The following is a 128,895-nucleotide window of genomic DNA, read 5'->3' on the forward strand; positions in this document are numbered from 1 at the left end:
AGTAGCAGGCCCGTCCATTGTCTTTTCCTTCCTACAGCCACAACAACAACGTCCGTGAGAGACGGCGGTACGCATGAACGGCGGCCTAACTCCCGCTCTCTCCGCCAGGGGCGCCACAGGTGCTGTGGCGTTATACAGCTGTATGACTGTAGCTTTGATAATGGCGGTGCATTTAGTTGATAATAATGATGAGAGCAAACGTAATGCACCGTATGCAGTCTCAAAACTCTAGCTTTCGCATTTATGCAGTGTAGATTCCACAGTGCTCTAAATTTTTTCGTCTCTATTTTCTCTTTTGTCCACACGAGGCAGCGGAGGTGGCCCCGCCAGGGTGGTGTAGTAAGACGCCCGAATACTGTGCCGGAGTACCCGGGTTCGAACCCGACCTCGGCGGCTGCGTTTCGATGGAGGCGAAACGAAGAGGCATCCGTGTGCTGTGCGATGTCAGCGCACTAAAGGTCCCCAGGTGGTCGAAATTACTCCGTAGCCCTCCATTACGGCTCCTCTTTCTGTTTCCACTTTCACTCCCACCTTACTCCCTTCCCTTGCGGCGCGGTTGAGGTGTCCACAGAAAACAAGTGAGACAGTTACCGCACCTTTCCCTTCCTATAAATAATCAAAGGGAGGTAGCTCAGCTACAGAGCCAGTAGCAGGCCTGTGCATTTTCTCTTCTTCCTACAGTCGCAACATCGCACAGCACACGGACTTCAATTCGTTTCACCTCCATCGAGACAGCCGCCGGCGGTCGGGATCGAGCCCGGGCACTCCTGCACAGTAATCGGGCGTATTACCAGTGCACCACCACGGCTGGGTGAGCCCCATGTGGTCGAGATTACTCCGTAGCCATCCACCTACGCACCTTTCTCTCTTTCTGCTTTCTCTCGATCTTCCGCCCTCCCCTTACGGCGCGGTCAGGTGTCCACAGAACAAGTGTGACAGATACCGCGCTTTCGTTTCTAATTATTATTATTTAGATTACTGTAACGCCGTGATTCCGCTAGTGCTATCTCCTTCTCACAATGCAATTTCTGCAGTAACGATTAGCCGGACAATAGGATTGTCTTGCTCGTATTGCACCGACAGTGACTCAGTCCCGACGCGATGCGACTGGCATCTTGCTGCGCGCCATGGCTGCCTGCATATGCGCACCGCTACGGCACGTCAGATCCATGCCAGGAATAGCCAAGATGACAAGTGAGCCGGGTCCTTGTACGGTCTCGGCCAAAGAAGCGGGCCGGGCCGAGTTGGAACGGGAGACAAGACGTCGCAAAGTGAGCACGTTGCGTAAGGTGTGTATATACTAAAGCGTAACCAAATCGATATTTAGAGTAAAAAATTAAAAATACATAAAGCGAATTAAATCGCGCTTTTGCGAGTCCACCTCGGTTTAACAAACATTAACTAAACCTTCTTTTTACGCGTGGACGAGGCAAAGCGTTCAGAATGCTGGTATTCAAAAAAAGTCGCAAGCAGCACGACAGTGTACGCGCTTTGAACGCAAACATGAAATGGATCTCGAAGGACCCGCGTATTACATCATGCGAGTTTGCAAACTTATTTTGTTCATTTAACTGTGTTTTTCAGCTTGACGTTGAGTTACAGCATGTTACGAATTGAGCTTTGTTAGCATTTGGATTATCGTTGCCGATGAAATTATCTTGAATTAAAACTTTTTTTACTGTTCAGTGGCGTGATTCCTCCCCATTAAGGCTCCAGTGTTTACACGGACCAGCTTGCGACTAACTATGGCAGTGGAGAGGACACTGTAGATGTTTCCGCAGTGTTTTTTTCCTGAAACGCTCATCCGTCGTGTTCCAGCTACTGGGTGTACCGTACCAGACTGTGCGATACCTAAATCCGTTGTCAGTCGCCGCCATTAACCAGTTCGTCCTTCTGCTATACAAGGAAAGAACTACATTAGTACAGGGAATAACAAAATTATGTTTAAAAAAGTTGTATTACACATTGACATATGAGCGGTGACAAATAATCAAAACGAAAAAAAAAACGAAAAAAAAAAAAGACATCAGAAATCACTGTTCATATATGGAAAAAATTTACTCGTGATGAGCACCTGCTCGTGGAACGCACGTACGCTGCGCGGCCGCATACAGCAGCAGGGTTCCGCGCCTCCATGAAGGAAAAAAGGGACCTCCTTCTATGCAAAGGCCCGGAACGAGGTCTGGTTTTACTTGCAGCGGGAACATCGCATCCTAGTAGAGCGGAAATTCTTAGAGATTTGGTGTCGGCCGTCTGTGATTTTTTTCGGTTACTGGTGGAACACTTTTTATGTCAATATGATTCCACTACAGGGAATGGTCTTCCTTGGTGACATTCGCGTGATCATGTTGGTCCGCCTCGTTGGCGCTGCAGGCCGTTTTCGCATTTGATGCAACCCACTGGTGGTAGTGGTTGATTGATTGATTGGTAGTGGTTGATTGAAAAAGAAGGAAAAAAGTATTGCCGGCCGCGGCAACTGCTATCTAAAAAACTGAAGCACTTGAGCTGCGGCCGGCGGGAAGGAAAAGGGGATAGGGATAGGATAGCGAGAAGAAGTAGAGAGGGGAGCGATAGGAAGAAAGGACAGGGGGAGCTTTGTACATTATGCAACCCACTCCTGTGGCGGCATCGTGCGGCGGCCCTATACACTCCGCGCGGGCGACGGACGCCTGGCCCTGGCCCGTAGCGTAGAGAAAACATACGCCTCGCGAGGCGTTACGCGACCGTGGTGAGATGGAGACTTGACACCCGAAAGTGCCGTGCCCCAGTCTTACACAGCTCATCAGCCCATCATCATTCACCTCCGGTACCCCCCATCCCCCCTCCCATGGCCAAGTGGGGTCTGAGGGAGCATTTGTGCCCTAGGTGAGGGTCCTACCCGGACAATAGGGCGCCGCGCGATGCAATCCACTCCTGTGGCGGCATCGCGATTGCGGAGGTTGTGGAACAGATTTGGTCGAAAAGTGAGTCACAGGCCAGTCGAGAACTGCTTTATTTTCCATCCTTATGACTGCCAGTCGCAAACCGTTGAACCAATCAATGCCGCAGCTAAAATGAGCGGGAATAAGTTTCACATCTGGCTTCTTGTTGCTGGTGAACAGCTAAGGCTGACAAGCCTAGTTCCGAACAAGGCCAACTCGAGAAAGCGACCCATGTCGAGCTGAGTGGCTCCCTGGTCGCATGCCTGTACGTTTCAAGGTTGCATTGCAAGGTGCAGAAAAGCAGATCATGATGGGAAGGGGATACAACTGAGCAGGAGGAGGGTTCTGACAAAGGGTGACAGAGCGCAACTGGAGATCCGAGGGAAATGCCAGCGGTGCCACAGCGCAGGGTAGGAGGAGGGAAATGTCAACGATGGTGCCCATAGAACTTTCAGGAAACAGTGGCAGCACGCTTGCCTGTCTTAGAATACGTTGCCACATGAGCTCAGAGCTTCTTTCCACATTGCTACGGGTGACAACCGACTGGGCCTTATTGACGGGCAGGAAAGATTGAGAAAGTACGCCACAGCAGGAGAGGCTAGAGCAGCTCGAAATGGCGCTCGTAACTGCCGTCAGTAGGAAGCGGCTATGGATGAAGCTGCAGCAACTATCAAGTTAAACGAAATGTCCAGACAGACGAAATTTCCAAGCATCCCCCATAATTTTTTATAGTAAAACGGTGGGATAGACTTTGCAGACATAAGATGTGGTCAGCTTGAAATTTAATAAACACTGGTACAATTCTATACATCAAGCTAATAGCTAAAGAACACTGTTGCTGGCCAAATGCAGTCATGTATTTCATGAACCAAGAATGTAAATTTGCACTGTGCTATGTAACATGCAAAGAAAGACAGATAAGGAACGTCTTTTAAAATGCTTTCGAATTTTAATTGGCACAAACGCAACAAACACGTTATGGCCTCTCAGTATAGTGAGAGCAGTGTAAAGTATGCAACATTGTATAAAGGCTACAATATGTGCATGCACAGTAAAAAAAAAAAAAAGCCATAAAGATCAACAAATGCAATTGAGTTATATAAAAATACTGCTTCACGATCACACTTCATGGCAGACGAAGGACATAAGGCACTGTCAATGATTTTCAGGTACTAATCTCTTGGAAAGGGAGAGAAAAAAAAAACAGAAAAACACCACCACTTCTTGAAAGCAAAAGAAAAAAAAAAAGTCACTGTTTTCAATAATTTACCACGATATACTAGTTGCACCCACACAGAATAAATGCAATTTCTGATCTTTTTTTTTTCTCTTCCAGGCCGACGGGCATAGTTTTCACGGTCGTTCTAAAAGAAATCAACCCGCACGATAGAAGATTAGAGACTTAAAATAGTGCATCCCGTCACCCCTTGCCATGCCCAACAGACGACAAGGCACGCATGCAGATGACACCTGATGCCACCTGTGCGCGCAAACCGGCATCTGGTAGCTGCGGTAAGTGGCAACGATAAGGGCTATGCTATAGGTCTATATTCAGCTTTTTTTGATTTCCACTAACTTTTCAACTATATTCCTTAAACCAATTGCCGTAGACAACAACATCGTGCGAGGAAGATGAGATGGATGCGCCGAATGCAGTTTGTTGTGTGCGTCTGTTACACTAAGGCTAATGCTTTTTTTTTTCCCAAGGTGGTACAAAAAGAAAAGGTCATCACAGGATGATTGCATTATATAACTACTACTACATGACACTAAGGTTTAGAAAGGATGCTTCCAATGAAAGGAAAAAAAGTATGTGATCTGCCCGAGCCATATTACACAGTAAAAACAGCCTTAAGCTGTCGACACTACCCATTTTAAACACAAATCTTGTTAGAAAAAAAAAGGACAAAAAATTTACCTGATTACCTCGGAGGTCAGGTTATTTAAATAACTCATTGTGTTACAAACACTGGGTGATTTATAGAAAAAGCACAAATAAAATGATAAATATGTGAAAAGAATACACAAGTGCTGCATCATAGAGTTGCATTGGAAAAAATCTTTTTTTTTTTGCTTGCTTTATTGTGGTCCCAAGTTTAAAATGGTCCCCAGGATTCCCCTCAAACCCCAAAAAACCCCTACGTGCAAAGGCACATGCACTAACCGACCGACAGTCTGTCATTTTTTTTTTTCTTTCAAAACTGCTGCTCTTTAACAAAGTCTGCAGCAGGACTATAGTTTAGTGACAAACTAGAGCTTAACTTTGCAGACATGTAACCTGTCCTCCTGTAGTGCATGAAAACGCCCTCATATGGTGCTTAGTGCATGAGCAAGTCATGGTGAGGCACAGACACCTAAACATAATAACCCTTCACAGGTGGCGCAAGATTTTTTTTTTTTCTGCCAAAGGACCACTTGTGAGCAAAATAAATAAATAGATGAACAACACACAAACTGGTTGGTAGCCCATGACAAAAGGTTTTGCCGGTTCCTTTGGTGACGGCGAATAAAAATAAGCAATACAATATGAAAAAAAAAAAATCCAAATGAGGCAAAAATGGTATGACACATATGAGATGACAAATTGCAATGTGATGACAATGGTTTTGGAACCGGTGCATGACCAGCAAAATGAGAGGGTTCAATGATCTGAACAAGTAATGTATGTGCAGCGTGCCTCTTTTCTGCATAGGTATCTGCACACTTTGAGTCACAAACAACACAACGCATGTGACGACATTTTTGAAGGAGCAGAAGTGACCAGCACAATATGGCAAAATTTCACTAAAAATAAAAAGAAGAAAAGAAAAACAAAAACGGCTTTAACGAGTCTCTCTAAACTTCACCAACTACGACCTCGGTCGTTTCATTTTTTGCACTCGCGTACGAAAGCTCCGTGAATCACACACACCGAAAAAAAAAAAGAAAACATCCTGCCAACGTGTCCAATCACAATTCGTGCGACCCCTATAACAGGTCACGGTAAAATAATATATATTATGAAAACGACAACCTGCATATGAAATGCACCAAATCCACACAAAAATAGTGTGTATGACCAATAAAAGTGCCACAGGCAAGCTCCTACATGTAAGCGTATTCCAGTGTACTCCTGACTGCGGTGTGTGCACAACAAAAGAACGGCTGCGTACAGATCGCAGCTCTGGCACAGATTGTACAATCGAACGCACGAAAGAATTCGCAGCAAATGTCATCTTGTGCTTCAGATACCTATATGCACAGTGAACAAGTGAAGTTTATAATACCCTCGCTTGAAATTGATGCACCTTGAATGCTACCACTGGCCGGAGACCGTAAAAACAAAGAAATGGTGCTACTTGTTTCTTTGCTACTTTTTGCACCGGATGTCAATAAGAACACCAATAAGAGGAATACCAAAGCTAAAGGCTTTTTGCGCGAGATTTTAATAACTATAGTCGTTCCATAAATCAATGCCGCCCGAGGAAGACACCAAAAAGGTTTGCACTGCGGTACTTTTTAAGGAAAATGCCACGTGGTGGCAAGTGCGTGAACCAACAAACCGAGATGAAGATGTTTGTCTCTGACCCCCTTTTTTCTTTATCTGACAAATACAGGCTTCCTTATTTTTTTGCCATTTCCGAACGAGAGAAACGAGTGCCTGCACTACAAAAGGCCAGACAGTGCCGTCGGCGCAAAGACTTCCCAGCTGCTGTTCTCTCAGACCCGCAGGATATAATATGGCGGGGTTGCCAGCAGCGATAAACAAGGATTAAAGTAAAAATAAAAGAGAAAGCTTTTCCACTGCTTTGCCTGCAAATCGGAAGACCCGAGGCAGCCTGCAGCAACAGCGAAAGCCGAACACACGCATGCTAGGATGCATGACAATACATGCGACATTTAAGTACAGTTCTCTTTTTTTTGTCTTTTTCCCTTTTTCTTCTCTCACAAAGTATACATCTTTTGGCACACACTTTGACAGATAACAGGTATGTCATGGGCAGGACTGAAGACACTTTGCCATCCTTCACATTTCTTTTTTTTTTTTTTTTTTTCTGCCATCTTCCCGTTTTGTCTCCTGGCCCAATCTTAAGTTTGGCTGTCAAATTTAATTGACCGCCAATCCAGGCATTTGCCGCCACAATTTCGGCTTATCTGTATTTCCCAATTAGCAACTGAATTTGTAAAGAAGTCATTGACTGCGCAGAACAATTTGAGGTGGCAAATATTTTGTTGCAGTCTGGCGGCTGCATTCAGTCCTGCCGCGCGCTTTTGAGACAGCGAACACGACGATATGCAAAAGATAGCGGGAACAGAACGGCACCAGTTACGTTGAGGTAGAGAAGACAGGAAAAAAAAAGAAAACAAAACAAAAAAAAAAACATGTAGAGGAAGAGGAGAAAAAAGAAAGCAGGGCAGGCAGCTGTGTTGTGTTGAGAGTCCCCTCTTGAAAATGTTGAGAAGATCTCGACTTTTTGTCCCCATTTTGCCTGAGGTAAAGAAAACCTCAACCATCAACACGCTGCTGCGGTGCTTTTGCATCAACCTCAGCTGACCGTCCCGAGTGACAAGGGAGCACACGAACACACAAAGTTTGGCGAGGAGAAAGACGGCACAACGCAATATATGTGACCACGTTAGAGCGCTCCTTGGCGATTTCTCGAAACAAGCAAACGAGGGTGAGCGGTTTGTCCCAGGGTCATAATGCTGGCATTACGACAGGCACGTGCAGTGTGACAGTAGGTGACGCAGCAAATCTCAAAAAGATCTTGTTAGATGAAAAATAGGCGTGTGAACTGTTAAGCAGTTATTACAAAAAGTCCCGAGGTGCCTTCTCAAGTGCGACTGCGATGGCTACCAGGGTGAACAAAGGTTGTCCGGAGCTGGCGAACGTAAAATAGGATTCTCGCTTTAGCACATGCATCAAGACAAGGCCTGGGACATTTTCAACAATAGTGTCCCTAGAGTAAGTTAGTCAAGAGAGACAGGAGACAAAGATGCGCTAGTAAAGGAACAGCTCTCTTTTTTTAAATGATTTGCAGTGAAAGTAAACAGAGGTACACAGGACAGCAAACGTTCACGGGGAAAAGGGAAGTCACATGGCATTTGCAACGCTACTAAAACAGAGTCACTCGGGGTCAGCTGTGAAAATGCATGCATCCAATCTCCAAAAACCAGAGTGGTCCTCGATGCTCTCGCAACGAGAGGCCCTCACGGCTCCTGGGTGGCCGAGTGGAGGCCGGCTTCCTTGAAGGCGGGATGGGAGAGCAGGTCGAAGGCTGGTGGGCGGTCTTCGGAGCGAAGCTGCAGACACTGCAGAGCCAAGTGCTGCGTCCTGAGGCTCAGGCCCTTGGGGACTGGTGGCGGAGACTGGGCACACGAGATCTGGGCAGACCCGTTCACAACAGTCAGCCTCTATATGGCTGCACGGCTCACATGGAGCTTATGACTGATGCTAGGTTCTTTCTTTATCTTAATTTTTTTTTTTCATGCAGATTCCAAATAGTTCTTCCACAACAGGGATCTTGCACTCTACGCTAGAACTGCGGCAGCTGCTTCAGGAGCCTCACAGGCAGAACGCCACTTTTGCTACTGCAAAGAGCCGTCAAGAATGCTGTACCAGCAAACAGAATCTGTAACCAGATAACAGCTTTTCCCATTGGCCAAAAATGTGTTACGCCACAGAGCAGCATCAGCGACACTGCTAATCAAGCTGACGCTTTGACTGCTTGATACGTGGTAAGCTCCTATTGGTTGCTAAAGGGCTGGTTACCAAATACATTAATTCAATGATGGCCAAGTGTGTGATTTGTTGCGACTGTGCTCAAGCCGCACAGAGCATTAGAGCATTCATTAGAGCAGGTAGACAGTGGTAAGGTTCCGCTCCAGTTCCCTTGGCTTTGGTGCACATCGGTCAAAAAGCGGGCTCCGTGTCGCATCACTTGAATCTACTCCTATGTCCACTAGCAAGTTCGCACGCAAAAGGAACCCTCACCCGGTATATGAGTGCCAGGTGATTGAGTACTTTGCAGTCTTCCCAAGGGTGCGTGCCGGTGGCCATCTCAATCAGCACGCAGCCAACGCTCCAGATGTCGCAGGACCGTCCGTAGTTCTCCCCTCGTAAAACCTACACAAACAAGCAGCAAAGTGGCATCCATCCACCAACCTGACTGCATTAGCTGCATAAAGCTCCACTATAGTGGCACGTGACAAGATAGTGCGAGGAGAATTAGGCGGCTATCTACATAGCTGCGGCACCTTGAAGAACGGTCTCTCAAAACGAGATGATTGAAATGAGCTCATAAGTGAAACTGACCGACCAAAGAAATCGGGAAGTGAAGTTCGTACTCAGCCCTTTGGCAAGTACTAATATAACAATGTAACTACACTGCCAAGTGGCAAGACCAATAGACAAACAGTTGATGCATAACCTTTGAGACAAGTTGTTCTATACTTTAATTCTTCATTGCCTATCTGCGACACCAATGTGTGATCTTTAACTAATACAGAAGAGAGCTCCTTGATCACAAGGCAATCGCAATCCGAGGCATCTGTATGGACACTCGAACGTTAATACATTTTTTTTTAAACGTTCCGGCGAGCGTACGTTTTGTGGCAATCACTATGAACTTCCCTCGCCAAATGGGATTCTGCAGGAATCATGGATTTAATTATTCTTCGTGGTAAATACTGCGGAGTGCATGCTGAAAAAAGCAAAAGGAGAAAGAAGGAAGGCTCACCTCGGGCGCCATGAAGGCAATGGTGCCCAAGAGCTGACCCTGAAATTCCCCAGCCAGGGTCGACTTGCTCTGAAGACGACTGGCCGACCCAAAGTCGGCAATCTTCAGCTGTCGTCCCGTGCTGTCCACAAGAAGGTTGGCACCTGGAAGGACGGCCGCCTTTTCCTTCAAGCGAATCATCTACCACAACAAGAGAGTGGATTGACACTCTTGCACAGTCACAACTCTGCCGGAGAGTGAAAAAAAGAGTGGGCAGCTTCTCATCGCGGATGTTTACGAACAAGAGACAAGGTACTACACCATGGTGGCTATCCGGCCGAAATGCCACACTGCTCCCAGCGCGAATAAAGGTATGGCTGCTAGCTCCGGAAGCGGCACTCTGGCAGCATCGAAACACCCAATCATGGGCATCACTCGCTCCCTGCAGCTCCTAAAACGACTTGCGTAAAAGGAAATGATGCACGCATGCACCCTATTATTCAAAAATAACTTATCAGAAATATTTCTCCTTGCTTTTAAAAGAACTTGAAGGCGGGCTAGCTGATATGATTTCTCAGGACGCATTCCTTCTTTCTTCCCATTCTTTGGACACAGCTGAAAAAGAAGAATGTGTCCTTCTTTCTGTCTGTATTCATCTCTTGAAATGCGCTATACTGAATCCTGAAATTACTCCGTAGCCCTCCACTACGACTCCGCTTTCTCTCTTTCCATTTTCTCTCTTTCTATTTTCACTCCCACCTTGCTCCCTTCCCTTACGGTGCGGTTCAGGACAGACACAAGTGTGACAGATACTGTGCCTTTCTCTTCCTAAGAACAAGTTATTATTATTATTCTTGCAACTGCTCATAATCGATTAGAGTGACATGTCAACATGCATTTTTAGCCACACTTGCCCCGCTGAAATGAAGTGGGAAGTCCAGGTGCCGAGCATGAAGTGGCTCTGTGGATGTGGCTCTCGATGGCTATGGGGCACATTATCGTGTAGGCTTTTGCCTCAATCACTTCTACAAGGAAGGAGCTGCTCCTAAGCGTGTAACAAGTGCAAAATGCCACCATTTGGAGCTACCAGTTTAAATCAAGTGAAAATTCATAATCTCTGAACTTTAGGAGGCCCGTGAACCACACTTCGTTTACTAATCAAACTATTTGCGAATAGCGCAGTAAACCATTGAAATCTATATGTTTTTTTTTTCGACAGCCGCCGGTATATGCCCTTATTACTGTGATCGTACCAGCACGCAGATCAATTCTGTACTCTTGGTTTGTCATGCTCGTTGTCGCGAGACGCCGCTTTATCATTTTGTTGCGCAAGATGTGCCAAGATGCAGTATCTTGAAGGATTCTAGCCACTTGCGTGTGTTTCTACAATGTTTCAGGCTCTGCTGGTCACCGTTTGCGGCTTTATCTAAATGTTTCTTCACCTTTTTTAAATTGAGTGTCGGCGGGTGCGACAGGCAGTAATAGACGACTGCTGAGCACGCTTGCTGCTGTCGTCGCCGCTTAGTTCTTCTGGGGGCGCAAGTCAGCCCAGTAAAAAGTTCCTTTGAGCACTACACTATCCTCTTTTGTTGCCAACGACATTGTCACCACTATGTGGCAATAGGCCAAACAGTGAAAAATGTCATGTGAATAGGATACAATAGCAAATGCTATTCCAAATTTCGGACGTTCCAAAACTCCGACTTTACAGACAATTTCGCTAAAGAACCAAAGTGTTCACATTAACGAAGCACAACTGTGCAGGAATATTTTTTCCTCGGCTATTGAAGATGGCTAAAACGGTTTTCGTCACAAGATTGTGGCAAGCCACTAGGAAAAGACAGCGTTTCAAAGACCTTGTGGCCAAACGTACAGGGTGGCATTTAAACGTGGAAAGAAAGTGAAGATACAATAGCAAATGCTATTCCAAATTTCGGACGTTCCAAAACTCCGACTTTACAGACAATTTCGCTAAAGAACCAAAGTGTTCACATTAACGAAGCACAACTGCGCAGGAATATTTTTTCCTCGGCTATTGAAGATGGCTAAAATGGTTTTCGTCACAAGATTGTGGCAAGCCACTTGGAAAAGACAGCGTTTCAAAGACCTTGTGGCCAAACGTACAGGGTGGCATTTAAACGTGGAAAGAAAGTGAAGCATGGGAAGAATGGCTAACAGATGGAGGACCGCAGAGCACAAAAGCAACAAGCGGTGGAGGCGTGGTGGCAACGTCAACCATTGCGACGCGCATTAAAGCATCCGCTCAATACAACTTCTGACTGATTGAACGATCAATCAAACAACTTTAAACACACACCTCCTCAAAATGAGCGCAAAAATATTTGGCCCAACAAGCTGGACCAACCAAAACAGGATATGTTCGGCCTGCTCAGGTTCTGGCAAAGGCAATAAGCGGTAAAGGTATGGTAATAAGAGCAGCAGCCCACCTTTGAGATCCCTGTGCAGAATGTGATTCTCGTGCAGGTACGCCAGGCCACTGAGAGTCTGGTACGTGTAGCGCAGGATCATGGCCTCCGGGAATGGCCCGTACCGGTCCAGCATGGAAGCCACCGAGCCACCTGGGCAGTCACAAGACGCTTGCCGGTCAATAGGCAGAGTAGTAAATGCGTTTCGTCCCCCTTGTGCCGGGTGAGACTCCTATAATAGCGTGCTCGAATGCCTTCTGTCCAAAAGCGATTAAGATTAGTATATCGTTACAAGTTATTAAATAAACAGGAGAAAAAAAAATATGTAACACGTAAGATTTTAGGCCGAGAACTGAACCAAACTTCTTAAATTGGTTTCAAATATGAATACGGGCTGCTCGTGTGCCTTCTGTCCCAATGTGATGAATACTGTAGTAGACCTTTACAAAAGTTACTAAACAAACTAGAGAAAAATAAGAAAAAGTGTAACATGTAAGCTTTTAGGCCGAGAACTGAACCAAACTTTTGGTTTCAAATATGAATACAGGCCGTTTAAATGAAGAACAAATGCTCCTTCACAAAACAAGCCATGAAGAGAAGTAAATTTACTGCTGTTCATTCCAGATCTATCGAGCCTGCAAACAGTAGCCAATAAATTTTTCAAACTCCAATAAATTGGACTTGCGTGATATTTCGAATATCAGTCAGGAACCGTTGCGAGCTCCACAGGAATGTGTACTCTTTCATGACCAATACAGTCGCCGACCGTTTTTTCGGACTTGGCGGGACCCGGAAAATGGTCTCTCACTCAGACGCAGCCGCCCGCGGGGAAATACAGGAAGGAGATGTCACCATTGGTGCATTCACAAAGGCTCCCATTCCGCTAGCTTTTTTATTGCGCGAGTTCCACCTTGCGGTCTTTGCTATGGAGCGTTTCGTTCCATAACCCAGAGGGCTTTGGAACGAAAAATGGTAGGGGTAACATTAAGAGATAGAAAGCGTGCAGAGTGGGTCAGAGAAATAACTCAAGTTACCGACATTCTAGTAGAAATTAAGAAGAAATGGACATGGGCAGGACATGTAGTGCGAAGAGAGGATAACCGATGGTCGCTGAGGGTAACAAACTGGATTCCAAGGGAAGGAAAGCGTAGCAGGGGGCGGCAGAAAGTTAGGTGGGCGGATGAGATTAAGAAGTTCGCAGGGGTCAAGTGGATGCAGCTAGCACAGAACCGGGTTAAGTGGAGAAATATGGGAGAGGCCTTCGTCCTGCAGTGGGTATAATCAGGCTGATGATGATGATGATGATGACTGTTTTCCATGCTTCGATGCCATTGGCGAGGACGGCGAGGAGTGGGGGCCATTGCGGGCAAGCAAAATCCTCTTGTTGCGAAGTGTCGAAGCACCTAAGCCTAGCGTCGCAGAGCACACTTGACACAATACGTAGCAAAACCATGCACCAGCGTAGCGAAAAAACACCATGTGGTCTGCGATGAGTCTGCGCAATGAAAAGGCGAAACGGTCACGGCGTCGACGGCGCTTCCGAAAACTCCGGAAGAGGCGATGGTAAACATAGCCAGTGTGGCCAGACCAAATCGATGTGTGATGGCTAGGTACAGCTAGTACGGCTAGTTGTTCAAAGCTGTGACATGGTACGCAGACTGGGAGATAGCCAAAATGGCGGCTTTGTATGACACAGTTGCGGTTTCAGACCTTCCGTCGCGTCAAAAAGTCCAAAAAATTGGATGGCGGGGGGGTTCGAGCGTCCGAAATTTCAGATGCCCTTATACATTGATTCTATGGGGCTCGTGGCAGTGCCGCGAAGACGTCCGGAATATCGGGCATGTCCGAAAATTCTGTCGTTGACTGCAGTTTCAACACTGTCACACTATGAATAAATTAACTAAAGAACTATAACTGTACAGCAAATGCAGCAGGACAAGCAAGGTATATAGCAAGGGTAATATGTTACCATAGTGGCTGCATTATCCAATACTACAGTGCTGAACCCTGCTCATGGTGCTGATTGCGCCATTCGATTTGCCATCGCATGGTACCTGCTATGCAGAGACATAAACAGCACCTGCACTAGTTTAAGGACGCCACAAATCCGTGTATCGCGGCATGCGGTGTTACTTTCCTGGGGACAATTTGTTTTTCCTTCAGGTTATGCCAACACCGCCACCACAGAAACAGGAAATGTGCTCTATACAGCCGTCACTGTAAAACAACGAGAGCTTCAGCATCTGTTCAGTCTCTCTGACAGTGCATTCGTAGACAGTCTAATGTCATGGCGCAATGCAAAGACGTACTATGTGCCGCACTGCACAAGCCACAATGGCGCAAGACCAATCAGTACGATTCTGAACTGGGCGCTGGTGCTCACCGGCCATCCATTCGAGGAAGACATTGTAGTGGTCCTGGTGCTTGGTGGCCCCTAGCATGGGGAGCACGTGCGGGTGGTCGAGGCGCGCCATCATCTGGATCTCGTCCCAGACGCCGCCCATGATCTCGGCCGTCTCCTTGTCATCGTGGTGGCACGTGCGACAGAAAGGCAGCTGCTTGACTGCCATCAGGGTGCCCGTGCTGCGGTCGACAGCCTGGTAGCACGAGCTGAACGCCCCGGCGCCCAGCAGGGGGCCTCGCAGCCAGTGCTGGCCCTCGACATAGCAGGTGCCGCAGCCACTCTTCGCATCCACACCAAACGAGATGGGCAGCCCTGGCTGAAAAGGAGGAAAGGAACAAAGTTTCTCTTACTATTTTACAAACAAATCTTCATCTTACACACTCCAGGCTTGCCTGCTTTTTCGGATGTCCGTTCTGGCAGTAACATCTTTGACTCCTCCAACACATGAGGCTGCCACGACCAGTAGACTTCCTTCCTCTACCTCATGGGCTCTTAAACTCTTTATCACCAGCAGACATCAGCAACTTTCAAGAGGTGCTAAGGTTAACCTCGCATGTCCTAGCTTCCATCCCCTCCAGCCCAACCATGAATTCCACATACCGGGACCACCATACTACTCTACCGCCTTGTCCAGCCTTTCTGACGCCATCCCATGCCTAGCACCATCCTGTGCACACACTGCGACTACGTCTGTTGTAGCAGACGCTGCAACTGCCTCAAACATCCTAACAACGCTCCCAATTATTAGCGGACATGCAATACCCCCTTGTGTATAAAATATATACCATGGCTTTCGTTTCTTCCACAGAAGGAACTTTTTGCTGATTTGTTTACCCTCTCCACAAAAGGTCTCAACCTGATGGAAGCCTACTTGAGTCTGGTGCCTTCATCCCGAGAAAGCTATGCTTAAAAAGCTACACTTATTTCCTGGCTACAGCGCATCAATCACAGACTTCACTGTTAAGGTTTATGACGACAACAGGCGCGAGTAAACTTACCACAGACTTGAATATGATGAACTCATTGTCCACAGCATCCTCGGAACTTGTCCTCTCCAAGTGCGCCACCTTGTTTCCAGAGCCTTTTTTGGGCACTGTGGGCAGTCCTGCAGAGGAAGGAAGGCAAGGCATCAATCATGCGCAATCCAGAGATTGCTTCAAAGCTTTCAAACCTTCATAATAGGTTTGCTTGTGCTGCAGGAGAAATGTTACTTTCAATTGCCATAAAAACCTGCGTATAATACGGACCCGCATATATTATCCTATAATATAATATAGCTATAACTATAGCACTATAGCTATACAGTCGTGCCTCGTTAATATGGACACTTTGGTTTCCGACCAAAACTGTCCATAAAGCGAGTCATCCATAATAATGAGTCATGAATAAAAACAAAAAGGATTTTATCGATCAAAAAGAATTGGAATTAACGACTGCTTTTGTACATAACGGTGTGCACTGGACACTGGACTCAAAATTTCACAGAACACCGGCAATTTTGAGTACATTATCCTTGTCATTGCTGTCTTTAAAAAATTGTAGTGCAGTCTGAAGCGACCCGCTTACCATGACACCCGTGATGGTGGGCTTTGTGTTGGTCAAACTTTCTAGCACGAACTCCTCACTGGCCGATGAATCAGCGTCTGATTCTCTACTCACCGCCACTTCCAAAATGGCCTCGTCACTGAGCAAAGTAGCCGCTAAGTAGCTGCTTGAGATTCTCCTGAGGCGAGGAAACAGCTGAGCTGTCGATACTAGTCCCCCGCGGCTTGGATTGACTGAGATGACTTTTGCCGCTTGTATTCACAAATTTCTTCGTGCCTACATTCAGCTCCGTTCTTTTGCGTTTAACTCCCGCCATGTCAAAAGCCAGACTCAAGTTGAGGGTTACAGGCTCCTGATGCTTTGCATGTTTTTGCCTAGTTACCTTCCTGCCTTTCCGTTCTTCTGATTCTTTCTTTTTTTTGCCTTGTACTCTTTCTGTAAGGAAGCAAGGGAGTGAAGTTGGCAAGCTGCTATGCAGAGGGCTATCGAACATCCCATCTTGGCGCCGTTTTTATGTGTTCCTATAAAACAAACACTGCAACCTGAAGTACAGTTTAGAACGACGGCTAGCCGACTACGAAGCGCTCAGACCTTGTCAAGGCTGCATCGTTGACTCAAAGCGAAGCCGACATGCGGACCGCCTAGTGTGCAAAATGTGGCAGTTCGGCAGCGCAGCAAGGACGAAAACCAGGAGCATGAGACGGAAGCGCTTCCAGGGCGGACGCCCGGTCCCGGTTGCGGGTTCGTACGTCGCCTTTCTTTTGTCGCCCTACTTTGTGAGTGTGTCTTAACTCTCACCGAAAAGCGTTAACGGCTTCATGGAATACACATTGCGCTTTGGGAAAGAAAACTTCAGTTCCCACCGCCACTGTGGGCACTTGTCTTTCTTCCTGTCATTTCTTTCTTACGCTTTTACCGGCTTCTCAGTTCACGTTCAGCAGAATTTATTGCAACCACATGCAAGTTGCTGCTTTCCCGACTGCGGCGGCACTTCCGCTGCTCCCAGAAATCTCTTGGATCCCCCCTTTCGGGGTCTTTCTTACGCTGACCCTCGGTTTGCTGTGTACGTTTCTCTCCATCCACTCTTGCGTCATCATCCAATGTTTTGTCTGCTGAGAGTTCCTTGCGAGAGACATCGCTCCGTAGAAACTCTTGTTCGGTACCTCTAAATGCGTTACAGCATGGGGAAACCAAAACCATCAAAACAGTCGACTGACGGCACCGCTACGTGGGACCTCCTCTCACTGAAAGCTTGATGCTGATGGCGCTCAATAATAATGAGACCTGTACTGTAAATTTAGGCTGAAATTTGTTCAGATCCGCACGTAATAAGAGATAGAAACCAAGAATGATAAAACCCGGGAAGAAAAAAAACCTCATATTATATGCGGGTTTTTACGGTAGTAACGACGCCCACAAAAGAAGTGCACTTTCCAGAACACTCAAAATGTTGACTATTCCATTGAAAGATTTGTAGGCACTTTCGAAGTGGGACTTTCATGCTTGCAGGGTTTAGCTATTCGTTTAGGCAGCCCAGCAGACAGTTTGTACCGGTTTTACAATTTGCTCCCTGCCCCACTTAAACTGCAACAAGCAAACAGAACAGCAAAAATGCAGCTGGCTCACCTAGGTTGCTGACTGTCCCCTTCTTGGATGAGGCCCGAACTGCTGGCAAAGCGGCGATCTCACGGCTGAAGGATACGGGTGAGGTGACTGCGCTGCCAGGTGTAGTCTGTGCCGAAGACTGGCCTTGGCCCAAGGACGTCAGCGAAGAGTAAAGCCGGCGGAGAGGAAGGAAGCTGGGCCTGCCTCGCACAGGAGGCGGAGGTGGCGCTACAGGTGGTGTCTCGGCCACTGTGGCAACAAACTTGTTCTCGGATGAAGAAGCTGCCGAAGACCACGATGACCGGCCCGACGAGTGCTGGCTGTTGGGGAGCCTCTGTTCCACGCCGGCTGCAGCACATTTCCCCCGCGGCAGGGGTGCATCGACGGACTTGCTCTGTGACGAAACGCGATCGAACGGATCATGAATTTCGCTGTGCAAAAGTGTTTGCGGTGAAGTGAGAGAAGCAGCACAGTGAGATAAACAATCAGCGACCATTTACCGTAGAGTTTCCTGCAACAATTCTTAATGGCTTAATTCCCTCTGCCACCAGATTTCTTTGCTCGAATTCTGTGGAAAAAATGACAAAAGGCAAACGCTGCACTTCCAGGAAAAAGGCAACATTTGCGTTTTGACAGCAGCCCACACAAACATCCACCAATTTTGGGTACTACATCCGCTGCTAGTTGGAAATAGTTGTTGGTCAAGTGGGCAGATACCAAATGAACAAGGTTTGCACAAGCACTCCCCGCATTTGAAAGGATCACCTTCGTTCCAATTTAGCTGCCCACAGAGCAGTTGTGTAACAAACTTTCAAACAATGCTCTTGGTTTCTTGAGACACATCAGGTGACACCAATTCGTCAGCATGGTATAGAGCTTGCTTTCTAAAACACACTATTTCTGGTTAGCACCTTTGTTGTGCTTGTTTCTACACCATGCGTAAGGGCCCGGTTCGCACCGCGGAAACAGTTAGTCAACTCTGTCCAGAAAACAGCGTGTTCGCATACTGCTAGCAGCCCTGTCACACCGCTTCCGCACGAACTGTCCGGAAACAAGCTTCTGCCGCCTGGTTACACAGAATGAAAACTTCTGCGAGAACGTTTGGCGAACTCCTTGACACATTGAAAAAAAAAAATCAACTTGGGTGAAGCTCCTCTGCTGCCATAGCCACTCATGTGGGCGACTCCTGAGCACGAGGGGAGAACCATGCAGCCCCATCATAGCTGGTGTCAATTAATGGCACCCTGCCCGACAGCTAGCAAGGCGCTGTACTACTGCAGCATACAACAAAGCGATGAAAAGAAACTCTTTTTTTTTTTTTCTTCCTAAGTGCTGTTCACAAGCATGGAAGATTTTAAATAACGTTCAGTCGCTGTTAAGTGCATGCTGTGTTGTCGCCTAGTTTCGCTCGACAGGCGAACAAGCCAAACACTGCTGACGAACGTTGTTTTTGTTTAGTTTTCATTGCCCAAGACTGTCATTGCTGCCCCCTGCAGCCCAGACTTGTACTCATTCTTTTCTATTCTCCCAGATCCAATCAACTCCTTAAATGCCTTTTTTCTGAATGGCCAATGCCATTGTCTTTCCACGTCTATAGCCACCCTCTCTCTACCCAATGGTGTGTTGCACACTCTCAAGGAGATTAAAACTTTGCAATCTCCTAGTTGCTTGCAAATCTGGCAAAAAAGGTCAAGTATCCTGAGGGGGAAGCAGAAAAATATAGAAAGATATATTGAGATCTGTTATGTTCATGTAAACATGGTACGCTCAAAAGATCCCGACGCATGGCCATAACAGCAATGCGGTAATGGCATACTACAGCATTCCAGTGATATGGCCCAGGACACACACCTGGCATGCCACTTGCGTCTCCGTAGGGACCAGCTGACCAAAGAGGGCGGGATCAATGGTGGGCGGCGGCAGTTGGAAGGCGGCAGCCGAACGCGATGGGCTGTGCGCTGGCTGCACGGATCCGTGTCCTACGAAGCAGTCATCTTCGTCCTTCCCAGCCCAGCTCCTCTTGGTGTGCAGCAGCTGTTCGCGGACAAGGTGCTCTTCCTGCAATTTTGCCACCATCAAGGTATGAATGTCCACGGGGTAACACCAGAAGCGAGCACATCACTTATCATACAAAGTGTTCATGATTTGGATGCCTTCCCCTTTAACTACGATCAAGTTACAAACGACTACTACAGCAAAATAGCAATGAACATGTGTAAAGAGAACTAGGTACCTTTACAAAGTTCATGAAGCTCCTGTAACCCTTCTCACAACTGTTAAGCCAACTTCACATTAATGTTGTGTTATTGTTCAAATAAGAATACAACAGCCGTACACCTGTGCAAGGCTTCTGACCTGGATTAATACAGTCCTCAAGACACGGCGTAAGAGGACAATGCCGTGCTGTCTGTTATGCGAGTCAACACACCTGCTGCCTTTCGACAGAGGGGGATCGGGCAGCATCCAGCAGCAGGCGGCTCCCGCGCGCCTCCTGCAGCGCCGCGCCCACGCGGCGCACCAGCTGGGGGCGCTGGGGTCCCTGTAAGGCAGCCACGCCGTCCCAGATGCGGGCCACCGATGTCGGGCAGCGACCGCACAGGCGGGCCAGGCCTACCAGGAGGTCCCGCCCTTGGCGAACCACCGTCACGTGACTGTGCCCCACCTGCCGCAGACAGAATGAAGAACAGTGAATCCTGCCCCCATGATGGTATCGCCAATTTCCAGAACCTGTGACTGGCGTGTTTGATGATGCGATTTTGTATGACGCCACCATTAGCTCGAGATCAAACAAGGTTGGAGTTGTTTTACCCCGCACACTCCCGAAATGCTGAGTTTGAGATCATCGTTCCTGTCATCGCTATCATCATCTGCCAAGTTACACTCATTGCACATCAAAGGCCTCTCTCAAAGTCCTCATGTTGGCCCAGCCCTGTACCAGCCATGGCTGTATGACACTCCAATTTCTTATTCTGACCTCACACTACAAAGACTGAGAAGAGCACTCTGGCGCCTTGTTGAGAAGTTGAAAAAATAACACACGCACCGCGCGCACGGCCAGGTCAATGGCAACGAGCGACTCTGCGTTGATGGTGCCCGTGATGGCGATGGGCGAAGTCAGCAGGCGCGGGAACTCTTCGACCAGCCGACCCAGCACCAGCACCTGACTGAGCAGCCCTTGCCACGAAGGGGTCAGCTTGCCTTCCGACAGCACCACGTCCAGCAAGAAATCTGCTCCCAAGCCATCCGGGGCTGGAAGGTGACAAGAGTTTCCGGGGTGATAAAACATGATATTGCACGAAAAAAAAAATAAAAGACCGCTCATGGACAAGATAGGGCCGTGTGCGGGCAAAAGCGCTACTTAAGAGTAACATTCAATTCTTGGTGTGGGAAAGAAGCAGGGAAAGTGAGAGAAACATAAAATACCAGCAGCTTGATTGATCCCATAGTGTGTTGCGAAAGCAACACTGACCATCTACAAAAATTTGATTTTTCATGCAAAAAACCGCTGCAAGGAGACATGAGAGGTTGCTAAAACTTTGTCAGACACTTAAGGAGTGCCTTTAAAGGTATGACACGACAGCATTAATGGCTTCCATCTGTGGGAGCCATGGATCCTCTAGTGGGTCCTCATTTGCACACATGCACTTTGCTGCTCACTCAATCACTAATCCTTTAATTTGTGCATCTATAATATCACGCACACTTACTAGACTGCTGTTAGTACTCAGCTGTAGGCTAACATATTATATGAAAGAACACCTGACATAGATAAAAAAAACTCTGCTCTTTAAAGAAGGTGTACAATTATGCCTGCATGGCCTAGGAGTTGAGCGTATGACTTGGGATTCAAATATCCCAGAAAGCTTGACTCTTATCACACCCTCCCATCTCAAAGAAGAAGCCATAGCTTCATTCACTACACTGTCAATGCCAGATTTTCTGTGGAATGGGGCCTTTAACGCTACTGCATGAAAGTTTTAAAATGGGCAATCCACAGACAAACAGAACAAAACAATGCCAGCCCGCAATCCCCGGAGAGCATCTCGGGGGGGCAAGCACAACAAAAGCTAGATGAATAGGTGAGAAAGGAGGCCTTAAAAAAAGAACAATGAAATCTGAATACTCATAAATATGAAATTTGAAGTGCTGGCACTCGTGAGGAATGGGACACAAAAAAACTGCCCCTTACCTGGATGCTGCGTGAGACTGCCCACGGAGAGCGCACCCATTTGTCCCCTTGCTAGTTCTGCCAGGGTTGCCAGGCTAAGCTGACGGCTTCTCCTGTAAATGCAGAATGACACTTCAAAAACCAGAAAGAGAGAGAGAAACTAAACCTGACCTTTGAAACACAATCCTGGAAATAGAGGTTAGTTTGTTCAGTTGTCAACAAAGCTCTTGCGTAATAGTTCACAGTTACAGGCTAGACTCACGATATCAGCTTATGATACTGAAAAATAAATAGCAATAAAAACATAGAGTGCTATACGCACTCAGACAAAACAGGCACAAAAACAATGGAGCCTTTGTCTCAAAAACATTACCGTAAGCCTAAGGAACTAAACGAACAAGGCCCTTTGGCCATTTCTGTCCCACCTTAGAGCGTTATCCAAATAAGAGCCTGTGAAAAACTGCTACAGTGCTATTCAAATCAAACAAGACACAAATGATCACTGCAACCAAGCAGTTTTTCTGTTTAGTAGTACACAGGAAAAAAAAAAAAAAAAAAGCACATTCATCACATAAAAATAGCACAGTATGGCTCTCTGTTCGTTCCAAGCAAGTCTGTCAAAAATACCCAACCGAAGGTTTTATTCACATTTTTGATGGTGATGTAAGAGATCCAAGTTCATGCAAAATGCTTGTTTTTAACGACCGATGCACATTTGATTACACAAGTGTACCCAATCATTTTAGCCCGTTCAACTCTTGAATATACAAGGAGAACAGGAGGGGGAAAAAATAAATACACAACAATTGGCTGAAATGCACTCGAAGGTCCTATAAACACTTGCTACATTTTGCGCAATCTTAGGCGTGCTCCCTTGACCAGCGCAAAACTGGCGATGCAATTAAAAAGAACTTTCTGCCAGACTTACGTTTAAAGGTTTGAGACTCACTGGAGTGCGGAAGCCACAAGTTACATAATACGGCCATATAGGGCTCTGCGAAATGCAATTTTTCAATTTTTCAGCGCACGGATGTCTCTTTTCAGCCTTCAGGAAAGCGCGGCAACCGCGACAGAGAAACGAACTTACACCTTTGTGCGAAGAAGCAAAGGAAAGTGCTCACTTGTTTCCGCCATGGACACACTTGAAGAGCACTGCTCGCACGATGTTTCGCACTCGGTTCTGCAAGGTCCGCAGATCTTCCAGGATTGCACACGGGCTGTGCACGAGCATGGACTTGAAGCAGCGCTGTTCGAGGAGGAGGGCATAGAAAGCACCCCACAGTGTTATATTTTGGCAACACCGATATAAAGGCCATTTCCAAGATACAAATAAAACACACGCAAGTGTACCCTGTGCGCCCCTTGGTATACTGCGGTATGAGGTGCGTGAGCTCCACAAGAAGTGCCACGTCAAAGTTTCAAGCTAGGAAGTGTAGGAGGATGCGAAATCGGACGCCTTTCAGACGTGACTCCTGATATAAGATGGAAAAGTGTGTGGTGCTTAGAACAGCATGTGTACAAAGCCACAGCATACCTTGCTAAACAAAAAAGATGAGAACTGATACGGCAAGCATTGACCCGAAGAAGATGGGCGGAGGAGATGGAAATACGTCAAATTGTGGTGGCACCTTCAACATATCTGCCATACTTTGAGGGAAGGCACATATCACCGCTCCTTCCCCTCCTGGCTACGACGCGGCGACGAGGGTGAGGCGCGGCCTCTCCTCTTCACATCACGTGACAGCCTCTTTCCCCCTCTCTCCCTCGACTGCTGTGGCGAGGGAGGCGTGCGCTGTGTGTGGGTGTGGTGGTGTGCCACCTTGACAGAGCGGACCGGACAGACCAGCTGAGCGGACGCGTCCGGAAACGAGGGACTCTCATCAGGTGAATAGAATTGGTTGATCGCGCGTGCACGGCCAAGAAAAACCATTAAACCGGTTTACCCTTTGGTTCTCGGTGTTCGTGTTGTGCTTGAGGCCACCACTGTGGTCTGAGCTAGCGGAGCGTTGTTTGCTCTGAGAGCGGAGCCGCAGCCCCGTAAAGAAGCCCACAACTTCTTACAAAAATGGCAAAAAGCACAAAAAATGCAACGAAGCTGCTTATCACTTTATAGCTTCACTTTATAATCCACTTTATAACACCAACTTTATAACTTTATAAGCCCAGCTAAATTATCTATGTACAGAGCTCAGTGGTAACTGCTGCCAGTGCAGCATTGCTGCCCGACTGTCATAATGCAGTAAAGTTCTGGACTGAAATTGCTGTCCATGAGGTTGCTAACGATGAATGAGATGTTCAATTTGACTAGAAATAATTTACCGTATTTACTCGCATAATGATCGCACTTTTTTTTTTTAAATACTGACGCAAATTTCGGGGTGCGATCATTACGCGGGGTAAATTTTCTACAAAAAATTTTTGAGCACCGAAAACGCAAACAAGTTGCAGGTCAGACGTCTTAGAACATATATCTCGATTACAACCAAAAATAAAAGCTGAGTAATGCTTACCTTCGCAATAAACACGCACATTAAGCATCACATGGAGTGCACAATGCCCATTTATTTTTTTTCGTCAGTACTCTAATCAAAGTCTGAATCCTCGCCATCCTCGCTTTCACTGCTGCCTGACTCATCGGAAACGGCAGTGTCGTCGCTGGGAGCATCTTCACAATCCCACAGGAAGTCATCTTCCGTTCCATCCAAAGCGTTAGATATGCCTGTCTTCTTAAAACTCTTAGCCACTACCTCGTCGGGGATACTGCTCCACGCTTCTGTGATCCACGAGCACAGCATCTCCACGGATGGCCTTCTAATCTTTCCGCTCGGCGTCAAATCATGCTGGCCCATCGCCATCCACTCAGCATAAGGTCGTCGAACGTTGTCCTTGAACGGTTTGTTCAAAGACACGTCGAGAGGCTGCAGCAGCGAAGTCAGGCCGCCAGGAATGACTGCAATGTCCGTGCGCAGCTCTTTCAGCTTGGCACGCACGCTGTCCACAAGGTGACCCCTAAAACTGTCCAAAACCAGAAGCAAGGGAAGCAGAAATGCTCCTGGTCTTCTTCCCCAGTCTTGATCCAGTCGACCATCAGGTCTGCAGTCATCCACCCTTTCATCCGTGCACGTATATGGATGCCACGGGGAAAGTTTCCCTTCGGAATAGTCTTCCGTTTGAAGATCACGTATGGTGGCAGCTTCCGCCCGTCGGCCGTCACAGCAAGCATGACTGTGCATCGCTGTTTTTCTGCGCCAGACGTCTTCACGAGGATGCTCCGAGCACCCTTCTCGTTCACAGTTGTATTCCGGGGCATGCCGAACGTCAGTGGAGTTTGATCGGCGTTTCCAATTTGCGACATGAGGTAACCGCATTTTTCGCGAAGTCTAGTGACGAAGTGATGGAAGTCTATCACTTTGCTTTCATACGGGGCTGGGAGCCGCTGGCACGACGTCCGCCGCCTCAGGGAAAGTCCATTCCGTCGCATAAAGCGAGTCGTCCAACCGGAGCTAGCGCGGAAATCCTTTGCGGTGATTCCCAGCTTCCTGGCAGTTGTGCGCGCCTGCGTCTGTATCATTTCTAATGACACTGTACAACCATCCTTGCGCAGGTCCCTCACGTATTCTAGGACCGCCTCCTCAACACGAGGGAACTTGCTCGTTTTGGGTCCACGGAAAGCCCGCCGTGTCTTGTTCGTAGCCATCAGCTTCTCGCGCTGCTTCTTCCAATAGCGTATCCTCATTTCGTCCACGCCGAAATGCCTACCAGCAGCACGGTTGCCATGCTCCAGTGCATAGTCGACAGCCTTGAGCTTGAACGCGGCGGTGTAACTGGCATACCGCCCCATGGTGAAATGGCGTAAACTCGCACAAAAACACAAAGCACGCTACGACGATGCCGAATTGCAAAATGGCGAACGCCGCAAAGCATGGAATCATGGGAACTCCAACGTTACTAGACTAGGTTGGGAACTCGTTGGAATGCATTCGCTGCGGGATGACTGCAGATCAACCACCAGGCGGCTCCATGTTCGGGGTGCGATCATTACGCGGGGAATTTAAAAAATGGAATTTTGACCTCAAAATTCAGGGGTGCGATCATTACGAGTGCGATCATTATGCGAGTAAATACGGTATAAAGCAACAGAGGCCACAGACATGAGAAGGACAAGAGACACACAGGTGGCAAACACACGTCCCAATTACGTGCCTCCTGTTTTTTTCGAGGTGTGCTTCAATTTTTTCGAGTCTCATCGCACCAACTTACTTGGAAGTATCGCTCCCTCAAATAATGCGGAGCTGCACTCACCAGAGCTGTGACGTAGACGCGATAGACGGGGTCGGCGATGGCCAGCGCAATCACTCGGCAGCAGGCGGCCTGCACAGCCTCCACTCCGCCCCATGGCTCAAGGCACATGGGCTTGGAAGCGGCCAGCCGGAGGGCGTGCGTCACCTGAAAGAAAAAAAAACATTGCACTCCACGACTCTGCCCCTGCACTACTTGCTTGAATTCAAGGGCCACCAAGAACACCACACAATTGTTTTGTTCTCGGTGTAAAAAGGGATCACTAAAAACAACTTCTTGCAACCTTTTGTTTTCAGTGAAGAAAGCGATTCTGTGCCCTTCCAGCTGATTCCTGATTGGTAGCTAAAGACATCTTTGTGGCTGAGAAAGTCGGGCGTTTAATTTAATTCATTAAACATTCCTTCGTGGTAGCAAAAAATGATGACATTCTGCTGCTGCGCATGAATACTGGCGCCCACTTGACAGCAGGGTGCCAACATCACCCTCCTCAATGAGCTTCAAGCTGCAAATACGCAAGACAAGAAAGAAACAGTGCGCCATACCTGAGCCTCAACTTCCACAACTGCGGCTTCCCGCTCGGACCAGACGTTCGACATGAGGCACTGGGCCACCTCGGTGCCAAAGAACTGCATCACCAGAGGTGGCGCTGTCGACGACGAGCACGATGGCGTGCCCACTGGCCGAGGGAGCGGGCTCACGTCCGACGCACGCCGCAGGAGGCAGTGCAGTGGACATGGTGGTAACGGGACATCGTCATCTTCTTCTGGCTGCAGCGGCTTCCTGGATGTCAATTCACTGTCATCAGGCCGACACTCCCCACTACAGGACAAAAGCCTCTCTGCATATCTCCAATTAACCTGGTTTTTTGCCAGCTGCGGCCATGTTATCCCCGCAAATCTTATTTATCAAAATCTTGCCTTATCTCATTCACCCACCTAAAACACTCAGACAGCCCTGCTTATGCTTACCTTCTCTTGGAATCCAGTTTTAAAGACAGCGTGAGGCAAACAGACAGTTAGGCCCTCGGTGAAATGAATCTAGGCTAGTAACAAGAAACACACATTCTCAGTCATCCATGACTTGCACAAAAGAGCTAAAAGACATGTTTGGTTTGTAAACTTATTACACTTACAGCTTCTCATGTAGCTAAGTATACAGAGCAAGGTGGCTTTGCAATTCCCTTCTTTTCTCACTATATATTTTCCTCACTAATTGCGCACCCCTTAGCTGACCAGATTCCTTGGTGTTATGCAGAGACTGGATGGTCACAAGGTCTTACTTAGCAACAAGTGGTGGGGAAGGCGACTGGTCACTCTGCCAGCGGCATCGACACAGAGGGCAGACCACAGGCTCTCCATTGCGGCTACATTGCTGGACCCCTGCAGCGGCAAGATGGAAAAAAGAAAGCCAAGGCTCAGAGGCCCATCCCTTAAGGGGGGACACGGCTCTTTGGCACCGAAAATCGGCCTGAAAATCGGATTTTCAATTTTTTCATTTTCGTATTCCTCGCACCATTCCGCATCTGCACGCAAATTTTCATCCTTATACCCCGCTTATTTATGAAGTTATAGCGATTAAAAAATGCAGTACCACACCCACTGCCCTTTAAATTGTGGACAAACGACACCCAATTTCGATCGCCCGGCGCATGAGAACTACGCGCTCCACCGCGGCGATTTTGGTCTCGTTCGAAAGCGCGCGCTTTCGGCTTATTTTTTCTTTCGGAAAGCAACCCTGTGCGCTCCGCCTTCCCCATAAAAAACAAGCAAAAAGATAGCATGCAGCGCGCGCTACTATTGGCCGGTTAAGGCACGTGATCAAAATGGCGTCGTTTGGTTGGTTCCAGCAAGCTAGCCCTGAAATGCGGACTCCCAGTGACGCCATTTTGTCTTTCTGCCGACCACGCCAGTGCAACGCGAGAGTCATGCCAGGCGCGAAGAAGTACCGCTCTTTGCACAAGTTCGGGCGAAAGCAACCAAAGAAACGCGTTAAGAATGCGACTTCGTTGCATACTGTGCAAGAAGCAAGTGCCAGTGCTGCGGGATTGTGTGACGATCACGTTGCGGGCGGCGACGCTTCTCCGATTCCGCTGGACAACGGCGCCGTTCTTCGTGCCGACTGCAGTCGTGTACGTATTGATACCGCGCCTGTCACTAACAGTGACATAACTCAAGTGAGTGCCCGTGAGCAGGCTACGCTTGATAGACTGGTATCGACGCCGGCGGCGGCACGAAAGACCGCGCTGTTCGCCGATGCAAGTGGTGCGTCCGCAGAGTCAGATGCGGACGGAACAGCCTCCTATGCGGTAATTGACCTCAGCATTGTGAATATCCTTCTGGATGCCGTGCGGTGCAAAACGTGTCGTGGATGCGTGCGTTTAATTACCAGCGACCGGAGCTATGGCCTCGCCGTAAAACTGATCGTGCTGTGCGACAACTGCGGTGAGATTGCGGCCGAGTGGAACTCGCGGAGGGTTGACGGCGAGAAAAGGTGCAATCCTTTTGAGCTGAATATTCTGGCTAGTCGAGCAATGCTGTCGACCGGTAACGGCCAGACAGCAATGAACGATATCTTTTCGGCGATGGGGTTGTCGCGGCGCGGGATGCACAACAAGACGTTTCAACGGCATCTGAAGAACACACTGCAACCCGCTGCTACCCGAGCCGCCACGACCGCTATGGCACAAGCCGCGCAGGCAGTGGCGAAGGTCTACGATGACTTGTGTTTTGGGCATAGGGGGAATATTGCCGTGTGCTACGACGGCACATGGATGACGCGCGGACACTCATCACATATAGGCGTCGGTGCCGTGGTGGAACTCTTCACTGGTTACGTGCTTGATTATGTGGTGTTGTCAAACTTTTGTCTGGGCTGCGAAATTGGTCCCAAGCCAAACACTGACGGCTACGAACTTTGGAAATCACGCCACCAGTGCCAAAAAAACACCAACTCCAAGGCTGGTCAAATGGAAGTAGAGGCTGGCAAAATTCTGTTTGAAAGATCTCTGCAGCGCCACAACATGCGCTACACAACCATGCTATGCGATGGGGACAGTCGCACGTTCAGTGCTCTTAAAGATGCTGCAATCTATGGCTACATTGAAATAGTCAAAGAGGACTGCATAAATCACGTGCACAAGCGTATGGGAGCAGCTTTGCGCAACCTCTTGCAGAGACACAAGGGTGCAGGGAAGCAAAGTCTTGGCGGCAGAGGAAGGCTGACAGCTGATCTAGTTGACAAGCTGGCAATATATTATGGCCGAGCGCTTCGATCAAATGTAGGTGATGTGGATGCCATGCAGCGAGCTGTGATGGCGACATATTACCACATCACATCTACTGATGACTGCCCCAAACACAGTTTGTGTCCTACCGGTGAGAAGTCATGGTGCCGCCACAACGCTGCAAAGGCAAAAGAGGAGCCTGCACCAAAGCACAATTACAGTCTGCCAAGAGATGTGGCTGATGCTCTTTTGCCTGTTTATAGTCGTTTATCAGAGAAGAGCCTGCTGCAGAGGTGCATTCGGGGGAAGACCCAGAACTCGAACGAAAGCTTCCACTCGGTCATCTGGACCTTGATCCACAAAGAGCGGCACTCATCACTGTTTGCTGTGGAAGCAGCCACAGCAGAAGCTGTGCTGCGCTTCAATGCCGGCTGCAAGCATACAGCAGCAGCAATTCTGCAAGAATGCAGTACAAATGTGACAGCAACTGGGTCCAGGAGAGCTGAAGAAAAGGACTTGCACCGTAGCGTACGTTCTGCAAAGAAGCGGGCGGCTTCGCTTGGCGTTGCTAAAACAGAAAAAAGAAAACACCGCGACAGCATGCACCCCGACTATGCTCCTGGTGCATTTTAATAGCATGAGGTCTTTGGGGTTGCCCTTCCTGATTAAATGCCGTGAGGCTTGAGTGCTTCCGACAATCCCCCAATTTTGGTAGTGTTGCATTTTTTAAAGATCAATATCTCTGGTCCTGTTCTTGCTATTGCTTTAAAAAAATTTTTTCTAGAAAGGGAATCCTGCGAGTCTCATGAAACCAAGGTAAATGCAGTGACGACAAAAGAAAATTTTCTGAGAAGGTTATGTTGTCTTCGGTACCCAAATGGAATTTTCCTTTCAAGCGTTTCCTATTGCGTAACTTTGGCTCAAATTGGCATAGGCCATTAATTTTCGCTTCAGATCACTTTCCACCTGTTTCTGATCTTGTTGACATATCAATCATTGACATAATTTACACCTACATGCTGTGAAGTGTTTTTCCTCGTTTTCTCAAAACTGCAATTTTGAGGGTGCTGCAATTTTGGAGGAGAGATATCTCTTAGTCTATTTGTGCTATAGCTCTCATTCTTGTCTTGTTAGAAAGAGAAAACCTTCGACAGTGCCGTAGGACAAAAATATGTACAGTTATTATGCGGCAACATTTACAGAATTAATTATCAATCTTAGGTGCCAACCTGGGCTTTTATTCATAAAAGTTTGACTTATTGTAACTTTGGTTCAAATTCTTCTACCACGTTAATTCATGACTAGCGGCACTCTATGATCCTTCTAGATCACTCTGGCAGGGCTATTCTCCTCATGCCATAAAGTGTTTAGTAATTAACTCACCTCCAAACGAAGAACATGAATTAGGGATTATTTTGAAAGCTATTTCATCTACAAGAAAACTAATCAGATATTTGAAATCAGCATGCAAAAGTACATTAATGGTGCGAGTTTCAGTCAGATCCACCCATAAATAAGGAAAAAAGTTTTAAGAGGGGTGTCCCCCCTTAATAGCCTTGTATACATGGACTCGACAGAGTCTGGTCTATTTATTTAGCCTGTCGAATAAGAAAAAAAAGCAATTGTTCGGTTCACCTATAAGCGGTCTGGTCGAGTTAACTCGCTTGAATTGCTTGTCTAAAAGCACGTAGACGCTGTCGAGTTACGGGGAACTCTGGGATCAAAAAGCTTCCGGCGTGGCTAGGAGCCTTTTGATGCTATTTTATGTTAAGCAAATTTGACTTGGATGTCCAACTACTTACTATTCTCAATGTTTTTTTTTTCCCTATAACACGATTCGCCATAAGCCGGCATGAACCACAGTAATGCTTACATGCAATACACTGTCCCATGGCGGTCCTGGTGCGGACTTTTCAGAAAACGTGAAAAGCACCTCATTATTTGCGCATTCTTTGACAGTTTAAGACCCGTAAAAAAAAAAAAAAAAATTACTTTTCCACTTTGTAAGTGGTCAGGATATCGACATTCACGGTCCGTACGCAATGAGAGAGTATGTGTGATGGGTGCGTTGTACTCACATATGGAGGCACAGTAGTGGTGCAGCTGGTTGCCGCAGCCCTTGTCGCAGGTGACCAGCGATTCCCCTTCAAACATCTCCAGCAGGCAGATGGGACACGTGCTGGCATCATCACCTTCCCTGCATGTTCGCAAAACAATTACAGTGCTCCTCAAAACGTGCACAAGAAACCCAAGACACCAGATGCATAATCCGAGCCCCCATTGGCTGGTAGTGGTAACACACGGTCAGTCAGCATTTAGGAATCAAATTGACTTAGATTCGGAATTCACCCACTGAACGAACAAGTCAGGACCACATTTGCCAATGCTAGCAGGATCTCCTGTGCTGGCTGGCTGCATACGCACGCGGAGCAGTAGTCAGTCATGCGTCCAAAGTACAGATAAGCGCCATAGTGGCTTCCAGAAATGTGGCAGCATGGTAGGCTTTTAGAGGCATGCATGCTACTTAAGTGGCCTCTACAACTTTGTACGCTAAGTGTGAAACAAAGTATGGGTAGCAGAAGCAACAGAGAAGGCAGCTGAACTAGGCCTGCAAAAACAGAACTTGGGAAACAAACTGTGCAACAAAGTGTGGTGCTCTGCATGCAGTAAATAGCAATTAAAAAAATAAAAGAAACAAAAAAAAAATGGAAGGTTGCCCCTTTCCCGCCCATAATGTTATTAGTGTCACATGACTTACACATCGCCACTGCTGCTCGTGTTTGATGACTTTTCGCCTGGTTTGCTGTCCTCCAGATTCTTCGCTGGTCCGTCGGGCGACTTGTCGTCAGCCAGGGAGCTCTCGGACTGCTGAGACGACCTCCGCCGAGACGCAGAGAAACCATGCAGAAGCTCTTCCACCTACGTACGAAGTGATGCACCCCATTTTTTTTTTGCTGAAGCTGTTTTCCGCAAAACATGCCTATAAGCCTACATCTTCACGTCAGTATGTCACAAAGGAACACTCCAGCCTTTGTTATGAAAAAGCAATAATTTATAAGCAGAAAAGACACAAAGCTACACACAGCCGAAGATGCCCAACTGACCTGATGTGAACACAAACGAGCTTCAGCCACAGCAATGCAGGTTTACCTCAAACTCCTTGAGGGTCTTGCTGAACAGCCGGGCGTCTGTGTCGGCCAAGCGCAGAACCCTCAGCATCACAAAAAGCAGGTGCACGCAATGCGGTCCTTTGCTGCAGCTGCAGGTCTGAGAGAAGAACAAGGGCGAGGAGAAAATTGACAGGTAATACAGACAGGCGAGCTAGATAGTGACATGTGTTAGGGAGCACACTGTACCCACAGAACGGACCAGTGCTTTGCAATGCCCCCTGTGCAGCCAACCCCCCTTTCTTTGCACCTTCAGTGGCATTACATTCACTTGTAGTACCTTTCCTTTGCACAATTTAGCACTCGACAAAAACTAACTAACAAACAAACAAACAAACAAAAAAAATCCAGTTTGACGACTCAGGGGTGGTGGCTGGTACGGGCCACGCCAGGTGCACTGTAGGGAAGGAAGCAGCTGTACCGACAGGTCGAAACGGGTGACCGCAGCAGCAATGATGCATGCATGCTGCCCGACCTTTGAAATGTTGCGAGTGGTGACGAAAACAAAATTAGTGCTTCCTTTCACAAAATTTGATGAATAAATAAAATTCCCACGCATGTCAAGATATGCATTTTCACGTGTTCAGGCAAAGTTTGCATTTCAAGCCACTTGTTTTCACGGTCTCCCCACACAGAATATTTTTTTGTTTATTTTTGTGATTTTCAATGTATACGATAGTGGCACGCACTCGTTTTTATGCTTTTTTATAGAAACAAATATGATTATTCAATAAGCAATCTTTTTCATGTAATAATATTTTACTGAATTATAAGTTATATTGTCATAATATATATAGAATGAACCCCACATTGAAGCAAGGCAAAAAGCTTAATTATGTATAATTCATGGTCACTCTATAACTCAAAACGCGTTCAGACAGCGGTTTCACTGTCTTTCTTACTGTATGCACATCACACAACTCCTCACTGGTCTATGCATTCCATCTGCGTTTAGTTATTAATGAGGCATCACCAAAGTTTCATGTTCCACTCATGGGACCTACAAAATCCATGGCAGACCATTGTGGTATATTTCCAGCCGGTCCTCTTCCCTAACTTGGCCCCATTTTCGATGGTATCCCTGATAATCCCCATTTTTTTCCAGGTACACAGGTCACCAACATTCTAGTCTCTCACTAAGTGTGGTTCCACAAGCGAGGCACTTTTTTCGACAGCTTACCTGTGGTCCCAGGACCACCCTGAACCTATGGTCTGGTTGGTCGGCCGCAATGAGGAACGAGTGTGGTCCGGGCTGGTAGAGCAGGTACAGCCGTACGCCGCGCCGGACCTGCAGCACCCGCCGACGGATTGCCTCGGCCACCTCCGGTGGGCAGTCCAGTGCGTGCTGGCCGGGGGAAGGGCTGCGGCGTCGGGTCGGTGAAGTGCCACACTGCGAGGAGAAGGATGCAATTAGAAATCATTCGCCCTCCCCCAATAAGCAGCTGGGAGACGCACTCAAGTCTGCCAAAAGGATTATGTCTCGGGCGCATATTGTCTAACTATGCACTACTGGGCCAAGCATCGTGCAGTCCGTACAGTAATATCAATGTGATTCTGGAAGGTAGAGTTGCAGGAAAAGAAAATAGATGCTGGTTTCAGTAAAATTTGACAAATAATGTCTTCGAAATGAAGCTGCAGCATGTTTTCGAATTTGGAAGAACAGGTGCTATGCATGCATAGTGTTACACTTGATGAGGTCACTCACTCACCGTACACGTTCAAAATACCAAATTAAATATCTCTTCAGGCTCATGTGCACCGCGATTCAGGAGTCAAAGTTATGGCTTTATACAAGCAGCACACAACATTATATATGCTCTGAAGTTTCAGGGCTCAAATTTCGTGTCCAGCAATATTCTTTTCACGTGAGGGCCAAATTAAAGTTGCTATATAACTCCTGGGTGCATGAGATTTCACATTTTTCCAGCCAGAGTAGTGAAACATTCTCCAAACTGCCAAATTTGCTGCCAAATTAGAGCATCACTGTCAAGGCTGACAAGGTGGGAGCAAGAACGGGAGGGATCAGCACAGCATTTGAATAAAGGGCGTAAAGTACCTCACAGGGCTGTAAAGCAAGAATCTAAAAAATAGCCCATTCAGCAAGCGGAGAACAGAACATTAATCACAATACAAAGGAACTACAGCCCAATTAAAGAACATAAGCACAGCACCATCCACTTTCATCGCAACAAGTTTTAAATATATCTCTTAGGTTTTAGATGTACAGGATACAGAGCCCAAAACAAATCATTTTCTGTAGGGACACTTTTCTATCAATTAGCTGTGTTAATTAGGAAGTGCAGAGTTATCAGTGACTTGATTATCTTCTGATCTGATTGATTTGCCACCTAGTTAAACAATCATTTTTTGCCCTAGCCAGTCAGCATCCAGCAAACCACTGAATAATTTACAGCAGGGGTCACCAACTCATATTGCTATGGAAGCTGCATTGATGAAAGTTAGGCCCTCACGGACCAGGAGCTGTAAACTAACAATAAATAACAAGAAACCAGATGCCTTAACCTCAGACCACACCCTCCCATTTTTCGTCGAAAATAAAAGCAGCATGTGCTTGATTCTACCCAGACGCGACACTGGCATCACTTTATAATCCATCAGGGAGAGCTCCTCCAAGGGTATGAGTTATTAAATATCAGTCACTTATACCTAAAAAAAAAAGGGGGAAAAAAAAAAAAAAAAGCAGTTTTGAAGATGAAAGAGAGGGTGGGTTGTCTGGCACCTTGCTTGTGAAGGCTGATGACAATTGTCCAAAGTTTGCGAAGATTAACGAGCCAATGCTTGTTTTCATTTCATAAAGAATGCGCACTGTCTGGGGACGAGGCCTTTCAGATGGTTTTAGTTTGAACAGAACATGAATGATGTGACAAAGGCTACTCATAAAGCTGGCAAACGCTTTCGGAACAAAGGCTGAAATTTTTGGAGCCGGTGGTCCACATCACACTGCCTTGTGATGCGGCAGTATGACCCCTAGTTTACAGTACACCAGGAACAAACAAATGCATATACAACAGACCCCACAAGTGAAAGGAAGGATAACAATTATGACACTAAATGCTTGCTACAGTGCCAATAGCTAACCACTTTTAAATCTAAACAATGAAGTCATCCGAGCCTCTGAGCTGTATGAAATGGCTTGAAAACTTAGCGAATCTATGTGCAATCCAAGCACCTATCCCCGTTTCAAATTCTCAAACAGCCGCTAACTTACCATAAAGCGACAGGGGAGTGTTGGCAGGTAGGCAAACTGCTTCCGCATTTTGCAAGCTGTGACTGTGAGGGGGAAGGAGGGAGACTGCAGCCACAGCTGCCAATTCTGAGGAATTCGCCTTACCGCCACGCACTAACACAATGGACAACAGCGTGTCAATGAACGCCCCAAAGAGGCAGGTGTGCTGTCGAAGCGGTGGTCAGTGACCCCTCATGACGTGTTTCGAAAACAAGCATGCGTGAGCTGGGAAAAGAGAAGGTCCTTGTACTGGAAAGTCAGCCAGACAGTCAAATGACAACAGCATGAAGTGTGTTCAACACGGCCATTCACCTTGCGGCATACCCTTTGGCACAAGCTACAAAAAGACACCAAACAAGGATCACCGAAAGATAGGAGCAGCTGTAGTTGTAAGCAGAAAGTCTCCTCTTTCTTGCCTTTTCATTTATTTAGCATTTCCTTTTTACGAGGCCCCTTTCTCTGAGTTTCTCCGCCCATTGTTTGCTTGCAACAGTAGATAGATGCCATAATGCTTTATCCAACATTTAGAACATAAAAAGCTCTCTGGTGATCACTCCCTACGCAGACAGAAGGCATGCAAAAGAGCCCAAGACCAGTCGCAGTTGTAAAAACACACGCGTAAAAAACCTCGACAAATATACACACACACACTTAAGAGAAGAGCCCAACCAACATTTACCAAACGAGCAGTGTGAATGGTCCTGCCTATCGGGACACTTACAGTGTGGCGGGCTTTGGGAGTGGTCGATCGGTGTCGTGAGGTCGAAGTTCGTGTCGTCATCTCAGGGTCCTCAGCCATGCTCGTGGGAGGGCCCGGAGCTTCGGGGGGCCGAACAGGGGTCGGAGGTGGAGAGGGCTTGCGGCTGGGCCTCTTGGTGGCAAAAGAGGCCCCCGTGCTCTCGGGTTGGGAGATGTTTTTGCTTTCAGCTGGTTTTCCATCCGCCTATGTGACACAGCACAGCGGGAACGCATGTTTATCACCATATTTATCACTTCAATGAATTCTCGTTAATCCTGATTGCGCACCACCAGTGCACCCGCCAATGTGTGCGACAATGCATCGAGCTGCTCACTCGTTCCTACAACTGCTTCTTTATGTACCCAATATCCACTGCCTCATATGAAGTGCATATGGAGAGATGATGCGCCAAGGAGCACCTTGATTCCCCTATGCTTTGACATCCTGGTGGGGTCGAAAACGAAGTCGTGGAAAGCTATGGCTAATAGTGGAACCAGTCTTTCATTCATTAAATGTGCTCTGTTCCATCAGAGTGTCACTCGCAAGCATCCTAGATTACTACAATTATGTGTGAGCAATAAAAATGTGCACGTGTTTATGTCTGACATGATGAACTTCCCCAGTGGTGCCCTTTGTATATCAAGAAAATGAAACAGATCCCAGTAAGCCTTGTGAGGATCCCTGTAAAGCCAATGAAGCCATCCTAGAGGTCAGTATGATGACACGAACTAAAAATGGCAATAAGAATGAGCCCAGGTGAGGGACCGTTGGAAAGATACACCATCCCGCAATGCTGTAACCACACCTGTTTAACACAAAACTAGGTTTATGATACCTCTTTCTTTGTATGCAATAGCTATGCTGAGGCAACGAAACATTACAAAGTGAAGAGCTTTGAACAAATTTCGGTCACCTTAAATTTTGTTAAAATTCACCAGCGTCTCAAGTCTTAGCCATTTTGACCCCAGTAAAATAAACACCACTACCATCGCCAGTTATTACAAACACTATTTGATATGCACAAAGAAGAAAATGGAATGAATGGAAATTGCAGGCTGAAAAGTGACACCGCAAATGAGAGAAAGAGAAGGAAGGGAAAGCAATGAAGGCAAACCTGAATGTTGACCAGTAGTCAACTTTTGAAGCCCTAAATTCACTGCGGTCTGAGGAAAATCTCACAGTGGCCTGGATATGGCATTCCACTTTAATTCTCTTGTGTGTGTATTGTTTTTGTGTATAGCCATGCAGCGCCGGAGGTCGTTGGAGGCATTCCACTGTTTTACACTAGCTTGTGAATTATCTCAAACCTGGACGTTTGCTAATATTTCCGGCGCACGTAAAAAAAAAAAAAAAGAAAAAAGAAAAAGAAGAAGAAGAAGAAGCAGGTGGATGAAAGCTGCCCCATCCAGTTTTTTGCCTTTATTTCTGCATGAATCAGACATCTGACAGCACAGCAGGCCCTCTTCGGTATGTAGCTCATTACATTTCATCTCTGCTCGAGAGTGATCAACTATGGTTTACCACAACAGAGAATCGACCCAAATGTAGTCGGGTATCGGTACACGTTGGGCCGTGAAAGAACGGCAGTAGTTCGTAAGGGGAAGGTGACTCACGGGGTTGTCGTCGTTGCCGTGTTTCACGCAGACAGGTGCCCTCCTGGCGTGCGAGGTGCTGAGTGCGCCCGCACTGGTGTGCTTGCGGAGCGCCTGCAGCTTCTCCTTGATGTCCCGCACCGACACTGGGTGCACCTGCTGCATCCGGTCCAGCTTGGTGGCCATGCCTTCACTAAGGCTCCTGCCAAAAGACAAAGCCACCACTCTAGTTCTCCGCTGCTCGGCACAAGCATTGGTGGGTTGCATACCAACACCATGACACAGGCTCTCCTGTCAGCGGAGCACTTAAGTGACCTCACATGCAGCAAGGTGAAAGCCTTTTGGCAGCCCTGCTGCTATACCCCCCCCCCCCCCCCCCCGATTCCTCGAGAGAGAGAGAGAGAGAGAGAGAGAGAGAGAGAGAGAGAGAGAGGCTGTTTCTACTCTTTCTCTAGAAGAAAAGGGGAAAGAGGGTGAGGGAGGCGTAGAGATGGAAGGGAAAGAGAAAGGGTAGAGTGAGTAGAGAGAGAGAGAGACTCTCCTTTTCTCATCACTGACTATCATAATCTATCACTAACTATAACTATCGGTCACTATATAACAGAACCCCACCGATATCCTGCAGAATCTTGTGGACACATCTCGCGCACAGTTTCTGCGGACGCCACTCACGAGCTGTTAAAGACTTCTGCCTTAGTGCTACTTTCTTGACAGGACAAAAACAGAACAGCGCAGTTCAAGACTTTGCCCTGGGACAAGCATAGAGAAGGTGCTCTACGTCAACTTATCATAACGAACCAAAGTCACTCAGAGATGGTGATCTTACCTCTCGCTGTTTGAGAAGCCCGTGACTAGTCAGTCTAATAGATTGGTGTATACCGTTGCCTTACAGCATTATTAAGATACTAAATGTATATTACACATATATATGTACTGTGAACAACACACCAAAGAAAATGAAGGCTTATCATGTGACTGTCCAGTTAGGCCACTTGTGCTTGCTTTTCAAGGGCTAGAATAGGATGAACGCACATAGCTTACAAGTCAGACAAATAACAACTTTACAACTGGTTTTTGAACTTTCCTGTCTAGCGATGAGGCATACCATACTCTCGGACTCCATTATTCTCCAAAAGTACATCACGTTCTCAGTAGCAGTGATCTGACAAATATCAAAAGCAAAACTGCCTCAAATACATGGCGTGATTCAAAACTGCACACCATTATGCACACTTCAAAGTGGGTATGTCTTAACATGGATCCCAACACTACTGTCCAACGGCTAAATACGGCTTACAGTAAAACCAAATGTGACATCATCTCACTTCCTCTGTTACAACCCTGCCTGTCTGAGAGAGGTAAACATGCTCGCTTTCTATTAGTGTTTTTTTTTTTTTAAATTTATTTCGCATTGCGCACGCAGTCACAGCTCTGCAGCCTTTGAGGAGCAAGCAGTAGCTGAGCCTACTATAGAAACATGAGGTGTTTTGTACCATACAGGAAGCAAGCAGCAGTTGGCAGCCAACTTTTTCCAAGCTTGCCAGTGGAGGCAGCAGCCCCTCTTTCTTCCTTCAAAACAACAGTCTCCTGCCTCACAACCGCTCGTCTATAAAGGTCAGCAAACTCCCGGGGAAACAACAGCCGTCGCGACACGAGGCCAAACAAGGAGCTACTCTGGAGCACGACCAATGCATTCAAAGTTCGGCGCAGTTACCACTTTTTCCCTCCAGCTCCTGTTCGGAGAAATAATAACTGTGTTAACTTCCACTCCCCGTGACAGCCTTCAGCTGATGGCCTGAACAACAGGTGCGTGTACCTACCATTACTGTCAGCAGTTACATGCAATACTACCAAAGGATGATGAACTGAGCCTTACGCTAGTTCTAGCAAACAACTCACTCAGCTTTTAGTTTCGCTCACCTTACAAGAATAAAACTAGCAAGGTGTTTGTGTTATGCTCATCCAAGGAAAGAAAGGTTCTAATAGCTGATGGCTTGAACAACAGGCATGTTTATACTGCCGCCAGTAATTGCGTGCAATACTACTAAAGGCAAACAATCTGAACCAGGCACTAACTCATGCAGGCAAATAAGCACCACTGATTGTAGAGGGCTCTCCCGGTTTAGTTTACATTGCGCAAACGGGACTTGGTGCTCGTACGTAGAAATGTGGACTTACTCAATTACGCATCCTCAATTTATTAGGCACACTCTATCGCAACACTACACACTGCACAGCACGGCTGTTTTGCTTTGTCGCTTCTGCGAGCTGTCAGCATTTTGAGAGGCAAAAATCTTTCTGCCTTCCACCCTCTTCCTCCCCTGTTACAAAGCCCACCCTCCCCGACTGCTAGTCTCGGAAAACTCCCAAATACACAAGAATCGTTGAGAAAGACATTTTTGGGTGTTTATGAACCTGGCAGCAACAATTTCACTGAAATGCATTCAGAATCTCAAGCCATTCTTTGCACTCCAAAGCTCTGTCATGCTCACTTTCTCCTACCTTACAAGAGCAATGAAAGGGCTGCGCAGGAATCTACAGAAACGGCTCAAGGTGACAGCCAAAAGAAAGTGCTTAACTAAATTTCATGCACTTAAGATGAATTATTCTGCACGGACTCCCTCGCAAGTTACATCCCTCCCTGAATTCAGATTAAATGTCCACGTGGATGTTATTTGCTCCCCCCCCCCACCACCTCAATTTTCTCTATTGTGGCACGCCATTTCCAATGCTACTCTCTGAAGACCTCTACAGGTGTCAAACAAGGAGCACCTCGTAGGAGGTAGCAAAATATTTATTTTCTCTTCAGCCATTGCACAACATGCATGCATACGTGCCACGCAACAGCAACTGAATAAAAACACACAAAGAGCATTTCGGTATAGCAGCCATGGCAGAACAATCACATTGTGCCTACAGTTATCTTTTGATTATAATGCTGCCTTTGTCGACAGATGAGTATTTGCAACAGCCAGGTGATAAGAATGGTAATAAGGGATCCAAGAAAACTGTGCAGGCACTTCTACAAATGGCTCATTAAAATTAATCCTTAGGAAAGATGCACACAGCACATGGGTCATATGAAAAAAAGAAAAAAAAAAGAAAACACAATAACACTTCATGAGCATTCGCTGAAACAATGATGGTCTATATGAAACAAAAGTTTTTGATACAGAGTGAACTCTTCCGCAGCATTCCAAATGTAGCACAGATATGAAGCATACAGTTAGTGACAGACCTAATATTTTCTTTTTGACAATGGAAATGAATGACGGGCTTCTGTTAAACCTGCAGCATCATCCACGGCACAGAAGTGGATATCAAGCATATAAGTTGTCCTGTGTGCTATCTACTTAATCTGCGCACGCATGCATGAACGCAGATACACACGCCTTTAAAGAATTGCATGTATGCACATATTAAGCCGAACGATGCAACTACCTATACCTGCCTTGCTGAAAAAAAAAAAAAAAAAAAAAAAAAAAATGAAGAAAAAATAGGGGGAGGACTTGTCACATGCACTGCAGCACGTGGACCCCCAAATCTGTGTGAACAGAAGGGCAAAATGCCTGAATAAAACTCCCATATTCATTTGGAAACAAAATTTCCTTGGCTGTTCATTCTAATGCAATAGCATTAACCTTCTCACTGCCACTTCAGAGGTAACTCGGGAGACAGCAAACAAACATAACCCCTACTATTCCTGGGTATACTCGCGTTGTCTTTTTAACTCACTCCCTGCCACTCCCAATATGACTTGTGTAGAAATTTTGCAGGCATGTCACACTGTCTATGGTGACGCCGCATAAACACGGAAAACTTGTAAGGTAAATTTTAGACAAACACATGAAGCGGGTGTAGTATCTGCATTTGCATCATCATTGTCTTCATCACTGCATCACTTCACTGTTGCCTCAGCAGCACAGCTTCTACATGCATGCAGCATCATTTTCTTCTTTACTGGGCAACCCAGCCCTGACTTGTAAGCATGCCATATGCATTCGTGCTTTGATGGACAAAGAAATTCTTAAATGTTCATGAATTCTGACTCGTGAAAATGACGGCGATGAAGCAGCTCAGCAAAATGGCTATTTAGTGATGACAGCGAGGAAGAGCCGCGTAAGAATCTGGGCAAGAAGAGGAAACCCAATCGACCAACGGAATAAAAATGCTCACAAGTCCTGCAGAACATCGCAGTGCATTACTAACATCAAATTTCCAAGGAGCTAACATGCAAAAGAAGACTCAGCCATCATGACAAAATAGCCTGGCAGTGAAAGGGTTACAGGACTCATTACCCACAAAATCCGGCGTCGGTGTTGAGTGAAAAATCGCAGGTGTGGCGCTGGCTGGTAACAGCTGGCATGGCCAAGCACAGATTCTTTGATGGTTTGTGTGACTTAACGTGGCCACACGATTACGCAACATTGGGAGGAGCTGCCAACTCAGGTTGCTCATTTGAGGTGGGAAAGTGGAATAAGACTCAACTTTCCAGTGCTCTTGGATGCAGAGCCAGGCTAATCCTAGGCAAGTTCATACAGCTTGGTTAAAGCGAGGCTTTATGCGATCGCCTACGCTAATGCGTCAGGCCCTGGTGCAGCTTAAGTGTCCCAGCATAATTTTCGATTTCATAATCATAAGTTTCGTACAAGTCAATTTATGAACACAAGGCAAACGCACAATGTACAAATGCCATTTTATGCTGCTGTTAATGCAAGGTAGCAGCAAAAGTGGTGACGCAGCAAAAATCACCCCTCTCAAACTACCGCATACACGGTTATCACATTAGCTTAGCTCTCTGGAGATATCTTACTTTTTTCCGAGAGACTCAAATACTAAACTGAATCACAGCACCAAAGAATCGCACTGGAAGTTACACCTGCGTCAAACTTAAAGCAAACACCTTTCAGAAAACAGTAACATGAATGATTCATAAGCGCAATATGTAAGGCATGTCACAGCAGTTTTGATCACACACACCTTGCCTTGGAACAGTTATATAGCTCTCACACATTGCCGTATAGAACAATAAATAGGAAGTACTAACAGTGGAGGCAAAGTTACCTATGTTTACTGTGCTGTTGCTTCAATGTTTAAGTTTGTAGCCGAGTGTACACAGATGTTTTGAAAGGTAGGCCCACTTCACCTCAAAGTGCTCCCTGCATATTCTTTGTGTGCTGTAGCTTGGCCAATTCAATCAGGTGACATTATGATAACCTCAAGTGTTTTAGGAACTCTGTGGCTTGTACTGCCCAGTGCAGCCTCAGAGAACCACGCATTAAAAAAAAAAAAAAAAAATTCAGCTGATGTCCTTGTACCTGGTCTTCCTAACAAAAAGAAGATCTTTGAAGTAAATTTTGCCATCCTATCATTTAAGGATGCAGTAATTATTTAATACAGGACACTGTAGTTAGCGTGAGTATTTTGAATCATCAGTTTCACCAGAACAACCAAGCACACAAACATGCTCGTCTTGTCTTTTCACTAGCCAAGTCCTATTCACACGACTTCTTTGAAAATAATTTCGCAAACGAGGATACATAAAAAAGTGGTAATTTCAACGACTCCTCTGACTGTACTGATGTGCACATCTTTTTCACACGTGTCTTTTGCTAGGTTTGCTTCTCCCCAATCAATCAGGCTATTCTTAGACCAAGTAATGCCAAATGTCTCCTTGTGACCAGCACTGTACTAAACTGTGGTATGACAACAAATTTTAGCACACTCCTAAAATATCTTGTGTGTACAGACGACTGACAATGCACACAACTATTTCACCCAACTCAACTCGGCTTGCAAAACAGAGAGACACCCTCATCACTCATCGGGCAAGATGCGCAACACAGGTCCTTAAGCCCCGCAAGAGGGGAGGGGGTGTCAACTTGTGCACGACCCCTACCGTGTAGGCAGCCATACTGCTCTGTAAGCGGTCTTCCATTGAAAACAGTTCAGAATTTCTTTGAGAGTTGCAAAACAAAGCGGTGACAGCCAAGTGACACGAGAATTGCGGAGAACATACCTCTCAGCTCGACCAGGGCTGTGGAAATGCATGCACAAACGACAATGCCTGAAATGTCAGCCACGTCTAGAAGGCATCAGCTCCACAAACCACGAATGTGGTCGAAGTAACAAGCGCACACACGGAGGCATTCCAGCTCAAACCCACACACCACCAATGAGGTGGGTAAATGCGGTCTCCTTACTCTGACTATGAGTGGCCTGTCCGATCCCCGAAGAAGCAGGCAAAGCACTAAGTTGACCACTAGTTCAAGATGACTACTTCATTTTGTGCTTCTCCGTTCAGATTAGCACTTGCTGCTGTGTTGCACAAAAAAAAAAAAAAAAAAAAAACATGTTTCTGTTTCCCTTTTCACCACTACGCCAGTTGTACAGTTCAGGAGCTTTTCAGCAAGCGCTGAAGGTAACTGTGTTGACCTATAATATTCTTCCAGGAGGCATTACACAATGACTACAATGCCATTCCTAGCAGCTATGCCTTTCTGACCTCTTAAAATGCGGTTTGATGCAACGAAGCAGCCACAGTGGCGAGGTTAGGCAAATATGCCAAAGCGTTCAAATGGTACCTTTGGCGAAGTAGATGGCCAGCTGTGAATCTAGGAATACAAACTACCTGCTAACGAGGTCCCAGACTAAAGCAAAACAGATGGTGCGCACTGTCTCACGTACGTTCCTGCCATGGGTTGTTCTGCCAAACACAAGAGGAAATGTGCATGCTTTCTAAATCCTACCACTGCAGCAGCGACTGGACTTCTCATTACGACAGGCTGAGCAGCACACATTCCGCACTCCTCGCTGTCACGTGAACAATATAGCACGATTCGCTGTTTGACAACAATAAGCAACAGCAAATACGCCCAGGGACCCATGCCATCCGCTCTATTTTTATTCCCTATTCTTTCTATTTACCAGCGAAGCCCGCACAGGCGTAAGCCGGGCACATGTGCCTCCAACGAGCAGCAAGCGCCTATCTGGACGCGGCTGCACGCTCGGCAGACTGCCTGCCGCCAGGTGCGGCGTGTCAGGCGGACGGAAGTGCCATCCATCATGTGCACTACGTGTTGCGTGCGCAGCAGCTCGGCTTCCAGAGCCGCCTCTGCTGCTGCAGACGCGCAGTTTTCGTTCTTCCCGATCGAGCATGTACATCACCTGCTGGGACACCCTTGTCGCCATTTCAGTTTCTGGCAAATGCATGGAAATGTGTGGATGCAAAAAGAAGCATCCTGGCGATAGTGATTGCCAAGCAAAGTGGTTTAATTTGTTGATGAGGCTTGATGATAGGGAAAGGAGAAACCCCAAATCAAAGTAATTAAATGAAACAAAAATAAGAAATGAAATTCCAACACAAAAGCAAAAACATATTACTTTCTGGGGAGGAAACACAAATGAAGCTGGTTTAAATGCCTAAAGGGCAGTCTTTGCATCTTCAAAGTGTAAACTCTAGCGCATAACGCCGGAATTTCGAGAGAATGGGGCCTTTTTTTTTTCTTTTAAAAATACACACGAACCAGCGCGTTCATCCTAGTCCATGTAAAAATAACCGTGCCGACCACCCACTTCCATGCTACCTCTATTGTCGTCTGCTAGCTGCCCGAGCGCAACCTGGCCACACTGGCTGCCTTCGGACAGCCCGAAACCGCCCAGCCAGAGAAAAACGAAAGCGTTCTGGTAGCAACCGGAAATTAAGAAAACGACTCGAAAAAAAAAAAACAGGAAAAAAAAAACGCGGTTTAGCATGGTACCGTGAGAAAATACGGTTTGAATTACCCGCGCCTGGACACGTGGACTATGACGTCACGACCTGGAGGACCAATCAGGAGTCAGGGACGACAGGTACCCATACAAGTTTTTTCACACCGTGGTTTTCATACTAAAACAAACGCCTGGCTCCGCGCTCTGGCAACCCGCAAGCACCCAGAGAGAGGTCGGTGACTGAAGAAACTCAGAACTCTGGCGAATAGAGACACCTCATCAGGCTTTTCTGAGACAACCATCGTCAAGACAACCGCGCCGCTCTTCGCATAAGCCTAACAACGAGCTTCATCGCCTTGTTCGTTGCTTGGAAAAATAAAAACCGGCTTTGAGGAAGTGAAAGAAGGAAGAGGGAATCCATCAAATATATTAGGGGAATAGTGAAAAAATAACAGTAAATCCGTCGCTAAAAATTGGCAGCATTAAAACGGGACCAGATGACCCATTGAAGGGCAATGCTTGAAAGTGCGAACAGATGAATACGGGAGGAAATCGGAGCCGGGAAAGCACCAGGACGCTAGTGTCCGATTAAGAGCTTAGGACGGCAATAAGCAAGCAGCAGCTGACCTGTATGCGGCTCTGAGCGTGTCGAACTCCTTGCACGTCGCACGGTCCTGGAGCGTACACTCTACTCGTCGGTGACCGGAGTCGGCGTTTAACGTCGCACAACAAAGAAGCACAGCACGGGTCGTCGCTTCACTGCCGTCGGAACAGCGATGACACTCCCGTTCGCTGGAAAACATGTCTCGGCGAATGAGCTCCGAGAACTACGGCGCACTCCGGGACGACGCCGCGGACACAATTTTCGTCGCCGGAGAGCACGGCGACCAGAAGGTGAACAAACGGCTCGGAGGGAGTCGAAGCAAGCGTCCTTTGTTCGAAGGACCAAACTACACGCACACCGCAGCCAAAAGACACCGTCAAATGCGCGAGCAACGTTTGTCGTTGCGCTCTTGCTATCCTTCTGTCCCAGCCGCCCTCACCCCCTACAGTGGGACTGGTGGGACGCAGCGCTGTGGAGAGAAGGGATCATGGAAAGCGGAAGAGCAGAAGAAAGCGAGGACGAAAATGAAGCAACACGGGAGACGGGACACCGCAAGGGATGCACCGTTGCAAGGAGAGCTCCAAAACGAAGGAAAGAAGGAAAAAAAGGCGGCAAAGCAGCCGCACTGCTCCAACCTCCTTGGCGTACACGCAGCTGGAGGCGAGGATGAGCGACGCGGACGATCCAGACATGGGGCCGTGCAGAGAGGGGGGAGAAGGGGGGGGGGGGGGGGGGGGGAACGCGGTTCCAGGAATAAAAGGTAAAGGAAAAAAAAAGAAGGAAAGAACGGAACAAGTGAGCAATACGGAGGGAGGGGGAGGATCGTACGCCAACCTGTGCGCGCACGACGAGGTCCACTCCGTCGTAGTGCTGGGGTCCCGACGAGATTTGAGGAAAACAGGGAGACAGCGGGGGAGCAGCTGAGCTTTCCTCGCAAAAGCAGCAGCCCCTCCGACAACTACTTTGCCTTGGGCCGTTTCTGATGGCCTGGGGTAGAAGAGGGGTTGGGAGGGGGGTGCTGGCGTGCACTTGCGGCTCGGCACAAAAGAGACGATGACTCATCGCTGCTTGACCGGGGCGAAAAAAAGAGCGAGAGAGAGAGAGAGAGAGAGCAAGCCGTCGTTTGCGTGGCGATAAGTGCGCCAGCCGACAGGGCCAACGGCGACAAGGAACAGAGGCGACGAAAATTAGCCGGGTCTTAAACCGAAGATGTGCGAAAGCACTGTCTGGCATGGCTTTTTGCTTGACGTTTTAGCACTTCCAGTTATAAACCGTGTTGAAATATCTGTAAAGCGCCGAATGGCACATATTTTGGAGAAGTGTTCGGAATCAGAAAACTCCTTCCTTCTCCAAAAAGAAAATTGATTGGTATTGAGGAAAGTAAAAGCGCATTGTCTGCCTCAGTTCACAGCGGACACCAACTCCAACTTGACTAGCAAATGAATGCTAAATAGTATATGACAACACATTGAACGCTGCATACAGAACCATTGTAGCACAATGTTGACACGAAATCCCGTTTATATTTTTGGCACTGCTTCCTGCTCACGCCAGCTACGAAGCAAGCAACGCTTTCGCCTAAATAATAATAATAATAATAATAATAATAATAATAATAATAATAATAATAATAATAATAATAATAATAATAATAATAATAATAATAATAATAATCAGCGAGTCGCAGATGTCGTGCGACTGGTTTTGCCCGATTTGGTGCGCTTTTTCTCTGCTTTCCTGGTGCTCTGGAATGTGTCGCGCGGTGACTGAATTTTCAGTCCGTTCGCGCAGTCTCGTCGTACCGTTGTTACCGCGGACTATTAAGAAAGTACTCTTATGCCAGTGCCCCGTTTTTAAGACTAAGCAGCTTAAAGTAGGATAAAAGCACCGATGAAAATTCTTCTGGTAAGGCATTTCATTTCTAAAGGACACACTCCACTGGGTGCTAAATCAAGAGACGTCATCCGAGATCAGACGTCAGGACGCGATGTGGTTTGGATCAGTTTGGTGGTGTGACGATTCCCCGGAGAAACGGATGGATCTCGCGAGCGCACTCTAGGCAGCACTCGGCCCAGCTATGCGGGGAAGCAGCGGGAAAGGAAAGAACAATAAACGCTCTTCTCGCCTTTCAGCCGAAAGTGTCAGTCCCGTCTCCCGGTAGTGATGTCTATTTTTCGTTTTCAGGATATCGCTTCTCTCACCCTCTTCAGGGAACGCCGGTTACAAGGCAGTAAATTACTACAATGCAATTGCCTTATTACTTCTAGTGCGCGAGAACTACAGTTGTTTGTTTAGAAAAAACCTACCGAGCAACATCCGCGCCCCGCTCGCAACCTGAGCCATGATGGCGGCGAAGTCCCCGTTGGGGACGTGATCCGGTTTGTTTCTCTGGGAGAGAGTAGGCTTTAGGAGAGAGAACGGAGCCGCGTCCTCTCAAGGTGACCCTGAAGAGGAGAAATGTCAGTATTACCTAGTTTCCGGCAGTAGGCCCTATGCTGTAGCCGCGGACCGCGCTGTTAGTAAAGACGATTTAACAGCAACCGCGCCTTGCATATGGCAGGAGCAAAGGGTCCTATCGAGACCATTAGTACGGTCCATACTATTAGGTTGCATCGAAGGGCGGCGTGGCGACTGCCTGGGGGCTTCAAACAGTGGAGACGGCTGCAGGCAGCAACGCACATGGCTTCGTTGATCGTTTGCACCTTAACTTGACAAGTGTACTACCGTGCTTCCGTTTTCGTTGTTTTATTGCCGTCGCCTGATTTTTTTTTCTTTTTTTTTTTTTTTTTTGTCGCGTGATACAGGAAAGAGGGAGGGAGTGAGGGACCAGTTGTCTGCGACAATATTTGGCGGCAAGATGAACGTGTGCGTTGCGTCCTGACAGAGGCTATGCACCAAAAAGAGTATAGTAAGAGTAAGTGCACTGTTCTTTTCTTACTTTCTGGCAAAATTATTTGGTAACATAATTCAATTACATATGCGCGGATTTTGGGAGAGGAACTATTAACTTAAGTAACTATTAACGCCGCGGTTGGGCGGCTCCAAATGATTTCGACCGCCTGGGGTTCATAATATGCACACCAAAAAGTAATTTAAGAGTAAGTGCACTGTTCTTTTTTGACTTTTTGGCAAAAGTATTTGGTAATGTAATCTAATTACATGTGTGCGAATTTTGGGAAAGTAACTATTACGCCGCGCTTGGAGGGCTCTAGGTGATTTCGACCACCTGCGGTTCTTTAACGTGCACTGACATCGCACAGCACACAGGCGCGTTGATTTTCCACCGCCACCGAAACGGTCATCGAACCCGCCGAGACAACACGGAGGGGTTCAACACGGTTTGCCAAGCCTGCCTGCCTGAGTATACTGCAGTGACTCGCAGTGAATCGCAGTCATTGAGGTCACTTATGAGTTCTTTGCAGTCCGCCACACACATGGATCGAGTTATAGAGTTGAACCATCCATTCCATGCAGAATATGTCGAGCGCGGGGTCAGAGCGGGCACTATTTTGTTTACAATAGTCGTTGGAGCCCAATACTTGCCTTACTGGCACCATCGAGTCAATTATTCGAAAGCATATTCGATTCTTTCAGTAAAGAAAATTCTAACGCGATTATTTATTTAGTTAAGAGATTTGAATAGGAGGCATTCAATGATTTAGAATACTCCCACACTTCATAGCTTTAACGTGACATTGTTAAATCCGGCTTTGCTGTTGTAAGTGAAACAGCTCAGACAGGCGGTGTGCCGAAAGGATATAATCGGGGCTTGATATCCATATCAGGTAGTCTCACATCACCGGGCACCTTACGGTTGTATATGCTAATGAGCTTGTGTGAGATAAACGGCATAGATTAAGGGATTAGTAATCAACCGAACAGAAGTGCAAGGGAAGGAACAGTGAGGGGAGGATCCGCAAGGGAGGCTGCAGATGGGAGCCCTTTACCGTGTGACGTCATACCCTTGAAGGCGGAGCTTATGGAACTTGATGACGACGACCCGGCCCGTACTGGAGCCAGGCGAGGAAGGCGACAAAATGAGAAAGGGTGCGCAATGAAGCAGAGAAAAACCAAAGCAAAACAACAAAGTGGTTTGGTTTGGTTTGGTTTGAAGGGTATAACGTCCCAAAGAGACTCAAACTATGACAGTCGCCAAAACAACAACAGGCGGGCAAGAATGGTGAGCCGCAGCCAATTTGCAGCGGATGGATAGAAGAGCGTCACCTTTGAAACAGGGTGGAATTGTCTTCACCATACTCAACCATTCCTTTTTATACTCCTTTCGGTTTGCAACCAATCAACTTAAACGACTTCAATTGACGGCCAGAAAACGAAAACGCCGCAGTCAACTTTTCTTTCTATACTTCTTTAGCTTTGCAACTCTTCAACTTTAACGACTTCAGCGGACGTCCAGAAGACGAAAGCGCCGGCTAGGACCAACGGCATCAACTACGGAATGGAGTCCTTTCCAGCAGAGCAGATGCTGTTCCATTCCGCTGCAGCAGGTGTCGCCAGTGTCCAGGCCGATAACTGAACGTTGTTTTTTTTTTCTTTTTTTTTTTTTTAGTCGATTGTCGTCGCTATATCGTCGCTAAGCCGCGCGTGTGGTGAGGCGGAAGAGAGTATCAATTATCTGGTGATGTGGTGCCAGGGACTCCATCCGAAGCCGACCGATGGCACCACCTTTCCAAGGGCTCTCGCGGTCCACAACCCTCCAGTTGGACGAGAGCGGTGGCCATCATGACAAGAATGCCGCAGTGCCAAGCACCGAATATCGACTGATGGAGCATTGTGTAATACTGTAACTGCGCCTAATCCACGAAGTCGATGGCTCGAATGTGAGCTACGTGTGAACTTGCCCCGCTCCTTCCCCTCCAGAAAAATATCGAGGAACACAACACCCCTCCCCCGCCCTCCATATGTTTTTCTTTTAATGCGTACGCATTCTCGCATCCAGCGAATCAATCACTCAGTAACAACGTGACATTAACAAGGTCCTCACATGTACACAGATGCCACAAGATTGACATACGAGAAACAATATACGCAATCAGTTACCTTGTTAATGCATAATACTTATAATTAGTTACTTTGTAGGGGTGTGCTTATTCGGTAAACCCAGATGGATCCAGCCGCTCAGGAGGGACTCGCAGCGGAGCGTCAGGCGTGGCGAAAGAGCAAGGCAGAGAACAACTTCGTCCTTGAGAGCGGCAGCACGCGACGCATGTCAGTGATTATATCGATGAAGATTACCACACTACAGTTTCCCCCCGGGCAGAGAAGGAGCCATCCTGGCGACTCATGGTGCCGAAAGGACAGACGGATCGTAGTAGGGCTTGATTCGGTCCACATGAACTATTTCGCGTCCACGGCGACGCAAGTCCGCAGATGGCGTAACGGGCTCAACTACGTAGTTCACAAGAGATGTTTTTTGAAGGACTCGGTATGGACCGTGATACCGAGCAAGAAGCTTCTTTGACAGGCCGGCGGTTGTGGCAGGAACCCAGAGCCACACCAGGGAGTTGGGCGCATATGAAGGCGCCTCACCAGTGTCACGATGGTGTTTTTGTTGCCACTGATTTTCCTTTGTAAGCGAACGAGCGAGCTGACGGCATTCTTCTGCGTACTGGGCGGCGTCCGAGAGTGGCGTCGATTCAGAAACATCAGGGCGGTAGGGAAAAAGCGCGTCCATTGTGCAGGTTGGCTCGCGCCCGTAAAGAAGAAAGAAGGGAGAGAATCCAGTGGTGGTCTGTATCGCAGTGTTGTACGCGTAGGTTACGAAGGGAAGAACGTGGTCCCAGTTGGAATGAGCGTCGTTGACGTACATGGCCAGCATGTCACTCAGAGTACAGTTGAAGCGTTCTGTCAGGCCATTCATCTGAGGGTGGTAAGAAGTAGCGGTGCGATGAATGATGCGACATTCTTTCAGTAGGGCCTCGAGAGCGTCGCACAAGAAAACGCGTTCGCGGTCACTGAGCAGTTCCTTCGGAGTCCCGTGGCGAAGAATCAAGTTGTTGAGAATGAACAAAGCAACGTCTCTTGCAGAGGCAGAGGGTAACGGTGATGTTTCAGTGTAGCGAGTCAGATGGTCTACTGCCACAATAATCCACCGGTTTCCAGCAGGAGTAGTAGGAAGAGGGCCATAGAGATCTATGCCAACGCGGTCAAACGGACGCGCCGGGCAGGGTAACGGCTGCAACGAAACAGAGGACTTCTGAGGAGATTTTCGGCGTTGACAAGATTCGCAAGCGCGCACGAAATGTCGTACGAAGCGGTACATTCCACGCCAGTAAAATCGCAGACGTAGGCGCGTGTAGGTTTTCAATACGCCACCGTGGGCACATTGTGGGTCACCATGGTACGCAGCACAAATGTCGGCACGGAGATGACGCGAGATGACTAGAAGCCACTTCCGTCCATCAAGCAAATAATTGCGGCGATAGAGAAGACCGTCACGAATGGAGAAGTGGTGGGCTTGGCGGACGAGCGCTTTGGATGAATGACCGGGAGTAGGAGTTGAGAGAAAATCCAAAAGTGCATTGATCCAGGGGTCATTCCGCTGCTCGGTAGCCATGTCGATAGTGGTAAGAGTCGACAAATCGTAGGCACAGACGTGGTCAGACGAAGTATTTCTAGGCAATGGCGAGCGGGAAAGAGCATCCGCGTCCGTATGCTTCAGGCCTGATCGAAAAATGACATGAATGTCAAACTCCTGGAGACGAAGAGCTCCCAGCGAGCAAGGCGACCGGATGGGTCTTTCAGAGAGGCAAGCCAGCACAAAGCGTGGTGATCGGTCACAACGTAAAACGGTCGACCATACACATAAGGACGAAATTTTCCGATAGCCCAAATAATGGCCAAACATTCCCTTTCTGTGACTGAATAATTAGATTCTGCCTTTGTCAATGTTCGGCTGGCGTATGCCACAACATACTCGCTGTAACCAGGCTTACGTTGGGTAAGGACGGCACCAAGCCCGATACCGCTGGCATCAGTGTGGATCTCCGTAGGCGCAGCCGGATCAAAGTGGCGTAGAATGGGCGGCGAAACCAAAAGGCGGCGTAACGTGTCGAAGGCTTTATCGCAGGCTGGAGTCCAGGCGGAAAGGTCGGAACTGCCGGCAAGGAGCTGGGTCAGAGGAGCGATGATAGAGGCGAAGTTCAATATGAAACGTCGAAAGTAGGAGCAGAGGCCGATAAAGCTCCGAAGCTGCTTCGGGGAGGTTGGCTTCGGGAACTCTGCAACTGCGCGAAGTTTGGTGGGGTCGGGAAGAATGCCTTCCTTAGAGACTACGTGGCCTAAAATTGTGAGTTTTCGAGCGGCAAAGTGGCACTTCTTCAAATTCAACTGAAGCCCAGCGTCGGCGAGACACGTGAGGACATGCCTTAGGCGGAGAAGGTGAGAAGAAAAGTCGGTAGAAAAAGCTACGATGTCATCCAGGTAACAAAGACAGGTCTGCCACTTCAGTCCATGAAGAACAGTGCCCATCAGGCGCTCGAAAGTAGCTGGGGCATTGCAGAGGCCAAAAGGCATAACGTTGAACTCGTATAATCCATCCGGTGTTATAAAGGCAGTTTTCGAGCGGTCATTATCAGCCATCGGTACCTGCCAGTAGCCGGAGCGCAAATCCAAAGAGGAGAAATACTCGGCTCCCTGTAAACAGTCCAAGGCGTCGTCGATTCGCGGCAAAGGATAGACATCTTTGCGCGTGATTTTGTTAAGCCTACGGTAATCGACACAAAACCGGATGGAACCATCTTTCTTGGTGACCAAAACAACCGGAGAAGCCCATGGACTGTTAGATGGCTGTATGACGCCCCGGCGAAGCATGTCGTCCACGTTGTCAGCAATGACTTGGCGCTCAGAGGCCGACACGCGATAAGGACGCTGTCGTAAAGGTGCGTTTGTACCAGTGTCGATTGCGTGCGCAACGACAGACGTGCAACGCAGAGCAGTGTGAGGGAGGTCGAAGGCAGAAGTGAAGTTCTGTAGAAGAGCAGCGAGTTGATCGCGTTGTGCGGGTGGAAGATCTGCGTCAATAGCTTGTTGAAGAACATCGGGTGGTGTCGAAGCGGTCGCTGTATTGCAAGAGCTGAGCACATTAACGTCTAATGAAGTAGGCGTTGCAGGAAGAGTATTTACAAGCGCGGGATCAAGTTCTTCAATACGACCGAGACACTCGCCGCGTAGCAGGACGGACGGGCACGAAAATGGATTTGAGACGTACATTGCACTAAGGCCATCTTCGAACTTGAGGACAGCAAATGGAAGCAGGAGGCAGGGATGGCGTGAAGCGGCGTCGGAAGGTGTGAAGAAGACAGTCGAACTAATAACGCTTTCACAGGAGAGTGGAACGAGGGCAGCAGAAAATGGAGGAGTGTCTGTGTCATTGGCGACGAGGAGTTTTGCAGGCCGGGTAGGGACGTCACACAAGACGGTATCACAAAGAGGTAAAAAGGAAACTTCCGCGCGGGCGCAGTCAATAACGGCATGATGAGTGGAAAGGAAATCGTAGCCCAGGATGATGTCGTGTGAGCAGCGAGACAGTACAATAAATTCGATGGTGTATAAGACATCTTCGATGAGAACACTGGCCGTGCACGCCGCTGAGGGATGAATGCGCTGAGATGAGGCGGTGCGAAGCGAAAAGTCGGTAAGTGTGGTGGTCACCTTACGAAGACGACGGCAAAGAGCTTCACTGATGACGGATACGGCAGCGCCCGTGTCGACAAGAGCGAGTACTGCGACGCCGTCGACAAACACTTGAATTACGTTAGTGGGAGAACACCGAGGACTTGAAGAGTTCGAACCAAGCGCAGTTCTTGCCCCGGGAACTGCGACTGTTAGTTTCCCTCAACAGTGCCGGTAGAACGTCGGAGTGGGGACGGGGAACGGCGACGAGGGGAAGGTGATCGGCGAGTTGTGTACGTTTGATTGTCACGAGATACAAAGTCGGAACTGGGCGGATTTCTCGGCGAGGGCTGGTCTGTATTGTAGGAGTAGTTCCATAGTTCAGGTCGAGAAGGTGGAAGGCGTTGGCGGCAAAGGCGTGCGACATGGCCCGGCAGCCCGCAAGAGTAGCAGATTGGCCGGTTGTCCGCGGTACGCCAAGGGTTCGTAGGGCGTTGGCGTACCCTTGGAATAGGGACATGGAATGCAGACCCAGGCAAAGGCGAAGGAAAGTTGGAAGGAGCGGCCTGGTAGGAAAGAGGTGCTGATGGCATGAGCGGCCTGGCCGCAACTTGGGCGTAAGTCAGTGGTGCCGTTACTTGCGCCGGCACGGGGCTGGGCGGCAGCACAGGGCTGGGCGGGAGCATGGAGCTGGGCGGAAGGACATCAGCGATGTGATCTTGAACGGCACGCCGTATGGTAGGGGCCTAAGACGGAGCCATGTCAGGAGCAAGGCGGCCAGTATCCTGTAACTGAGGGACCAGCGATAGCTGGCGGGCGACCTCTTCTCGAACGAAGGCTTTGATTTGCTGAAGTAAAGGGCTGTCCTCTGATGGGGTAGAACCGCCCAGCGCTAGTGTAGAGATGGCGTCGTCTCTAACACCGGACCGCCGGGTAGAAGCGCGCTTCTTACGAAGCACGTCGTAGCTCTGGCAAAGCTTGATCACGTCACTCACCGTGGCAGGATTTTTTACCCAGAGCATTTGGCACGCGTCGTCAGAGATGCCTTTCATGATGTTTTCGATCTTATCCGCTCCGGTCATTAGCGGATCGACACGCTTGCATAGGTCCACGATGTCCTAACTAGTGAACGACTCTTCGACTTGCTGAGTGCGCTCACGCAAGCGTTGTTCTGCCCGGAGCTTGCGAACTGCAGGGCGGCCGAACACTTCTGCAAAATTCTCTTTAAATGCAGACCAAGATGGCAGGTCTGCCTCATGGTTGCGAAACCAGAGGTTTGCCACGTCAGTCAGATAAAAGATAACATTGCTTAGCTTGATAGCGTCGTCCCATCTGTTGTAGCTACTGACGCGCTCATATGCCGACAACCAATCGTCGACGTCTTGGTCGGCTGTGCCACTGAAGAGGCACGGATCGTAGAGCTCCAGAACACAGCACGGTGGTTGGGAGGGGCGACGATGTCGAGGCAGTGTCGTCCGGCATGCTGGAAGCAGAGGGTAATGTGCGGCTTCTTAGTTCCAGGGTGGACGGGAACGTACCCAGCAGCACCTGCACCAATTGTAGGGGTGTGCTTATTCGGTAAACCCAGATGGGTCCAGCCGCTCAGGAGGGACTCGCAGCGGAGCGTCAGGCGTGGCGAAAGAGCAAGGCAGCGAACAACTTCTTCGTCCTTGAGAGCGGCAGCACGCGACGCATGTCAGTGGTTATATCGATGAAGATTACCACACTACAACTTATTTAGCTTTCGCGCGAAAATCGCGATAAAAAATTTAGCCGCAACACGAATGGTTACACATAAACTGACAATTTCCTCAAAACTTCAGCAACTTATTTTTATTTTCTTGGCTTTATGCTCTTTTAATTGTGCACCTTTTTAATTGCTTCAGCTTCGCCCGGGTGCCCAACCTGCTTGCCTCACACAAAGAGTATGGCTTCAGGTATCTATGTTCTTTTATTGAGAAAGCAATACTACGCCAGGTCTAATCGCTCGTCAGTGTGTGTCGTGTCCGTGGTCTCCCATGACGTCTGAATCCACGTTACCCCTATGCCACGGGCAGGAGCTGCCAACTCGGGTCGCTCCGTTCATACGGGAGGGTGATAACAGAATCAGCCTGCCAGAACCGTTTGCATTCTCGTTACCCCTACGACACGCAGGCACGTAGGGGAATAATGTAACAGGCAAAAAAAAAAAAAAAAAGCATCCGTGTTGCTTTCGCAATTCAACTAGGGTTAACCATGAGCTAAACCTCTTTCAACCTAACCCAACTCCTGGCCAGGACACAGGCGACCGCTCATTCCAAAGGTAAAGGCCAGACCGTTATCCTCATCACTAAGTCAACTAGCGCAAGTTAAGGTAACTCCGGCCAATGGAGATATGCGCGAATCTGATTGATTGCACACGTTTGGAAATCTCAGCCAGTACAGTACGCACACCGAAAAAATTAGTTGTGGTTTAGCTCTGATTAACCCTAATTGAATTGCGAAAAAAACGGCGGAAGCTTCTTTTGCCTGCTACATTATTCCCCTATCACGCCCGATCAGTGTAAGGGGCTACATTATTGGGGACACTTAAGCTCATCCTTTAAGGGTACGACGCGAGAGGGTAAGCTACCAGCCCACATATAAAGTCACTCTTCAACCAAGCCGTATGGACGTGCCTGCGTGTCGTAGGGGAAACGACAATGCAAACGGTTCTGGCAGGCTGATTCCGATATCACCCTCCCATATGAAAGGGGCGACACGAGTTGGAAGCTTCTGCCCGTGACATAGGCGTAACGTGAATTCACGTGAATTCTGCTGGGGCAGCGCCGGCTAGGGGACCACGGACACGGACACAGCACACAGCGACGAGCGGACGAGTATTGCTTTCGCAACAAAATTGATCGACCGTTCCAACTTTCCTCCTATTCTTACTTCTTTTAAATTTCCTACTAAACAAGAAGTGACACTCGTTCAAATTGCCGCCGCGGTACGTTTCAACATCGTCCATGCCAGTGGGACCCAGAGCTAATAATTGTCTGCCCTCCGCTCGGGCGCGGGGAAAACCCGGAACCGCAGCACGAAGCGACGGCTGTGCGCAACTACCTCGCTGCTGACACCGGCAGCGGTTGACAGGTGCTGACGACAACAAAGGCGGTGGAAGAGGAAGCGGAGGAGGGTAGCATGCAGCACGCACGAACCGTTTGTAGGAGCAGCAGCGTCACAAAAATAGGCCTACCCACGTGACACGCCAATCAGGAGTAGCGAAGCGCGGGCGACGCATTCCAGGCCTCGGGGAACAAAGGCTACTAGCAGACGACCGAAGCTTCGCTCTTAAGCAGACGACGACGCGCGGGTCTGACCTTTTTCGTAAGGGACTAATAAAAAGAAAAAAAAGAAAGGCGCGTTACGGCCGAATTCTCCACGCACCCGCCAGCCCCGCAGTAAAGGTACTTCGTTAGTAGACTGCGCTAACGATAACTACCATTATTTTCCTTTTTTCTTTTTTTTTTTTTTGCCAGGAAGCCATAGAGGAGACTTGAGTCATTGTTTTTCCGCGTTCGAAGACTAGGCAGCCTATAGGAAACGATAAAAGTCGGCGCACTAAATTTTTTTTACTGCACCTCTGGGTAATTAGTTCTGTCCAATGTGAGTGCACCTCTGGGTAATTAGTTCTGTCTAATGTGAGTGAGTCCGTCTCGGCGTAGGATGGGATGGAACAAGCTCGGAAACGAACAGCCAATTGGACATACCACGCATTGCAGGAACGCCACATCCGCCAGGAAGTGTAGCGCTAGATCACATAAATCACGTTTCGAAATCGAAAAAAAAAAAAAAAAAAAAAAACAACGAAAAGGTTCATGTAGCCAGCGCGTATGTGAAGGCCGCTCGAGTGGCCGTGGTGTGTGGGAGCATTATTTCGTGCGAGAGCATATTAAATGTGTACTTGAATAGCACACGCGCGGTTATACACTCTTTAACACGAATAAGCCTAAAAAGGAGTAAAAAGGGAGTAGCATGCCCTTTAGCGCGCTCCTTTGTTAAGGTACCGTATCTTCTCCACGTCTTCGGGTAGCTTTTAAGCACTAAATATGCAGAATGATATACTTTAATAAAAGAAGCGTATTCTCTCATTGGAATCTATTTATTTGATGTAATTAGCAATGAAAGAAGAGTTTTCTCCACTGCACCAGAAGTTTTGATGTTAGTTTTAGATTGAAACCTCATTTAATATATTTGTAATTGCTAGAACTTCGCATATTTTGAATTGAGAATTGGTTTCCGAATTTCTAGTGATGAAAATCTGCCCCAGGGCTGGGACAGCATGTCTTGGCTCTAATAGGGAGTGCGCTAGGGGACACGCTACTCCCTTTTTACTCCTTTATACGCTTATTCTTGTTTAGAGTGTACCTTGAGGGGGCGTGTAAATATCAGCTCCACGGAAACTTACTAAAAACTGCTTCCAAAGCGGGCAGTAGCGAACGGCTTCAACGGCCACGTTTCCTTTTTCAAGTGAGAGTTTTGTTCATTCTTGTTTCCATTTTAGGGAGGGGAAGGCGGGATCGAGTTACCGATTTCTGAGAAGTTCGTCAATTAAACCGCCCATCCATGTAGACCTTTCCCATCAGTTTTTTCTTTCTTTTCTCTTACTAGCGAGGGATACAGCCAGCGTGACCGAAATGCTGCCTGATACGCATTCAAGCTTCTTTTACATACTACAAAAAGAGAGATGACTCTCATAAAAGATGCGTAAGAAATTCACATTGTCAAATTCAGGTCGGCGAAACCCAACAAAATACAACAAATAAATAAAGTGCAGAGAAGACAAATGCAGCATTACAAGAGGGCATGCACTCAAATGGCAGCAACCGCGTCACTACAGCATCCGCCACTACGTCAATGGGGATCCGAGCAAAGCAACTAGTCAAAAAGCCATTCCAGTCGGGCTTCCCAAACAATGTGCGCAAGGGAGAAAAAAAAAAACTAGAAATGACACGAAACGAAAATAAACTATTATAACACTCGCGCGCTTTTTCTATTTTCGGTTCTGGGCAGCCTCGACTGCGTTGCGGAAGCCGGAGGTATTCGATATTGCATTCCATAAAGCGACAACGAGTCTGTCACCCTTGTCACTTCGCCAACGTATAACCCCCAGCAATTTTATCCGAATGCCATCTGGCGTATGCGAGTCGAAAAAATGCTCACACGGAACGGCACGCCGGTAAAATAAAGGACGCCAATACTAGGATTAATGAGAAGATACGTAGTGATAAGTCGAGCTCACTGACTGTGAACTGACGCGGAATTCTACGCGCTACAGCTGAGTATCTCTTAAGCTCATGTACTGTACGCCGTGACTGGCACTGGACGTTTCGGATAAATTTTCGACTACATGGGATTCCTTAGCGCGTACCGATGGTTTTTGCACTCGCCTTCAACTACAGCTGCGAAAGATGATATCGAACCCGCGACCTTTTGTTCAAGACCAAAACGCAGTGGTCATCATTAAGAATATTAGTTGCTTATAGGTCGCCAGATGCCGCAGCCTGTCAGTCGGCTGCTCACTTGTTTCGACGAAAAGTTATGCCGCCAAGTCCAGTTTTCTGCGGTTCCGGAGAATGCAGGCAAGTGTAGATATTACCATAGTTATCAAAAAGCGTAGATCACAGAAAACGTTGTGTTGTGATCAGCGTTCGAGCTCAAATATTACAGTAGTTTGCGCAGAGTATTTTTTGTTTTTTTTTACAACCAGGACAGATAATTACGGAACACTGCATTTCTCATCACCACACCCTCAGCCGCATCCCGTGAATAATTTATTGGTTGCACGCACTTTCCCGGTAATGAGGATGCTCACTCCCTGGCCCGAGGTCTCAGTTTCCAGGCTGGGGAGAAGCAGTCTTCCTCAGATGCCGGGGAGTGCCTGCTGTCCTTTCGTGACATCCTTACCTACCACCGCAAAATAGCGCTAGACAACTTTCACCTGAGCGTTCAGAGCCATATTTGAAGTTCATTTTTTTTTAATTATGACTAATTATTCAAGTAGGCGGAACGAAAAAAAAAATACTACCTCGTACTTAAGAAATCCCGACATTCCGCTCATTTCAATTCGGAAAAACACTTAAGTTTCACTTTTTGTTTTTTAATATTTTGCTCGGCCACAAAGTATATAGACAGCGCCTTTATTTTTTATTTCACATATTAAATGCTAGCTTTGGCCCATGGGTCCCAAACTCCCCAGCACACACCAGCTTCAGCTCAATCAGGGAGAAAACCTCAAAAGGTTAAAGCCAGTGGGAGCGTCCTTGAAACTGATATTATTCGACGTCGATAATAACATGACCTGGCCTTAATTTGTGAATAACAAACAACCTTGTTAGTAATACGTCCAGGTATTATATACCTATGTGCTTCCTGTAATACCAATTATATCAGCCTGTATGCAGAGTGGAGTTGAACCTCTACGGATGGAGCGGCGAAATAGTTTTATCAGTACTCGGAGCAGGCACGTACCCAAGGGTGAGGCCGATAGCCTATAACCACAAAATCCGGCTAATCTCAATCCAGCCCCCACGCGTTTGGTTCCCATGACCTTGGCAAGGCTCCTGTTGGGAATGCCCCCCCCCCCCCCCTTTTCAGTACAGCATGCATTGTGCCCCCCATCCCCAAACACCGTAAGAGACGTGTCTTGTTCAGAGGTATTTACCACTGACTGTGCTTTTCTACAACGTCACAGTATGGCCAGTTCTCATGCGATTTTCAAAAGTGAATAGGGTAATTTCTCTACACATAATCGCCAGCCAGCAATAGAATCAGTACAGCGCCGCAAGTCTCAAATTAGGAAAGGTAGCCCTTTGAGGTCTGCCCGATATGACTGGGAAACCGCCATGACTGGTATAACACCGAACGTTGCGCGTTGTGTCATGCTTAGTTTAACCTATCCGCAAGATTATTCTACTGATAGTGCAGCTGTAATAAGGTGACGTCACTTCCGTCTAGACGTCGTCATTGCGCTCCACGGCCGATACAAACAAAAAGGCCGAATCGACGCAGCGTTCAGCGTCCCGCAACCATATACTTTCTCTATGCCGCAGTCACCGCGCATGACTACCGCGGACGTCCCGATGTGGAAAACCGCTGCACCGAACAGTACACGCACTACATAGAGGAGGCAGTAGTACTAGGGAAAGCACGCGCAGGTACGCACGCAAAAGAAAAAAAAAAAAAGAAAAAATGACATGACAAACAGGCGACCACCGTACGCCGCCCCGCAGTATCGCGAACACGCGAGATTCGCTGACGTATACGCTTCCCATGGCGGGAAGAGAACGGCACGCTACAGACGAGACGTGTGGGCTCCCATCGCGTTCCCAAGCTTCGCCGTGCACACGTGTTCTCACGCTGCGTGCTTCGCAGACGCTTTGTATACGGTGAGCCCACGCACCACGGAGCGGGTTCACACAGGAAACAAAACGAAGTACGGAAAATTATGCTCCTAGTTTTAGTTTTCAGTGAGAGAGCGTGTGTGCGAAAGAGGAATGGCGGAGGAGGGCTAAATGACATCGGCAGAATCCGTGGAATTTTCAGAAGTGCATATATCGGATTGTTCCAGCTAGCTTGTGCCAGGGGTTAAAAAAAATTAAATAATTGAGATAGCCTAGGGAAATCAGTCGCATACATCTGCGAGCCGTCTTGCGCACCGCGGACATTTCTTTTTTTTTTTTCGGAAATAATTATTTACTTAACGAGGTCAATTTTTCTAATTTACTTAATGTAGAGATTAGACAGGCTACTGGGACAGTTGCTGAAAATGCAGTTGTATGCCTAAAGCGAAGTTATTAGCGCGAAGGAACGAGCTAGCGACTTTTATTATTATTTTTTGCAACTTCACTGGCCATTCTTTTGTAGATCTTGTAGATTTTGCGAGCGGGGCCTTTAACACCACTGCGTTATAAAAATAGAAGAACCGCACTGAGTACAGTGCCTTCCGGATTACTTCTACAACAGCGCCACCTGCTGCCAAGCCCACCTGAGAGCCACGCAGCACGTGAAGACGGTGATGATGGCGACTCCTACGCAGAGCTCCACTCCGCGGCCATACGTGTCCCGATACGGCCCAGCTTGACCGGTGCGACAGGCAGACGCGTGTCCGCTTCCTGCTAAGGCCACACACTGAGGCTTTCAGAGGCGACAGCATTCACTGAGGGAGCACGGAATACGGTGGTAGTGTATGACGCTTCGGCAATTGCACCGAGTAAAAGACGCGGCATACAAGCATGCAAAGAGAATGGGATCGGTCACGCGCTTTAAGAACAAAGGAGGTGCTGTTGCGTCACTTGCCCAGCGATTTCGGAGAATAAAACAGAAGAGGCAGGTAGAAACACATACCCACAGTATCTCCAGCTCGAGTCCGTGCCGAAACCGCAGCGCGCTCACTGCAGACATGCTATTCGCACTTACGAACGCGGGAATATATATATATATATATATATATATATATATATATATATATATATATATATATATATATATATATATATATATAGCGTCAATGCAATTTGTCACAAGCAAAAAAAAAACAGCAATCCCTCATCTTCCACGCAAATACATACAGTCATAAACATACCGCATTATGTGTGAGAGAACACCCGACATCGATATAAAGCCCCGCCCACCGTGGCCCCGCCTTAACCAAGCAAACCTGCCCGCTTGCCCTTCGGCGTATGCGCGTCTGACTGGATCCAAGGATCCCGGAAGGTTCGCATCCCACCTTCCAGGAGCTGCGTCCATTGGTAGCTACCGACATCACGGTGTCACGTGGTCTCGCGACATGGCACCATTCGCCGACCAGTCGGCGTCCGACCATGTCATCACCTGCCAGCTATTACACGTATCCCTGCCAGAGGGCATGTCCGCCATGTTTCGCTCACGAAGCCGCCGACGCCGGACTTCCCGAAGAACGGAAAAGCTAACGCAATAGCGTTAAAGACGCGTTGAAAATAGAGAGATTTAGCTTACCGTGATCCGCGATCCGCCACCGTTACCCTCTACCGCGCGTGGGCAGGGCGCACAAGCTGATTAGTCCCGACGCGGCAGGTCTATGTGCCGGCATTCAATATGTGGCGCCATCTATCGGCATCAAGGAGGTCTGGGAATGCGCAGTGGAACGCGCGGTGGCGGATCATGGTAACGGATCGCGGATCACGGTAAGCTAAAACTCTCTAATGTGTCGATATTTTACGAATACAGTAAACATGGTAGGTCCGAGAAGCCGTACTTCCCCTGGTGAATGGTGATAACACACATGCTTTGCTCAGACACAAAGGTATACGTATAGTCCCTATAATAGTTAGAGTTACTGCATATAAGCCTATAGTAACTCTAGGTATAAATAAAGTCACTCGGACTTTAGGTATAAAAGGGTTCGAGCGACGCCTTTCGGAAGGAGAAAGACGTGGGCGAGACGAGACGCGCCAACAACACCAGGGCAATGACTCTGCAGATCTGCCGAACGTATCCAACAGAATCAATTAACTGAATCAATAATCAACTGAACCTTAGCAACAGCCAAAATTTTAATAAACAAATGAACCAATTCATTCACCATCCAGTAGCCTCACTGCTGTCAGGCGTAAGGTAGAGGTAAGATTACACGGCAACTTTCCCGGGAACTCTGGCTGGACACTTTAACCACGCCGTGAAGGGAGGCGTTTATAGATGGCGGCGAATGCACAGGAGAACTGCGCACGCAGGTACTTTTCGACTCAATGAATGAGGTTGTTTAGAAGCATGCGGTGGATGGACAGCTTTCAAAATGTGCCAAAAGACTGATCAATAGAAGCCCGTGAATTGTGGACGGATGGTCATGTGATCTCAACTATACTGCTCTTACTGCTACTATTTATTAGTATCGCCACTACTAAACTCTCGCAATACTATTACGACCGTAACAAGCAACTTCCCTGCGGGAAATGTAAGTCCTGTTGGCCCCCAAACTGCCTCAAATCGCCAAAAAAAAAGTTCACCACACGTGAACATCATGGAAAGCAATGTGACGATTTGCTGCACGTGTTCAAGTGCACCAACAGACGCGCATACCGTTAAAACAAAAACAAAAAAAACGACATTATTAAAAAGAAGGGAAAATGGGGGCAATAACTTGACGGGGAGAGGAAATTACAGCAGGTATGACGCGTAAATTATACTTTGAAAGAACGCGGAAGGATTTCTCGTTCATTAAACCATCTACGATTAAATAACGAAACTTGTCCATTGCCGCTAGCCAAGTAAAGCAAGCAGCCACTTTTAAGCATTATTATTTCGCATTGAAGAAACAACAACCACGAAAAAGACGGACAGGACTGACAGAGCGCGCTTCCCTCGTGACAGCCGTTGAAAAAAGAATCTCATCGGCAGCACAGCATTCCCTCGCGGTCTTCTTGTTCCGCCGCAGAACAACACGTCTCCTGTGACTCGAGTCGTAGTACCTCGCGAATTTCGGGACGCGCAGGTTCTCACGCTCGCGTCGTCGCTCGCAACGCGAGAACGAGCTGCTTGGCTCCAACTTTTTATTGTCCCTTTTGCGCATTCAGCTGTGCGCCCAGGCATAAACAAAATGTAAGAACACCACGCGCAACGGCACCCGGACGAGTACCTTGGAGGCAACCTCCGTTAGCACATCTCATACTAGGCACGTTAATATTGCTATGTACAGTGCGTTCCACAGTTAAAGGGAACTTGCGATCGCGTGGCCTAAATGCTTTGCAAATTGCTACTACCGACAACTGGCGAGAATAGGCGGCACTATGTGCATGCTTGGGAATAGCAGCCGGCCGTGCCTATTGCGCATGCATTTTGTACAATCACTTACCGCCCGCACTCTCTGGAATGCTTTGTAAAGCGCGGCAGCCATGTGGTCTCATGTTCCCTTTAACAGTGCACCATACTGTACATTTTCTCAGGGTCGAAATTAGGCGCTTCACGTCGCACTACCGAACAGGCGTGATGCAGCAGTTTCGAAGCCCCGCACCGCCCCAGCTCTCCTTGAGCAGGGGCGCTGACTTCCACTCACTATTTATAACGGGCATATCGGCCGCGACGATCAGCTCGTACTAGTTGTCGGGCGCCGCGGGCGCTGGCGACCGTTAATGATTGCCGCTATTAAATAAATAGATAAAAAAAACTTCACGACACCCTTTCTACACTCTGTACGAAGAAGGTACCTTCAAGTCGACGCGGTTACGGACAAAAAAAGCATAGAAAGAGACGTTTAAAGAAGCAAGGTTTTATTCGCATGCAATTTACGAGCGTTATACGCGCTGGAAAAAATAGTACTACGACGCCACGGCCAAGCTACTGGGGAAACAAAACTGAGCACGACCAGAACACGAGACAGAGAGAGAGAGCGAAAGGGAAAGCGAGCGAGTGAAGGCCGATTGAGGAGAAAGCGGGAAGAGAGGATTGCCGCAACAACGCGGATTTAAATGGGCACCGAGGACAAGCAAAAGCGGACATCATCCTCAGGGAAAACTCAGCTGCTAGAGCCACCCCTTTCCAACCAAAAAAAGGCAAAAAAAAAAGGCAAATTTCGATGAGCGCGCCATCAACAGGCGGTATCGCAACTAAAATGAGTGCGTGAACATCGAAACTCTCGCGCGGATCCCGGAGGATAGCACTCCCACTGTCATTTGCTTAAAATAGGTGGTAGAGAATCTCGGAGGCCAGTATAGTCCATTCAAAGCGATGGCAGCGGATCTCAGAGGCCAGTAATCCACACCGCCATTGACTTCAAAACGGTCACCCAGTCATCTGATGCGGAAGTCCCGAGTCGGAATCGGCCAGCGAGACAATTTATTACACTCAATTGTTTCGCTGACAAATAAGTACTCTGCTGCCGGACAAAGAGGTCGGCAGAGCCAGTAAAAGCCGGAAAATGAATTTTGATAAGTGTGTGGAGCTGTCCTCGTGAGGTTTCTTGTAAGCACAATGCGACACGGGTAAACAAAAAAAAAAAAAAAAAAAGAGAGAGATGGAGTTGGAGGTGTGTGTGTGTATGCGTGGGGGGGGGGGGGGGGAGCTAAAGGCCTATTTTGACTTAGGCCAGCCACTATAAAGTGCCCAGGGTAAACGAGAGAAGATGGCTACGCAGTATGAAAGAGCGGTGAACAAATCCACCACTTCATAATGCATGCCTTCACACAAATTTCGTGTTTGTGCGCGCTTATAGTTACTTGAAATATATATTAATCAATAATCAGGGACTCATTTCAGTGCTCCCACACTGCAACGATATTCGAGGGACACTTGAAGTCGTCGTAACACGGCTTCCCTGTCCTCCTACTGCAATAAGAGAACCGCGAATAATGAGCAATGAGCAAGACTCGGGCTTTCTCGCCGAGAGGGTTAGCTAGCGTTCTGCGTACGCCTTACAATTGTCCAATCAGCGGTGATCAAGAAAATTTGACGCGACCTCAACAGAACAGTCACGTGGTCGCAGTCGGCCATTACGTAAGGTAGTGAACTCGTGCGGTGTAAGGGAAACGAATGACGCTGTACAATATTAGTTTAAGGCTTGCTCTAGTGGATTAAGGTTGAATTACATTACATCAAATATGTAGCGAAGAGGTGCTCCTCAGTTCGCTACGCGTCTGACCCAGTTTACGCGCCAACGGAGCCGATGGCGGATTTTCCGGCGAACGTGGTCGCGAACGCTATTGGGTTAAATGTGCACGGTGATTGGGCCTCGCATCTAAATGCACTGCTGTTGTCAGAAAATATTGTGCGTAGTAATGTTTCCTAACAAAACAAAACTGTGAGGATAAGATTTTTGCCCCGCCGGGGTGGTGCAGTGGTAAGACGCCCGACTACTGTGCCGGAGTTCCCGGGTTCGAACCCGACCTCGGCGGCTGCGTTTCGATGGAGGCGAAACGAAGAGGCGTCGTGTGCTGTGCGATGTCAGCGCACGTTAAAGATCCCCAGGTGGTCGAAATTACTCCGTAGCCCTCCACTACGGCTCCTCTTTCTCTCTTTCCACTTTCATTCCCACCTTCCTCCCTTCCCTTACGGCGCGGTTCGGGTGTCCACAGAGCAAGTGTGACAGTTACTGCGCCTTTCCCTTCCTGTGAACCAATTTATTATAAGATTTTTGTTTTCCTGGAGAGAGTACACACAATCACTCACAGAGTTCTAGCACAGGGAACTAGCACTGGTGTAGGTGTGAGAAGTTTGGGCTTAAACTGAACATTAAAAAGACAAAGATCATGGCGTCTTGCCCTATCAAGTCCTGGAGCATCAAGGGACAAGAAGTGGAAGCTGTGACAGATGTTCTCTTCTTGGGCTCCAAGATTACCTCGGAAGGAGACTGCAGCCATGAAATTAGGAGACGCCTGCTTCTGGGAAAGAGAGCAATGGTTAGCCTAGACCGCCTAGTTAAGAGCAGAGACATTAGCCTGCCAACCAAGATCCGTATTACTCGTGCTATGGTCTTTCCAGTTGTGATGTATGGATGCGAGAGTTGGACTGTGAAAAAGGCTGACCGCCGAAGAATTGACGCGCTTGAATTGTGGTGTTGGCGAAGACTCTTGAGAGTTCCTTGGACTGCCAGAAGATCAAATCAGTCGATATTGTCGACCATAAACCCTGACTGCTCATTGGAGGGTCAAATTCTAAAGTTAAACCTCAGCTACTTTGGTCATCTGATGAGAAGAGAGGAGCTGCTGGAGAAAGATTTGATGTTGGGAAAGGTTGAGGGTCGCCGGAGAAGGGGTAGGCAGCGAACGCGATGGTTAGATGGCATCCTCGAGGCACTGCAGATGAAGTTATGTGATGTTAGGAAGATAGTGAGAGACCGGAAAGCGTGGCGTGACATGGTTCATAGGGTCACGAAGAGTCGGACACGACTGAACGACTGAATTTAGGTGTATACTGGATTATACACGGGATGTCAGTGGCTTCGTCATCAGAACACTGTAATCATTCGATAAAAGCCGGGTTTGGATTGTCCCTTTAACTTTCAACTTCAGACGATCGTTAGCTTTTGAGCATACATGGCACTAACATTTATAACGTCAAGCGCAGGTAGGGGCTTAACAGGGGACGATATATTCTGGTTGGGAAGGGGGGGTTAACAGACGATAAGGCCACCCAGACCGCCAGCACGCTAACCACCGCAACCTTCTCCTCTCGCGGCGCTCTCCGCGCTTTCAGCAATCGTCCCTGACTCGGCGCAGCTCCCCTCTCGCCCTATGGGAACAAACTTAAGACTTCCTCCTCTCTGCCGGCGGCGACGAATACAGACGAAAGACAAAATAGTTGAGGTAAGGAGTACGAATAGGAGAAGGTGCCCAGGAGTTGAGAGATTTTGAAGGGCACTGGGAAAACAAAACCAGGGTCTATGCGCAGCGTTTAAAGCGGGCGTTGTACCTGCACATAGCCTTGCTGTTTACAGGCCTCCTGCAACGGACTGTTAGTGTATGTTACAATCGTCCACAGACTGTTTGTAAATTAAAATTTAAATGCATTATTTTAAGCCGCATCGACTAGCTCCAAAGCGCATAACATGGGAGCGCACATACATCTCAAGTAACATTTCGGGCTCAGCAGCCAAAACATGCATGCTTGCGAGCAATTTGCCGCAGCAGGGTATCGAGGTCCAAGGGCAAAGCGCACATAATCTGACACAAGATGAGACACCTAGACGATGCAGATATTCCTTATGACTAAGTGATGGCACCTACAAGACCATGAGCGACACTGATAAGAGTATCGGAATCAGGCGCAGAATGCGTGTCAAACGAGGATGCACAAGACGGACACTTGCACATATGATGTCAAACCACTGCGATGAGGGCAAAGAGGATATCGAAAATCTTGCTTATCGCAGCAGTTCAGGGAAGGCGCACCGGTAAAAATGAAAAGCGGCAATATTCGAAAGCAGCGCGAGTACGACACACAAATGGCGCGAAGAAACGGCTGTGCGCGCGGTTCAAACACCGCGCGACAACGCGACGCCGCAGCTGGGTCCCCGCGGCGGGACCAACGAACTGCGCGACGCCCCCACTCTCTCTCTTTCTCTCGCCGGTGTTTCCCCGCTGGGTGGTGAGGGATGCTATCCCACGTGCGTGAGGCACGCGCCCCGCTGCCGACTGAGAGCCAGGAAGCCTAGCCAGTTCGGTGCAGCGTGGAAGGATGGCATATACGTACCATTTGAAACGGGCTGGTGACGACCATCCAGGTTACCGAAAATCAGCAGTCGTCCCCGTTTCTCTAGCCTTAGCGTGTACTGCACCGAAATTCGCGCCTCCTTAATGCAGCCATTCGGTAATGTTAGGTGAGTTTAAAGATCAAGGTTAGGTGATATCGACTTCAAAGGTACCTTCAGATTTTATAAAATTGAGGCGTTAGGTATTCGAAGATAGACGCGACGCACCCGTCACCTGCCTTTGTGTCCTGGTTCACAAATAGGTTAGGAAACAGGAGGATGGGGGAGGGGGTATTTAGAACTGGAAAGAATACGGTAACTGTTTGTTTTGACCTATACGGTAACCGTATAGGTCAAAACAATACCACTGGAGATTATATTTTTTTGCTTTTTAATATGGCTTGGTAAAGAGACTGACAGGCTCCGGTGACCTGTACGGACTAGAGGAGAAGATTCAGGGATTTCAAGTGATCGAATTAACCGTCTTTACCATTGTCTCCACAAAACTCCACACCGCGGGAATTCCATTTTCGTTCGCTGGAGAGCTTTGCCGCTTGGCGGACCGGCCGAAAAATTCGGTTCATCGCCCTCTTGGGACGACCAGTGCGGAGAAATGATAAGGCGGATAACGCCACCGAAGAACCTTCTTTCTCAGCCATGACGATGCCGCACTTTCTTGGGCTGCTGCACCTTTCATGACAAATGTTTTTTTTTGTTTTTTTTTTTACCTTATACGTTATTTAACCGCATAGATATCTGTATTGTATCATTTTATCTTACACATCTAATACATGTGATGCATCGTGCATTAGACCACATGTACGGGCCATCCGACCGGCAGATTTCATTGATGCCACGTTGCCGCGCATGATCCGCGTTTCCGGACAAATCGATACAGTCGGCGTTGGCGGTACAAGCTTTACCATCCCGCGAGTATATTTTCGCTGAAAAGCCAGCATCCCAACAAACCAAAAATAAAGCTCCGCAGCCGCCAGAAGGAGAAGATGCAGAAGAACAATCAGTGTCGGGAGCACCAACAAGTGATACTGTAGTTTTCCGGGCCCGAGGCATCTGTAATGTCGCCATACTGAAGTAGTTCAGGGGCCCACTCTCGTGAAAATCGCCGTCAGGATGACCTGTCAAGCTTACGAAGCTTAACTTAATGATGCTCTCCTTCTCAGTTATATATCCAGTAATACATTGGCAGGCTTCGACGATTTCCGACGTTCCCTAGCATGTATCTACACATTTGAGAGAGAAAGAGATGGACGTGCACACAGGACAAAACTAGATAGTGAATTGAATAAGATAAATCTTCGACTCGACACGCTGGAAGATCACACCAAAGCCGTGCCGCAGTGCAGGCATCGAGCGTCGCATCATTGCGCATCCACAGTGAATACGGGTTCATGTAAACCCTGTCGGGTCGGGTCGAGAAGACGACGGGTCGAATCCAACTCCCGCACAGGGGGCAGGTTGACTGGACTCGACTCAGCTGCAGGAAGCATGTAAACGCTGTCGAGTTGAGTCGGGGCCCAGTGGGAAAGGAGAACAGTACGGAAAACTCTAGAGATGCGCGGGGGAAAAACCGGAATCGGGTGACGTCTGCTAATCGAGACTTTTAAAGGGCCAACCACATGAAGCGAACTTTCTTTGTGAACTTCATGCGGCGCGAGCCGAACCACATGCAGCGAAAAACTGACGGCGTCGGCAGCGTCGGCGCCCGAGTGAGAAAACGCACGACCTGGGATCGATTCAACAACGCATTTTTCCCACTAAATGACATTTCAAGAGGTACACATAAAATAGGCAGCGTCTCAAATTGCACCCGACAGCGCTTTTATACTGCCTCCGATGTACGTCAGACGCCGTAGCAACAGCGTACTGCAGGCGCGTTTCTCAGAAGCAGGGTTTTGGCTAGTGTTGAGCGGAACGTCGAAAAAGCTCCCGCTTCAGCTGTATCATCAGAGTAGGCAAAATCGCAACGTTTACAGCACCTTATGGCACGACTTTACCAAAGCAGTGTTGCCCGCTGGCGCGGCGGACGACAGTGCTCTGCCGTGCGCTGCTCTCTAGTCGTCCTATTTTGTTTCGCATTGATGGTACAGTACTACATGAAACGGCGCTATGAAATTCCTTCGTGCTATAGTAAATGGTCTACTCATAGAACTGCCTAACTCTCAATCCCATTCTCTAACAATAAAAGCAAAATATGTTTAACTTCGGCTCCACTTTTTAGCGGAAGCGGCGTGCAAGCGGACCGGAACAGCCTTGCTGCAACGGCAGCAGCTGATTGTGAGCAGAACCTTGCTTGAATCGCAGCTGTCGCTTCTTTATCAGCCACTCGGTACGGCTCAGCGATCCTCGGAAAAGATTCAGTATTGACATTTATTTCGCTTATTATTGCGGGAACAACAAACTTTAGCACACTTTTCTAAAGTTTTGCGTATCGTCGGTGCGCACGACTCGGAGCTGCAGCCGGCGTGGAGCGGCAGCAAGTGCTGCCATCTCACGGTGGTCGCGCCCAGGAACGGCCGTTCGCCTGGCCGCAGGCGAAAATATCTGGCCCGGCCAGCGGCCGTTCGCAAGGTTTGCCGCGGGAAAATCGCTCCGTGTGGGTCGGCCTTTAGTTAAGCGCTGCCGCTTACCGCGGCCGTCTACCGTTACCGCGCACCGTCAGCACAGCGCGCGCTGATTGGTCACCGCATGCGGCGTCCACTGAAATTTGACAGGAACGTGGCGCCATCTGTCGCCATCAGGGTGATCTGCGCATGCGTACTGACACTCGCGCGGTAACGGTAAGCGGTAGCTCTAAACTAAAAGTCTCCAATTTTTCGTCTCGACGCGAGGTACCGCTGTAACGCCGTTGGTCGGGTCAGGTTCATGTAATCCCGGTAGGGTCGAGTCCACTTCTTCCCAACTCGACCCTCCGCTGTCGGTTCCATGTACATGTCCCTCGAAAAGATACCCTCCCTGATAACTCTCCGAACTCCTCCCCTTCGATGCACGCTTCCAGTATCGCGGAAGCAGTCGCGTCGCCACTGGAAAAGGAAAACGACCGCTTTCGGAACACGGCCGGTCTCAAAAAAGAGCGCGCTCTCCCTCGAGACCGGCCGTGTTCGGAAGAATGTCATTTGTGCGGTATCCGACCGGCGGCGCTGCATGTCCCTACCTGCTACGGTGTCTCGATACAGCTAGCCAGTGTGTTCTAGCTATTCGTGGACGCTAAGTATAAGTTCCGCAAAGTCCGACGATGTAAGTAAAAGTCAAAGATAAACAAAGCTAAACAAGATCAGAAACTTGTTACGCACATATACTTTCGCTTACCCATGTAGATCGGAAGTCATTTTTTTTTTCTGCCGTTTCACCGCTTTTAGTAAAACTATGCCGCTATGAATATTCGTTGCACTGAATGAATGAATGAATGAATGAATCGTCGCAGCGAGATTTGGTACCAGGGGAAGTTTATAGCCTACCGTTTACAAGGCTGAAGTAAACCGAAAGGCAGTTGTATCCAGGAAGCTGACGCTGGAGTGGCCTGTTGCCATTCGCCCGCGGTAGGCAAACCAGCTTTAATTATTAATAAAAATGCACGCCTTTCGTCCACAGCGAAGCAATCGTCTTCGGAGTCACTAAGTTGACGGCGAGCCGGGAGCCCGGAACGAAGCAGTGTTCAAGCCCTTAACGATCGCTCCGCCTTTTTCACAAGGCCGCTTTGCGCATGCGTGCCCCTGGTTGAAAAAAAAACCGGCTGCGCATGGGCAATTCTTGATCGCTGTGATCGGCACAGCCGGAACCAATCGCGGAGGCCACGCACAGTTCATATTCGTGCCAGGCGTGAGCGACAGATGGCGGTAACTGCAAAGTACAAGTACACACATAGCTCGTTCTCAGGTGGCTGCGTCTCCCAATGACGTTTTCAATCAGTAGCAGACGAATTTTCAACCACTCCCCAGAGGGCGCCATAACTCATGAAAAAGGCGGATTACGAACAAACTTCATCCCTCTACTCGATGCAACCGTTCTCAGAGTCACCCCGAGTGTCTGTCGGTGCACTCGGGAACCCAAGCGCAATACATCGTCCGCTTCGAACGCGCCCTGCACACAAGAGGGGACCGAACGCGAACGGGAGCACTCGGCGCCGTCAGGGCGAACGAACAGCAGGAACACTGAGAGAAAAAAAGCCAGCAGGCAAAAAGCTCCGGCGCACCCGCGAGCGACACCCACACGTCCGTCCCCGCCGCTGCCATGTTGCTCCCAAACCCCCTTCCATTTGCACTCCGACAGCTCTCGGTCGTCCTGGCGAGGTCGCGACCCTTCCTCAGACGACCCCCTCTGTCTCTCTCTCTCTCCACACTGCCTTCCTCTTGCTACAGCTACAGGCGGAGGGAAGGGGTCGTCGGCGCTAGCGAGATTAAAAGGTTCAAGCAGGAACCCTCCTTACCACCACGCATGCAAACAACGCTTTGCTTTTCTGTCTCTGCCATCCCGCGCACGGTGCCTTCCCAGCAGCCCGTCCGGAACCGAAGAGAGGGAGGGAAACAGGGCGAATGGAAAGAGTGCCGAAGGAAAGAATAAAAAAAAAGGCAAGGCGACGGCGCGAATGGAAATTAAGGGAAGGGGGCGCCTAGGTTATTTACTACGCGCGCATACGGGCAATGGCACGGGCGAAACAAAAAGAAAAGAGGTACACTACACACACACACGCACACACACACACGCTAGGCAGGCAAGCGAGGCGACCGGTCGACCCATCCCACCAACCGCGACGACAGAGAGCACGAAAGAGCGGAGGCAATGCGGGCAAGAAACCAAAAAAGAAAAGAGGCCCGGTGCCTGCACAACCTGCGCTACCGTGTATTCTGTCTTCCTGTATTCTTTTCGCCTTTTTTTTTTTTTTTTCGGAGATAGCGGGGGAGGAAGAGGCTCCAACAAGGGCACGTTTAGTGGAGAAAGCAACCGGTTCAAGCGCAAGGGCCCAAAAGGGAACTCGAGAGATGATCCAGTCTTCCGCAACCAGAAGAAAAGCGAGTGGTGAACTGAATAACGGACTGGGTGATTCGCCTATGCTTATCAAGGAACGAGAACTGAATTAAGCAACTAGAAGCAACCAACAGCAGCATCCGTGCTTTCGCATTATTACTCCAATGCAGATTCTGCACTGCTATTTATTTATTTATTCTTTGTCTGCTAACTAGAATCCCTGTTAGTTTGTAATATCGAAAGATCACTTCTAAGCAGAAAAAATAACGGGGAAAAAATTCCATACGCCGTGTTTTCGTACTGTCCCCAATGCGGTAACGACTGACCGGCATATTTCGGATGCCGATTTAGAAAAATTTCTGCAGTTTCAAATTCGGGAGGCAGAATGACTACGGCCGAGACAGAAGACAGCGCATGCGCTGACAGAATTGCCAACGAAAGGAAGTTGACGCAATGCGGGTGGGGAGAGGGTGTCGAGTAATGCGTGCTAGTTGCTCGGGCAGCATGGCATTTGATTCAGGTACCAGCCGGGAGCCCAGATTCGTACAAATGCCTCGTTGGAAGAAGACTCGGCACACTCGGACGTCGGCCCGTTTTCACTTAACCGAACAGGGATAACTCCTCGGGCGTCCAAGCAATCATATACACCGATTTCCTCCGCTCCCAATCTGGCCCACCAGTCCTTTATCTCCCTGCACACACCAGAACCCAATTTGCAGGCCTCAAAAACTCCGAAAATCGACTACACCGCAACTACCAGAAAGTTAAACGAGACGGTGCTTCTCCGCAGTATACTACTGGGACCTGAGCGCTGGGCAACTGGCTAATAAAGAATGAGCTGAGAGTTAACCAAGAGCCTACGCAATAGTTGAAATAGATGATCCGAACTACCGACTTTACCGGTTGGCCGCGAAGACGACCCCCCCCCCCCCAACCTCTCTCCACTTTGTTCTTGCATGGTTACTGGTCGATAACAGTGAGTTAATAAACTCTATTGAATTAAGACAAAAACAAAGATAACGTAAGTGGGCTCTTAGTCCAGAGCAGCAAGTTCCTAGACGCGATTGTTCAGTTTGTCCATGAAGTCCCCATCTCCGTCGCTTCGGACTACCCAGCCGGTCAAGCACATCCTGGTTGAAACTATATCACGGCGTCGCTTCTACACTGCCTTGCTTCAGTATGGGTGAAGGTCGCGTCGATTGCACTAGCCGTCTTCGCTCGCGAAGAGGCCCGCGGCTTCCCAAGCCTGTCCCTCTGGAGAGCTCTCTCTTGCAACCGCGGGCTTATATCTCCGAAGTTATCAACTTCCTCGTGGAACGCCCGCCTTCCTGGGGCACCTGTTGCGCGGCTGCCGTATCGCGTTACGCAAATCAGTCCGGGAAGTTGCAACCGCGGCAAGGACGGAAGAGAAGAGCGATAGGACGGGGAAAGCAGGGCGGATGCGTGCCTCCGACGCCAAGGGCTTCGTTCGAGCCACCGGAAGGCAGCGGCGGCACTCTTCACCGCAACGAGCTCGGCCCACCAAGCTTTACATATAATATAGTACAGGGGCTCTCGCTTCTCTTTCACGCGCGACGTCGTCACACGCGCGGCAGAAGCTTGGCCAAATAGTACAGCTCCGCGAAAGGTATTATATATTTGGGCACAGACTTCCTTTGTAGCCAGTGGTCTGCGATTAGGTGAGTGGGTCTCCTTAGTTGTGAGTCGCCCACTATAGTAGTAGATGGATAAGGAACTACGGTCCACATTCCGAGTTTGCGTCGCTTTCAGACCTTCGAGTCATCTGACTGGTGGAAACGCCGGAACCGGATGTCGGTTTGGTTGCCACCACTTCCGGTTTCCGGCGTTTCTACCAATCAGATGAAGGAGGACACAGAGAAAACGACGTCAAACTCGGAATACGAACCAGAGTCCTGACCACTGGAGCATATTGCTCACCACAGCACGCATATGCTCCGGTTGAAACATGTGGATTGAACCCGAACAATACTGGACGTGCCGACCGACACTGCGTATCATTCGGCTGCTGGCCGGGGGCGGTGTCGCGGGATCGAATCCCGGTCGCGTTTTGATGGAGGTCGTATGTAATGACGCTGATGCCCGGACTGCTTGAACTACACACTATGTAAAGACGCTGATGCCCGGACTGCTTGAACTACACACTATGTAAAGACGCTGATGCCCGGACTGCTTGAACTACACACCATGTAAAGACGCTGATGCCCGGACTGCTTGAACTACACACCATGTAAAGACGCTGATGCCCGGACTGTTTGAACTACATGCACGCTATACGCAACGGTCAAGCTACGATAACACAGGCTAGAGAGAAATTCTTGAGGATTCGACAAGACGAACTCTAGTTTTAAACGAGATGTAGGTCACCTTGGTAATTTAGCTTGGTTATGTAGGAAAATCACGCGCTTACACATCGGTTCCTCTTCGCCTAATTGCGCCGTCTTGTGTTCTTGTCCCACGCCGAAACCGAGGACGCATTTCTGTGAAAATTCTGTTCGCGCTATCTCCATCCGCTTCACTTCGCTTTCGTTGCAAGGCTGGAGGGTTTAAATGTTAGGCGGTATAAAATTTTGGGACCGCTTAAAGCACCTTAAGAGGGCAGTGTCATAGCGGTGTGCTCTGAATCCATTGCGCACGATCGACAGCCGTAGACAACGACATGCAAAGGACAGTGCGAGAGAGTGGCAATTAACAACACCATGGGCTGGTCGTCGGTTACGGCGACAACGCAGTGCTCTCTAGCAGTGGATCCTTTTGCGCCGCCGCGGAGCCGAAACTCAATCGGGGCGCAGTTCTTATTTCTTCTAAGGTTAGGTGGGTAAGACACAGACAGCGGTATTTCAACCTAATGGAGGCCATACAGCCGGAGCTCAGAGAAAAAAAAAAGAAAAAAGAAATAAAAAAGAAAAAAAAAAGAGAATCGAGGAAGCAAACTCTGATGCTCAGCAATACATTGACTCAAAAGGCATAACACAAATGAAAGGAAAAGGGCAATGCTTTCGAATCGAGACAGACTCGCCTAGAAAAGGATAACTGGATAAACAGATGATCTGGCATATAGAGGAACCAAACGCGCCGACCTTCTAAAAGTAAGAAGAGAAAAACTAAAAGAGAAGATCAACTTCGAACTTAGAAACACACACAATCTCCGCAGCAAAACAATCGACGTGTCACTGACGCCCCTGTCCCCGCCCATCACAAATGATTGACGCCTCAGAAATCTATCTGACTAGATTTCTCTCTCTCTCCTTGAGAGGTCAACAACATTATTTTCATCAAAATGTAATGCTTAACCGGGTTCTCTTTGTTACCAAATTCCCAACCGTGTAAATTAGTTCGAGCTGCCACTTCGCCCTTAATGTCATTTGTTTGTTATTATTCTGCCAAAGTGCGCGCAGCGTTATTATACACTGCCACCCGCGACGTCACTCAGCTCCAACCAATCAACGCGGCGCCTTGCAGTGCGCCTTTATAATATTGGCATTAAATTTTTTAAGATTGTCCACCATCACCTCCCGCTTAGCATTTTTCCTCCCGACACGATCAAAAACAAGAGCGTTACGAGGTTCGCTCTACGTAATAATTTTCCACTACCTAAGGTCAGTACTAATTACGGGAAACAATTCCTTAGGTTTTCGTTTATATATTTTGGAATTTGAATTTCGACATCAAGCAAACTAATACACTTTCTTTCTTCAAGTTCAAATTAAAAATTTTCTTCTTAATTTGTGATTTCTATGTTATTTAACTTTTGTGTCACGGAATTTGTTAGTGAATTTTTTGTACCTTTTTATGTATTCTATTTTTGTATCCAAATCTGTCTGCTATGCACTTTTTACTATGTATTTCGGTATTTATTTTAATTGTTTCTTCATATCACAATTTTCCTATTACCATGGTAGGTCCCACCTGCGGTATTGTAGACCTCTCGCTGTATATTCCTGTATGTTGTTTTTTGATTTGAAAATAAACTTTCAACTTCAAATCAGTAGATGCCGACGAATCAGCGCTGCGCAGTAAGTATACTGCGCCAACGCTGGAAAAGCTGCGAACTCATAGGCACAGCCTTTGGCGAAAGTTCCCGGGCCAATACTGTCCGCTGTTCAACACCGCAGGGGCGCATGTGAGCTCAGCGGTGGCGAGGAGGATAGACCGACTCAATCTGCACGGATGCAGACCTGACATATTTGCGCAGCATGATAAGGTATTCTTTCTGTCGCTGTACTGCCTCGCGAGTTCTCCCTCTCTCAGGAACCTGCGAATGCCCCACAAAAGGGTTAAAGCTTCGGGGTTGATGCGCAAGGCATCATCGCACCGTCAACACCGAGAGAGAACACGAGCGCGCTGATCCGCTCGATACAGTTATTACCTTCTTCCGATGTGTCGCGCAAATTGCATTCACTTTTCTAGGAAATCTATGCAGGGACCGCTTACCTCGGGGAATACTAGCTATGCGACTCCAATACCCACAGTCACACAGATGCCTAGAGTCCAAGGAAGAAATGCACCGTCAAGGATTTTAATAAAAGAAGTGTTTCAGACAATCAATCAATCACCTAACCAAAAATCTACCGATCGATTGATCAATCAATCAATCAACCAACTAATCAATCAATAGTTTACACAAGCTGTCAAAATGTTGCTTCTGGGCTGATTTTTTTTTTTCGCACCTTTTCTGTCTTATAAAAAAGCTCCATCTTCAGTTAAAGTAAGGCCACTTGTTTACTTCCTCTTTTTTTTTTTTTTTGCCCTCAGTGCGTTATTCCAAGTCGCGGACACACAAAAACCGATTCATTACACAGCTCTCCTATAGGATAACTATACGCCCCATTATTTTCTTTTTCCTCTTTCTATCCCTTTGCCAGCCGTTCCCCATAGAGAAAGCTATGGCTGCAGTTTACGCAAGTCAGACCGCGCTTTCCGGGCAGTTGTTACCAACCGCGTCGTATACTATACCTGCCGTTTTTTCACGGAACAGCATCTGCAACCATGCTTTTCCTATTCAAGGTTATAAACACATATAGCTTCCCTGTCGCAACTATACCATCACTTTTCTCTTTCCGCTTGGACGAACAGCGGAGACGAGCGAGCACGGATGGACGTCGTTTGTTCTTCGAAAGAAAAAAAGAAAAAAAAAGAACTGCTCGCAGGAAAAAGAGGGAGACGAAAGAGAAAAAGAGGGAGACTCCGGAACAAATGTCGCAGCGGCAGCAGCTGCGTGAACATACGCGCGCGCTATTAACGAATGCGAACAAAGTCCGACACTCGGGGGTGTGTTTAAAACAAAAGAGATCTAAAAGTTAGCAGGCAAGCAAAGCGTTTAGGAGAGTTCCCAAACCGCGACCTCCACCAGGGTGGAGAAACAGAGAATAACTAAGTATGAAGGCAGGAATAAGCAACGCAGCTCTTTATACGTCACCTTAAACACCTCGGCTGAGCTTAAATGAGAGCCAGCCAGCGCGGCGAGGACGAACGAGTTTCGGGGGGGGGGGACGGTTCCGAGGCGAGCTTTGGGTGTCGAGTACACGAAGGACGAAACGCTGGAGCGGCAGTGAGAACCGAGACGACCGAGGGCGATTAAAAAGGGGGGCAAGAGTGTGAGAAAAGACAGAAAAAGGTTATGCAAACGATGCGATCGCAGACTACAATAACCTGCCTCGGAAGGATACTGCGCAACAATACAATCGCGATAGAGGACAAACGAGCGTCTTCGTCGGAACTGCCATCAATTAAGCACCGACCCAAAGAACAATGCGGCCGTCATTGAGAACGACGCTCGCGCGCACTGAGAAGAGGCAGTTTGGTTCTGGCTTAATATGCAAAACTGCGAGGCCGCATGCATAAGTAAGGGCAAAGGCATGCTCGTAGAAGCCGCAGGTCGACGATAACTACGCGAGCAGCGAAGCCTGACCGCTAACTATACTCCTAACCAAGGCACAGGTGCGTAGTCAGGTACAACTCAAGAATGCAGCGGGCCGTCAAAGCCTCTTCGAGCGTTTGTGGCTGGCAAAAAAGAAAATAAAAAATAAAAAAAAAACTGTGCAGGTGCAATTTTAAGGATAGTAAGAATTTTTTAAAGAACGTCGACTCCGATTTCAAAAGCGCAATGTGCATCGACGGGCATTGTGGCACACAACGTATGACGCGCACGGAAGCACGTCAGTGCGTTAATCTGGTGTTCAGGGTAACCACAAGTGCGCAATTATAGTCTCGCAACGCCGCGAGAGTATACGTGTTGCCTTTCATTTTGTTGCAACATGCCAACGCCATGTAAGACGTCAGTCATGGAAATCGGTCATTTTACACCCTTCAGCTGCCATCAACAAAATAACTCAGAGTAACGCATGTGCGGAAAACTTAAAATAAATAAATAAATAAATAAACGCGACAGACGATCTTGTCTACCTACAATTAATGCTTTATTCCAAAACTACATGCCTTGTGCTATTCACTACCTATTGTTTTTTTTTTTTACTTTAGTTTTTTGAGCGCCTTTATCGGGTGATGCCCGGCTCACTGCTTCGTAACTTTAGAATTTGGCAAGTGGAATCAGCAAATCTGTCGTTTTGGAAGCTAAAAAAAAAAAAAAAAGAATTGTAATAAGCGCACATAAGAAAACTGAACACATGCTAGAGTACTGAGCGCATGAAAAATAATTACCCAGGCGACGGTTCTTATTTCTTTTCTTTTTTTAACCACTAAACACATTCTGGAAGACTGGACTGGGGCAGCGGGCCACTTGCCAACAGACGTGTCATTGAACGCCTCGCACCAAGGCAGTAGTAGTAGTAGTAAAAACATTTATTTTAACAGAGGAGTTCGGGGCGCGCCGGCCTCTGGGCCCCCGCACGGCCCCACTACACTCAAACGTTCATGTTCCTACGTTCATGACGTCGGCAGCTCGGTCTGTGGCGGTCTTTTGCCGGACCGCGGGTCCTCAGAGCGTAGCAGGGTCTCCCATTCCTCCCAGGTGGTGAAGTGCTCCAGACCCCGCGGGGGAGGATCCGCCGGGCAAAATAATGGCATTCAAATACGCGATAATTAACAAGAAGAAAGTTTCCCTTTATCTCGAATGTACCGCGTTCACCCCAACTTAAGCCTCTGACATTTTGACCAGGGCAGCGCTTGCCAAGGACAAAAAAGAACGAACCAGGAAGTGCTGTTGTGGTCAAGCCAACGCAATGCATTATCAGCATCGCCAGACGACAACGCCTTAGCCCAACGGCATTTTATCACTTACTCTGCGCTATCTGGAGGCAAGGCAACCTCGTCAATTCCATCCTTGGCTAGCAGAATGGTTGGTTTGTGGGGTTTAAGAAGCCCAAAGCGACTCAGGTTATGAGAGACGCCGCAGTGGAGGACTCCGGAAATTTCGACCACCTGGGGTTCTTTAGCGTCCACTGACATCGCACAGCACACGGGCGCCTTGCCGTTCGCCTCCAACGAAAAGCGGCCGCCGAGGCCCGAATCCTTAGGAACAGCAGTCGAACGCCGTAACCAATGCGCCACCCCGGCGGGGTGGCTAGCGGAATGGATTCAAGTACCAATCCATTCTGCCCCCACACAACCAGCGCGAGGCGCTGACCCACTCAACAGAATGCGATGCACCCTCTCTCCTCCTACCCCAGCTGCATCGACAACCCGTGATCTTTACGTAAAGCAAGTGCGAAAAATTTGGAGGACGCTTAAGCTTCGCCTTCAAGAGTGGAACGCGATAGCGTTATTGCACCTCGTTCGCACCGCCCACTCATTCGCTCGGTATGCTCTTGAGTCACACAAAGACATAGTTTTCATACTTAACACTTCTGAGCACCACGCAGAAGCATGATTCCTCGGAAGCAGCTCGGCACACATCGCAGGGGACGCTTTCCGAGCAGAAGCGCTACGGCGCAGCGATCACGTCAGAGGCGTCCGGCATCAGACGCTGCACCTAGCAATCGCGCTGTGAGCGGAAAGAGGAGCCGCGTCGCCTAAACACCACTGTTCTAGTGACGCACGCTGGATGTTGGAAGGGAAGAGAGAGCGAGAAAACTTATTAAACGCAAGGGTATTGGGGCATCCTCGCACCGGTACCCGCGCGGCCCGAAGGGGAGAAGCGGGTGAGCGAAGATAGTGATCTAAAGAAAGGAAAGACGCTTGATTCTACAACCCGTGAGGGTGCACGGCGAAACGTCAGGGGCGAGTGGCGCGCCACATGTCGGTGCAGCGCCGCACATTGCGAGGAGGGGTTCTTCTGTGTTTGCCGCAAGATGGCTCTGCATGTGCGCAGAGCGCAGAAGAAATGTAGCGGAAACGTACTTCGCTACTCGTGTAACTGCGACTTCTGTAAGTAACATGCTCATAATTACCGATATACATCGCAGTATAACGTTCTACGGCACGTTTCTAAGGCTACACCACATTCACTAGAAGCGCTTTTGTACCGCTTTCAAGCATCGAACTCGTGGCTGAGTGGTAGCGTCTACTCCGGAGACCCTGGTTCGATTCCCACCCAGCCCATCTTGGAAGTTGCTTTTTATTTATGAAGTGCATGCCGGGATTTATAGCTCACGGCCAACGCCGCCGACGACAACGGCTTTTCTGCGACACGAGCTGTGCATGCCGGGATTTATCGCTCACGGCCAGCGCCGCCGACGACACCGGCTTTTCTGCGACACGAGCTCCTTAAAGCTACCGCGTTAAAAGACAACTTTAAGCGGGACGAACGGTTCTGCAACGAAAGAATCGAGCTGCTTACCGAGCACGCTCCGCGTCTAGTGTGTGTACCCTAAAAAGGCCGATCTCCGCACGGGATGCAGCACTAATTTTAGATGCGTAGGCGCTTCTGTTTTTCTCTATTTTTTTTTTTGTCTCGTATCGCTGCAGTTGCCGCTTCCGGGCGGCCTTTATCGCGAAGGGCGGCACGAAACCGGGATGCGTTTCAAGTTCCTTTCTCGCAGCCATGATATTGATTCCACTTTCTTCCGCATTGTACGACTCGGCTCCCAACTACACAGTGCGAGCAACGGTATAGTGCCGCGCCACGTGACGTGGTGACTGTGACGTAAGATGGTGAGTACTACGCAAGCACGCGAGCTCTAAGACGACCCCCTCCCCCTCACTTTCGCCATTAAACGGTATCAGATATGCGCAAACGTGACACAACATTGAATATACATACGCAAGCGAAGCCACAACAATGAAGTGGAATGAGGGCGAACGTACAGCCAGGGACAAAAGTTTGCGGGACGTGAGTTCACGGAAAAATATTTATGTGTGACTGGGCAAACATAGTGAATGAAACGTGCCTAATCGCGAGGAGACATGCACGCCCTGTTCAGGGAAATAAATATCACTGGAAAACGTAGCGAGGTAATGAAGAAACAAACGGTTTTCCACAAATCCGCATCCCGCAAGCTTTTGTCCTCCAACTGTACAAAGAGTGCAAACGGAGACTGGCGATTAAGGCGACCTCGATTATTTTTTTTTCTTTTAATTTCATTGGACCACACTATGTCAACTCACTTAATCGTCCAATAAATGAATTTATTTAAGAGTACGGTGGAGCTATGTCTCGTTTAGGTCTGTAGTGATGACCGGCCGGCTGCCTTAACCTGTACAATATGCCGTTAACCTTTCACACACCATTATTCCCATCAGAACATCACTACTTTGGAAACGCACACGGCGCTATATAAGCACTGGTTGCGTGTTCTATAGACCGAAATGGCTGCCATCGCTCCTATTAAAAAAAAAAGAAAGAAAAAAGAAAAAAAAAGAAAGAACAGAAGAAGCAGCAGCAGCTGTTCACCGGACACGGAAGCGAGAACTAATACAGGGCCCTCTGCTGTTCTGCTGTGTACGGAGTGTGTCTGGTCGCTTCGGAACGCGCAAACATCATAACGAAATGGATGTTCAGTGGAAAGTCCACGCGAAAGAGGCCGCCTCAATCGTTCCCTATTCCGTCTAATCGTTATCTATCCCGCTATTTTTCTTCTTGTTTATTGTCTTTTTTTTTTTTTTTTTTGCTTTCCAAAGAAGGGAAGATGTGAGACGGAGCGGAATTCCATGCTCGTGATAAGAGCTGTGCATGTATCCTGCGCTGACCGCCTATCGCACGCGTCCTTAAATACCGCTGCATTGCTGAATAAAAAGCTTTTTGTTCCCTGCTGCTCGTCTCGTTTACAAATCGCAAAGCCCGAACCTTCCAGTCTGGGAACGCGTGGACGCCGACCGCACATTTCGCCACCAGCGCAACCAACACTTACTCCGGACGCATAATGTCGTCGTTTTTACGCCCTTCCGACGTATAATACGACGCAAACCCCGAGAAGGTCATCGGTGCGGCACAAAGGACGTACGAAGAACGTACGAAGGACATTCACCTGGTACGTCAGAGGAAAGAAGGCCCAACTATAGAGTGCCGAGGAAAGTCTCGGCCCGTGTTCGGAGTTTGCGTCGTTTTAAGAAGCGACATTTTCGCCCTCATCCGAGTGGCGGGAATGCCGGAACCGGAAGTGATGGCAACCAAATCGACATCCGAATCCGGTGTTTTCATAAATCAGGTGACTAGAGGTCAGGAAGAAAACAACGCAAACTCGGAACACTGGTGGGCCCGCTTCATTCGTGACATTCGAGCCGGTTCGGAAGATAAGCGCTACAACAAACGGGGGTAAAAGCGAAAGCGAGCAGCGACAGTCGAAGCGAATAGCTCCATTATTAGCCGACGGCTGGTGGCCACACTTCCCATGTTTGAAGCCGGGCTTTTATGAGCGCACTCACGAGCGGCGGCCAAATCGGATGTAGTGGTAGCTGGAACACGTCGCACCTTGAAGCGGCCAGACGCCTTTTTGCGCGCCCCGGAGACTCTTTTCGCCGACACCACATTACAAGCCGGCATGCTCTACTCCTCCGGCGCTGTACGCTTCATGCTATTTTTTATTGCCATAGGTTTCAAGCCGTCGCGTGGGCGGAGGCCACGCTTGGCCATGAAGAGCCGAGGAGGAGGAGGAGGAGGAGGAGGAGCAGAAGAAGACTGGTAGCTCGCAGATTATGACTAGCAGCTTACCGGTATCGCTCAAGAGGAAAGTATACAACAGTTGCATCTTGCCCGTACTCACCTATGGGGCTGAAACGTGGAGTCTAACCAAGAGGGTTCTACTTAAGTTGAGGACCACTCAGAGGGCTATGGAACGAAAAATGGTAGGGGTAACATTAAGAGATAGAAAGCGTGCAGAGTGGCTCAGAGAAATAACTCAAGTTACCGACATTCCAGTGGAAATTAAGAAGAAGAAATGGGCATAGGCAGGACATGTAATGCGAAGAGAGAATAGCCGATGGCCGGTTAGGGTGACAAACTGGATTCCAAGAGGAGGAAAGCGTAGCAGGGGGCGGCAGAAGGTTAGGTGGGCGGATGAGGTTAAGAAGTTCGCAGGGGTCAAGTGGATGCAACTAGCACATAACCGGGTTAATTGGATAAATATGGGATTCGCCCTGCAGTGGGTATAGTCAGGCTGATGATGATGATGATGAGCTTACGATCTCGCGTCATACTCTTAAAGGATGAGCTTAAATGTCCCCAATAATGTAGCACCTTACACTGACAGGCGTGATAGGGAATAATGTAGCAGGCAAAAGAAGCTTCCGCCGTTGCTATCGCAATTCAACTATAGCATCAACCCCCACGACGGTCCTTAATGCAGGAGCGGTCGCTGATGTCGCCGCCTTGCGAGTTCCTTCTCAAATGAGCATCGCCGCCGGCGGAAAGCGGTAGAACAAACAAGAGAAAAGGAGAAATTAAGCGATCGTCATCAACCGACGATGCAGCTCGCCTGCGCGAATGGCCCGCGACGAAGGAATAGCAACGCGCACGTATATATATATATATATATATATATATATATATATATATATATATATATATGCACGCAGGCCTGGGAAGGTGCGCCCCGAATATTACGCGCTGTGCGCGTAATGGCGGCGTCGTGTCTCCGGCGCAGACGACAGCTGCCACACCGCGACAGACGGGGCAGCGAAAATGCTCGATCGTCTGCGATTGCGCAAAAACCCGAGGCGGCATATACGCCAGGCAGGAGGAAGACAAGAACAGAGAGAGTCGAGGTAGACTGCGTTGCAAACGTGCGCGCAAGGCACGCTTTTGGGGACAAGAACGAGCGCGCGTGTAATACGGCGGAGGTCAAGGGTTCGCTTTCTTCTGTCTTCTCATTCACTCTACTCCCTTGCCTTCCTCCTCGTCAATTCCCTCTCTCTCACGCGCACTGGAAACGGACGCACACAAATGCGCACACACATAAGTCGGTCCGCATCGCGAAGAGCTGGAGAGGCCTCCAAAAGGGGGAACCCACGCTGAGCGCGCACGCAACATGCAATGCACGCAGCAGCAGCCTTCGAAGACCCAGCGGGGTCACGTCCGTGGAGGCGGACCTTTCGCATCCATTTCGGATATATATATTTTTTTATGTCTATGCGCGTGGTTTCTTAGTTCCTTCGCCACTGCCTTTCTGCGTTCTATAGGAGCATGAACCTCGGTCGCTTCTACCAACGCCGCACAAAACTTACCAACTCCGAAACACGGTGGGGACCAGTAGGTCGTTGGTCCTTCCCTCGCTTGTCGCAAAGGTGTAAGTTTTAGAAGTGCCGCGCACCATGAAAAGTACACGTACTAAAAGACAAAGGCGCTGTGCGCCGGGTCGCTCGGCCAACGGTTTGGGAGGTTCTTACTATCGCTATTGCGCGGAATTATTGACTTCGAGGAAAAAAAAAATCCACGCCGACTCCCTTCATCCACCTCCCAGCCACTTCCACAACACAGTCACACTTGCTCTCCGTGGAGGAGGTACAAGGGAGACAAGAGTGTCAGGGAGAGTTAGAGATAAGGCATTCGCTTGGAAACGACGCGAGACATTTTAGACAGTTGGTCGTCTCGCTTTTCGGAGAATTTTTCCCACCCAGACCTTGGACAAAGCTCGCGAATGCGCGCGCGCGCGCGCGCACACACACACACACACACACACACACACACACACACACACACACACACACACACACACACACACACACACACACACACACACACACACACACACACACACACACACACACACACACACACACAGAACGAAAAAAGAAAAACAGCCCTAACTAAAAAGAACAGCGGCATGCATAAGGTGCCTAATTAGCAAGCGTTTTCGAATTCCACGAAGTTCCTAACAAGCTAGCGTTTTCAAATTTCCCGGACTTAAATTTTTCGCTGATTACTTCAGCCAAAATCCCCGATTTTGGAGATGATTTCGCCCGAAATAAACGTCCTTGAAACCATATACCTTCGAACTTAAACCGAATTGAAACGCGACGCGCTGTCAGAGCACATTTCGCATTTAGCTAATTTAGCCAAACCGACTACCTCCGTCTTTTTTCTTTGTTTTTTTTTTTTACTTTACTTTACTTTTGCACAGTTTAACACACTGCCTCGCCGTCAGCGCTTACGAAAGAGAATAATCGGTCAAGCACGGTTCAGTGAACTCGACGATTATTATGCATTCTTGGAACGAGGGGGCGCCTCTCCCACTGCCTGCGCATGCATGAACGCGGTTGCCACCGCAATACCGCCCTAATAGAAACAGCCAATGAACTCACCAAGAGAATATTCAATGAGTGGAGCACGTGTGGGAGGCAGCGGACACCGAGGCTCGCACAAAGAAGCCGCCAGACGCCCGACAACCATTCCGCTGAAAAGCCTAATAACTACTTGCTATCGGAATATCTTAAACGGTCATTATCACGCATAATATACTAAATCACATCGGTACATCAATTGCGAAGGCTATGGACAGTGCCGCTTAATGTATGGCGCCGATTCGTACATTGGTTACAGGGTACGACCATCTTTATTCCCTTAACAGCGACTACACAGTTGCTAGCCGGCGTCGAGCGTATATATGAATCATACTGGGATCTCACCCAAGAGTTTGTGGTACACTCTAAACAGTGATAAAGTTGAGTCCATCTATCAGACAGGAATAGGGATAAGCCTAAAGTGGAGTAAAAAGGGAGTAACATGTCCTGTAGAGCACTCCCTCGTAAAGACAAGGTATTCTCTCCAAGCCCTGAGGTAGATTTTCACCACGCACTATAAGGAATGCTATAATTTAGTAACAGCATATTTTCTTCCTAAATAATATTTATTTAATGTACTTATGACGAAAGGAAAAATTTAACCGCTGCACCAGACGTGTTAATATTATCAATTAAAAGAACTTACAAGCCTCACTTAAAATCTTCGTAATTGTTATATTTTCGCTCATTCTGAAGTGAGGATTAGCTTCTGTAATTATAATGATGAAAATGTGGCTTGGACAATATGTGATGTCCTAACATTAAAAGGGAGCGCGCTAGAGGGATACTCCTTTTTTACTCCCTCAGGTTTATTTGAGCGTAGAGTGAATGATAACAGTAGTGGTGCACCACATTGCCTAGAGTGGGTCTTCTATGTAGCGTGGGTCACCTGTCATTCGGGTCAGTCAACGCATTTTATAAACTCGGGCCCGTATTCTGAGTTTGCGTCGTTATCGAAAGTGTCGCTATCTCCCCAACCTCGGGTCATCTGATTGGTGGAAACGCCGGAGCATGATGTTGCCACCTTTTGCGGTTCCGTAGTGGCAACACCCGGTTCAGGCGTTTCGACCAATCAGATGAGTCGAGGTCACGTGAGATAGCGATACTTCGCGATAACGACGCAAACTCGGAAAATGGGCCCTGAAGTGACGCGCACGACGCCATGGTCAGATGGGCGCGCTGGCCTCGACAGTGCATATATAGGTCCATAGGAGGCGTCGGCTGTTGGTTATATAGGCTGCGCGCATCTATCGCCATCGCCTAATCACTTCGGGGAAGCGACGCGGATACTTGGCACCGTAATTACTCGCGCTGCTCTGAAAGTACAATCATTGTCCAATTATACACCTCGTTAATAGCGTGTAATTACCGCCTCCTTAAAAATCTCGTCGCTTCGATGTACTTACAAGGGCCGGTGGTGACCCCGCGGAGCTTACCATAGAAACCCCTCATCGACCCTTAATTCTCATTTTATCGTATACGCAGCAGGTCTTGAGAGTGGGGGGGGGGGGGGGGGGGAGGGGGGACCTCCGGGCGCAAAACGGGCCGGCGAGTCGCCCTTGAAAGCGACCGCCGACGCCGTAAGTTAGGAAACTGGAGCACTTCGAGCGAATAAGCCAAGTGGGTCACGCAGCAAGAGAGAGAGCGAGATTGAAATCTGTGAAACCACGTGCCGTTACGAGCTCGGCTTTCGAACAACGACGGCTGCTGCCAACTGTACACTTAGCCGCGATAGTATAGACCGGAAACGTGAAGGGTTTTCGCCCATACATTTCCCGAGCGAGTAAATGAACGCGTTAGAGCGAAACCGGCGGTGCGTCTGGAATAGTATTTTCGCCTGAGCGCGTCCCAATCTGTCATCGCGCGCTGCTCTGTTTAGCTGATTTGCAGGAGCGAGCAAAATTTGATGCATCGGAAAAGCAAAAAAGAACAGTGACACGGAACCCGCATTCTTTTCACGGCGCATGGCCCCTAATTGTGAGACAAAAATCGATATGCAATACCAACTGCAGCTCCGTTAGAGAACCACTGATATTTATTCATACTTTCTTCTGTCCGCGACAGCTTTCATTGAGCCGCTCGTGCCCCTGCCACTCTGTGGGCACATTTTAGTGTCGCTTTCGAAGAGTAACATCCGCCTTAAGCGTCATTAGCCCAATATCACGCCATGAACTTTAATAATAATAATAATAATAATAATAATAATAATAATAATAATAATAATAATAATAATAATAATAATAATAATAATTTAATGAGGATTCATTGCAGGTGGCACAGGCATGCACGGGTAGCAAAATGCAGTATACTGCCCCACACAATACATGAGCACGACGCAGGCGGGTCGGGTAAGGAGGAGCCGGCTGTCGGGCTGAGCCAACCCGACCCGTCCGGGTTTGCATGAACTCGTTTCTGTCGGGCAGAGATCGCTGCTACACAGTGCGTCGAGAAAGTGAACCAGGTGCAGGCGGGAGAGGAGGAATGCTCAGACGAACAGCTCACGGTCCCGTCCCTGACCAGCAAGGATGCAAGAGAGGAGGCGGCGGCCCAGCGGGTAGGGTTATGGTATGGTCGAGCTAACCCACCCCTTGCAGTCGGACTGGCGGGACTCGACCCGATGGTCGTCTAGCTCGACCCCCTTGCCCGACAGCCAGTTTTTCAGCCCGACAGGCCCTCCCGACCTGACTTTATCGGTCTCATGTAAACCCCCCGTATGATGGTTTGCTGACCCTGACCTAGAACCCAAGGTGTCCAAGATGAGATGTAAGGAGAGAAAGAAAAGGAATGGAGATGAGAGGGGACGAGCTGAGGTATGAAGACAGAAAGGGGAACGACGCATTATACCCTCTTTACACGGGCAGAGTTAACCACGGTTAGCGTAACTGCGGTTATGCGAAACCATGGTTAGCCCATTTACACGGCAGACCAAACCACAGTTACACCCCTAACCGTGGTTATCGCAAACCGAGTTTGGCGACCTCGGTTTGCGTCGTTAACCGAGGTTATGGCGGCGTCTGTTGACGGAGGCTGCTCGTCGGCACTCGAGTGCGTGAAGTGTACGAGCGTGTCTGCGTCAGCAGTGTACTCGTTTGCCCGTATTGAATAGCCGCTGTCTGTGCCGCCCGGCGTCTTCGGTTACGGCCTACAGCCAAGCGTCTGCGTACTGAAGCCCCCGTCTTGTGTTTTCAGTATCGTTTGTGCGGCTTGGTGCTGAGCGCGGAACGTCAAAAATGTGCGGTCTTAGCTTTATAATGAAAGTGCACAAGTTCGCAACGCTTGCAGTGCGGGATGCTGCGAGCAGGCTGAGGTACGTTACACTTACCGCGGCGGTGAAGCGAGTAAGCGCGGCGAACAACGGCGGGGTGCGTAACCCCCTAGTCGTCCATAGGCCTAAATTATGTCTCTTCGAAGCCGCGGCGATCGACGCTTTGGAACTGATCAGCGCTGTCGAAATGGTGTACTCATGAAACATCCTTATTGTGAATCCTATTCTGCCGCCGTAAAATAACGATATGATAAACTTTGGCGATATATTAATCGCAGAGCTAGTACAAGCAGAACGGTGAGCCGCAATGTACCGGCGGCAGCTGTCTTGAACAGAAACTTGATAGTATCGCGGTTATCGGTCTTGCCAGCAATTTGCCGCTGGTCAGTGATCAGGAATGATTCAATTCTGATATTCGGCTCAGTATTCCAGATGCCAATAAATATAGCACGCTTTGTTTCTGGCGTCGGCGCTAGCGAACCGCCGTGTCGTTCGCGTACGGTCTGCGGGAGGAGGGGCCAACGCGGCGGTGTTTACGATGGTCGATGAGGTGCTGCCATCGTGCGGGGCTTCACCGCGTTGGTGACGCCTTGCCGGACGGCACTCCGGAAACTACATTATAAATAAAATATCTGTAAATGCTGCTTCGTTCCGCGTCGCTTCGGTTTTACTTTATGGGCAATGGCGGCCGTAACCGAGAACGGCGGTGGGCTGTGTAAGCACAGCTAACCGCGATTGGCGGATAACCGTGGTTAAGTTCGGTAACCTCGGTTAAGCGTAACCGTGGTTAAGCCGGCCGTGTAAAGAGGGTGACACTCGTTGAGGAACTCACCCGGCCCGTACTGTGTTTGGCAATCTCACTCCACTTACCCGACCAGGCGAGCGTGCAGTCTCTCAACACCGGCGCAAATAAACGTGTCCAACGTTTTCACACCTCGTTAATACAGGAACTGGTTTGGTTTGGTTTATGGGGTTTAACGTCCCAAAGCGACTCAGGTTATGAGAAAGGCTGCAGTGGAGGGCTCCGGAAATTTCCATCACCTGGGGTTCTTTAACATGCACTGACATCGCACAGCACACGAGCGCGCCTTGCATTTCGTCTCCATCGAAAAGAGGCCGCCACGGCCCGGATTCGATTCCGCATCCTTGGGTAAAGCCGTCGAGTTCCTCAATCACTGCGACTCCTCGGTGGTTCGCTAATCCAGAACCTCGCTAAACAGTGGACAAGCACGAAGCGCACAGAGACAATAGGAACCAATGTATTGGATGGCGATGAGAACAACCAGGCGTCTCACTTTGTGCCTTCCGAACGCACGCATGACGGGTGCGACATGTGGACCGAGTGCATGAATGGGCTGCGAAGAAAATTCTTTTCACCTCAGAAGTCGTGCCACGCGGAAAGCCGCAGTCTGCAGCTGTCAGCCGACTGAGTGCGGATGTATACGTAGTAGCGCAGTTCGTGGAACGGGAACAATCGTAGATGGAGTTAGGTCATTCATCCAGATCGCTATGGAAGCCTTACTCGAGCATACCGACGACCAGGATAATGGGCTGAAAGCTTCTCCCCCTCCCTCTCTCTTTCTCTCTCTCTCTGGTTATGCCAAATTTTACCGCTACTTGTCACCACTTTGCGCACACGGGCAGACCTTAATCAGATCGTTTCTATTTTAGTTTTTCTGAGCATTTTTTTTTTCTCGTCACGATTCCTAGTTACGGATGACTCGCGTTAAGAGACAGTCTTGCTCGGGAATGAAAGGCTCGACTGTGCCTACTAAGAACAACAACTGGATGAAGTTCTGCTCGATGACCCTTCAAGTGCATTCTAACAGTGTTATGAGCTGTCTTATACGGTGCATTTACGAGCAACGCGCTAGGTGTCAGCAACGAGCAAACGCAATATTCGGCTATACTCTTCGATCGCTCGATCGCCGTACCGGCTGAAACCCATTACGTACATACACACATCGAAGTCAGGTAAAACCCGAAGGAACCGACAATTCCAGCCCTTCAAACCGGATTAGAAAGAACCGCAGCTTGGCTGGTTATCGCCTCTGTAGAGAGACGGTCACTGTGTATGATACAGAATAAGCGACAACTGACCGCGCGGGTGTTCAACCTCGCCAAACCAATATATTACACTCACTTCCTATTATTCTGTCGTTGGCGTTTCATTTGATGAGCCGATAACGTAACTATATTCCAACGAGAGATAATACGACGGAGGGGAGACGAACTGCGCTCATAAAATTATCGGCGAAGTTGTTTGTGACCGTAATGTGTGCGTGCGTGCGCGTTCTGACGACCTCGACTTAAAACCGAACATGCACGCGTCACTGCTACGAAGTTATAGCAACGATTGCGGCCCCGGTACAAGCACATGTACGCTGGTTCGCAAATGTTATCTTATTATGGTAAATGAGGAAACGAGCCAACAACGCAGATTTAGTTAGATGCAAACAAGCGAAGGGGTAGAAAAGAGGGCGGGGGGAAGAGGGGAATAGCAATGTTAATACCGCCGCTGGCGTCAATAAGCGGTGGCGGGCATGCGTATTTTCACCTCCGATTCTATGAAAAGCTGAAATTAAAGGGAGAGATAACAAACATATTGCTAATCATGTTGCTAACCATGGGGAAGAGAAGTGGAGCAACGGAGGAAGTGCGCGCTTCAACTAAAAATCTTTGACGTCCATAAAAAGCGTTTGGAACGGAAAACGCAAACTCAGCGCCACGCGATGTCGTCAGAGGCCGCATTCCTTGACAGCCATGACGTCAATTATTCGAAGAGAAAAAAAGCGTCCAGCTGTGCCTGACTGGCACTTTCTTTCCCAAAGGCGCGTCGTCGCAATAATTTATTGCCACTGCATATTGACAAACATAACAGACTAGGCTCGTCAGACTACTTACTGGAGGCTTGTATAGTGAATTAAGCCCGGCACCAGTGGCAGAAAAAAATCTCACAGGTATGCGTAAAAAGTGTTCCGATATAGAGTACTACGTGGCTACGAGTACAACACATTTTCTTCTTTCTGCACCAGATGGAAAGTAACACATTATTGTTCGAAAATCGCTGTGTACCAAGTGTTTGAAAAAAAAAAAAAAAAAAAAAAACGCAGAGTACGTTTTGTGCACCCTTGCCCCACTCCGTACATATTGCATAGGTCCCAAGAAGTCGCTCAATAGAATAAGACTGAGTGAAATAAAAGAGCACAGCCTTCTTTCTGCCGTTCGTCTGCCCTGATTTGTGGTGCACTCCGTTTTTCGTGCGACGAAATTGTTCGCCTACGAAAACTTTACTGCCTTCGCAGAAGAGACCTGCCCACAAGTCCCTGCAAACCTTTGCGATGCTCGACCCGGAGACTGAAAAACCTACCAATCGATAGAACTGATACAAAAACCCGACGAAACCTTGAAGGGCACACACACACACACACACACACACACACACACACACACACACACACACACACACACACACACACACACACACACACACACACACACACACACACACACACACACACACACACACACACACACACACACACACACTTCGCCATGGGCAACACGAGCAGATCTACGATGCATTTTAACATGCTTCGAACAGTCATCTCCTCATAACCAACAAAGCGTTGCGCGCGGGCTGCCGAAGGGAAACCGCGCGACCTTCCAGGGGATACTGGGCAAAGGCAACAAAACGAGGCAGAAGAAAATAGCGCGATAGAGAAATATGTCGGGCCCTAATGCTGATGCATTCTAAGCGACCGCTGTCACATTTGACCTTTCGCATTTTACCTATTGGTCGCTTTGTTTCAGGCGACAGGGCGCCGGTATGCGCTTCACAGACCAGTAGCTGCAGCGCAATCGCCCCGGGCGACGACTGCCGTGACGTCACTAACGCAGCCCGACCAATCAGTTGGCAGGGAATCTAGGTAAACAAGGACTGCTGCACACATACAGACGAGACAAAAACGTGAAGGGTACACGGCAAGCGCAGACCCGCGGCTGATTTTTATTCGATATAGAAGACGCCTCTTTTATAGTTTCAAACCTGGAGCGGAACATACGACGTCATCCATCCATACGCAGTCTGAAATCACGTGTATGCGTAAAGAGGGAACCAGCAGCGCACATCCCCTATATCTCAAACCCACTCATTAGCATACAGTTGCGAGCGAGACATTTCGCATAGCGTAATCCGCGATCCGTTACCGTGACCCTCTACCGCTCGCAGCCGGCGTGTACGCGCTGATTGGTCCTGACGCGGTAGGTCTACGCGCTGAATTTCAGCATGTGGCGCCATCCAGCGCCATCAAGGCGATCTGGGCATGCGCAGTGAAACGCGCCGTGTTGCGGATCACGATAACGGACCGAGTCATGCTAAATCTCTGTAATATGTGAAAGACCGCGCGACACAGACATAATTCCCTGCTTTATCAAGTCGTCAGAGTCAAGTACAAGTCGTATCAAGCCGTGTGGCCTAAAGACAGCGTATCTGACTCGGGATCCAAGGGTACTAGCTCGAAGCCGCTCGGTTCCCATCTCAAAAGCGATACCCGTTCTTCGGCCAAGTCTGCCATGCCACGTGGCCCCGTGACGTCACTTCAACCTGCTCACCAATAAGTGCCCGGCCATGTCACTTGGCAAAACGTCGGCAAGCACTATACAACGACGACGCCGGATCTTCCACTGAAAACGGGAAACCCTGTGGTGATGAAAGGAAGTTTTAGCCTCGCCGTACGATAAACCAAGCAACTACGTTAACTGCAGCAACTGCTACCACACGGAAAATTTGGCTGGACAAGCCTGGCAACGGTGTAATGGCAACGCTTTATTGTATTCGCCGTACGGCTGCCGGGCTGCGCTGCATGGACTCGCTCGTAGCATTAGAGACTTTTAGTATAGCGTATGGACGCTTTCGTACGATAAACGCTAGAAATTTATGGGACGATACTCCGTGTGTTGCATCGGCGCTTTTAGTTGGCCGTACGAAAGCGCTAACGCAAACTACAGTGGCGACATCTAGGTTTAGAATAAGAAAACACATTCGGGCTTTTTTTTTACTCGCAAGCCAAACCTAGCCAAGTCGCACCTGAGCCAGTTTCTTTGCTGTGGCAGTTTTGTTGTACTCCCTAACGCTGGTATTCCTGGGCTGACGACTTTTACCTTGTATTGCCGTCATGCTGCACAACGGCCTCCTTTCAGCCCCGTACCATGCCCGTACTGCCAAGCATATTTTTACGGATACACGCGTGTAAGCAGTCAAGCCAAGACTATTCACTTCATGGCGTTGCCATACCAACAAAGCAACGCTACTCGTCAGGCTTAGGGACTGCGCTGCCGCGGTGCGAAATGAAAAATAGAGGTAAATATTCGCTAATTATTTGTGCTCAATGCTACACGAGGCAAAGCGAAAACCCCGTGTGCCATTTATAGGCGGCAGCGCGCTCAAAAACGCGGTAACGAAGACAAATTCACTCTGAAGCGGGCGGCCTGGACGCCGCCATCTTGTCAACGCTGATCTCCCATCGTACGTGAGGGCTGGGTACGATAAACTCAGGTTTCAGCGTACGCTGGCCTATCGTACGAAAGAGTTCGGTCTCGGCTATCGTATAGCGCATGCGCAGTGCCTGTCACGATATTTTTGGCGTGCGCTATTCCTTTGCGTGTGTCTGTGTACGCTATACTAAAAGTCTCTATTGTGTCGCAAAGATGGAACGAGACAGCGAAAGCTCTTTGCGGCGTTACACATTAGACAGTTTTAGTTTCACGTACGTACACAGTAAAACCTGTCTACGCAGCCCACGCGCGTAAAGCCCCTCAATAAACTTTTATTGAGGGGCTTTACACGCGCGCTGTTTCAAGCGCCATCTACTAACATATACAGACACTGCTGTAGCCGCTCTGGTTCAGCGTGATCCCGTGAGATATTTCTAAGACAAAAATCAGACAACCTTTTTCCATTCATTTAATCATTTATTCATCCTTCATCTCATACCCTACTGATGCACTGAGGCAATAAATATCGATTAAAAAAAAACACCTCTTCGTCAGGCTTAATGGATGAAAATACACACATGTAAAAAATAAAAATAAAAGAAAGAACAGACGTCTTTGTCAATATAAACCTTACGCGAGGGTAACATTGGGCAAGCTGAAGGTGAATAGAACAGTTCACACCACGATATCGCGTAAAGCTGGGAATTAGAGACGAAACTGTTTTCGCTGCGAAGCGGGCGGGCAGGGAGCTGCCATGTTGTGAACGCTATAATATATGCCAGAAAAATGAAAGCTTCAATTTGAGAATTCGAATCTCACGTACGTCTGTGAGACTTACGCAGACCTTTCACGTTCAGCGCCAGAGGCTGAGCCATAAATATTTTTCGGGGAGAGAAGAGAGGGGGTGACAAAGCGCTCAGAAAATGTCGAAGGGTGAATTCTGACACCGAGACATACGCCCCTGTTCTGCGTATGAGCACTGGTAACCCGTAACAGTTCTACGCACGTAAAGCGTCTACCACGGTCGGTCAATCGAGGCGCACTTGGTGCGCTTCCATTGTTCCTACGCATGTGAAACTGAAACTATTTTCTTTCGTTTTCCGTTTATTTGGTCTTAGAAGTAAACTCGATCACTGCGCGCGGCAGCTGCACTGTCAGGACGTGGCTGTCAACTACTTTTTACAGTTATCTGACGGAAGGGCAGGAAGAAATAAAGCGCGTGAAACACAAGATGCAGATGGTCCTTCACTGTTTCACATCTGCCAATTTAAATGGCAGCGGCCACAAGCTCCGAATCACCTGTAGCCAATTTCTGCAGGTCGCCAGGTTGTGGCGCCGCCTACGAACGCAAATATCAGCTACTGGCGGTACCTGGTTCCTGCTCTTCGCCTCCTTTTTCCGAAGAGCTGCGGGAATGCATGACAATCCGCTAAAGAAAGAGTTTCGTCATGAGTGACAATGAAACCTAATGCGAATGCATCTACGGTAGACATTAGTAAAAAGCGATTGGGGACTGTGACCTGAAGATAAAAAATCGGCATATTGGTATAATTGCGTACATACAATTTGAGTTTGTATTTAAGATAGCACGGGTGGAAAGGGGGGGGGGGGGGGTAGCACCCGCTACCACCCTGTTTTTCCATCACCCGATTTCAACTTCATCAGGCTGGGAGTTCCGCAAAAGACACAAATAATAAACGGCTTTGTGTACGTTTAACCCTAACGGCAGAATCTTCATATCGCGATCAACAGATCAAATGACGAGGTATTTTATCTAAGTAGAGAGAACAATCCGTTTCACACGTCTCTCCCACCCTGCACTAGAAAACAAAGCGCTGCCCAAAGGGCCACACGAGGGCCGCGGGTTCACGCGCAAATAGTAGGTTAGCATGCATTGACGTCAAACAAACCCGGACTATTGCGATAAAACAAAAGGAGAAGATAGGATTCAAATGGCCACACCGCAATTTGAGCGGAACTTCGTTTTACTGCAAGGAAACAAACCGAAAAATATAGCTCTGCACAAGACAGACGCTTCGTATACCAGGTCAAAAAAAAAAAAAAAATACTCCTATGTTAAAAGGCGCTTATGGGGAATTAGACAAACTACCCAGGTTTGGGAACCACGTGAGGTAGTTTTTCGCCGGGATGACAAAAAAACAAGCTACACGTCTGTAAGCACATATCAACGAAATATCGATAAGATTTTTTTCCCAGTTCAGTCGCATAGCGCGTAGGGTATTTGTTTTCATCACTGTGAGCGTATGTAAAAGCGTAAGGCAACGTAATTAACTTGAACGAGAATCAACTCAGCTATATGCAGTTTGATACAGAGATTGCAGAGAGTTTTAGCACAGAGCTACACTGAAGCTGTGCTAATACTCAACCGCTTTCTCGGGACCAGCTCGACGTCGTGGCCGAACGATAAAAGCGTGAAAAAGAAAAAGTAACGACGACTTCCTCTAACTACTTCAGTAATTCAAAATCCGCAGCGCCCAGCGATCCCAAGCAGAACTGTGCACGGCTCGGGCCGCTCGGACTCCTTCCTGAGGATCGGGCCGGGCCAAGGTGTATTTGTCTCGGGCGGGGCCAGACCCCCGATCACTTACCGTGATCCGCGATCCGCCACCGTGACCCTCTACCACTCGCGGGCGGGGCGTACAAGCTGATTGGTCCCGACGCGGCCGGTCTATGTGCCGACATCAAGTATGTGTCGCCATCTATCGGTGTCAAAGGATCTGGGCATGCGCAGTGGAACGCGCGGTGGCGGATCACGTTAGCGGATCGCGGATCACGGTTAGCTAAAACTCTCTTTTGATAGCCGTCAGCACCGTGGCACTGTCAGTGACCGAGTAGAGGGACTGTTTGTGGGCTTTTTGGTTTCGAGTTTCGCATCTCCGCTTGGGAACACAAGCGCTGACGTTTAGGTATCCGTTTCGAGATTCGCGCCTCGCTGTCGCCTATCAAACGTCTGTGTTGCGGCTTACTCCTGACTCCACAGTGCACCGTTTGAAGCAGGTCATGCATAGCTCAAAGCATCCGCAGTGCAAGAGTTTCCTTTTCCTTCTCTTGTTGCGAAAAGTTAATGTGAAATGCACGCGGTGAGCCGAGCCAGCTTACCGAGCACTTGGCCACAAAATCAATCCCTTGCTTAGATTTAGAACTAGCGCGTTTAGAGAAGCATACCGAAAAATAGCTTTCCTATCAAGGAACATGTTAGTCATTCCAGCCACAGGTTGTAGCACCGAAAGAAACTTCAGCGCCGCTAGATTCGTGATCCAGGAGCCTCAATTCAATACATAACTTGTTTTTGCACAATAAGTTAATTATGCATGTGGGCTTTAAATATTCAGCCAATTTGTCACCTCAAACGTGAGAACTCAACATTACAAGATCTTGGATGAACTTTTAGCACTGTGAAATTAGTTCCTTCTGTATCATCGCTTCAACTGCAACCATAGCATGACGGGCCGGGCCGGGCTCAGGCCCTTTCAAAGTCGCGTCGGTCGCTCGGGCTCAAAATTTCGACCCTTGCACACCTTTAGTCCCAAGAGCGGCGACAGATCGTCGAGTCCTCTGGGGACAACGAAATGAACTCCGTACGACTCATCCCCGAAAGTCGCACCGGTTGCTCAGTGCACCAGCATTAAACTATGGGGCTCATAGGTGACGCCCCAATTAAGGAGTCTACATATAGGCTCCATAGCCCCAGTCTGCCCGTACTACATTCGATGGGCTTTAGCAATATTTTAACAGTGTTTGCCTCTGAAAAATGGTCGCAGAAGACACCCAGAATTTGAACCGGATTTCCGCTAACGTGCACGTTTGGGACAACCAAGCAGCTTTCTATCGTTACGCCCTGACAAATAATGGCTTTTGCCAGCAGCTGTCCAACATGCAGAAAAGAGCCATTCGAGTGAACATCCTACAGTGCCAGCTGTGCAAGGTTAAGCTCGTAATATACATCGTCGCTACGTAGAAAAAACAAACAAACAAAAGACGTCATAATCATAAAACTGAGCCGGTTTCTGGGTGACGGCGTCTCGCAGTTAAACCAATAACATCGTAGTGACCCAAAGAAACATGGTTACTACGGCACAAAAAGTGACGCTTCCACGTGGAGGCCGCCAGCACCTCTAAAGATCTGGTGCACAGATGCAAGCCATGTAGCATGCCTGGGTGAACCTGGGTGTGAATTTACCCGAACACTGGAGATCTTCCCCAAACGCCCCGACACACACACACACACACACACACACACACACACACACACACACACACACACACACACACACACACACACACACACACACACACACACACACACACACACACACACACACACGGAGGCGAAAAGCAAGGCGTCCGTGTGCTGTGCGATGTCAGTGCACGTTAAAGAACCCCAGGTGGTCTAAATTTCCGGAGTCCTCCACTACGGCGTCTCTCATAGCCTGAGTCGCTTTGGGACGTTAAACCCCACAAACCAACCAACCAACCAACCAACCAACCAACCAACCAACCAACCAACACACACACACACACACACACACACACACACACACACACACACACACACACACACACACACACACACACACACACACACACACACACACACACACAATCGCAATGCATACACTACGCAATGCACACACTACGCAACTAAATTTTGTCTAATCTGCGAAAATCCCGCGCTCTAACAACTGAAGAAGAAAAAAAAAACGGTAAAATACAGCCAACTTAACTGTTTGCATTGCTCACTAAGCATTTCAGTGCGAAAAGAGAGAGAAAGCACTAGGAAAACAGCAGCAAGTCTAAGAACAAACAAGTGTGTTTTAAGTACGCATGCTAAAAAATCTAAAAGTAATACGCCGTTCGCGAGTTGGTAATGGCACGTCTCCATGATGAAGGGGAAGCCTGTGAAAAAAAAAAAAAAGTATACGAAATCCGGCTGACGTGCAGTCTGTGGCCACGTCGTGTTTACAAACAAGCCACCCGGCGATAAAGAGCCACAGCCCACGGCTCACGACGTCCAAGTGCGCAGCTAGTACAATCCTTTAGCCTTTAGTGCCTTCATGTGCAGCCCTCTATTCTCATATCCCTCTCGATCGGTTGCTGTATTCTTTTTCTCTTTAATGCTTCGCTCTACGTGCCTAGACCTGAGGCAGTCTGCCAACGCGATGCAGGCGGCGAGCCGCTCTCCCCAACGGCGCAGGTTGCCGCTACGGCCTCAACCAGCAAGACAAAACCGCGCCGCGCTAGAGCGAAGCGAAAGCTAGCATAACACGCGACGCAAGCACAAAGCAAGAACAAACGTTCGTGCCCGGCACGAAGCGCGGCGGTGGCCCGGCTGCCCGTGCAGCCGCCACCACCCGTTCGAATTACACGCTCGGATCGCTGCTCCCCGATAGCATCGCTCCTAGCACCGCCGCCGCTTTGTGTGTATGATCTCGTATCTCCCTCCTCCTCCGTTTTCTCCGAGCGCGCGCGCGAACATGTTGGGCGGTGTCTCCCGAACGCGAAAACCGTGGCGTGTGACAGTACGCGAAACGCACACGTAGGGCTTGCGTTCGTGTCGTTCACACCCGGGGTTCACCGGCGCCCCGCCGTCGCTGGTTCGTTGCGCATGCTGCACATGCAGCACCTCCTACTCAAGGACCCCGACCGGCCCCGCGCTTCCTTGCTAAGCCTAACGGCTGTAACGTTCCGCCGCCGCTCGCAGCAGGGAATAAAGAAACAGTGGCGTGGCGGCGGCTGCGCGGCGACCTCGAACGAGCGCGGGCGATCCCGATCGCTGTCCCCGAGGGTGTCGACAACAACGTCAACCGCACCATGTCGCTGCATCACACGTGCGACATGCGGCGACTGCAACATAAGACACAGAAGAGGAAACCTGAAAAAAAGCCACTCGCAACTCACCCATAAAAGCAGAAAGATCACATCGTTCGATTCCGTCTTGTAGTCCACAGCGCGGACGATGCGATGCGACTGCACATTAACCGGCCGCGGAGGCTGGAGGAGCCAACGCCGTGGGAGCGAAGCCAACGCGCGCAGCGGTGCTGCCGCGCTGCTGCTGCTGTCCGCGGCGAGAGGTCGAGAGCGTAGTAAACAAACACAAGCAACACGCACGTACACACACACGAAGCGTTATCGCCCAAGGAGATGCGCCTCAGGAGGAAGACAAAAAGGGGAAAAACTAGCTAAAGGCTGAACTGACCACACAAAACGAGCCGCAACTAGCGAGGAAAACGCGTCGGAAACGCACGTATCTTCGTGGCTCTCCCACTGCCGGCCCTCGCCGATGAAGAGCTTACATTTCTCTCCTGCGTAGTACCGAAAGCCTCCGCCCGGCGGCGTCAAACCTTTCCGCCTTTCCTCTTCCGCTACGCAGCGAAAACGAAACTGGTTGTGCAGAATGGAGAATGCATGGAGGAAGAAGGAGAATGGCGCTAGTTTTGAATCTCAGAGCTATCCTCATGCAAGCGGATGATGCGACCGAACTGCAATACGACAAACCTGTGAAATTTAAAGCAATTTCTATCGCAGAGTTAGATATGAAGAATGGATAGGATGTTGACAAGATAGGCATTCTCTCTTTTGTTTAGCGAAGTCATGGCTGTCAAGTAACTTAACCGACACTGACTATTTAGTTCGGTGACACCCTGTACATATTTTGCCAGCACGCCCCTTGGGGACATCACACAACCCTCTACTTCATCTGGGCCGTACCGGGGATGGCGAGCACAGCAAAGCTACTGACGTTGCTTGAGTTCACCCGGAAGATCGCAGTAATAGGTGTCCTGCAGCTATGGCCCGACCTTTTTCTTTCCCTTCATACATCGCGGCTACCTTTCGAATAAAACTGGCTTCCCGACTGCATCTTTTTGAAACACATTCTAGAACCCAACTACTTCAATAGAAACGGGAGAAAGTAGCGGTAGTTCGCGAACTTTGTGCAATATTATAAGTGTCTGTTAGGCGGTGGCAATATGCAATACAGAAAAGACACCCTGGGTTCATTTCACTAGGTGTTGCGACACGGTGAAAAAACGCAACGCAACAGAGATGGCAGTCTCACCCATTTTCACTCTTTCTATTAGTTTGTGCAACTAGTCTTCCTTCTTCGTTCATGCTTAAATACTCATTCTTTTCTTGATCCTCATGTACTATTACTTGACACTCTCTCTAGTGTTTCTTTACATATATATATATATATATATATATATATATATATATATATATATATATATATATATATATATATATATATATATATATATACTGAATGCGTTTGACCTGCTATCAGAACACATACCCCAGTGTGTAATATCAGGCTTGTAGCACATTAATCAATGAATTATTTGAAGTTTGATTTAATTCATACCTTACAAGTTATGGGGCTGGAAATGCTAATGTTGCCTGACTTCTCATGCTAAGTATTGAAGGACGGAACTTTGCGAATTTTTTCGCACATCCAAATTCTGGCGAAATACAACCACTCATTTCCGTTCTCTTTCTTCCTTTTCCAGTGGCTTATTAAAGCTATAATCGAGTGATCCGCGTGAAGGGGTCCGAAGGTGTGGTAAACGACGGTCCCTAACTGCGGAAAATTCTTATCCTAAAGCTCTAGCTTATAGCCCCCTACGAAAAACTAGCTGCGCTAGCGGCTCATGTCGTTGAATAGAGGAGTGCTGACTCGAACGCTAAGCTGCAGGGACCTCGCGAGTTTTGCTGAACAAACGTCACGGACGTGAACATCCGTGGCCTCTGCAAGTTGGAGGACGTGGTATAAGAGATGAGGACAGTTATAAATGACAGGGTACAGCTATAATCCGTAGAAGAAAAATAAACGCAATCTTTTGACCTGGCCTTACTTCCAACGCGTATATCCCCGACCAGAGTGTCCGATGTGCAAATGTGAAAACATCGAAGTCGACAATCACCACTTCTTGTGGGACTGCCCAGCACTATAAGAACGACAAGAATCAGGCGCCTCATATGGTAGTGGGTCCTTGACCGATAAATCTTGCTGCCTGGACGCAGAGACCATGTCATCGCTCACTCCTGGACTTCTAAAATCGGAAAACCTCTTTCCTTTAATTTAATCATTTCGTCAGTCTTCATCATATACCCCTCTGGTGGCCTGAGGCACTAAAAGAGTTCATAAGAAAAGAACATAAAATTGTGATTTACCAAAAGTTAAGAGCATTTTTTTTTTTTTTTTCAAGCGCATAGGGGGAGTGCGACATGGAGCTGAAGCGGGAAATTGAAGCGAACAAGCAAGTAAGGAAATTATCGGCGCGCTAGCAATTTGTGACAGGTTGCAATCATCATCTGCTCGAAGGCTCACTGAAAAATCTCGGGGATTATGATAACGAAAATGCGGTATTAGAGCTGCCGAAATTCGGGAGGTTTATGCCATAAGAAGAAATTAAATAATTCACACACGAAAACCCCGCTAACTGGCAACGAAGGAAAGCAGCTGTGTTGGGAGCGAATCTGACAATTTCAAATGCCTGAAATTTTGAAACCAAGATATTAGAATCTTTGAAACTGAGGCTGGAAAATGCGCTGCAGATACACAATCGATTATTCGGGACTGACATAATTTCAGAACCCGGAAAAACGTGAAGCTTCCTCTGAAAACGAATCATAACGAGCGCGCGCACACACACACACACACTATATATATATATATATATATATATATATATATATATATATATATATATATATATATATATATATATATATATATATATATATATATATATATATATATATATATATATATATATATATATATATATATATATATATATAATAAACATGGAAACAGTATGAAGCAATTTTTCACTTGTGTGTTTCGGCAGGATCCCCGCCTTTCTCAAGACTCTTGAGTAAACGTCGACTCCGAATAAACTTGGAAACAGTATGAAGCAATTATTCACTTGTGTATAACCTCTAGCAACCAGGTATGTCTATTTACTTACGCTATATATATATATATATATATATATATATATATATATATATATATATATATATATATATATATATATATATATATATATATATATATATATATATATAGAGTGAAAGATCCATGACACCCCCTCCCTTCTTCCCTCCCCTGCTTACTCGCCATGATATCTGTATTATTTATTTAATTGAACAAGCGAGAACAAATTCTCTACCATGCGACCTCCATCGCCACCACATGCTCAAGCGCTCGCCACTACCGCTGTCATTTGCGCAGATCTATAGACGCTGCTAGATGTGGGACCCTGAGTTCGGCTCTCACACTGGTCGATCTCCGAAGAGATGGTGAGCAGTAAGAGGTTTGGAGGAATGGGCAGAGGCTCACGGCAGAGAAGACATTACATGAGATTTATCTGCATATTTATAGGGGTACAGGAAAGTCAAATGAGGCATATTGGGAGCGTAAAATAGAGCATATTGAAAGCCGCCCGACTGCTGCTTAAATACTGTCCGTCGTCCTCACGTCCATATGGGTGGGGACTTCAACTGCTTCCTTATCGTCCAACAGCCTTTGAGCCACATCGTAGGCTCCACCCACCACATGCACCATAACACATATCCTCACACACCGTTAGTGTTAAGTGCACACTTGTCCAGGAGTCGCATGTCCGACCCGGTCGATGATTTTCGAGAGGATGTTGCGGCTTCTTGCAGTCACGGGCCACAATTCATACTTGGCGCCGGCTGGGCGCATTTGAATTCACAGTCCCAGGCTTCGACCGTGAGAATTCGAGTCCGGCAGATCACCACTTTGGCTTGCGACACAATACGAATGAAATTCCTCGACCGGACATCGAGTCGGCGTTCTCACCGCACAACAATACATCTCGCCAACGCAAACTTCGCTGAGCCGATCACGCCATACGTGTTCATCATCAGCCTCCGGCCTTGATCCAAGCCGTGAGAACCAAGGCACCGACCGGCAGTCACGTGGAAGTGGTTGTCTGGCGCGCAGCGAAATACCGAAGTGTTGTCTTACACCGCCGCGTTTTACCGACAAAGGAGCTAGCCGTTAACAGAGCCGCCGACGCCGCCGCCCCGTCGTCGCTTCTCGAGTGGAACATCCGGCCGCGTGGAAGGGAGAACTCATACGCATATTATATAATATTCTGAAGTTCGACAGAGTAACCACACTGTCCTCAACGTAAATTTTACCCATCCATGTGCCCTATAATCTTAAGAGAATTTGGCCTCTCCTCTGCGTGCCCTCCGTCCAATACTGTGGCAACTTCCCGTCGCACTTAACGTTCACGTGCTGGGCTACGATGCGCCTCTCCGACCTGAGACGACGACTCGGACCAAGATCGAGAAAAAAACGTTTCCTCTCTCTGTATCCGTCTCCATGGGTCAGCGTCAGCGGCCCTCCTGCAAATATATATATATATATATATATATATATCAAGGGGAAATGAGGGTGCTCGTTAAAATACATGAAGGAAAGAAGCCAACAGTCGGCGAGGCCAAGGAAAGCGTTGGGGATGGTACTTTATGTCTTTTTTTTTTTAATGTTTACTTGGATAATCACAGAAATTAGTAATGTAATCTGTTTAGGGGAAAGATAATTAGACACAAAGTAGAAGAAAAAACAACGTGCCGATGGTGGGATCCGAACCCACGACCTCCGAATAACGCGTCCGGTGCTCTTCCAACTGAGCTACATCGGCCGCTGTCCCCCCTGCTACTTTCTTGGGTATTTTATGTTGTCTGTATACGAACCTTGAGAGTGTTCACCAGCGCCACCCTCAGCCATAGCGGCGGACGTGGGACGTCCTTTGTTACCGCCAGCGTCACGTAGAACGTGATCAAGAGCGAGGGCGAAAGCTGTGCTAGAACCCTCTTACGCTACCTATGGCTTCAAGACTGCCAGAACCGAGACCCCCGTAAGCTACAAGCAGATCAATCAAGGGGAAATGAGGGTGCTCGTTAAAATACATGAAGGAAAGAAGCCAACAGTCGGCGAGGCCAAGGTAAGCGTTGGGGATGGTACTTTATGTCTTTTTTTAATGTTTACTTGGATAATCACAGAAATTAGTAATGTAATCTGTTTAGGGGAAAGATAATTAGACACAAAGTAGAAGAAAAAACAACGTGCCGATGGTGGGATCCGAACCCACGACCTCCGAATAACGCGTCCGGTGCTCTTCCAACTGAGCTACATCGGCCGCTGTCCCCCCTGTTACTTTCTTGGGTATTTTATGTTGTCTGTATACGAACCTTGAGAGTGTTCACCAGCGCCACCCTCAGCCATAGCGGCGGACGTGGGACGTCCTTTGTTACCGCCAGCGTCACGTAGAACGTGATCAAGAGCGAGGGCGAAAGCTGTGCTAGAACCCTCTCACGCTACCTATGGCTTCAAGACTGCCAGAACCCAGACCCCCGTAAGCTACAAGCAGATCAATCAAGGGGAAATGAGATGTAAAACGTAGAGCAGATAATTTAATGAGTCCCAAAAGGCATGCTGTACCACGCACATGTTGAGGACACGCAGGTGTTAGACACGTGTCGTGCGGAGGACGTGTGGCTTAATGGAGATTTAGAGCATCCACCCATGTCATCACAGGCCGCCAAATGAGATCCGGAAAGTTTGACTGAAGACAGTGATGGATATTTACCGGGCCCCGTGTCGCAGAAAGCCGGTGTCGGCGTTATGGTTGTAAAGCGTAAATCAGGAGAAGGTGAAGAAACAGTAAATGTTTCGCGGAAACCCGCGTAGTCGAACACAGTTCCTTCGCAGAGTTGGAGAGCACGCAACCACTCCGCCACAGAACCGCACTGCTTCTGTCTGAATAAGTGGACATAATGTATCCATTGCCTTGTGACTATCAGCTAATGCTTAGGTGCGTCATGAGTAAGAAACTAATTACGAAAGTAATAGTAGGTGAGTAGCAAAGAACATTTTCGCTTTGCTTGCCTGCGATGCGGCATTCACTGGAAAATTCCTTCGATCATACGGCGGTGCCGCAGCAGATGGCGCGAGGTGTCGCCCGATTATACAAGATACAGTACTTGACGCCGCTAAGAGGCGTGAGCAGCCGTGATCCATTCAACCGTTGTGTGTGTAAGCAAACGAAGTAGACAGGTGTGTTTCTGGAACATTCTGGAACGTGTGTGTGAGGTATGCGGTTCTGACAGTGCCTTCTACTAGTGCAGGGCGCTCGTATGTGTCTTATTATGAGAGTACCGGTGGCGCATCAACATCTGCTCCTACTCAGCGAATAGTTGAGAAGGCGATGCGAGCGGAGCCCGATAACACTATCGCGTTGAACTCTTAAAGGCGAAGCTTAAGCGTCTTTCATTTATTTTATTCACAGCCATGGGCAGGGCCTGCACATTCTTACCGAAAAGAGAAAAACAGAACCGGTAACTTCGCGCTCCTTGGCGTATACCTAAATGTGCCTTAATACACTTCTCGGGCCAAAATAACTTGTACTACTCACGGTACGTCAACGGAACAATAACATGGAAAATGGTTACGGCATTTGCATTTCATTTCATGTTTTGTCTCTCCGCTCACAAATACCTCGGCAGGCCACCGTTGCCATGCCACCGAGTTAAGAGCTATGCGCTCTGGACATTCAAATCACAGGAAACAATATAGCTGGGTAATATAGTTAGTATTATACGGGGCAAATAGACTGAAACTGTCCACATCAGGGCCTTTCAGTTCCCCATTTGTGCCTCAAAATACCACGCCGCCAAATTATTCACTGCATCATATAGGTCATCCCCATATAACCTGTGTGGGAGCTACAGGGAATGTTTCAGATCTAACCTCTAATTTACAACAAAGCAAAATACATTTTCAGCCCCTTACGTAGCAACTGTGCAGAATTGTAGATATCCGCTCTTTCATTACGAGAAATGAAAGGAGATCGCATGTACAGCAGCTTCCTGCACGCACTGACAACCGCCTAGATACAAGATGGATTTGATAATCATAACGCGTTACGGGAGACAAAAAGAAACTGACATTAAGAGCCTTCTCATCCTAGAAGTGATGCGCTGACTTATATGAAGAAGCGGGACTCCCCAGACTACCGCTGTGCAAAATGGCCTCATGCTACTTCACAAGGGCGTCGTCATTGTTCAGGCGACACCGGCGTGAGGCTGTCTTCGATCCACTCGGCTGCATCACCGGTCGCCTATTGTCCGTGAACTGCGCGTCCCAGGTCGACGAACCGTGAACAAACGCTACGTCTCGACATAGCCCGCCCTCGTGTACGCGCGCAATACTTTTTGCGAGAAACGATACGCTTTTGGCGCGCAGTTATAAAGCGGACGAGTAGCAACAGCGCTGAATGTGCTCGGCTCTCTATACTGTTATTCTTTCGCTATGTCACAGATTTCTGCCACCTTGATATCTCGGAAATAAATGACAGCGGCTTCCTCCATTACCGTAGCGTGGTGGTAGAGGGTACGTTAAATATATTTTATATGCCATGTCTCGCAGCGGGACCGTAGAAAGCTTTTTTTTAATGTTAAACGTTTTGGAACTTGAACTCATTTTGGAGGTCACCTAGATCAGTTATTCTTTTCTGCGTTTCTCTTTAATGACGAATTAACAACCGCCCGCACAACTTAAGAAGAGAGACTGTCGCAAGAATCTGTCCTCGAGGAACCTCAGACTATCTTAATGACTGCCTCGTGAATGCCAATGCTTGATTGCAATGCACGCAACGGCTTCGCGTTCACCGAAAGCTTCTCGCCCAGATGGCGTGCTTATAAACCAAAGGCATGGGCGCGTGTTAGTGAGCACTGGGGAAACACCTTAGATCAAATGGCGTTCTGGACCTGCGGCACCGCAGCACCGCTTTGCAGTCCATACGCACGAAACAATGGCGAAGCTCGAAGCCAGAGTGGAACAATCAGGTCTTCATTGTTGCTCTGATGTAGGCTATCAAACAGTGCTCAGCTCCATAGATGTTGTATCGATGAACGCCGGCGAACTATGAATAATGCGCAGGAGCTGCTGAGCATAGCCGGCACCACTGAGCTGGTGTACTGGGGCAGCCACTTTCTGAGCTCGTCGTTCACCATTCTGCTGCTGAGCGGCGTCTGCATGCTCTTCCTCTACGTGTTCGGCTCCAACCCTGTGCTCAGCTACTCGGACCCGCTGCTCGTCTTCGTTGTGCTGCTCAACTTCAACAGCCTCACCATCCTGCACGCCATGTTCGTCTCGGTCCTGCTCACCAGCAGTAAGTCTTCCCTCCTCCGCGCGCAGGGGTACTCGCGTTATGCCAGCATCTCCATCAGGTGGCGTCATTTGCAGTGTCCGTATTCTGAGTTTGCTTTGTTTTCAGGAATGTCGTTATTTACCTGACCTCGAGTCTTGTGATTGGTGGAAACGTCAAAAGCGGAAACGGTAGTGACGTCCGGTTTCAGTGTTCCTACCAATCAAATGGCTCGAGGTCAGGGAGACGACGGCACTTCTGAAAACGACGCAAACTCTGAATACAGACTCAGGGAGAAGATTCGTCATCCTCGCTCTTCACCAACAATAGCTATCACATGCAATAAATTTTCTACTATTTCAACGCTTCACGGCTCAGTCATCGATTGCGTTATCAATCCCAAAATAACGGCTTGAGGGGCTAGTTGGTGCTGCATCGTATTCAAATATGTGGCGCAATCCCATCTGGCATCCACCGTTACACTACTGTTGTTTGTTCTCAGCTTTCATCATATATATGTCAACAAACTACACCGATGCCTGTCCTTCGAAAAGAATACAGCATTAGAAAGTACTCGCTGCGACCAACGTCTACGACAGTTGACTTTAACTGTGCCTGTAACATAATATCAAAGTACAGATACTTTACTTTACGCGACTGCGTACTTGGCTCCTTCGACCGAAAAGCCGCGCCCTATCCCAAAATTGAAATATCGCTTTAAAAACTTGTAAAAACTGTGTACGTGATTTCGTACCAAAACTTTGACGCAACGGTTCTTTGTGCAGAGTTCAGTGTGGCGTCATAGCATTTCGGTTCCCCTTTAGCATTCATCCGATATAGTTAAGGCTAGTCGAATATACGGACTCGGGCCGACGACATATGTGCCTCCAATCGTGTGCCGTTGGTTGTAAGCGCAGGTGTCCGCCGAAAAGCGAGACAAATGCTGCGCCCTCCTCTACCTCCTTCAAAAAAAAAAAAAAAAGAACAAAAAACAAGAAATTCGTGAGATGAAAAGGCGGTGCTAAAGGTGCTATTGCGTCTACCCTTAGACGGAGTTTCAGCGTCCTCTAATTTTTTTTTTTTTTTTTTTTTTTTGTAGCTGCACGTTATTAGAATAAGTGATGGAAATGTACCGCAAGAAAAGACGGAAGAGAAGATAAACTAATTGACAAAAACAACACGCCATACTGTTTGTTGCTGCTTTGTCTTTCTTCTTCTTGCAATATTGCAAGTGTTTCATGGAAGTTTCGGCGACATATATGTAAAAAAACAGTTTTAAATAAAAGAAAAGTATAAATATGCGCGTGACCGCAGCGTACGTGATTTATTGCGAGAACACAAGGAGAACATTTCATCAAAGCAACTGGGAAACCGCTTCAATCTAAATAATTTCTATTCCACTTGCGTTCCTTTTCTCACTTCCACCTTCCTCCGCTCCTTCTATTTACCTTCTGCTCTCGTTGGAAACTGACTTACCAATGGCAGCATACCTAATATTTCGCTAATTATATTTCTGAATAACAAAATGTAGCTAATTAGCTTTCATTTTAGCACAGTTGGGTGGTCTGTGCCACTGGGGAGGTCGACGCCGTGGACAATACAATGCCATATCCATTATTGAAACGAAGTCGGCGACTTTCTAAACAGCTGCAGCGGGAGGGAATGCACCGTTTTTTTCCCACACGACAAAACAGAGGATTAGACATGCAGTAATCTCGGTAGGTTTACCTGACTATACCCAGCCGCCTGGTATTTTTATCAGAGAAAGGAACATGTGCGTGCCTTTATACCTTCGTATAAGTTTCAGGAAATTAGCCCGTGTTAATGCAGAGGAATATTTTTTTTTTCGCACACCTATACGTCACTTAAGCTTTTGTTGTCGATAATATTTTTTTTGATTGCCACTTGCTGCAAGGAAGGGGGTTGTCTTTGCAAACTGCATAGCCGCTATATTTTTTAAGCGAAGGACTAAAAGAAATCCCATGGCCTTGCACTGGCAGTTCGAATTTTCGCTCATGTCATCAACGAACATGTTATTTCATCTCCAGCTTCCGACACGTCTAAAGCGCTGATGCGAATCGTTTACGCAAAAAAAAAAAAGGAAAATAAATAGCGCCGGACACTCTGAAACGATCTTAGTTTCAAAAGCTGATGCGGCTTTTCTTGTCCGTGGCGTCGTACTCTCCATTGGCACCTACCGCCAAACCACCCAACTGAGCTAATTAAAGAATAATTATTGAGATGATTAATTACGTCGACAGTTGCTGATAGTTTCTTCCTTTTTTATTTTGAGCTCCTTATACATAGGAATTTTCGAAAGCTTTCGCTGAAATACCCGGTACAGAGTTCCTTAACCCACCACGCTTCAACAAGCCAGGCATACGGAATAAGTTGCCTAATAACATAATATCGTCAGCATCTTTCGAGTCACATAAAAGCAATAAGTTACAAAACAGGGGTCGTATTCTAAAAATGTCCAATATCCATTTATAATTTTGCCCCCATTTATCATCCGGAAACATCCATGCATGACAAGTGAACGAGCCACGAGTTCATTGACAAAGATCCGCTGTCTTGTGATGTCTGTGATTGCACGCTTTCTGCGTTCCTCTGATGCTGCCGTCATGCTGACGTTCGGCCAAGTGAAAAAGAAAATGAATAAAGAATTCATTAAGTTGTATTACTGATGTCGTAAAGGACAGTCTATTTTTCGTTTCTACGTCAGAGGATGAAGCTATTTCTGTTATGAATTCTCTTTACAATAAATAGGCTGGTGGTGAAGATGAAAGCCCTACCGATTAAGGCAGTTGCAGATGACATAGCAAAGCCCCTATCTCATATTTGCAATCAAATGCTAGCCCTTGGCATTTTCACACAACGACTGAAAATTGCTCGCGTTACTCTAATACACAAAGGTGGTAAATACAACGAGTTAAAAAAATTACAGGCCAATCTCAGTGTTGTCACTATTCTTCAAAGTTGCAGAGCGAATCCTATATAAACGATTTAGCACTTTTTTATCGCCAAGGAAAATGATAGTTGAACAGCAATACGGATTTCAAAAGGGGAAATCGACCGAAACGGCCCTGCTGAATATTAAGGATAAAATCATCCGTAACATCGAAGACAAGTTATTTACAGTTGGAATCTACCTAGACTTTCGTAAGGCGTTTTATTCTATAAAACACCGTATTTTGTTCAGTGAGCTTGAAGCATATGGTTTTAGAGGCAGAGCACAAAGTCTTATACGGAGTTATTTACACTCGAGGTCTCAGTTCATTTCTATACATGACATTACATCAGGGAAAGAAAACGTAAAATGCGGCGTTCCTCAGGGCTCTGTACTCGGCCCGTTGCTTTTCGTGCTGTATATAAATGATATCATTAATATTTCAACTACGGGTGACGTCACGTCTTTTTTTTTTTTTTTTTTTCTGGGCAAAGCCTTGAGGAACTTGAGACCACGTCAAACGCATGGCTGAATGAGCTCGGTTTATGGGTACATAGAAACAAGCTTCAAATAAATATAAGCAAAACAAAATATATAATATTTTCTGCAAAAAACATTCTCAGCAATATGACCCTGTACTATAATGACGCTTTGCTTGAGCGTGGATATTGTCATACATTCTTAGGTGTTACTTTCCAGTCAAACGTAACATGGTCTTGTCATGTGGGAAATGTAAGAATGAAAGTAGCGAGATGTATTGGAATGTTAAGCCGCCTACGAAATTTTATCCCTGTCAGTCTCAAAAAGCAGCTCTATTTCTCACTTATACACACTCACTTTATTTACTGTTGCTTAGTATGGGGTACCGGAATTAAGACTGATAATGATAGACTATCTGCACTGCAGCGGAGGGCCATTAGAGTATTATATAAGGAAAATTTAAACACCGTAACATTCATGGCAACACGTAATATCCTACCTTTCAACGATATATATACATACAGAAATTATCTATGCACGTATTTTCTGAAGTGTCGAGCAATTACAATAAATTTTCAAGTCATTATCTAAATAGACATACTGGTCACAATTTGCGGACGACTTTATTGTTGTAGACAAACCTCTTACTAATTGTGCTGAACAGACAATTGATCATCAAATCATGAAAATATGTAATAATTATACAGATATCCTTGATATTGAAGGAATAAGTGGAAGTCGGCCAACTTCCAAACGCCGATCAACCTACCGCCCGTTATTTACGGGAGGTAGGTTGTGACGGTGATCAAAATGGCCAGGGTCGAGACGGTAGCCGCTATTCGCTAAGGAAATTTTCGACGTCTCGAAGTCGCTCACCATAGCGAGGACGCGGAGAATTGGCGGAAAATCCTTCAAGTTCCAGACGACGATAAGGACACCGCCGATAGGTGGTATCCGGTTCGCCGCAGTGAAAGCACAATGGTCGTCGGTCGGGGGTACGCCACTCGTCAGCCTTACGTGGAGATTGTCGGAACTGTGAAACGTGTGGAGAAGGGGTCGGGTGGTCGTGGGACGTACGCGTGAACAGGAGCGAAAGAAGCCGAACTTGACGGAGGACGCTGCAGAACCTTGGAGCACGTAAGCGGCGACAATCAGGCTGTGTGGGAGCTGCAGCAGGGCGAGGTTCACCGGTTGGAAATGGAGGCCGGAGCGCTTGCTGCACCTCGTCGCGGACAACGCTCGCAATGGTGGTGGAAGCCGGCGGTGGGGCTCCATACAGTTGTCGGCGTTCGTCGCGCACTGTCCAATGGACGAGCTCCCGTAACGCAGCTGCGTCGATGCCATGCGATGGTGATTCGGCAGACGCGGAGGTGGCGTGCACGGTGTGACTGTACGATCGTAGGCCGAAGCTCTTTGTTGTAGCACTGTCTCAATTATCGATGACTCCGCAAGGAATTGTGCGACAGGAGTCGGAGGGCTGCGGACGAGGCCAGCAGAAGCTGCTCCTTTGACGCCCACGCATGAGGAGGTGCAGCATTTTGTCCTCTGACATTGTAAGGTCCAGTGTGTCATGTCCTCGACATACGCCGCGACATTTTCCTTAGGCATCTGGACTCTTGATTGCAGATCGCGTTTGTCCCGTTCCCGGCATTCTGAGCTGCCGTACATTTCCGCCAGGTGGCTTAAAGTCATTCGGGCTTTACTCCGTCTTAGGATGCCTTGATTTCAGCGCCGCCGCGCGCTATATCGAGGCACCCTATACTCTGTATGTATGAATGCAGGGTGTCTAGGGCCCAGACAGGCGACCACGCGTGTCACCTTTAGCCCTCTTCACCCAGACAATTTTGTCTAAATCGCATCATCATCAGCCTGACTATACCCACTGCAGGGTGAAGGCCTTTCCCATATTTCTCCATTTAACCCGGTTCTGTGCTAGCTGCATCCACTTGATCCCCGCGAGCTTCTTGACCTCATCCGCCCACCTAATTTTCGGCCGCCCCCTGCTACGCTTTCCTTCTCTTGTAATCCAGTTTGTTACCCTAAGCGACCATCGGTTATCCTCTCTTCGCACATGCCCTGCCCATGCCCATTTCTTCTTCCTAATTTCCACTTGAATGTCGGTAACTTGAGTTATTTCTCTGACCCACTCTGCACGCTTCCTATCTCTTAATGTTACCCCTACCATTTTTCGTTCCATAGCCCTCTGGGTTGTCCTCAACTTAAGTAGAACTCTCTTGCTTAGCCTCCACGTTTCAGCCCCGTAGGTGAGTACAGGTAAGACGCAACTGTTGTATACTTTCCTCTTGAGCGATACCGGTAAGCTGCTAGTCATAATCTGCGAGTGTTTACCAAATGCGCTCCATTCCAATCTTATTCTTCTTGTTATTTCTTTTTCATGGTCCGGATCTGCGGTTACTACCTGTCCTAAGTAGACATGATCGCCTACTGCTTCCAGTACTTCGCTACCTAATGTAAATTGCTGTTCCTTCCCGAGGCTGTTGAACATTACCTTAGTCTTCTGCATATTGATTTTCAAGCCTACCTTTCTACTTTTCCTGTCTAGGTCATCAATCATTATTTGCAGTTCATCCCCCGAGTTGCTTAGTAAGGCAATGTCATCAGCAAATCGCAGATTACTGAGGCATTCTACATCTACCCTTATCCCTAACTGCTCCCATTCCAAGTCTCTGAATACTTCCTCTAAGCAAGCTGTGAATAGTACTGGGGAGATTGTGTCTTCTTGCCTAACACCTTTCTTTATGGGAAGTTTGTTACTTTCTTTATGCAGAACTATGGTTGCTGTGCAGCCACTATATATATCTTCCAGCACTTTCACGTACGGCTCGTCTACCCTCTGATTTCGCAATGCCTGCATCACCGCCGATGTTTTAACTGTGTCAAATGCTTTTTCGTAATCAATGAATGCTATGTATAAGGGCTGGTTATATTTCGAGCATTTTTCTATCATCTGATTGATGGTATGGATATGATCGATAGTAGAGTACCGTTTCCGAAAACCTGCTTGATCCTTCGCTTGATTGCAGTCTACGGTTGTCCCGATTCTATTAGCGATTACCTTAGTAAATACCTTATACGTAACAGACAGTAAGCTGATTGGTCTGTAATTTTTAAGGTCCTTAGAGTCCCCCTTCTTATGAATGAGGATAATGTTTGCATTCTTCCATGGTTCCGGCACCGTCGATGACACCAGGCACTACGATACAGGGTGGCCAGTTTTTCTAGCACGACATCCCCCCCCCCCCCCCCCGTCTATCAGCAAATCTGTAGTTATCTGATCCTCTCCAGCTGATTTCCTCCTTTTCATAGTTTCTAATGCTTTCTTGACCTCGTCCTTCGTCACTAGTGAAACGTCTGTTTTTCCCTGCCGCCAATCTCGTTACGGTCCTGCCTACTTTGGCTGCTGTAGAGATCTGTATAGAACTCCTCGGCTACTTTGACTATCTTGTGCATATTCGTGATGACGCGTTGCCCATTCCAAGTCTCTGAATACTTCCTCTAAGCAAGCTGTGAATAGTACTGAGGAGATTGTGTCTTCTTGCCTAACACCTTTCTTTATGGGAAGTTTGTTACTTTCTTTATCTGATCCTCTCCAGCTGATTTCCTCCTTTTCATAGTTTCTAATGCTTTCTTGACCTTGTCCTTCGTCACTAGTGAAACGTCTGTTTTTCCCTGCCGCCAATCTCGTTACGGTCCTGCCTACTTTGGCTGCTGTAGAGATCTGTATAGAACTCCTCGGCTACTTTGACTATCTTGTCCATATTCGTGATGACGCGTTGCCCATTCCAAGTCTCTGAATACTTCCTCTAAGCAAGCTGTGAATAGTACTGGGGAGATTGTGTCTTCTTGCCTAACACCTTTCTTATTACCCTTATCGCATACATCTGGTTTTTGCCTATGCCCGATTTCTTCTTTACCGCTTTAAGGCTTCTCCCGTTCTTTACAGCATGCTCAATTTTCTTCATGTTATACTTCCTTATATCAGCCACCTTGCGCTTATTGATGAACTTTGATATCTCGGCCAATTCAATCTGGTCTTTTGGATTGGAAGCTTTCATACTCTGGCGTTTCTTAATCAAATCTTTCGTCTCCTTAGACAGCTTACCGGTATTCTAACTTTCCTACCGCCTACTTCTACCGCACACTCAGTAAATCCCAATAAATAAAATAGTCTAAATCCCAATAAACCCAAACTCCAGGAGGATAGCTGCCCTTCACGGTTCTTGAAACAGGTCTGAGCGGCCTCCTCAAGAGTGAAGTAGACGTTTCGGAACATGGCGGCGGCATCCCAGAGGTTGAACGCAGCGACCCGCTCATAATGCTGCAACCAATCGTCCACGTCTTCAAAGCTGTCCCTGTGAAGGTCCTGGGTACTCGGGGGCGTGAGTATGTTGTTGTGGCTGTAGGAAGAAGGAAAAGAAAATGCGCGGGCCTGCTACTGGCTCTGTAGCTGAGCTACCTCAGCAGCCTCGTGCCCACAGAAGAGAAAATAGAGAAGAAAAGGAAGAGAGAGAGAAAGACGCGCGACTCAACAATTAACAGCCATCGTCCACCACCACCGAAGCGGTGGCGGGTGCAATGACGGCCTACAACAAATAAAAATTCGGTGGCAGGCCGGCCCCGCCGCAACCAGCGGTGACCTACCTGTCCCAGCCCCAAATTCGGTGGCAGGCTGGCCCCCGCCGCAAGCAGCGGTGACCTACCTGCCCAGCCCCATCAAGGCAAACGCGTCAGGTTTCTTTGTCGGAGCGCTCCATGGCAATATGCTCAAGTTTGCGATGCATGGGGGCTAACTCACTTCTTTCTTTGTCTGAGCACCCTATGCAAATATACCCAATTTGCGATGCATGATCAGAAAGTTATCGTTCCTAACCTGCCACGCAGGTGCCTGAACGTCAAGAAATGAAGCCTGTGTCAGATTAGCAGGCAAACTTCAAAGTATTGCAGAAATATTCACGTATTTCATTGTGGCAATGTTATGATTAATTTTTTCTTGATTCGTTCAATACTTTGCGCATTTTTTTATCTGAAATGAGGTATAGTACGCGAGCGAAGCTGGCTCTAAGAAAAACTTAGAGGGTCTCTTATATGTCCTTTAAGAGGAGAATTGCTAGCGTATACCCTTGCTCTCCTGTTATTTGCCTCATCGTTTGCCTCTTATCGGCGTTTGCAGGAGTGCTACATATAACTATAATTGATTTACAGGAAAAGAAAGGCACAACATTTGTCACTTTTTCCGGCAATTGTGTTTGGATGGTACACCATCGCTCCTGTCGCGTGGCGTTCCTTGGCGCGCGTTCAAGTTTGGGATTGCAATGGCATGAACGCTAGGCAAGCAGAACATATATCTCGCGAAATCTCGCGCATAGATCCAATGCCTCCTAATAGGAGGCGCTGTCATATCTCGCGCACAACTCTCGCACACGGAATTTTGTTCCAGGAGTATAGGAATTAAGGCTTTCGCTTTAAAAACGTCGATCTCAAAGAAGTAATGGGCCCCGCCGGGGTGGTGCAGTGGTAAGACGCCCCCGTGCCGGTGTACCCGGGCTCGATCCCGACCGCGGCGGCTGCGTTTTAGATCAAGGCGAAACGAAGAGGCGTCCGTGTGCTGTGCGATGTCAACTTTGTTGTTGTTGTGGCTGTAGGAAGAAGGAAAAGAAAATGCACGGGCCTGCTACTGGCTCTGTAGCTGAGCTACCTCCGCTGTCTCATGCCGACAGAAGAGAAAATAGAGAAGAAAAAAAAGAAGAGGGAGAGAAAGACGCGCGCCGCAACAACGGCCGTCGTCCACCGCCACCGCAGCGGTAGCGGGTGCAATGACGGCCTACAACAGAAAAATTCGGTGGCTGCCTAGCCCCCGCCCGAGCGGCGTTGGCCCACCGTCCCAACCCCGTAGGGCCAGGAACTGCCATCAGGACCTGCTCACTCGCGATGTCAACGCACGTTAAATGTCCCCAGGTGATCGCAATACGGCTCTTTCTCTCTATCCATTTTCACTTCCACCTTCCTCTCTTCCCTTACGGCGCGGGTCAGGTGTCCACAGAAACAAGTGTGACAGATACTGCGCCCTATGAACTAGGGCTGTTGCACAATTATATTAATCAGCATTTATGGGACACGAAATATTGTTTTCTCGTCCTACCACTGCTTCCTTTTGCCCTTTTCATCGTATTTGTGTAAAAAAAAACTTAACCGAGTTTTGTCTCTAGTATCAATGGGTTTTCTCCATTTTCGAACTCTTAGCCTTCGACCTCTAAGTCATTTTAATGCTTCACTAGAAGCCTCATCAGGGGAAAAAAATGCGTTGTCATAGAATTCAGTCACCGGATGGTGAGAAGCGAAGTGCCATCGCCGTATAGGAAGTGTTCTGGTTGAGCAGAGAAATGTGACGTCACCATGTATCAGAAGTGACAACTGTACTTAGCAATTTTTTCTTGTTTTCTTGGTGGCCCCACTAAATATTATCTGGGAAACATCTTACCAACAGCTGATGACCCAAAAAAGTCTGCTCGGACAAATATGCAGGAGCCCGCACGCATAGTGACGAAATAATGACACAAACGCCAAGACATCAACTTCTTCTACTGTTTTTGCATTTTTCACTCATAATTAGATGTTTAAATGATTATTTCGCTCATCTTATGCCCCATAATGTCCCATGCTCTAATCTTAATTTAACATCATTCAATTACCAGAACTTCAGTGCCACTCTCGACACTTCGTTGACAGTCGATGAAAGCGAACGGGGGCAACGCTCCGCCGTGGCAGTTAATCTAGCAGAGAGCGCAACAACTCGCTCAAAAGTTGTTGGTTTTTCGCTTCTGCAGAAGAGCTACTGGATTCCTCAGCCCGCGAAGAACGTAAAGAGCCGACCCAATACCGACCCCAGCCTCTTCGAGTCGGACCCCCAGGATCTTATTCCCGCCGTTCAAGTCACCAGCCTCAAAAAGGTGAGATGCTCCTGGAAAACGAGGGCTGCTCAGATCAGGCCTCATGGCATTGATTATAAGTGGAAAACACGTTCACAATCGACAAGACACAAGTGTTGCACTGTTGACAGGTTTTGCTCTTTTTGCATTTCGTTTGTTTGGTGCACAGCGCAGGACTTCTCAGAGGTTTATCAAGATGACAATGCTCACTTACAAGACAATCACATCAACTTCGAGGGTGCACGAAAAATTATGGAGGACACTGTGCCTTTAAGGAAACGACGGGATATCGCTAATAGCTTCCGTCTGCTGGTCACTTCGAGAACCTTCGCCTTAATAAATATGTCTGCATTAAGAGGAACAAATTAAATAATTGATTAATGATGATTTGAGTAGTAAAGTGTGTTCGCAAACTAACCACCACTCCAATGAAAACAAAAGCGCTAGCCCAGAAGTGTTCGCCTAGTTAGAGGCGTCCTGTTCCTCTTTGAAGTTCTATCGGAACTTCCTTTTGCAACAGAACAATTTGAAGATTTTCCAACACCAGATCACCGTTCTTCTTGGCCCCGCGGCATCTGGAAAATCAACGATGATCAAAATGGTGACGGCCGATTGCTGCTTTCGTCTGATGCCGCCATCACGCTAACGTCCGACCAAATGGAATTGAAATGGTGCTAATAAAATATGGCCCCATAATATGCCGCCTTGTTCTACGTCTATGGGCGGCAAGGTGCTGCTGATGACATATGGACCAGCGCCTCCTTGGACTCGAGCTTTTGCAGTCGTATTAAATGTGTTAACATCGGGACCTTCGCTCGCTCGAATCTCAATGTTAATAAATGCACGGAGGGCACTTAACACTGCTTACGCGTTGCAAACACGAAACCTCCAAATTTCGGGTTAAATCACTGACTGGCCCGGTAGGACATCCCAATTTCCCGCTCCAGCGGCACTTTTGAACTGAGCGCCTGACCCTGAGTGGTCCTCGGAGTGTTGACTTTACAGTACTCCATGTGACCAATCTCAGTATTTGGTGTCGCTTTTTTGGACGCTGCATTTTTCTGGAAATGTCACATAAAATACCTTCACCTAAAAAATAATTGCGCTTGTGGCGCAACAGAGCTACAAACGGTGATTCCGCTCTCGGCGCATTGCAGTTAAAGGGTTTGGCCATGAACAAAATACGGATGGAGACCAACCTGCAGCTCACTGACATCCTGATGTCTGCCTAAATGAGCTACCGCCCATCCACGGTGTCGGACGAAATGAAGCGGCTTATACCCAGTCGGAAAAAATTACAGAAAATTTTCTGTTGTTACGACAGAATTTCTGTCCGGTTTTTGACGGGAAACCTGTTGTGACAACAGAGCTTTCCGTGGTAACATCAGAAATTTTTGTAGTTACAACAGAAAAGTGCTACAGAACTACAGACAACAGAATTATATTACAGAAAAACTACAGTTCTACAGAAAAACCTTACCATTACGACAGAACAACAGAATATTTTGACGTATTTTTGACACGGTTCTATTTTTTTTTTCGACTGGGTATGCGTCGCCATAACGCTCATAGCTTCCAAGGTGAGCTGCGCAGTATGAGAGACTCGGCGCACACAGGGTTGTGTCTGTGCACGTTACAAAAAGTACAATGAGCGCGACACACATAGAATCTGCACGGCCGCCTTCGTGTACATTCACTACCACGATAATCTTTCAACAAAATTAACGCATTCCAGAACAAGAGAAGAGGAGACACCATAAAGCACGTTCTTAATCTTGCATCTTGACATTATGGCTGAGAGCTTATAATAAACACAAGGGTGCGATTAAATGGCGAGGACAGGCTGTGTTAGCAATATTGTGCAGAGAAAGTGTTGTGTAAACTACGCTACATGTGGGTTAGTCAATAAATTCGGTGAGGGCCGTCAGTTTTGTGGTTTCTACTTGGACATAGGCCACGAACCACCGCGGGTTCGAGCGTCGCGCGAGCCGAAGCCCCGATCAGCCGTCACCACGCGCACACTGAAACACTGCAGCGCGCACTCAACCTCCATCGGGAGGAGAGCACTTCGCTGCAAGGACACAAACCTCCGAGTTCACAAAGGAGACGTTTATTGAAACGCCATCCTCCAGCGGCACACACACACATACGCACACACATACACATATTTACAAACGCACATACGCACACATATACACATATTTACAAACGCACATACACACACATACGCAGTCACCGTGTCAAGGGAGCGCGCGAGGAGCTAGGCTCCCCTGCGCGCACAAGTGACACGGAGTGCGCGCCGCAAGCACGCAAGGGCGTGCTGTGATCTCTCTCGCAGTGACCAAAGGGTTCCTTTGAGAGAGTGTGGGCAACCACCGCAAGGTACGCCTGTCGCGGATCGTTGGATCACGATCGACAGGCTCGAGTTGCGCTCTCAGGTAAGACCCGGAGCAGACGAACTCGAGTACACACTGGTCTGCGCGGACAAAGGCCGGCAGACAAGAACAGTTGCGTACGCACCTTGCGATGTCTCGGAGGGGTCTCTCTCTGGGCCCCGCTCGGAGGGTCGCGCGAGCGCGGCCCTCGAAGCGGTGCCGTGTTCCCGCCAAAAGGCGCCAATGAGAACAGCCACTGGGACGCCAGGGCGGAGCTGTGGCCCGAACGACAGTGACAAGTCGCTCGAGCCCCTCTCCGCCGCCTCAGGCGGGAGAAAGGGAACGGGGAGAACAACTGGGAAGCGGGCGGCGGCCGCGCAAAGGGCAGCCGCAGCAAGCCCGAATCCCACATCCTCCTCTCCTTAATTGCCCTCCTACCCATCAGTGAAAGCACGCGGCAGGTCCCCAGCATGAGGAAAAGAATGCTATCCTCACGCAACAAGTCAACTACACTTCAGTTCCAGCAAGAACGATCTCGAAAAGACACACTCAAGAAAGACAAATATTAGCAAGGCGCACAAAAAAAATGAACAAGATGACCTGAAGAATAATGTACAAAGTTGCGGAGGCTAAGCAACGACTATGTACAGAACACAATCATGTACAGAACACAACTATGTACAAACACAACTATGTACATAAGTTCCAAAGTTCGTCGGTGCAGCTCAGGGAGCCTGCGGTGACTCACCGCTCGTTGACTTCTGGGTGGCCAGCGTTCATCCCTGGCTGCAAACGATCTCGGTCGGTGGTTGTACAGGTTAGGTGCAGGGACAGCGAACACGCCGAAGGGGCCCCGGGTGTGAAAAGTCCGTGGCTCCGTGGCGATCCAAGACGCACATGGGAAGACCGCGCGGGGCTTCCTTTCCACCGCGCTTCGCACACGCCGGCAAACACACATGGCGCGACGTCGTCGCCTCCACGCCCAGGCACGCACACGCACAGCCACTCACACACCAAAGGGTGATGCCGACCTTCCGCGGCGAACCTGTCCCGAGCACCTTCGCAACCACGGCGGCCTTGGGTGAAAGGGGCATCGTCCATGCTCCCCGTCCCCAAACGGCCCCAACTTCCTTTCCGCACGCACCAGAAAAGCCGCGCGTCGGGACTGCTAATGAGCAACCCTCGCAATTTCAAGAAGAAAGAGGAGAGAAGACGCGCTGTACAAAAGAAGGCACTCACTGTACAATATTTACAAGATAAGAAGCATGAACGGAAACAGAAGAAAGCGAAAAATGGGAAAAGAGACACAAAAACAAAATAAAATACAAAGGCTGGAACTGAGCGAGCTAGAAAAGGTAGAGACCAACCTTGCTTCCGGGTAGGGTTGAACGAGCAAGCTCGCTCGGTGAAACGGTATGCCTTCGGTTGCGGAAAAGGCCCGCCGTCCGGCATCAATCACATAGGTGACCGTCGCCTCACCTTGTACCGGTGCGGGGCACGGCTGCGTTCCACCGCATCGGGTGTGCCTCGGCGCTTGCCTGTGGTGACAATGGGCACCAGCGCAAGCTTGTCAGACCGTTACGCATAGGCCTTCAGGTCTGCAATGTAGGCACGGCTGGCTTTCCCCATAGGGGGATTCTCCAGCAATGAGCCCCTGCTTGTTACTGGGGAAATGCCCCATGAAATCGCAGGTGGCCATCTGCCACGGACGCACACTGTCAGTTGGTTTCGTCATGCCCGGTGGCTTGCCACCCCTCGACTTCTCCATTTGACAGACATGGCAGGAACGGCAACAGCGGAAAATGTCGCGCTTCATGCCGGGCTGTAGTCACCGATTGACTCAGTTTCTTGAAACCTTGGAGCCATTCAGATGACCAGCCAATGGTTTGTCGTGAGAGAAACGCAACAGAGCGCCGCTCAGACATTGGGGAATAGCCACTTCAAATGGTTCATGGAGTCATCATCCGTGGCTATGTATTTCAGCGCGAGCCCGTCATGGCCCAGCAAACATGAATCCCCGGGGCACGCCGCGACACACGCTGGCTCGTGCCCCCCTGCGCCCGCTCAATACAAGTAGCGTAACGGCGCTGCGCCCGCTGCAATACAAGCAGCGTAACGGCGCTTCGTCTCCCAGAGACCGTCGCTGACATCGCGACAAAACGGGTCATTTTGCTGGACCGTCGTAGCTCTTCATGGCCGAAAACGATCCCAGTCATCTCAAAGAAGAGCCTGGTTTCGTCCCCCCGCAGGTTCGCAGCAAAACTTCCGCTAGCATCGGCGTCTCAGATGTGCTCACAAAGAGCTTTCACCCTCGCCTGCTTTGCGAAGCGCTGCTTACCCGGATAGCGGAATGGGGAACCCGTCTGCGGGCGTCCCCTCCGTGCCGCTCTGCGGCTCGTCCGCTGTTTCGCCCCCTTCGCCCGCCGTCCGTAAAGACGCCGCCGCGGGCGAGTGGGGCACGGGATAGCGCGTCAGCTACCACGTTCGTTCTCCCCTGTAGATACTGCACCGAAAAGTCGAAATGCTGTACCAAGAGAGAATGGCGCAACAGCCGGCTCGCAAGTTCAAGGAGCCGCATCAGCCAACTGAGCGCGCTTTCGGTCCGGTTTCCAGAGGGAGCCCGGCCGACGCCTCGCCGTTCCCTGAACAGAAATGACTGCAAGCGGGGTACGGGTGCTGTTGTGCGGAGATGCCGGCAGCGGCGGCGTCGCGCACATTGCTTCCGCAACGGCGTAAAGCTGAAACAGCGGAGGCATATGGTCAACGGTCGCACCGCAGGGTGGCCCGAAGAACCATGTAGCGTGTTTCAGTGCCTTTGCCGAGTGCCGCGCAGGGGGCGGCAGGCATGGCGCATGAGCTTGATCGTCAAGGCGACCGGCTCGGCCGATGTGCTGTCCAACGACTCATGGAGCCAAGGACAATTCACGTTGGGCGCCAGTTGTGGTTTCTACTTGGACATAGGCCACGAACCACCGCGGGTTCGAGCGTCGCGCGAGCCGAAGCCCCGATCAGCCGTCACCACGCGCACACTGAAACACTGCAGCGCGCACTCAACCTCCATCGGGAGGAGAGCACTTCGCTGCAAGGACACAAACCTCCGAGTTCACAAAGGAGACGTTTATTGAAACGCCATCCTCCAGCGGCACACACACACATACGCACACACATACACATATTTACAAACGCACATACGCACACATATACACATATTTACAAACGCACATACACACACATACGCAGTCACCGTGTCAAGGGAGCGCGCGAGGAGCTAGGCTCCCCTGCGCGCACAAGTGACACGGAGTGCGCGCCGCAAGCACGCAAGGGCGTGCTGTGATCTCTCTCGCAGTGACCAAAGGGTTCCTTTGAGAGAGTGTGGGCAACCACCGCAAGGTACGCCTGTCGCGGATCGTTGGATCACGATCGACAGGCTCGAGTTGCGCTCTCAGGTAAGACCCGGAGCAGACGAACTCGAGTACACACTGGTCTGCGCGGACAAAGGCCGGCAGACAAGAACAGTTGCGTACGCACCTTGCGATGTCTCGGAGGGGTCTCTCTCTGGGCCCCGCTCGGAGGGTCGCGCGAGCGCGGCCCTCGAAGCGGTGCCGTGTTCCCGCCAAAAGGCGCCAATGAGAACAGCCACTGGGACGCCAGGGCGGAGCTGTGGCCCGAACGACAGTGACAAGTCGCTCGAGCCCCTCTCCGCCGCCTCAGGCGGGAGAAAGGGAACGGGGAGAACAACTGGGAAGCGGGCGGCGGCCGCGCAAAGGGCAGCCGCAGCAAGCCCGAATCCCACAGTTTTTAGTGACGACGCTTACTATTTATCATCACTGCTTCACGGCTTCCACTCGAACGACATGAGCCAGGAACGGTGGGCTATACCCCACAGTACTTAGACCACGTTGTCTGCCTTGTTCGCCCAGGCGCATTCCCTTTCAGCAAAAAATGGGGGCAGGATAGTTGTACAGTAAAAAAATTACAGCTGATTTGCATAGTTAATCAAATCCGAAGTAGGTGCGTAGCACTGCTTATCCCTGCTATATATTTCATGCATTTTACACTTTGTTATGCTTCGTTTCGCATGACTACGCCATCACGTTTCCTCATTCTTTGTGCTTCTAGGTTTTTGCGCCGTTTACATGATATAACAATCAGTAGAGTCACATTCCCGCTGCCTTCGTAACCGTTGTATTTCAGCACATCGAGTACGGCAAACCTGCGCCGCAGTGCCAGAAGGCCCGGCTTAATCCATTGCGATACGAAGCAAATGCGCAGTGCAGCCGCGTCCTGCCCGGGGCTTTGGTAAGCTTTTTATAGCGTTCGGGGAAAATCCCATGTCCCAAGACGAAAATCCATATTGCTCGTAAAGGTCGGGACATCAAAACCACACGAACTCACGC

At 48.3% G+C, this 128,895-nt stretch overlaps 2 protein-coding genes across 3 annotated transcripts; one reads left to right on the forward strand and one right to left on the reverse strand.

The window, feature by feature from the left end:
- Nucleotides 1–6,932: 6,932 nt before the first annotated feature.
- Nucleotides 6,933–103,846, reverse strand: LOC146182334 (mitogen-activated protein kinase kinase kinase 1-like). Of its 2 annotated transcripts, none has more exons than XM_084577427.1 (22): nucleotides 103,453–103,846; nucleotides 38,056–38,236; nucleotides 36,425–36,646; nucleotides 33,637–33,846; nucleotides 32,440–32,556; nucleotides 32,048–32,208; nucleotides 31,368–31,486; nucleotides 27,346–27,445; nucleotides 26,609–26,846; nucleotides 26,070–26,213; nucleotides 22,889–23,013; nucleotides 21,789–21,880; nucleotides 20,643–20,848; nucleotides 20,028–20,261; nucleotides 19,451–19,657; nucleotides 17,621–17,993; nucleotides 15,448–15,554; nucleotides 14,429–14,765; nucleotides 12,067–12,198; nucleotides 9,641–9,783; nucleotides 8,896–9,027; nucleotides 6,933–8,285 (listed from the first exon to the last, which is right to left on the reverse strand). In XM_084577427.1, the coding sequence occupies exons 2-22, from the start codon at nucleotides 38,218–38,220 to the stop codon at nucleotides 8,112–8,114; spliced, it is 3,738 nt and encodes a 1,245-aa protein (XP_084433553.1). In that variant the 5' UTR covers nucleotides 38,221–38,236; nucleotides 103,453–103,846; the 3' UTR covers nucleotides 6,933–8,111. The 2 variants fall into 2 exon arrangements, with proteins under 2 accessions (XP_084433553.1, XP_084433552.1); XM_084577426.1 differs by lacking the exon at nucleotides 103,453–103,846 and adding an exon at nucleotides 46,372–46,391.
- Nucleotides 103,847–111,523: 7,677 nt separating this feature from the next.
- On the forward strand, nucleotides 111,524–122,806 carry LOC146182335 (uncharacterized). The gene is made up of 3 exons (XM_084575935.1): nucleotides 111,524–111,770; nucleotides 122,022–122,144; nucleotides 122,298–122,806. The coding sequence occupies exons 1-3, from the start codon at nucleotides 111,524–111,526 to the stop codon at nucleotides 122,321–122,323; spliced, it is 396 nt and encodes a 131-aa protein (XP_084432061.1). The 3' UTR covers nucleotides 122,324–122,806.
- The last annotated feature ends 6,089 nt before the right edge of the window (nucleotides 122,807–128,895 follow it).

The sequence above is a fragment of the Amblyomma maculatum genome, chromosome 8, assembly GCF_055883805.1.
Source record: "Amblyomma maculatum isolate TAMU_Amacu chromosome 8, ASM5588380v1, whole genome shotgun sequence".
Taxonomy (NCBI): Eukaryota; Metazoa; Arthropoda; class Arachnida; order Ixodida; family Ixodidae; genus Amblyomma; species Amblyomma maculatum.

Excerpts from the sequence above, each read along its gene's own strand:
- LOC146182334 (XM_084577427.1), bottom strand. The coding sequence starts at position 38,220 with ATGGCCACCAAGCTGGACCGGATGCAGCAGGTGCACCCAGTGTCGGTG. Across the intron at positions 32,557-33,636 it reads GGGTGGTCCTGGGACCACAG|ACCTGCAGCTGCAGCAAAGG; the intron begins GTAAGCTGTCGA and ends TTCTTCTCTCAG. Across the intron at positions 14,766-15,447 it reads TCATCATATTCAAGTCTGTG|CCAGGGCTGCCCATCTCGTT; the intron begins GTAAGTTTACTC and ends CCTCCTTTTCAG.
- LOC146182335 (XM_084575935.1), top strand. The coding sequence starts at position 111,524 with ATGAATAATGCGCAGGAGCTGCTGAGCATAGCCGGCACCACTGAGCTG. Across the intron at positions 111,771-122,021 it reads CTCGGTCCTGCTCACCAGCA|AAGAGCTACTGGATTCCTCA; the intron begins GTAAGTCTTCCC and ends TCGCTTCTGCAG. Across the intron at positions 122,145-122,297 it reads AAGTCACCAGCCTCAAAAAG|GACTTCTCAGAGGTTTATCA; the intron begins GTGAGATGCTCC and ends TGCACAGCGCAG.